Below are 144,179 nucleotides of genomic sequence, written 5' to 3'. Positions count from 1 at the left end.
AGACAGCCAGGCTGCCAGCTAAAATCACCCAGCATCCCCCAGTCTCTCTCTTAAACCACTGCTGAGCACAGGCCACTTTCATGGGAGATCAGCTGTGTGTTCACTGGTGCCTCAGACTTTATCTCTTGGTTCAACATTCATCACAAAGGATAATGACTTTAAAGGGGGGCCAGTACTGCAGAGGAGTTCTCTCTTCCAGGGAATATCAGTTAGTTCTGTGAGAAGAGGCTTTATTGTAGTGGTTGTTTGAGCTCCTGAGGTTCCTACAGTGCCAAGCTTGTAGAGGGGGGGTTGTTTTCTGCAGGGGACTTTAGTTTAGACTCCAACCAACATATTTTTCTGCTTATCAAGCTTCAAATCAGATGTGTTGTGCCATTCTATGTTAATGCTACACTGGAGGTGTGTAACCTTCTCTCAATGTTACTGTTACTGCTAGTTTGTGATTACTTGACTTCATGTTTGTGCTTGACAGATCATAGTAAGCAATTGAGCTAGTATTAAAGCTTGATTACTCTTGTTCTCAGTTGCTGGTCAAAGATCATGTGAGATGTCTGTTTTTCCCACTTAAGTTTTGTCAAAAGTCCTGAATGTCTCTGGTGGCAGGAAGTTTTTCCACCAACCTGTATTTTTCAGTTAAATCTGAGTTTTTGCACAGCCTACATTGCCTCACTATTATATAATAGATTTTTCCATCAAATTTCCACCCTAAGAAAGTTGAAATCCATTGTATCTATGCAATAATTTCCTCTAAGGAGAGAATGAAACACTGCGAGCCAACTGGGGTTTTGTTATGAGGTGCATAATGGAGATGTGTTTAATGCATACATTTACGCAAATCACAATGACATCAATACATGATTTATGTGAAAATCTGAGATGCAGTGAGTGTGTAAATCTCAGGAATCGGGCCTTTTGCGATCCTATTGGTCATGTAGTGTGGACACCTCGTAAAAATCTTCCAAAATCATGGGCAAAGGTGTTCAATAGGGTTGAGGTCAGGGCTCTGTGCAGGCCAGTCAAGTTTTTCCACACCAAGCTAAACAAACCATTTCTGCATGGAACTCGCTTTGTAGGGCGGCAGGTAGCCTAGTGGTTAGAGCGTTGGACTAGTAACTGAAAGGGTTCAAGATCAAATCCCTGAGCTGAGAAGGTAAAAATATGTCGTTCTGCCCCTGAACAAGGGACTTAACCCACTGTTCCTAGGCTGTCATTGAACATAATAATTTGTTCTTAACTGACTTGCCTAGTTAAATAAAGGTAAAAGAAAACAAAATAGTGCATGGGGGCATTGTCATGCTGAAACAGGAAAGGACTTCCCCAAACTGTTACCACAATGTTGGAAACACAGAATCGTCCAGAATGTCATTACATAGTGTCGCCGCCGTTGCTCCTAGATGTTTCCGCTTCACAATAACAGCACTTACAGTTGACCAGGACAGCTCTTGCAGGGTAGAAATTTGACGATCTGACTTGTTGGAAAGGTGGCACCCTATGAAGGTGCCACATTGGAAGTCACTGAGCTCTTCAGTATGGCCATTCTAATTCCAATATTTGTCCATGGAGATTACATGGCTGTGTGCTCAATTTTATACACCTGTCAGCAAAGGGTATGACTGAAATAGCCTAATCCGCTAATTTGAATGGGTGTACGCATACACTATATACACAAAAGTATGTATTTTCTAGTTAGAGGGTTCTGAAAGGCCAAATATGTTTGGTGCTGGCTGCTTTTATCAACAACTCCTGTTCTTATGAAGAAAGGCTGGTGAGTGTATATATACAGTAGCACCTAGACATGTGCTAGGCAATCATTGTACAAAAACTATTTAGTCAATGTTGAAATTGTGCAAAGCTTGAGTATCCATCCACAGGCGCTGCCTTCACCTGCTTTTAAAACGTAATTTAAACCTTAATGGACTGCTACTCCTATTTAACCTCTCCTAATTAAAGTTAATACTGAACCATGTCTCATTTCCTCTTTCACACCTTTCTAATCTTATGTTTAAATCCTTCAAACACAAATGAAGCTACATATTCATATATACGACTGGCCCATGATGCTTTGAAAGTTATTCTTCCTCAGGGATTCCTCAGGGATCTTTGGTAAAACTGCACCACACACACAGCCTTGGATTAAGATATTTAGCTACATTTTCGTAACACTTAAGTTTCTCAGGTTTATCTTTTGATGTACTTTGTAGGCCCTATTTGTTGCGGGAAAAGAAGATGGCGATGGCTGGGACATGTGTAGACTTAGATTACCACCAGACCTGCACCCTGCGATTGCACTACGCTGAAGAGAGACATGGAGAAGAACAATAGAAAAGAAAATGGAGTGTGGCCTGACCTGGGAAACCCCCCACCAAGAAGGCTGCAGACTAGAGCAGTGCACTCTCTTGTGTGCCTCAATATTTAAGTAAGTAGGTGTATTTTTAGCATTTTAATTGGAACACTAAATGATTGGAATTGGATACTGATAAATATATAGTACACTAAAAGCAGAGACTGGAATGTAATATATTGTTATAGAACCTAGTAGGCATTTTGATGTTATCATTAAAGGCATGGCTTTTGACATACACAAAGTCTGTAAAGCTTGTATACCAGGGTTTGTTGTGTCTGATAGTTAACACTGGCTTGCAGAAAATAATGCCTCATATGACTACCCAAACATTCATTGGATTCCAGAAGGATGATTTTTTTTTTTATGTTTGTGTGGTATTTCCCCCAAGTTAAATCATCTTCACAAGAATGGCTCAAAAGATTCCAGTCAGTCCTCTACATCATATGGCAGGGTTGTAGTCTTTTAGGGGGAAGGTTTTCCATATCCGTCATTGGTCAAGACACTCGGTCAAGCCTTTCCACTGACTTTCAGTCCCTTTCCTGAATTATCTATTGAACCAGTGATACAACCCTCAATTTCCTTTTAAATTGCTCTGTTATGGGTTTGGAGAGGGTGTTCTGGGCAGCCCTGCCTTAGGCCCTCCGATATGTGGGTCCCCAGTTGAGGGGTCCAGGGAACCACCACACTCTGCATGGTGACCAGCAGCCGCTCTGTCTCTACCTCTTCTGGACCCGCCAGTAGGTACTCCACACCTAGAAGATGAGGGAGAGGAGAGGGTTCAGCCTCCATCCTGTTTAGAAGAACATATATCAGAGTGAACAGAGTAGCTACCAACCTTGTGGAAAAATAAGGATGATATTTAGAACATTACTGAATATAGTCGCACAATATTCTGTTCAGTGATGTATAAATTGGGCTACCTGGATTAAGGATGGGGCAGGTGCATCCCCGGCTAGTCCAGGAGAGGGGGTATATACTGTGGGTGCCCTGGGAGAGAGGCACCTGTCCTGAACGCAGGACCTTGCAAACTTTGACCTGTACCTCTGCGTGGCTCCCCTTGTCATGAGCTGACAACACACTGGCTTTGATCACTGCCACAGACACACATGGAGACATACATCACTGAAAGGGTGAAGGGTACATTTAAAAGAATGTAGGATGTGTACAGTATGTGAGAACCTTGGGAAATATTTTACCATAGGCATATTTGGTCTTGCAGAGATCTGAGACACTCCTCAACTTTCTCTCCTTACAACTGCATTTCCCTGGAAGGAGCCATAGACAGTGTCAGCAGCACAATATGTTTACTCAAACCCATGAAGGCAAGCAATAAGTAGTGGGTGGTGCATGCCTCTAATGCTAGTGTGAAATATTATTCACCTGTGTAGTGCAAGGCAGAGACTGCCAGTTGCTTTGACCACACTGGCTCACCCTCAGTGGTCAAGGCATGGTCCATGGCAAGAATCTTGCCTCCCATAGGTATATTTAAAACCTGGTTATTTGCATAGCTGATGAAGTGACAATGAGAATACAGAGGTAAGATATTATTGTGGAGTGAAACTGGAAATAGGAAAGAAAGTCACATATGAAGTGTGAGATTTAGTAGTGAGAAATGGGCTTAGGGTTTACCTGTCCAGGCAGAGCCCAGTGTGGGGGTCACAGTTTTGGGGACAAGCACAGGGTTTGCACCCCTCTCCCCCAAAGCCCCAGTATCCAGGGAGGCAGTGGTTGCAGCCTGTTCCCCCCACACCAGGTCTGCAATGGCACTGTCCACTCCTGGGGTGGCACCATCGGCCCTCCTCCCCAGAGATGGCTGGTAATGAGCCCAGTGGGTCACACCAACAACCTGTTAGCGAAAGAGCGAAACAGAGACACACAGACTAAGCAAGAACACACACACCCTCTCCCTTGTTTCATCTCACTCTATCCCCACATGTTGTTACAAATACATACCTCTAGAGGGAGATAATGTTTTAATATACACATGTTTTCAGTTTCAAGTAGAGTTCTTTAACTGACTTGTCTGTAGGTTATCCTGACTTACGTGTGCAGATGTGGGGGGAGTTGAGGGGCATGGCTGGTTGGCGGTGGTAACCGTGGCGACAGCGCTGGCACCTGCGCCCAGCTGTATTGTGTTGGCAGTCGTCACAGACACCCCCACTGGTGCCCTCCAAGGACAGCCACGCCCTCTTGGAGAAATGACAGCTCTCTGCATGGCCGTGACACTCACACCCTGGAGCACAGGGAGACAACGACGGAACAGGGGAGAGGATAGAGTGGTTAGTAAGGAGGAAAAATATTATTTAATGACACCCAACGGTAGGGTTGCCAACACTCCCAGTTTAGCTTGGAGTCTTGACCTCCCTGCATGTTCTACAACTTTTCCAGGAGATTTTGTTAATGTTTGAAATAAACTAATAAACTAAACTAACTGAAATGTAAACAAGTATTTCTATAATCTCTCAACATGAGCTTGATTTGAGCTGGCAACCCAACAGGGCCTGATCCCTTTTAGTAGGGCACTCACTATGACACGGGTGTGGCTCCCCACTGCTGCCATTGGCTGGCTTCCAGGACTGGTCATTGTAGAGTGGGCCACACCTTTCACAGTGTTCTCCTGCTGTGTGGTGAGTGCACACACACCTGCCAGCCACCTGCAATAAATATCAGGTCTATTGGCCGCGTGTGACAAATACAATTTGATTTGAAACATCCACAATAAAAGGACAAGCATAGCTACTTAAGGGTTTTTAAAGCACACAGATACACACAGGCTGAGCAGACCACACTCACCATGTCCTTCAGTGTGTCCTGTCCACCTCTGTGGGGTAAGCAGTGTTCTGCATGGCCATGACAGAGACAGGTCCCCCGAGCCAGGAGAGTGTAAATGGCAAATGGGGCTGAGGCAGGGGCCTCTGAGCTGGGCTGGGGGGGGAGGGAGAAGGGGAAGATTCAGGTCCGCAGGAGGTTTGAAGAGTCTGATGGAGGAAGAAGTGGTGGAAGGTGCAACAGATAATGGGCAGGTCTGAGCCTTGAGAAGTCTGAGGCGGAGGTTGGTGAGGGTCAGCTGGGAAAGGCCCTCTGGACTGTAGGGGTCAACTAATCCACCAGGACCCAGAGTCCGAAATATCACCTGTGAGAAACATAAGGGTCTACTGTCTATATACTGTATGTCTACTGTGCTTCTAGAACTCTGCTTTTGTCTTACCTCACAAAGTGCATGAGACACTCTGTCCTCTTACCTCTCCCCTGCTGCACGGCTTGGCACTGGAGTACCGGGACGTACACCGCGAGCCATGCTGACTGGTGTCATCAGGAAGACCAAACGCCAGACTGCAGTTCTGTGCAAATAGCTTGAGTGTTTCCCACGTCTGGCCGAAGTCCTGCGAGCGCTCCATGGCCATGGCAGCAGGCCTGGGTGAGTGGAACAGCAGCACCACATGGGTCAGACAGAAATGGGTCTCCAGGTCCAGACGGACCTCCTCCTGGTCAGTGCCCACGCCCGAGCCCCACCAGGTGTCTGGATGCAGGAAGGGATCATCCACCATGTGGGCAGGAGGGTGGAGATGATCTGGACAGGTGTGGAGGGGAGTGGGGCATGGGGAGTGGTGGGACCCATTCCCACAGCAGCCTGAGAGGGTGGTGAGGGTCCTACCACTGGCCAGGTTGCCCATGGGAGGACTGCAGGCATGGTCTACACACCTGGAGGCTGAATATGGGGTGGATGAAGAGAGTTAATGCAGGAGAAATATAAAATAAGCTCTCTCATAACTGCATATTGGCTACTTTCCCATGGGAGGTTGTCAATGCACTCAGAGCGTCCGGCAGGAAGGGGAGCAATGTGCGCATGCACGTGTATCTCAGGTTGCATCTTCCAACGTAACCCAATAATATCAGAGTAAATCGGGCGATAGGCTACTGAGAGTTATCAAGAACGAGTTTCGATCTTTTCCAGTCATAACTGTGAAGATAAGGCAGATAACGGAACCGCAGCTGGTGGCACTGTGTGCCCAATTCATCCCACAATGGAATTTGTTATGATAAATTCCTATAATCCACTGCGTCGTTACAATAGCGCCAAAAAGGCGAAGCCAACAGAAGCAGTAATATTATGGCCAAAAATCTAACCTAAAACTAACCATCATATCAAATTAATTGATGGCCACTCACCTGTCCCGCTGTGCATGAACGCTACAATTAAAGCGCAGTTAATCGCCAGCATCTCAAATCGAAGGCGACCTTCAAATCGTTTCATAGGTTTTTGACAATCCAACTGGATGGATTATTAGCAATCAAATGACAAGAAAACTCTCCACGGTGAAATAGTCGTATTATTCTTGGCAGCAGTGCAGATGCGCCTTAGCATCACATGCGTTTGTTTATTCCAAAGATGACCGCATTCCAATGAGAACCGCACAATTTCGCATAGCCTACATCCCAATCTATCGCTTGAAGTCCAATAGAGCCGCAGTTTGATTCAGCTATATGCTTTGTCTGACATCTTTAGTAATAACGTCAGGGAAATTATTTTTTTCGCATTCAGAGCATCAGCATTAACAATTAAAATTAGTCAATAAAGTGTGTCCCGTACGCGGCTGGTCCATGTCTCCCAACGATAGAGTCAGACGATGCCCTGTCCCGACTACTGAGCTATTACTAAATAGCTGACGAAAATAGCCCCAGGGCACTCAATTTTTAGGGCCGGCCTTGACAGCACATTGTCACACGGTGGATACTAGCCTATAAGGTTTCCCAAACTTGCTCCTGCCCCCCTGGGTGCACGTTTTTTTTTTGCCCTAGCACTACACAGTTGATTCAAATCATCAAAGCTTGATAATGAGTTTGTTATTGGAATCAGCTCGAGCTGACTAAACTCAACTCCATGAGTTATGATGAAGTTGCTTGGAGACTAGTGAGGGCGGATTGGAGCTCCGACATCGCATTAAAATAGTTTTTATCAAAAACTACAGATTTCAACACCCAAAGAATAGCCCTCATTAATGCTGGCAACTAATAGCTGACATTTACACAGATCGATTTCATGTGTAAATGAGGGATATTCTTTTGGTGCTGAAATCCGTCGTTTTTATAAAAATATATATTTTGATGTAATGTCGGAGCTCCAGTCCATCCACAATCGTCACTGCTCAACTCCATCGTAAAACGTGGAGGTGAGTTTAGTTGGCTGGAACTTCTCTGGACTTTATGCATGGTTGAATACACAGGCTACTCAATCCACTTCACCACATGCCTGTCTGATTTTGTCGATTGGCCTCAGAATACTTTCTATAGGCCTAATACAAGATGCTCGATATTAAACACTTGGCCTCCAAAGTGTTGATATACCACAGTGCTTCTACAAAATTCCCTGTGTCAACCACATGTAGGTCTATGTCAGGAAATTAACAGTCCATGTTGAACTTGTTGATGCATTCGTAACATCTGGCAATATGGCACACAGACCCAGTAGATGGAATAAACATCATATCTCTTTAGTATTATGGCTCAGTGTAAATGTAGGGGTCTTAGAATTGTTGAATAGTCCCACAAAATTAGATTTTATTTGCATAAATTACTTTAATAAGATGCAAATTTACAGACCATACTGATGGCATTTCCAGGCAGTGAACACAAATTGGAACCAATTTTATTCATTTATTTTTTATTTAATCTTTATTTAACCAGATAGGCTAGTTGAGAACAAGTTCTCATTTACAACTGCGACCTGTCCAAAATAAAGCAAAGCAGACACAAACAACAACACAGAGTTACACATGGAATAAACAAACACACAGTCAATAATACAATAGAGAAGGTATATATACAGTGTGTGCAAATGAGGATAAGGAGGGTGAGGCAATAAGTAGGCCATAGTGGTGAAATTATTACAGTATGGCAAATTAAACACTGGTGTGATAGATGTGCAGAAGATGAGTGTGCAAGTAGCGGTACTGGGGTGCAAAGGAGCAAAATAAATAACAATATGGTGATGAGGTAGTTGGATGGGCTATGCACAGGTGCAGTGATCTGTGAGCTGCTCTGACAGCTGGTGCTTAAAGCTAGTGAGTGAGATATGAGTCTCCAGCTTCAGTGATTTTTGCAGTTCGTTCCAGTCATTGGCAGCAGAGAACTGGAAGGAAAGGCAGCCGAAGGAGGAATTGGCTTTTGGGGTGACCAGTGAAATATACCTGCTGGAGTGCATGCTACGGGTGGGTGCTGCTATGGTGACCAGTGAGCTGAGATAAGGCGGGGCTTTACCTAGCAACGACTTATAGATGACCTGGAGCCAGTGGGTTTGTTAGGGATGGAAATTTCAGGGTTTTTGGTCTTCCTAAGCCAGGATTCAGACACGGCTAGGATATCCGGGTTGGCAGGGTGTGCTTGGGCAGTGAAAAAAACAAACTTAGGGAGGAGGCTTCTAATGTTAACATGCATAAAACGAAGGCTTTTACGGTTACAGAAGTCAACCAATGAGAGCGCCTGGGAATGGGAGTGGAGCTAGGCACTGCAGGGCCTGGATTAACCTCCACATCACCAGAGGAACAGAGGAGGAGTAGGATAAGGGTACGGCTAAAGGAGGCTTCTAATGTTAACATGCATAAAACGAAGGCTTTTACGGTTACAGAAGTCAACCAATGAGAGCGCCTGGGAATGGGAGTGGAGCTAGGCACTGCAGGGCCTGGATTAACCTCCACATCACCAGAGGAACAGAGGAGGAGTAGGATAAGGGTACGGCTAAAGGCTAAAAGAACTGGTCGTCTAGTACTTTCAGAGAAGAGAGTAAAAGGAGCAGATTTCTGGGCATGGTAGAATAGATTCAAGGCATAATGTACAGACAAGGGTATGGTAGGATGTGAATACAATGGGGGTAAACCTGTGCATAGATTCACGATGAAAGAGATATTGTCTCTAGAAATATCATTTAAACCAGGTGATGTCACCGCATGTGTGGTAGGTGGAACTATAGTGTTAACTAAGGCGTATTTAGCAGGGCTAGAGGCTCTACAGTGAAATAAGGCAATAATTACTAACCAAAACAGCAATGGACAAGGCATATTGACGTTAGGGAGAGGCATGCGTAGCCGAGTGATCATAGGAGTCCGGTGAGTGGCTTCAGGCAGCTAGCAGGCCGGGGCTAGCAAGCTAGCAGGAGGGCCTTTGAGGGACGTTGCGATGGAAGAAAGTCTGCTGTGCCCCCCTCGTGCTGTTACGTCAGCAGACGGATCAGCAGAGCTCCGTGTGGTAACCAGGCCAATTGGCAAAATAGGTTTAGTGGCCAAAGAATTTGTCCGATGGGCCTCTTAAACTAACAGTCCGATGTGCTCTAGACAGCTAGCCGGCCGCGGCTAGCAGGCTAGCGGGTGGGCATTCAAGGGGACGTCGCGACAGAGGAGCCAGTTGAAAAAAAAAACCTTGGACGGAATTACGTCGGTAGTCCAGTTGTGATGGGTCGGCGGAAATCCAGGCCAATTGGCAAAATAGGTATTGTAGCCCAAGGAGTGGCTGATGGGCCTCTTCTGCTAACCGGGAGATGGGCCTTGCAGATGGGCCTAGCCATGGCTAACTGACTACTAGCTATTAGCTTTTGATGGGGGTTCTGGTTCTTAAGTATAAAAAATAGCAGCATGGCATAATGACATTTATATTAAACAGAATGACTGTACATAAAGACCTCTATGATTTTTTTTATAACATTGAGGGTAGTGGAAGTAAAGCAGTCATAATTGGAGAGAAATCAACTAATACAATGACATGCAAGCCTTTGAGGCTGTTGTGGACAAGTGTGATTCCTCACAAAAAAATACAAACATGTTGGGGATTTTCACTTTCAAGAAATATAATGTATATAAGGGTCCTTTGGAGGAAGGATTGTTGACAGAGGGCAACCATTTTTAAAATAAATGTTCACATTCACTCTGTTGGTAATGCTTACACATTGGATCATAACTCTAAAACCAGCAGAGATCCCACTCTGGAACTTTGATATGCCGTAGACTATATTATGTTCAAAAATGTGCCAAATCTAAAATGGTATGTTTAGATTTTTAAGTATTCATAAATGAATGTAAGAAAATTGTTATTAAAATCAAAATACTACTCATATTACAGAGCAAACGGTAAAGCTTCATATGACTGCTTTGTAGCCCCTACAGATGAAACAATAAAGGAGGCCTGGGTAAGGTCAAAATGTCACAAATATTTTAACTTCAATTAATTATCAATTAGGCTTTAACATATAAATGTAAAATATATGTCAACAATCCTTCCTCCAAAGGATCCTTCTCTGTATTACATTTTGTGAAAATCTATTTTCGTGAGGAGTCCTCGCAAAGTGGATGTGCAGTGCATGGGTTCGTTATGACTTTGGGTTTTCAAAGACAGCAAATTTTCCCCAAATGCTTCATTCCAAATAGGCCTATAACTTTTTTTATTTTACTTAATGTAATATATGTTGTTCATGTCTATAACAGTTCTGTAGTTTGTCATGTAGCTGCATGTTTTTTGTGGATCCCAGGAAGAGTAGTTGCTGCGTCACCTTTTCTTTATCAATCAATCACATGTATTCATAAGGCCCTCTTTACATCTGCAGATGTCACAAAGTACTATACAGACCCCCCAGCCAAAAACACCAAACAACAAGCAATGCAGTAGTAGAAGCACGCGGCTGGGAAAAACTCCCTAGAAAGGCAGGAATCTAGGATGAAACATAGAGAGGAACCAGGCTCTGAGGGCTGGCCAGTCCTCTTCTGGTTGAGCTGGGTGGAGATTATACGAGTACATGGCCATTAAAGGCCTGATTGTTCTTCAAGATGTTCAAATGTTCATAGATGACCAGCAGGGTCAAATAATCATCACAGTGGTTGTAGAGGGTGCAACAAGCCAGTACCTCAGGAGTAAATGTCAGAGGTCGAGAGACAGAGTTTCTAATCTCTCCAAAATAATGTGGTTATTGATGGTGTCAAAAGCAGGACTAAGGTCTAGGAGCACTTGGGCTGATGCCATTAAAATGTAATTTACCACCTTCACATATGCAGTCTCAGTGCTTTGACGGGGTAAATGTTTGGCTTTTTCAAGAGAGGCTTTATTACTGCCATTTCTCGTGAGTTTGGTACACATCCGGGGGACAGGGAGCCATTTATTATGTTCAACATTGGAGGACCAAGCACAGGAAGTAGCTCTTTCAGTAGTTTAGTTAGAATAGGGTCCAGTATGCAGCTCGAGGGTGTCTCCATTGGTCCTGGCAGTTCTGTGCAGACTCAGGACAACTGAGCTTTCGAGAAATACGCAGGTTCAAAGAGGAGTCTGTCATTTGTTTTCTAATGATCATATGATCTATTCATTGAAGTTCATGAATTCATCACTGCTGAAGTGAAAGCCATCCTCTCTTGTTGAATGCTGCTTTTTAGTTAGCTTTAGCTGTTCTCCATTTGTGTTCTCTTCCTCCACCCAACTCTTTCAATTTCACACTTCATCCTCATCCTCCTCTCCACTCTAACACCCACTCTAGGGTCTGGCAGACCTCCAGGCAGTAAAAAGCTGAATTCTCTCATCTTCAAACATCTCATTGTTTCTCCTTTGGTCCCTCTCCAAAGCTGCAGTATTTATCTCTTTGAGAGATTGTATTCATCCTGATTGAGGGATTAGCTGTTAACATTAGTGACATACAGATGTAGGATCTGGATGATTGTGTCATTGTTAAAGAATGATTTAGAGACTATTAGAAAGGCTTATGTTGTAAAAATAAAAAAAGATTCAGATTGTCTCACAGAGCGTGAGAAAGAGAGAGAGAGTGTGTGTGTGTACAGTGCCTTCATAAAGTACTTACACCCCTCAAATTTGTCCAGATTTTATTGTGTTAAGCCTGAATTTCAAATGGATTCAATTTAGATTGTTTTGTCACTTGCCCATACACAATACCCCATAACGTCAAAGTTTTCATTTGTATTTTTATTAGAATTTATTTTCAATTTCGTGATATCCAATTGGCCCTGTCCCATCGCTGCAACTCCTGTACAGACTCTGGAGAGGCAAAGATAGAGAGCCATGCGTACTCTGAAACACAACCCTGCCAAGACTCACTGCCTCTTGTCACACTGCTCGCTTAACCCGAAAGCCAGCCGCACCAATGTGTCGGTGGAACTAGCGACCGAGTCAGCTTGCATGCGCCCCGCCAACCACAGGAGTTGCTAGAGTGTGATGGGACAAGGATATTTCTGCTGGTCAAACTCTCCCCTAACCCGGACTATGCTGGGCCAATTGTGCGCGCCTAATTGGTCTCCTGCTCACGGCCGGCTACGACACAGCCGCAGATTGAACCCGGATCTGTAGTGACCTCCTGAGGGTCGGATCTGTAGTGACAGCTCTAGCACTGCGCTGCAGTGCCTTAGACCGCTGCGCCACTCAGGAGGCCCTTTAATGTTTTTTTAAGTCAATAAGTATTCAATCACTTTGTTATGGAAAGCCTAAATAAGCTCAGGAGTAAAAATGTGCTCACTCTATGTGCAATAAAAGTGTTTAACATGATTTGTGAATGGCTACCTCATCTCTGTACCACACACATACAATTATCTATAAGGTCCCTTAGACGAGCAATGGATTTCAAACACAGATTCAGGCAGGTTTTCCAATGCCTCGCAAAGAAGGGCATCTATTGGTAGATGGGTAAAAAAATTAAAAAGCAGACACTGAATATCCCTTGGGGCATGGTGAAGTTATTAAATACAATTTAGATGGTATATCAATACACCTAGTCACTACAAAGATACATTTGTCCTTATTAACTCAGTTGCCGGAGAGGAAGGAAACCGCTCAGGGATTTCACCATGAGGCCAATTGTGACTTTAAAACAGTTCAAGTTTAATGGAGTGATAGGAGAAAACTGAGAATGGATCAACACGATTGTAGTTACTCCACAATACTAGAGGGGGGAAAAAATATTTAAACCATTTTGAATTCAGGCTGTAACAAAACAAAATCTTGATTTTGTGTGTGTGTGTGTGTGTGTGTGTGTGTGTGTGTGTGTGTGTGTGTGTGTGTGTGTGTGTGTGTGTGTGTGTGTGTGTGTGTGTGTGTGTGTGTGTGTGTGTGTGCTATCTGTAATCAAGTTTTTGTGTGCAAAATTGGATGATATGGACAGAACTCACATTCAGATCAATAAATTGAATGAGAATGGAGAGTGGACACAATATGCAAATTATTCAGACTAGGGTGTTACTGCAATGTAAACAAACATCGATATGACACCAGACATATTTTGGGATGTGTTTTGGCAAATGTAGATGGTTTATTAATTAGTTTAGAATTCTGCTAGTTTTGTTTTAAATCTAATAATGATTTGGATCCAGATAGGTGAGAGAGCTATTAACCATGTTGAAAGCTGAACTATAAGAGCCACCTATGGAGTCTCTTACACTACATTCACAGACACAAACTTGGTCTAGGAGACATTCTTGTGTAGTGTAAAGAGACGGAGCAAGATTCAAATTTCTCTTTGAGATGTCTCCCACTCTACTTCCGGAGATTGTGTTGGAGACATCTACACCACATACCCCCTCTCTGAGTGGTACAGTGTAAAGACAAAGGCTCTCCCACAACACTTATCCCTGCAAGAATTACCTTAATTATCTTAATTCCAGTAGACATTTTTGCTCTGTTAGAATTTTTTTAATTTAAAGGCTTTTAAAATATCCACACATTTGTGAATCATTGTATTAATCAAGTACGCAACACTATGTACAATACTGTTTCGATGAGAAGCTCCTACGTAGCTTGAATTGATATCCTTATTTTGTTTGTCTATATATTATAGTATTTACAGTATGCTAAAAGCTGCACTCACACATGAAGCAGGAATATGGTTTTGGCCACACCACATTCATGGCTATTGTAAGCCGAAAGTTACAAATCGGATGTTGAAGATTGAGCTCTTACTAGACATATTTTACTAATGTAAGTCCACCTTATATTTGGCTGCTCGTTTACAGATGCAGGATCTTAATTAGAGCCAGTTTGCTACAGCAGGAAAATAATCCTGCAGCAACAGGAAATGTGGATTATAATTAAGGACATTTTTTTGTAAGGTGTTGATACATTTTTTGTACGGGAAAATCAAGTCTGAAATTTCAAAGTAGGGCCTATGGGTTGAGGGCAACCTGGGTGGGTGGTCACATAATAATGTCTCCTAGCCTAACAGAGACAGTTTAAGACCATGGTTGTTGTCGACTGTGCTTGGGTGAACACTGATGTCAGAGTTCAATCATCTTGCTGAAATGTTTTGGTTCTGTGTGGCTAAGGGTAACCAACAAAACATAGTGGATATCTGGTGCAAAGGCTCTTAGACTCATTTTCTTACATGGGAACTGCTCGAGGTGTCACCAAGAGCCAAGGTCGGTCAGAAAGGTTCATGTGCATTCATTATCATCATGCTTTGATACTTAAAACACTGTACCTTAGTGAAACCCTACTGTACACCCTAAACCCGTGGACATCAAGCCAGACAGTGAGGTAGTTCACCAAGGTGGGCTATACAGTATACCAACAACAAGAGATGGGGTTTCTCTGCATACCTGACACTAAAATAGAATCAGTCTCTTAAAGTTAGAAGTAATTTCCAAAGGTCTAGTTCCGGTACAATAAAATAAGGAATTCTCATCCTCATGTTCTGTTTTATGGTGGTCCATTATCCTTAGGATCTCCTCTTGTGAGTGTTTACTCTTGTTACTCTTTCGATGAAATGCTCTTCCATGGTGACGCTCATGACCAGACAGAGAAGAAATATCTCATCATTCCTGCTGTCCTGGCTGGGCTGCATCACATATCTGAATTCAGTGTTTGCTCAGTATCTCTAATGTGTGTATCTGTGTATTTCCACATTTATGTTGTCTCGTGTGTTTATGTGTGTATACTATGCATGTCTCTGTGTCTTTACGTATGGGTGTAATGGGTTGAAATTGAGGTTCTTTGATCTGAGAGAATGAATGACACAGATTAAGCTGTCAAGCCAGCCGGTGATAGAGGCCAGATGAGGATGGATGACAAACCAGGGCCCCTGTGGAACGCTTGGGCACATGCCAAAGTAATAATGCACTCTGTGTGTGCGTGTGTGTGTGTGCACATGCTACCAGGGAATCTATGTTCGTAAACACTTGCATGTGTCGAGACTTCAGATGCCTTTAATTTGATCCTTTATTAATTCTTAGCAAGAAAGAATGACTGGCAATTTTAAGAAGCGAGGATTTGATTGAAGAGGTTTTGGGTTTATTGGCAGTGACTTATTTTACTAATACAGCTGAAGCACTGCTGATCTTCCCACCCACGTTAACAAACATACATGCCTACGACACAGACACATTGACTCTCACACACATAACCATGCTTGCACACGCATTATATTCTGAGCATTGTTTCTTGTTTTTATTATCCTGCCCACACATGCTAACAGACACATATGCCTGCAGTGTACAAACTGACTCATGCATACATTTGTACACACATATGTGATATATTTAGATCCACTCTTTCATATCCTGCCCTCTCAGAGAAACTTATTTCCCCATGAAGAAGTCTTGGTTTACATGAGGTGTTGATCCAATAACTCTACAGGATACGCAGGATATGAATGATTGTGCACAGTATGGTCCATTAATAATTATGTCATTTAAAGGGTAGTGGACAACAGTGGATCAAGGTCTCCCAGCATCATGAGTACTGGTTTAGAGGTAAGGGAGGACTGAGAAACTGAAATGGCAATAAATATAGCAGGCCTTTCTGTAATGTCCACAGTCATGACACACACACACACACACACACACACACACACACACACACACACACACACACACACACACACACACACACACACACACACACACACACACACACACACACACACACACACACACACACACTGCGCTCAGTCACTTTGGATTAGTTAGGGCTTCCCCCTCTGCAGAATGCTTTTACGACCATTGGTTTTTTATTTTTGAGCTTTAATGTGACTTTGGTTGCTGGGGAACTGTTCCCCCCCTAAAAGTCACAGTGAGAAATGGGGCAAATGCAGATGCAGCTGTTTTGGGTCTAGGAGGTACAGGGTTTGGGAGATTCTGTCTCTCACTCTGTCTCACCACGTCCTTGCCTTAAGCCCACCACACATTAAATGTTCTCATTACGAGCATGCCAAGCGTCCACCTGTGACTTGCCCTAATCCAAAGCGGCCACTTCAATGTCCCCACAAGGCACTGAGGTCAAAGTTACCAACCCCCCTAACCAACCTGCCGGTCTTCAGTACCAACATCCCACAGGAACAGCCCCTCCACTCATAAAACCCACAGCCACAAAACACTGCAGTGTTAATGAGACACGTGCTGCCCTAACACTGTATCTATTTCATCCATTAAATAGCACATATGACATTCATGTAGTGCATTGTTGTTGTCGTTGTGAGTGCCCACCTCATAAAGAGGAGAAATACTTTGAAAATTACGTGTTGCAATCAGAGCTGGAGTCAAATTGAGGGTAGTACAATCAGGAAATGATTTTAATAAAAACATGTTAAATAAATAGCCTCTACTCTTCAGTTTATTGAGAAATCATTTAAAAAATGTTTTTTCAAACATTGAATTGTTATTTAAGTTTACTTCCTGAATTGACTGCCTTCAATTCGAATTGACCCCAGCCCTGGTTGCAATAGTTAGTTTACTAACTAGCCTGTATATAGCTTCGTTATTGTTATTGTATTGTGTTACTATTTTATTTGTATCTATTTATAAAGCTTTTAACTGCATTGTTGCGAAAGGGCTTGTAAGTAAGCATTTCACGCTAAAGTCTACACTCGTATTCGACACATGACAAATAACATTTTATTTCATTTGATTTCATTGGTCACCTAATCCCTTCCGTCCCTTCCAATCTCTCTGATTAGTAGTAAAGCACACCTCAGCTTCAGTCTGTAAGTGTGGAAGGGTTTCATGTGCAAATGATGCATAGAAACTATCCACAGTGTTCCCTTGATTGGAAATACAAACAGCATGGATTGTTTGTCTGAATTTAAAACAACATCATGTTATGTTATAAGATTACAAGAGGAACACATGCCCACTGGCGTAACACACATCCCCATAGCCCCTGCAAGGTGGGATTTGGGGCCCCCAACATGTTTTTTTTTAAGTATGGGTGGGGTCCCCAGGGGGTCTGGCCCCCCATATAGCATATGAACACGTCATAAGCCATGCTAAAAGAAATGAATTACAGGAAATTAGCTTACATTATTTTTGTTTTGAGTCTCAGCCTCATAATAATAATAATAATACAAATGTATTCAGCTTCTATAGCACTTCTCATTACAGAAAGAACCAACCCCCCCCTGAAAAATATTGAGTGATTGTGTCTGCCCCTGATGCTTTGGGCTGACCGCACCACCCTCTGGAGTGCCTTGGTGGTTGCGGACGATGCAATTGCCATACCAGGCGGTGACACAGCCCGACAGGATGCTCTCAATGGTGCATCTGTAGAAGTTTGTGAGGGTCTTAGATGTTGCGCCTTCTTCACCACACTGTCTGTGTGAAGGGACCATTTCAAGTTGTTAGTGATATGCACTGGAACTTGAAGCTTTGAACCTCTCCACTGTGGCCCGGTCGATGTTAATGCTGTCTCCTGTAGTCCACGGTCAGCTCCTTCATTTTGTTGAGATGTTATTTTCCTTGCACCACTCAACCAGGAGTCTCACCTCCACCCTGTAGGCTGTTTCATCACTGTTGGTAATCAAGCCTGCCACAGTTGTGTTGTTAGCAAACTTGATGATTGAGTTGGAGATGTGCATGGCCATGCAGTCATGGGTGAACAGGGAGTACTGGAGGGGGCTGAGTACGCACCCTGTGGGGATTGTTGCTTACCTTTACCACTTGGGGTCAGCCTGTCAGAAAGTCCTGGTCAAGTTGCACTGGGAGGAGTTCAGACACAGGGCCCCAAGCATAGTAATGAGCTTGTAGGGAACTATGGTGTTGAAGGTTGAGCTGTAGTCGATGAACAGCATTCTTACTTAAGTATTTCTCTTGTCCAGGTGGGATGGGGCAGTGTGCAGTTCAATGGCAATTGCATCGTCCGTGGATCTGCTGGGGTGATATGCTGATTGTAGTTGGTCTAGGGTGTCTGGTAAGGTGGAGGTAATATGATATAGCCTCTCAAAGCACTTCATGATGACAGACGTGATTGCTACGGGGCGATAGTCATTTAGTTCAGTTGCCTTTACTTTCTTGTGTACAGAAACAATGGTGGACATCTTGAAGCAAGTGGGGACAACAGACTGGGATATGGAGAGATTTAATATGTCCGCACATGCTCTGAAGACGCGGTTTGGGATGCCTTCTGGTCCGGCAGCCTTGCGAGAGTTAACACGCTCACTTTGGCCACGGAGATCGAGAGCACACAGTCCTCATGAGCGTCGTGGGGCCACATTGGCGACTCAATGTTGTTTTACTCTAAGTGAGAAAAGAAAGTGTTTAGCTCGTCCGGGAACGAGACGTTGGTGTCCCCAACGTGGCTGTCTTTCCCTTAATAATCTGTGAATGTCTGGAGTCCCTGCCACATACGTTGCTTGTCTGAACCATTGAGTTGCGACACCACTTTGCCTCTGTACTGTTGTTTTGCCTCTTTGATTGCCTTACAGAGGTCTAGCTGGTCTATTTATACACGTCCATGTTCCCAGTCACCTTGCCATGGTTAAATGCGGTGGTCCACACCTTCAGGTTTGTGTGAATGCTGCCATCTATCCATGGTTTTTGGTTTGGATAAGTTCTAATCTTCACAGTGGGAACAATATCAACTATGCACTTCCTGATAAACCCAGTCACCGAGTCAGTGTATACATCTATACGTTGGATCATTTTCCAGTCTGTGTGATCAAAACAATCTTGACTGATTGGTCAGACCAATGTCGAACAGTCTTTACCACAGGAGCTTCCTGTTTAAGTTCCTACTTATAGGTGGGAAGGAGCAGAAAGGAGGCTGGATCTGATTTGTCGAAGGGAGGGCGGGGGAGGGCCTTGTACTCGTCCAGGAAGGGAGAGTAGCAATGATCCAGGGTCCATTTTGCACGTGTAGCAAAGGAGATGTGTTGATAGAATTTCGTTTCGCTTTTTCCTCAGATTTCCTTTAAGTCCTCAGCTACAATAAATGCGGCCCCAGGATATGCGCTTACCAGTTTGCACATGTAGGTAATAATACAAGAAATGTTCTGAGCAACTAATGTAAGAAATTCCAACAACCAAAAATATGACAAAGTTGGCTAGGAGCTAGAAAAAGGGTGAACGTGTCTCATCTTGTTTTCTGATTCGCCATCAGATTCATGGGTAGGAAACAATCAATCAATCAATATAATGTATTTATAAAGGCCTTCTTACATCAGCTGATGTCACAAAGTGATGTAAAGAAACCCAGCCTAAAACCCCAAACAGCAAGCAATGCAGGTGTAGAAGCACGGTTGCTAGGAAAAACTCCCTAGAAAGGCCAGAACCTAGGAAGAAACCTAGAGAGGAACCAGGCTATGTGGGGTGGCCAGTCCTCTTCTGGCTGTGCCGGGTGGAGATTATAACAGAACATTGCCAAGATGTTCAAATGTTCATGGATGACCAGCAGGGTAAAATAAAAATAATCACAGTGGTTGTAGAGGGTGCAACAGGTCCGCACATCAGGAGTAAATGTCAGTTAGCTTTTCATAGGTCAGCGTTCCATAGCCGCAGGCAGAACAGTTGAAACTGAAGAAGCAGCACGGTGGACTGGGGACAGCAAGGAGACATCAGGCCAGGTAGTCCTGAAGCATGGTCCTAGGGCTCAGGTCCTCTGAGAAAGAAAGAAAGAAAGAAAGAAAGAAAGAAAGAAAGAAAGAAAGAAAAAGAGAGAGAATTAGAGAGAGCATACTTAAATTCACACAGGACACCAGATAAGACAGGAGAAATACTCCAGATATAACAGACTGAACCTAGCCCCCGACACAAACTATTGCAGCATGAATACTAGAGGCTGAGACAGGAGGAGTCGGGAGACACTGTGGCCCCATCCGACGATACCCCCGGACAGTTAGTTCCTAGTCGTGCATTTTTCAGTCATCATTTTGTCATTCCCTGTGTTTTGGGGCCGTGATTATTGTTAGCACCCTGTGGTGCGTTAGTGCAATTAAAGAGCACAGCATTGTACTCTCTGTCTCCTGCCTTTGACTCCACACCCACGACACCCGGATTGTTACAGAATCCCGCACCTAAAATTGAATGGAGTCAGCAGGAGCAGCAGCCAACCCTCTCCCATCGATGGAGGAACGGGTTCTCCACCACACCACCGTCCTCCATCGGATCGGATCCGCGATGGATCAAGTAATGGAGAGAATGGACCGATGGGAGAGGAGTGGTCTCCTCTCTCCACCTTCGGCACCCCCGGCTCCGGACTCCCCATCTCCCGACTCCAACACCCTCCGTCTGACGCTACCGAGGGCTTATGATGGAGCGGCGGCGGGTTGTCAGGGGTTTTTGCTTCAGCTGGACCTATACCTGGCCACCATCAGACCTACTCCCTCGGGAGCGGAGAGGGTGAGTGTCCTCATCTCCTGCCTCACGGGTCGTGCTCTGGAGTGGGCGAATGCAGTCTGGAATGGCCCAGACTCAGCACGGGAGCACTACCCAGAGTTTTCCCGCCGCTTCCGTGCCGTGTTTGATCACCCTCCAGACGGCCGAGCGGTGGGAGAACGACTTTTCCATCTCAGGCAGGAGAGGAGGCGCGCCCAGGATTACGCGCTGGAGTTCCGGACCTTGGCAGCAGGATCTGGGTGGATGACAGGGCCCTTATTGACCACTACAGGTGTAGTCTCCGGGAGGACGTCCGCAGGGAGTTAGCGTGTCGGGACACCGCTCTGTCACTGGATGAGCTGATTGACATGTCTATTCGACTGGACAATCTGCTGGATGCCCGCGGGCGTTCGGAGAGGGTCCTGTGCGTTCCACCACCCAGCCCCTCCGCTCCCATTCCGATGGAGTTGGGAGGGGCTGTACCGAGGGGTACCGGAGGAGGAGGCCTTCCCTGCACCAACTGTGGTCGGAGAGGACCCGCCTCAAAGCTGGTAGCACCAGTGGTATGGGAGGTGGACTCGGACATCGAGCGGGCGTTACGGGCGGAACCTGCGCCACCTCAGTGTCCGGCGGGGCGAAGGTACGTGCCGCTTGGTGTTCGGGACAAACTGATTCGGTGGGCTCACGTCCTACCCTCCTCGGGTCACCCTGGGGTGACGAGGACAGTGGGGAGCCTTCAGGGGAGGTATTGGTGGCCTACTTTGGCTAAGGACGTTAAGGGTTATGTCTCCTCCTGTTCGGTGTGCGCCCAGAGTAAGGCTCCTAGGCACCTTCCTAGAGGGAAATTGCAACCCCTCCCCGTTCCACAGCGGCCATGGTCACATCTATCCGTAGATTTCCTGACCGATCTTCCGCCGTCTCAGGGGAACACCACGGTTCTAGTGATTGTGGATCGGTTCTCTAAGTCATGGAGTGTTTGGGGGTCTCTGTCAGCCTGACCTCCGGTTATCACCCCGAGAGTAATGGGCAGGTGGAGAGACTGAACCAGGAGGTGGGTAGGTTTCTGCGGTTGTATTGCCAGGATCAGCCAGGGGAGTGGGCACAATACATTCCCTGGGCTGAAATGGCCCAGAACTCACTACGCCACTCCTCTACTAACGTGTCCCCTTTTCAGTGTGTGTTGGGGTACCAGCCGGTCCTGGCACCATGGCATCCGAGCCAGACCGAGGCTCCTGTGGTGGAGGAATGGGTACAGCGCTCCAAGGAGACCTGGAGGGCCGTCCAGGAAACTCTACTACAAGCAAGTGGACGGCAGAAGAGGAGTGCTGACCGCCACCGCAGTGAGGCCCCCGTGTTTGTACCGGGGGACAGGGTCTGGCTCTCGACCCGAAACCTACCCCTCCGCTTGCCCTGCCTAAAGCTGGGTCCGCAGTGTGTAGGGCCCTTTAAAGTCCTGAGGAGAATAAACGAGGTGTGTTATCGATTACATCTCCCTTCCTATTATCGCATTAACCCCTCGTTTCATGTGTCTCTCCTCAGGCCGGTGGTAGCTGGTCCCCTGCAGGACAGTGAGGTGCCGGAGGTCCCCCCCCCCCTGGACATCGAGGGGTCCCCGGCGTATACGATCCGGGCCATTCTGGACTCAAGACGCCGGGTGAGGGGCCTGCAGTACCCCGTGGACTGGGAGGGGTACGGTCCAGAGGAGAGGTGCTGGCTACCGGTGGGGGACATCTTGGATCCATCCATGTTGAGGGATTTCCATCGCCTCCATCCGGATCGCCCTGCACCTCGTCCCACGGGGCGACCTCGAGGCCGGTGTCGGCGCGCTGCGGGAGCCGCGCGTCGGGGGGGGGGGTACTGTCACGAGTCCGACTGAGGGTGGTTTCCCTTCCCGGTCGGGTGGCGCTCGGCGGTCGTCGTCACCGGCCTATTAGCTGCCACTGATTGTCTTTCCTCCCCCTCCTTGTATGTTTATTGGTAGCACCTGTGTGTATGATTAGTTTGTCTTTATTAGACAGCCGGCCCACCTGGTTGTTGTGCGGGATTATTCTTTGTAACCTTCGGCTCTGTATCAGAGGAACGTGTTAGTTCCTAGTCGTGCATTTTTCAGTCGTCATTTTGTCATTCCCTGTGTTTTGGGGCCGTGATTATTGTTAGCACCCTGTGGTGTTTTAGTGCAATTAAAGAGCACAGCATTGTACTCTCTGTCTCCTGCCTTTGACTCCACACCCACGACACCCGGATTGTTACAAGGCCGAGCATAGCCCACGAAGATCTCCTCCACGGCACAACCCAAGGGGGAGCGCCAACCCAAACAAATAGATGGAACCCAGACTAAATCTATGCTCACTTAGCTAAAACATTATAATAAAAATAATTATTTACGAAATGTACTGTACAGGAGTTCTCTGCCTAGGCGACCTCATGTTGCCATGGCAAAATGATAGATAGTGTAGAATGAGATTAGCAATAAAACAACACATTTTTCATTTTTGGGGAGGTGGGTCTAAATCGGACCTTGCGGGGGGGCCCGCAAGCTAAGTTATGCCTCAATTTGTTTAAATTCTGCTAACCACACATGCATGCTAGTATAATGTGCATCTATGCGCACAAGGGTGTGTCTATAGATTAGTTGGCATGTACAGTGGGGCAAAAAAGTATTTAGTCAGCCACCAATTGTGCAAGTTCTCCCACTTAAAAAGATGAGAGAGGCCTGTAATTCTTTGTCCTCCAAACACGACAAGTTGGGTTTTTACCAAAAAGTTATATTTTGGTTTAATCTGACCATATGACATTCTCCCAATCTTCTTCTGGAACATCCAAATGCTCTCCAGCAAACTTCAGACGGGCCTGGACATGTACTGGCTTAAGCAGGGAGACACGTCTGGCACTGCAGGATTTGAGTCCCTGGCGGCGTAGTGTGTTACCGATGGTAGGCTTTGTTACTTTGGTCCCAGCTCTCTGCAGGTCATTCACTAGGCCCCCCCCATGTGGTTCTGGGATTTTTGCTCACCGTTCTTGTGATCATTTTGACCCCACCGGGTGAGATCTTGCGTGGAGCCCCAGATCGAGGGAGATTATCAGTGGTCTTGTATGTCTTCCATTTCCTAATAATTGCTCCCACAGTTGATTTCTTCAAACCAAGCTGCTTACCTATTGCAGATTCAGTCTTCCCAGCCTGGTGCAGGTCTACAATTTTGTTTCTGGTGTCCTTTGACAGCTCTTTGGTCTTAGCCATAGTGGAGTTTGGAGTGTGGCTGTTTGAGGTTGTGGACAGGTGTCTTTTATACTGATAACAAGTTCAAACAGGTGCCATTAATACAGGTAACGAGTGGAGGACAGAGGAGCCTCTTAAAGAAGAAGTTACAGGTCTGTGAGAGCCAGAAAGAAATCTTGCTTGTTTGTAGGTGACCAAATACTTATTTTCCACCATAATTTGCAAATAAATTCATAAAAAATTCTACAATGTGATTTTCTGGATTTTTTTTCTAATTTTGTCTGTCATAGTTGAAGTGTACCTATGATGAAAATTACAGGCCTCTCTCATCTTTTTAATTGGGAGAACTTGCACAATTGGTGGCTGACCAAATACTTTTTTCCCCTACTGAAGGTTTTATAAGGAAATGAAGGTGTGTGTGTGACGGCGGCCACATAGTTCTTATGGTTCCCCCAACAATATGACACTGCTGAGGGGGGAGTCGGCAGTGTTTGATCATACCAGCCAACATCTGGTCATAAGGAGGAGCTAAAGTTAGCAGCAGCACATGTTGTTCTCATTACTGTAAAATGGGAGTCACATTCATGCAGGCATGACCCCCACTACAGCCCAGTGCTGTAAAAGCAGGAGAGAGGGATGAAAAGAGCGGGGGAATAAAGCAGGGTGGGTGGAAGCCAAGACGAGATCCTGGGTGAGAGGCAAGAGAAAGGGATAAGAGAAGTAGGTGGGCGTGTTGGGGCTAATGCTGTTGTTTCGTGGTTGATGGTATGCCAGCTGGTTAGTATGAGGATGGCTGCCGTGGTGCTGGACTGGAAGGAGAAAGGAGAGGGACTGGGAGAGGGGCTGCTGGGTAGATCAAAGCTATGACAAGCTTGTTTGATTTTAATCAGCTCTACACACCGAATGCTGCTAACCACACCTCTCGGCCCAACAAAGCCCAGTACAGTGGGGGATTCTAGCTGCAGCTTTGACCACAGAGCCACCCACCATCCCTGGCAGGCAGACATGTTTGAGGACCACCACCCCATCAGAGACTGCGGCTAATATGGTTTTCTTTGGATCCCTCTGGGTAATTCTTCTCACTGATCTCCTCAACATGATCAGACATCAGCTAACGATTCGGGGCGGCAGTGTAGCCTAGTGGTTAGAGCATTGGACTAGTAACTGAAAGGTTGCAAGTTCAAATCTCCGAGCTGACAAGGTACAAAATCTGTCGTTCTGCCCCTGAACAGGCAGTTAACCCACTGTTCCTAGGCCATCATTGAAAATAAGAATTTGTTCTTAACTGACTTGCCTAGTAAAATAAAGGTAAAAAAAAAAAAAAATAAGCTTCCCAGGCCAGGAAAGGTTGTCAGCATCAAACAGCTGAGGGCTCTGATAATGTCATCAGATGTATGTTATTCCCTCATTGAGATCATCAAAGGGACTGGGCTCCCCCAAAGGGTGAGGTCATCACTTGGAGATACAGATGTATGTTCCCATATGTTCCCTCCCTACACACAATTGTCTTTCTTGGGAAAAGGCTCCTAATCATCTCACTGCTCCCTGTCCTGTCCAGTTCATTAGAGGTGATGTGGATCCCCATGGTCACGGCAAGTCAGAGGCCCTCACATGGCCTCACTTTTTAAACAGAACCCCACCCCTCTACACTCCTACACCTCCTCCCTCTACCCCATCTCATCCTGACTATCCTAGTCTACAGTGTTGTTTATAAGTGACATGTGAAAGTTCAGACACATGGAACAAGTAATTTGTGCTCTTTTACACAATCCAAGGCTGCTGTGGTGGGTGCAGACCAAGGTGGGCGGTGTCTGTGATCTGCCATGAGAAACAGAGCAGGATATGGAGCGCTTGTGACGTGGTGGTGTGGGGATCGTACAGGTCAGAAGGGTTTCTCCCCCACCAGACACATTCAGGGTGGGACAGGAAGGAATTTATTTATTTATTTTTTATTTTACCTTTATTTAACTAGGCAAGTCAGTTAAGAACAAATTCTTATTTTCAATGACGGCCTAGGAACAGTCAGCTGGGGGATTTGAACTTTTTGGTTACTAGTCCAACAGTCTAACCACTAGGCTACCCTACTGCCCCAATTGCTCATTTGAGTACATGAACATGTCTATTCCAATGTTCTAGCTAATCATCATTATCATAATTTTCTTTACTATCATTATCATTACCTTCATTATCAGCATCATCGATTTGGGCTTTTAGGAGTTAACACGTTAGGAAGAGAGACCTACCTTTGAATTAAAAGTTTTAGTAGCCCAACACCCAGATTGGAATGTATTTTCTACAACTATTGCCGTTTTGGAAAAATGTATTCGATTTTGATATTGATTTGCTACAGAACAGATAGCACTGCCCACCAAATCTTATAATATAATGATAGTCGCTTTATTAGCCTATTCCACTTCATTTGCTAAACGTTATATATACATATATTTATTAACCCTAAACAGCCAATGCTAACATAGTATGGTCTGTCTAGACTCTAGAGCCCTGTAGTAGGCCTACTAATTACTTTGTTACTTTTGGATTACTTTCCCTTTAAGAGACATTAGAAGAAGTCAAACGACCGCTCTAACCCCAGCTGTTTGATAGACCTCCCTGACAACCGTTGCCGCGTCCTCAACCAGGCGCGCTTGGAAACCGAGATTTCAGCACAGAGTGAAGGAAGTTGAAGGTGAATTTGAAGTTAACAAGTGGCAAGTTTTGTCTATTAAAACTCATAGCATCTCCGAGGGCTATTTAAGGTTTAATGTTATTTAATATATACAGCCTGTTATAAAGTTTCTAACGATATTATTTACTCCATCATGTAGCCTACGTTCTGTGTTTTCTCACTAACGTTAGCTAGCTAGCCAGCCAGCCAGCAAGGTCATCAGCTAACGTCAATTTAGATGCTAGTCCATGAAATGCATTCATTTCAAGTGCTTTTGTCCTAAATTAGCATAAAGTCTAAGTTCTCTAGCTAGTTATGTAATAGCAAATTAGTCATTTGCGATTGTCCAGGTCTGTCTGTCATGATAAAAGAAAGAGTTGCGCATGGAAAATAATAAATACTGGTAGCTACAACGAAGCGCGTGCTGGAATGCTTACTAACGCTTATTTCTTCAGGCAGACATCTACAGATGTGTGTCTGAAGATGGAATCAAAGCAGGTGCCCCAAAACCACCCCCATGGGGTTGGTGTATTTGTGTCACACACCCCTAGCAAACCTGCAGAACACAAGTTACCCCCACTGCAAAGTCACAGGAGCAAACTTCCCCCTGTCAGAAAGTACCCTGTGATTGAGCAGAAAGGGTACTACTCCGAGCTCATCACTACAGCAGCAAAACCCCACCTACAGGTAATAATTAGCCTACACATTCAACTGTAGTCAGAGGGCAGCTAAAAACACTACCCTGTGATATGTTTGCTCTAAGAAATATTTTATGAAGTTATGAGCTTACACTAACTGTCTATTCATGTATCAGTCCTGTACAGATGGGCCAGAAACCCAACAGAGCTTACTGTGTCAAGCGGGCTATGAGTCCAATACTCCTAAAGGTGAAACTTTTACCCAGGGCATGTTGGATGATAAAAATCACACTAAAATACATCAGCTACTTTACATTTGTGTATGTATAAATATGTATTGGTATATTCTGTAAATAACGATTGATTTATTTGGGCCCATATGTCTTCTGTTCCTCAGTAACCACATTCCGGACTCCATCTGACCTGCACAGTCTGGTTGAGAGGGACAAGCATGGACCTACCACCCAGCACCAGCAGCACACTGACTTCTCCACTGGAGGTTACACAGCCAAAGTCCAGCTGCCCTACCACAGCCTGCCTGGACAGCACCCCCGCAAGATAGAGATAGAGAGGTGTGTGCATCTGTGAGGGTCACAGCTAAATACACACACACACACACACACACACACACACACACACACACACACACACACACACACACACACACACACACACACACACACACACACACACACACACACACACACACACACACACACAGTATGGGGAAGTGAATGCTCTGACATGTGTTGTGTCTCTTCTCAGGCGCAGACGGGAGTACCTGAAGCTGGATATTGCCCAGCTCCTGACAGAGCAAGGCATAGACTCCAACCTCCTGATGCCTCGACACCATAGCATTGAAGAACATGTGACCACACCAGAGAATCCACTCCCACCTGTCTCAAACTACCTACCTCTGGAGGTGAGCTCCTCAAACATCTTTATAGATAAAACATACATTTTTCATTAATAAAACACTATCACATTGTGGTCCTTGTTTGACTCACTCGTCTTTCTTGGTTTTCTCCCCTAGGTGTTTGACAATGAGGAGTTTGACTGTCGCACTCCTCAAGACTGGCTTGCCCTGGGCTATGAAAACGGATCAACTGATCACAAACCCATACCTGCCAAAGCTCTGCTGCCCACCACTGACAATATACCACCAGGTTGGTGCTTTGATAATAGCTCTTAATTTGAATTAGCTGTTTACATAGGGATGTCCCAAATAGAAATGATTGTAACCTACAGGTTCTGTCTGTTGTAGTGAACAGTGTACCATATCATCATTCTTCATCATGAGAACAGAAAATAGGTAGACAGTTTCCTCTCTCTTGTCTTCTATGGTTCTGTAGAGGACCCCAAAAGCCCCAACCTGGAGTACAGCTGGCAGTTTGTTGGGGTTCTTGACTACAGCCAGGAGAAAGGGCTTTATCTGGTCCAGAAGGCCGACAAGAATGGCAGAGTGAGGGATGCCAATGGAAAACCAGTCCTAAATGAAGGACAGAGAACAAGTAATAGTTTATTACCACTTCTAGTGTATCAATGCAGTATTTTCTTGACCTGTATACAGCATACACAAAGTCTCATTCTCTGTCCCATCTCCTTGACTTTAGTAGGTGTGTTTCTGCTGTCAGCCACTCAGTACTGGATTTCCAGGATCAGGCTGCTGTTCAGTGCAGAGGACCCTCGTCTGTTTTCCCAGCGGGTGCAGTTTGCCCAGCGCTGCAGAGAGAACACAGAGGCCCTGCTGCTCTACCACCTGTCTGTAGACTGTATGCCAGTGTGGAGTGGCACCTCACCTCTCAATGCACAAAGTCTTGCCCGTGTCAAAGAGCATGCCCTCTCTACACCTGGCCTTCGACTCAAACTGTGAGAGACATCCCTCATTTTCTAATCTAATACTCATATTTTACAGTTAGCTAAACAGTCTCTACCATGAATGAAAGGCTCTTTTTTCTAAAGCAGACTGACCATCAGGCTGTGTTTATTGAATAAGAGCAGGATATGAATGTCAGGAGACTGAATTGTGCATAATACCGTACAGTAAATGGAGCATTACCCTGTGTAATGTTGTGTTGTGGTGGCAGGCTGCAGGAGTGTATTGTACGTCTGGAGAAGGAGATCAATCTGGAGTATGACCGCACCATGAACCGGATCAGCTTTGACAGGGTAGTGCTCACCAACCCTGAGGATTTCTCCCACATCACCCTGCCCCAGAGAGAGCCAGAACGTGTGCCCCAGAATGGTGAGTTCACTGGAGGAAGGGCATGTTTATTCGAATATCCAAACGGAGTGGAGGTTAGCGTTCGATTACTTGTGTGAGTGTTATACTACAGAATAGTACAGTACTTACTATATAATGATGTAGTAAACTAGTATATAGTATATTCTACACACTGTTGTATCCCTCGATCGTGTAGTATTTACGATATATCGTTTTGTAATATACTTGAATACTATAGTAAATAGTACAGTATACTACAGTCCGCAAAAACACTACAGTAATTACTAAAGCATGCACTACAGTATTTAATTTGTATATACCCTGCCCATTCCCATTCTCCTCTCCCATATCCCAATTTGTGCCACCCATAAGTGAGAAACCTACATGACAAGTATAGACCATATATTGTGTTCCCTACAGGTTATAGATGCGAGCAGAAGATCTGAACTATCCATTCACACCTCAGTCCTACTTACGTATAGGTTATGGAAAATGTGCTCTTTGAGTATTTTGTCCAATATGTTTCCTCAAGGAAGCCCCCACTGCTATGTCAAAGATAATAAAACAAAACCACTATAGTAAATACTACAGTAAGGTCTGCAAAAACACTACAGTAAATACTACAGTATACTACAGTCCGCAAAAACACTACAGTAAATACTACAGTATACTACAGTCCGCAAAAACACTACAGTAAATACTACAGTATACTACAGTCCGCAAAAACACTAAAGTAATTACTATAGTATATACTACAGTTTTTTTCCCCCAGTATTTATACAATAGTAAATGGTAAATACTACAGTATACTAAAGCCATGTCTGCAATACTGCAGTGAATACCACAGTAAAGTCCAAAAACATTAGAGAATACTATGGTATTTTTTCATGTGGGATTATAACAATGAAAAAGCTTTGTCTAAATTCAATTATTTTTGTGACATTGATACATACAGGGATATACCATGACATTTGAATTTCCTTTATTTAATTAAACAACAAACTTTTGAATGTAGTTTTTATGACGGTGCCATGAGCTAGCGCATTTAGCACTCCAGTCAGCCCTGACAACGATATGCTATTTTCTTCTCTTCAAATAGCAATTACATGGGCACACAGGAGATTCCACAAGACCTGATGTACATTTAACATTTTAGTCATTTAGCAGATTTTTCACCTAGTTGGCTAATGCTCTTAACTGCTAGGCGACCTGCAGCTCTGATGTAACGGTGTTAAGAACGTTCCGTAAGCTCACAAATGTTACGGATGGAATCATCCAATCGGTACCTTTTGGGTGGCTCAACCCACTGGCTCAACCCACTGTTTCCAATAACTACCGGAGAACTGCAGGCAGGGGGGGGGATCTGAAAAGAAATCATGATATTTTTGGAATAGTGAAACATTTAAAATGACCATCCCCGGCCTCCCGAGTGGCACAGCGGTCTAAGGCACTGCATCGCACTGCTTGAGGCATCACTACAGACCCCGATTCGATCCCAGGCTGTGTCAGAACCGGCCGTGAACAGGGGTCCCATTGGGCGGCGCACAATTGGTCCAGCATCGTCATGGTTAGGGGAGGGTTTGGCCAGGGGAGGCTTTACTTGGCTCATCGCGTTCTAGCAACTACTTGTGATGGGCCGGGTGCCTGTTGACTGACCTCGGTCGTCAGTTGAACGGTGTTTCCTCCAACACATTGGTGCAGCTGGCTTCCACGTTAAGTGTTAAGAAGCGAAATTGGGGAGGAAAAGGGGTTAAAAAAAAGCCCATCCCTCTACTAGTAAGACATAAGTTTGGGTTCAGGGGGCCAGGGTCTCTTTGTGAACCCTGATAGAAATGGGTTTACGAGATGAGCAGTCGATGACACCTGTAATTACATCTCTTAAACATTGTACACCTGACATGTCCACAGGCTTTGTGTCTGTCCCTACATACCCCTTTGAGAAGAACCGTGCTGCGTTTGCCTTCAACTCCCTGCTCACCAAGCCGGAGGTGATCTCTGCCTTGTCCAATGTGCGGGGCGAGTGCAACAGGGTGGCTGCTATGAGTCTGTTCCATATCACCTTCACCAAGTCGTTGCGTCTAGAGGAGTTTGAGCTCACCCAGTCTCAGACACATGCACAGGTATTGTAACACACAGCCCTAGAAACATTATTATGCTCTGCTGGCATCAGTCCTGCTCTCTGAAGAATATCTTTGAAGAATTCTAAATGTTGTGAAATTCAAGACAGTTACTAGCAGCAAAAGCTAACCCATCCCTGGTCCCTCGTGGCCCCTTAGGTGCAGCTGTTCCTGCGGGACTCATGGGTGACCACCCTGTGCAAGGGCATCCATACCAGCCTGAGAGATGTGGGCCCTGGCTGGTTTAGTCTGACTGAGTCCCGCTGGGAGGTATACAGGATGTCCAAGCTGTGCAGCCTCATGGCCCTGGTTCGCTACAGCCTGCAGGACTCACTGCGCTTCCTGGTGCAGGACTCCCTGGTCAGCCTGGCTCAGCTGCTGCTGGATGCCTGCCACAGTGTTCTCCACTGCCCACAGGACCTGATCTGGGGCTCTAACCTCATCAACAGCCCCTACAAGTGAGATCACATCACCACTCTGTCTCTATTGCTCTCTCTTTCTAACTACTCTCTATTCTTTTTCTTTGTCTCCCTCATCGGGTTGCGAAGTGAGGGGATATTACTGGTAACTTTAGAAGTTTACAAGTAAACTACCAGATTCGGGTAACTTTCAAATTTTTTAATATACTCAGCAAAAAAAGAAACGTCCTTTCACTGTCAACTGCGTTTATTTTCAGCAAACTTAACATGTGTAAATATTTGTATGAACATAACATGATTCATCAACTGAGACATAAACTGAACAAGTTCCACAGACATGTGACTAACAGAAATGGAATAATGTGTCCCTAAACAAAGGGGGGTCAAAAGTAACAGTCAGTATCTGGTGTGGCCACCAGCTGCAAACCAGTTGCGACGAGCAAACCCATATCCAGGAGCGTAATCATAGCCTCAAACGCATTAGCATAACACAACGGACATAAATACCCCTAGAAACTTTTCCTATTCATGAAAATCGCAAATAAAATTAAATAAATATATTCAAACACAAGCTTAGCCTTTTGTTAACAACACTGTCGTCTCAGATTTTCAAAATATGCGTTACAGCCAACGCTAGACAAGCATTTGTGTAAGTTTATCATGGCATAATGCTATGCTAGGCTCTGCTGGCAGCAGGCAACATTTTCACGAAAATAAGAAAAGCAATCAAATTAAATCATTTACCTTTGAAGAACTTCGGATGCTTTCACTCAGGAGACTCCCAGTTAGATAGCAAATGTTCCTTTTTTCCAAAATATTATTTTTGTAGGCGAAAAAGCTCCCGTTTCTTCACCATGCTTGGCTGAGAAATTGACCAAAAAATGCTACAACTATAACGCCAAACTTTTTTCAAAATTAGCTACATAATATCGCCTCGAAACACTGCAAACGTTGTTTAGGATCCATCCTCAAGGTGTTTTTAACAAATATATTAAATAATATATCCGTCGAGGCAGTTGGTTTCTCATAAGAAGTGAAAAATGGCTACCTCAGTATTTTCTGCGGGAGACACCATGTGAGTTTTGTTTTTATCACATGGTATCTTGTGGCCTTTTTGGCTACTTCAGATTTAAAAATAAAGGAGAGCCACACACTCTAGGAGATCAGATGCAAAAATATTTTGTGTCCAACGTTTTCACAGACAAGCTGTCTTCATCAGGGTATAATGACAAACATTGTTGGGTGACTCGTTTATACAGTGGGGCAAAAAAGTATTTAGTCAGCCACCAATTGTGCAAGTTCTCCCACTTAAAAATATGAGAGAGGCCTGTAATTTTCATCATAGGTACAAAATGAGAAAAAAATCCAGAAAATCACATTGTAGGGATTTTTAATTAATTTATTTGCAAATTATGGTGGAAAATAAGTATTTGGTCAATAACAAAAGTTTATCTCAATACTTTGTTATATACCCTTTGTTGGCAATGACAGAGGTAAAATGTTTTCCTTAAGTCTTCACAAGGTTTTCACACACTGTTGCTGGTATTTTGACCCATTCCTCCATGCAGATCTCCTCTAGAGCAGTGATGTTTTGGGGCTGTTGCTGGACAACACGGACTTTCAACTCCCTCCAAAGATTTTCTATGGGGTTGAGATCTGGAGACTGGCTCGGCCACTCCAGGACCTTGAAATGCTTCTTACGAAGCCACTCCTTCGTTGCCCGGGCGGTGTGTTTGGGATCATTCTCATTCTGAAAGACCCAGCCACGTTTCATCTTCAATGCCCTTGCTGATGGAAGGAGGTTTTCACTCAAAATATCACGATACATGGCCCCATTCATTCTTTCCTTTACACGGATCAGTCGTCCTGGTCCCTTTGCAGAAAAACAGCCCCAAAGCATGATGTTTCCACCCCCATGCTTCACAGTAGGTATGGTGTTCTTTGGATGCAACTCAGCATTCTTTGTCCTCCAAACATGACGAGTTGAGTTTTTACCAAAAAGTTATATTTTGGTTTCATCTGACCATATGACATTCTCCCAATCTTCTGGATCATCCAAATGCTCTCTAGCAAACTTCAGACGGGCCTGGACATGTACTGGCTTAAGCAGGGGGACACGTCTGGCACTGCAGGATTTGAGTCCCTGGTGGCGTAGTGTGTTACCGATGGTAGGCTTTGTTACTTTGGTCCCAGCTCTCTGCAGGTCATTCACTAGGTCCCCCTGTGTGGTTCTGGGATTTTTGCTCACCGTTCTTGTGATCATTTTGACCCCACTGGGTGAGATCTTGCGTGGAGCCCCAGATCGAGGGAGATTATCAGTGGTCTTGTATGTCTTCCATTTCCTAATAATTGCTCCCCCAGTTGATTTCTTCAAACCAAGCTGCTTACCTATTGCAGATTCAGTCTTCCCAGCCTGGTGCAGGTCTACAATTTTGTTTCTGGTGTCCTTTGACAGCTCTTTGGTCTTGGCCATAGTGGAGTTTGGAGTGTGGCTGTTTGAGGTTGTGGACAGGTGTCTTTTATACTGATAACAAGTTCAAACAGGTGCCATTAATACAGGTAACGAGTGGAGGACAGAGGAGCCTCTTAAAGAAGAAGTTACAGGTCTGTGAGAGCCAGAAATCTTGCTTGTTTGTAGGTGACCAAATACTTATTTTCCACCATAATTTGCAAACAAATTCATTAAAAATCCTACAGTGTGATTTTCTGGATTTTTTTTTTTCATTTTGTCTGTCATAGTTGAAGTGTACCTATGATGAAAATTGCAGGCCTCTCTCATCTATTTAATTGGGAGAACTTGCACAATTGGTGACTGACTAAATACTTTTTTGCCCCACTGTATAGTGTCAAAAGACAGACACAGGTGTGTTCCACTCTGCTAGCCAGCACCTCACATAAATAGGTGTGCATTTCTTTCACCTCTGGGTACTACAGATTATCACAGGTGTCTGTAATTAACTTGGGCTTTGGTAAAATATATGAAATAAGATTATTTTAAATTGTTACCTGGGTGGTTTGAGCACTGAATGTAGATTGGCTGACAGCCGTGGTATATCATACCGTATACCACGGGTATGACAAAACATTTATTTTTACTGCTCTAATTACGTTGGTAACCAGTTTATAATAGCAATAAGGCACCTTGGGGGTTTGTGGAATATGGCCAATATACTATGGCTAAGTGCTGTGTCCAGGCACTCCACGATGCGTCGTGACTAAGAACAACTCTTAGCCGTGGTATTTTGGCCATATACCACACCCCTCGTGCCTTATTGGTAAATTTTACCATAGCATTGAATACTTGTTTCTGATTGGCTTGAAGGGCATTCTAGAGTGTGCGTTATTTGACTATAACGCACGTTATATCAGCACGGTAGAATTCAATGGCTATAGTTCATTCTTACTTGTTTTGTTTGAGCTGCTTTTGAAACTAATATTCAAATTGAAAACTTTGTCATTGTTGACTTTGATTTCCATAGTAGCAGGCTAGGACTGATGGTTTGGTTAGCTAAACTAGAAAGTCTGTTTGTTTGGTTCACATGGCAGCTATTATGGCTATGGGCATCCACAACAAACGCGCTCCAGATACGCAGGTTGAAATATCAAAACGAACTCTGATATTTATTATTATATTAATTTGGGGACAGGTTGAAAGTCTATCACAGTGCAATCCGTTTTGTCACCAAAGCCCCATATACTACCCACCATTGCGACCTGTACGCTCTCGTTGGCTGGCCCTCGCTTCATACTCGTCGCCAAACCCACTGGCTCCATGTCATCTACAAAACCCTGCTAGGTAAAATCCCCCCTTATCTCAGCTCGCTGGTCACCATAGCATCTCCCACCTGTAGCACACGCTCCAGCAGGTATATCTCTCTAGTCACCCCCAAAACCAATTCTTTCTTTGGCCGCCTCTCCTTCCAGTTCTCTGCTGCCAATGACTGGAACGAACTACAAAAATCTCTGAAACTGGAAACACTTATCTCCCTCACTAGCTTTAAGCACCAGCTGTCAGAGCAGCTCACAGATTACTGCACCTGTACATAGCCCACCTATATTTTAGCCCAAACAACTGCCTCTTTCCCTACTGTATTTAATTTATTTATTTATTTTGCTCCTTTGCACCCCATTATTTTTATTTCTACTTTGCACATTCTTCCATTGCAAATCTACCATTCCAGTGTTTTACTTGCTATATTGTATTTACTTTGCCAACATGGTCTTTTTTTGCCTTTACCTCCCTTATCTCACCTCATTTGCTCACATCGTATATAGACTTGTTTATACTGTATTATTGACTGTATGTTTGTTTTACTCCATGTGTAACTCTGTGTCGTTGTATGTGTCGAACTGCTTTGTTTTATCCTGGCCATTGTAAATGAGAACTTGTTCTCAACTTGCCTACCTGGTTAAATAAAGGTGAAATAAAAATAAAATAAAATAAAAACACATGAAACATTCATGGACATTTAGCCAAGTTCTATTTTACCGCCTGGGTACGCAGACACTCGTTGACGAGAGCAAGCAGTTTAGATTAAATGATTGAACAACATGTATGTGTACATTTATTTTGCAACGCTTGCGCACACATTGCGAGCGGTGTGATCAGCATTTTAGTTATGCACTCCTATGTATCTCCACAGGCCGAAGAAGAACCCACTGTTCTTGATAGATCTGGTTCTGGATGTGACTGGGGTCCACTACAGCACTCCTCTGGAAAATTTTGAGACTTCCATCATTACCCTGTTTGATAAGGGGATCCTTTCCACCCACAATGTGCCTCAGCTGGATAAGGCAAGACAAGACACCATGCATTCCATCATTTTGACAATTTATTTAAATTACAGTAATGAAGTAAGAATTTATTTGTTTCACACTTCTGCCGTATATGATGATGGCTTTCTGTGTCTCTCAGTTTGTGATGCAGAAGATGTTCATCAGTGGCACTCCTCTGTTGGAGTCAGTGGGTCTGTGGGAGCCTGCGGTGGCAGAGCTGAGGGAGAGGGTCCGTGCCGCCCTGCGTCAGGCTGCCATCCCACTCCGGGCCTACGCCCGCGAGTATGAGATATACCTAGAGCTGCACAACTCAGACATAGAGACCTTCCTTAAGTAAGACCTGTCTCAGTAGAACTTGTAGTTGTAGCACTTGTGTCTGTGACTATGTCTGTAACTAAGTCTTTGTGTGCATGTGTCCCAGGGCCCACAGCCAGGAGGAGCAGACTCCCCAGGAGGTGAAGAGGGAGGTGGTACAGCACCTAAAGGAGAAGGAGCGTCTAGACCACTCGTTCCCATCCTCCATCGTCATCGGCCCTTTTACCGTCAGCGTGGAGAGTGTCCGCCAGAGCCTGTCCAAGAAACGCAGAGCCCTGGCTAACGCTGTGCTCGACCGGCTTGCCCTCAAGCTCCGCAAGCAAGTGGAGGACGTAAGTCTCAAGACTTTTCAATAGATTTGTGTAGCAAAGTACAGGAATATCATACTTGAGGATGTACATGTTGTGTCAACGTTGTTTAGTAGGCATTGCATGTGACGTTAAGTGCAGATATGTTTGTTAGTGTTCATACCATTCTGTACGGTGTGTTTTGTTTGTTTCCAGGCATGTGAAGAGTGTAAGGCTGTCAGCAGGAAGCTGCATGAGAAGCCAAACAGCATTGAGGAGCTGACCGACCAACGTGAATGGATGAAGCAGATCTCAGATCAGCTCAAGGCCCATGAGGTACAGAGAATAAATGATACAGACTTGCAGAGAATAGAATACATACATTTTGGTACTGTAAAGATCATCCTGTTGATGAGAGAGTTCTCATTTTGTGTGTCACTTTCCTCAGGAGCTCCTATCCAAAGCCATGTCAGACTACGAGTTGATCGATGAGTTCTTCTACACCCTGTCAAATGAGGACTTCAATGGAAAGTAAGGCTGGCTGTTACAACACTTTGAAAGATTGACGTACTGATTTTGTATTGGAGTTTTTAAAGTTGTATTTATTTTACCTTTATTTAACTCGGCAAGTCCGTTAAGAACAAATTCTTATTTTCAATGGCCTAGGAACAGTGGGTTAACTGCCTGTTCAGGGGCAGAACGACAGATTTGTACCTTGTCAGGTCGGTGGTTTGAACTTGCAACCTTCCGGTTACTAGTCCAACGCTCTAACCACTACGCTACCCTGTCTCCCCGAGAGAACGAGAGGTCAAACTAGGAGTGTAGGAAGTAAATAATAGGTTTGCGTGAATGCTGAAAGTGAGAGTGCGAGTGTCTGTCCCTTTTGCTGTGCAGGTGGACAGCCATTGGGTGGCCACATAAGATTGTGACCCAGATGGAGATGGTATCGTCCCAGCATGTTGAGGATGAAGAACGCTTCAACAAGATCCAGCAGGCTGACCAGAACAACTTCCAGGAGCGCCTGGACTCTCTACAGGTGAGCCATGCTTTCAAATCCCCAGCCTTTGAAAAAAATTACCCTTTTCTGTTGCCTGCCTCTGCATATGTTGGTGCAGATGGTGGTGGCTGGCTTTTCTGGGTACACGGACATCAGCCGAGCCCACGAGGTGGCCAACGAGGTACGACGTGTGGGCAAGCAGCTGAAGGAGTCCCAGACCATGGCCCAGACATACAACAACCGGGACCGTCTGTTTGGCATCCCTATCACCAACGTGAGTGTGGCGTTATTGACTCGATCTGCCTCCCCAATGGCTTCTACTTGAGTTGATGTAGACTATGCTGTTGTTGAGCAATCAACCAACATGTAAAAACAAAGACTGACTTGTACTGACTGGCTGCTGTGTCTGTGTTGCAGTACGACCGTCTGCAGAAGCTGATCAGGGACTTCCAGCCGTTCAGAGACCTGTGGACCACCACGTCAGACTGGCTGCGGTGGCACGAGAGCTGGCACAATGACCCCCTTTCCATCATTGACCCCGAGCAGCTGGAGCGCAACGTCACAGACGCCTTCAAGACTATGCACAAGTGTGTCAAAATGTTCAAGGACATCCCCGGTGAGCAGTGGTAGATAAAGTACTCATTTGTCATACTTGAGTAAAAGTAAAGATACCTTAATCGTAAATGAATCAAGTGAAAGTCACCTAGTAAAATACTACTTGAGTAAAAGTCTAAAAGTATTTGGTTTGAAATATACTTAAGTATCAAAAGTATAAGTATAAATCATTTCAAGTTCCTTATAGTAAGCAAACCAGACGGCACCATTTTTTATTTTTTATTGACACACACACATTGACACACTCCAACACTCAGCAATAATTTATAAACAAAGCATTTGTGTTTAGTGAGTCTGCCAGATCAGAGGTAGTAGGGATGACCAGGGGGGATCTCTTGATAAGTGTGTGAATTGGACCATTTTCCTGTCAAAATGTAACAAGCACTTTTGGGTGTCAGGGAAAATGTATGGAGTAAAAAAAAAGTACATTACTTTCTTTAGGAATGTAGTGAAGTAAAAGAAAAAAGTTGCCATAAATAGTAAAGTAAAGTACAGATACCCCGAAAAATGACTTAAGTAGTACTTTAAAGTATTTTTACTTAAGTACTTTACACCACTGCCGGTGAGTGACGCTTTATCAAGTAATCAAATCTAATTTGTATACAAAGTGCTTAACACAACCATGGCCTAAACCTCCCAAAAGCAAGAATCAATGAGTGGCAAGGGGAAAAAGATCTGTCTCTCTACCTCTTTCCTTCTCTCTCTCCCTCCCTACTTACCTACACACACACACACACCAGCATGTCAGGAGGTGGCTGCTGACATCCGGGGGAAGATAGATGACTTCCGTCCCTACATCCCTCTGATCCAGGGCCTGAGGAATCCTGGGATGAGGGGCAGACACTGGCAGCTGCTGTCAGACCGCATCCACATGAATGTCAAGCCCAAGGCCAACCTCACTTTCTCCCGTTGCCTGGAGCTAGGCCTGCAGGACCATGTGGATGAGATAGCACGGGTGGCCGAGGTGGCAGGGAAAGAGTACGCCATCGAACAGGTATTGGATAACTGTGTGCAGTAATAAAGTGGCTAATATCTGTTACAGCCAATAGCGCTGACGGACACAGTTATCTCCCTCTCCCCATTCAGGCTCTGGATAAGATGGAGCATGAGTGGTCGACGGTGGCCTTCGAGGTGTTGCCCTACAAGGAGACGGGCACTTACATCCTGAAGAGTCCAGATGAGGCGTCACAGCTGCTGGATGACCACATCGTCATGACCCAGAGCATGTCTTTCTCCCCCTACAAGAAACCCTTTGAGGAACGCATCAGCACGTGGGAGAGCAAGCTCAGGATGACTCAGGTACAGCAGAAAGATACATAAGTCTGACTGGGTGTCATTGGAAGGAGAAGGAGGCTAAAGTAACATTGAAAGTGTCCAACTAGGTGAATGGAGAGCCTTAAAAGGCTGATTGGCCCATTCTCACCATTTTAAAATCCCTGTAGTAGATGTTGGCCATTCTTCATGAGATGTTTCAAAGCCTCATTAATGTTGTGTGACTGCCCTCTGCTGGTGCTTGCAGGATGTGCTGGAAGAGTGGCTGACCTGCCAGCGCTCTTGGCTTTACCTGGAGCCTATCTTCAGCTCTGACGACATCAACCGCCAGTTGCCTGTAGAGGGAAAGAGGTACCAGACCATGGAGCGCACCTGGAGGAAAGTGATGAAGAGCGCCTATGACAACAAACAGGTGAGATACTGTAATCACAACACAATACAACAACAACCCACATTATGCTTAGATTGACTTCAATAAGGTTTAGTGTTGATACTGAGTGTAAACTAAATGTGTATTGTGTGTGTGCATACATGCATGTGTGTGTCTAGGTGATTGACCTGTGCCCGGACCCCCGTCTGTTGGACAGTCTGAGGGATTGTAATAAACTGTTGGAGCTGGTGCAGAAGGGTCTGAGCGACTACCTAGAGACCAAGCGTGGCTCCTTCCCCAGGTATGCTGTCACTATTGACTGTGTTTCAGCTCTAACCAATGTGACTGTTTATTTAGATTCAGTATTACAGATGAATTCGATAGTTGTTGATTAATACCATTAGAAACAACTTTGAATTGATCTTTCTCAGAAATGGCAACATAGAGAACTTTTGCCTTTGCAGGTTCTATTTCCTGTCTGACGACGAGCTCCTGGAGATTCTCTCCCAGACCAAGGATCCCACAGCAGTACAGCCTCATCTACGCAAATGCTTTGAGAACATTGCACGGGTTAGTCTGTCTCTCTCTATCCCCCTGCGCCCCTTTTCATATATTCCTTTTCTCAAGTTTTAACTCTTTCTATCTCTTCTCCTTCTCTGTGTCCCACAGCTTAAGTTCCAGTCAGACCTGCAGATCACTCATATGTACTCTGGGGAGGGGGAGGAGGTCAAGCTCTGCCTGCCAGTGTGGCCCTCTGGGAATGTGGAGGACTGGCTGAGAGAGGTGGAGAAGTCTATGAAGGCCTGTCTGAGGGACAACATTGAACGCTCGCTGAAGGTCTATCCACAGGTCAGCCCCTTACCAAATCTACAGTAGTAGTGCATGGGTCAAATTTTTGGGGAAGCCAAGCCAGGGGGAAAAAAGCCATATTGCAATCTTTATGTTGTGATAATTGGGTTGTTTGCTCTATAACCTGTTAGTTCATATGCCACCGTGATATATAGGCCTAAGGCCCAGACAATAAGAAGACAACAGTCACACAGTGGCAGAATAAATTCAACCACATGGTTGTTTCATCACAAAACCGGAGAGCAACATCTGTCTGGTGAAGTCCACAAAGGATATTTGAATGTAACAGTTACATGACCTACAGCATGGGCAAGCAAGTTTTGTACATTTTCGAACTTGTAAACAACTACTGATTTAGAACCACAGAGTTACCGCAAGTCACAAAGAAAACAGGAGATGCCTCCTCTATTCAAGCACCATTTCAACTTCAACATTTCAATATCATCAAATCACCTATGCTTGTTCTAATACAGTGACAACTTAAAGATACCAAAAACAATTTAGACCAATCAATGTAAGCTAAATATGTGTGGCTGTCCATGTTACTGATTTCTGTGCGTGTGTGTGTGTGCAAGTAGAAAAACATGTAGACTCGCCGTACTTGTAGAGAAATGCCAATGCCATTCTCCTGTCTTTCATGTTGCCCAAATGGTCTATGACTGTCATACAGTAAATGCTTTAAATTTTTGTTGTCCAAGGCTACCTGGCAAAAATGCTTGCTAACCTAACTTCCTTTAATGGGCAACAATGAGCCAGCTAGTTAATATTAGTCTTCTACATCTAGCTACATATTGAACTCCCATCCTCTCAGGCCAGGGGCACAAGGTATGAATTTATAGTTGGATCAGATTCACCGTTGTAATCATTGGCCAGTATGGAGAATGAAGTAAAAGTCCAAATCCTTATCTCCATCCATGGCTAATTTAGGAAAGGGGCGATTTTAACTAGCTAGCTAGCCAGCCATCGGAAGACAACGACACAGTGAGATGCAACAATTCAAGTTTTTTTCTGTCAATTACCTTATGCTTTTGATGTGATGTGATTGGTGTGAAGATAATTCCGAACTGACTTCCCTTGACACTTTTTTTTTTGGTTCGCCAGGGCCAACCACAGTTGAGCTCACTGAGTTTAGCTCAACGCTGATTGGCTATTATTTTAGAATGTTTTTATCAAGGGAGACCAAATGATTGTTGGCTTCACTTGCTATCGAATTCAATGCTGTAGGTGGCAATGATATCATACATGTTTAGGCCAGACAGCATCAGATACTTAACCTCTTGAGAATAGTGGGCAGTATTTTGATATTTGGATGAAAAACGTGCCCAAATGAAACGGCCTATTTCTCAGGCCCAGAAGCTAGAATATGCATATAATTGGCAGATTAGGATAGAAAACACCCTAAAGTTTCTAAAACTGTCAAAATATTGTCTGTGAGTATAACAGAACTGATATTGCAGGCGGAAACCTGAGGAAAATCCAACCAGGAAGTGCTGTTATTTTGAAACCTCTCTGTTCAATTGAATGCCTACCCTCCATTTAAAGGGATATCAACCAGATTCCTTTTTCTATGGCTTCCACATAGTGTGAACAGTCTTTAGACATAGTTTCAGGCTTTATTCTGAAAAATTAGCGAGAATGATCACATCACGTCAGTGGATAGCTGTGTGTCCCCAGAGTTTTGCATGCGCGAGCAGCTGGAGCAGACCTTTTCTCTCTCTCCTATTGAAAAAGCTACCATCCGGTTGAAATATTATCGATTATTTATTGTAAAAACAACTTACGGATTGATTATAAAAAAAGTTTGACATGTTTCTACGAACTTTACGGATACTATTTGGAATTTGTGTCTGCCCGTCGTGTCCTGCACGAGCCTGTGGATTACTCAACAAAACGCACCGAAGAAATTGAGATTTTTGGATATAAAAATAATCTTTATCGAACAAAACAAACATTTATTGTGTAACTGGGAGTCTCGTGAGTGCAAACATCCGAAGGTCATCAAAGGTAAGCGATTAATTGTATTGCTTTTCTGACTTTCGTGGGGCCTACTTTGCTGCTAGCAGTTTGTAATGTTTTGTCTGCTGAGAGAGCTTTGCTCACATAAACGCTTGGTTTGCTTTCACTGTCAAGCTTTTAAAAAAAAATGTTTTATCTGACACGCCAGGTGGATTAACATCAAGCTACGCTGTGTTTTGGTATATTGCACTTGTGTTTTCATGAAAATTAAATATTTTTAGTAATTTAATTTGAATTTGGCGCTCTGCAATTCAGTGGATGTTGACAAATTATCCCACTAAAGGGATCGGTGCACCAAGAGGGGTTAAGTGATAATGGCCAAAAAGGCGATGTTTGGAGGATATATCGGCATTTGTGTTGTTAGGCTTTCTAGGGTTGCTACCCAGGCTTTCTGGTCGTTCATTGTATTAGTTCTGTTGCCTTAGACGTGACCCAGTCTTTCAGTCTTTTTGTTCTGTATCTATGGACGCGACCCAGTCATACCTTCTAAATGTTCCATTGCCATACTGGCTAGCAACGTTCTTATCCCTTGCTTGCTATCTAGCCAACTTTGGCTAACTTAAAGTGCAGACAGAATAAAAGCAAAGTATTTGCATTTGTTTAAGCTATTTTCTAGTGACATTTATTTGGATAATGTTACAGCCAGAACACTGAGCTAATGAGGCGAGATTTCGCCTGGCATAGAAAATGTGCTCACTCGTCAGGTCACTGTTGTTCAGAGAAGCTATCTAACAACACAATCACTTCAAACTAAGGCTGGAAAGACTGCAAACTAGCTGCACTTCGTTTTGTTTTACCGTTTTTCAATTGACATTTCTTTGTATATATCCATGGATATGATTGTTTTTTTTCTTGGTCCATTTTCGGGGGAAGCCTGACTTCCCTTGGCAACCATGAATACACAGCACTGCAAATATATCAACCGGTTGACAGAAAATTACACAGTTCAAACATGATTTTGTCTTACTGTATTGTCATCTGTTACACTGGGCTAAGGTTTTTGGATTTTCCAAATAGTGCCCAAGCTTTGTGAAACGCACTGACAACTGTGATGTGTGTGTGCCCTCCTGTCCCTTCCCCTTAGCAACCACGTACAGAGTGGGTGTTGTCATGGCCTGGGCAGGTGGTGATCGCTGGCTGCCAGACCTTCTGGACCACTGAGGTGTCAAATGCACTGGAGCAGGGAGACTTGACTGACCGACTCTATCCCCAGCTACAAACACAGGTGTGTATCCTAAGTTTTCCCAAAGCTTGGTTAGACCCTGGCTATAGATGGGTTAGTTGACAACGTTACGAAAACCATGTGTATTTTTGTGATTTTGGATGGCCAGATTGCTAGCAAGAATGACAAGAAACTGCCACGTGGGAATCGTAAGTGTCTTGTTTTTAAGTGTTTTGTCTGATTTCATGTCAGTACTATTGCTAAAGTGTGCTAGCTAGCTAACCAACAACTGTAACAATGTATTTGAGAGACAACAAGTGTAAATTGTGCAAATTTATTTATGTTTTCAATAAACATTGGAGAGGAAATATAGCTTACATGTTGTCAATCTAAGCTAACCTCGTCTATTTGGCCCATAGTTGCGCACAAGTCAGTTGTTGCTAAACAACCAACCTGTCTAACTTGTAGCTGAAGTTCAGATGTGCATGGAAAACATTTGACATTTTAGTAATTTAGTAGATGCTCTTATCCAGAGAGTCTTTTTTCTCTGTGGGAATCAAACTCACAACCCTGGTGTTGCAAGCGCCATGATCTACCTACTGAACCAACTGGGACCATCAGTATTGCTTCAATGGGCTATGATATCATTGTGAAGAATGTGAAAGAGAATATGTGACTGACAGTGTCCTCCCCTTTGTTATGGTGTAGCTGGGAGACCTGGTGCAGCTGGTGAGGGGCCGCCTGTCTAAGATGCAGAGAGCCGTTCTGTCTGCCCTCATCGTCATAGAGGTCCATGCAAAGGACGTGGCAGCCAAGCTGGTAGAGGAGGGCGTCTCCAGCATCAATGACTTTGAGTGGATCAGCCAGCTCAGGTTTGACCTGCCCAACAAAATATACCTGCTGCTCATATGATGTACTTCTGCCTTAGAGAGCTAACAATTTGGGTTGAACCATTGTGTGCAGATGACATGCAATATTCTGTGAACATTCCAGATTCCCCTTAATTAATATTTGTTTCTAGGTATTACTGGGCTCGAAATGACCTGTATATCCGGGCGGTGAACGCAGAGTTCCTCTATGGATATGAGTACCTGGGCAACTCAGGACGCCTGGTCATCACCCCACTCACAGACCGGTAAGCTTTGGCTGCCCTTCATTGGGTCTCAATGACTCCCGCCCTTGTTATGAAAGCATGTCTCACCTATAGAGATAGATTGAGGACTCTAGTGCCCAAAAGCCCGTTTTAGCATAGGCAGTGCCATTGAGGACTGTCCCCATTTTGAAGTAGTCAATTCCATTTAGATGACCAGGAAGGATCAGCCAATGAAGTATACTTGTGATGAAACATTCCATAACTGCAGTTGGCAGTAAATCGCCAACCTTGGCTTTAAACGTGTTCAAACAACACACACTAGGTGGCAGTGTGCACCCTTTCAGTTTGTTTGCCAACTCATAGAAGTAGTAGAGGTAGAAAATGGACTACTTCAAAATGGAGACGGCCTCAATGGCGCTGGCGATGCTCTCACAGACGCCGTAATGGGATAGATACAATGATGCAAAGTTTATCTAAAGCTGAATGTCACTCAAACCGACCACTTTGAGCACTTCAAGCACTCGATCACTCGATATGTGTGTTCACGAGACAATCGAGTCAATCTCAAACGCTAGTTGTCTAGTCATCAAGGGCTCCACGGCGCCTTTTGGAAGCCTCTTTATTTAGTGGGCATCCTATGCCGACTGCACCCTTGGTAGCAACTTCTTCCCATGAATCTTAGCATGTTACCTAGCATCAACAGTCACTACTGCGTCGCCCTCAAAAGCAGTCAGAATAAATCAAGATAAATCAAGAAATCTGTAATTAATTAATTTTCAAGTTTAATTTTGAGGATGTCTTAGTCTAGCTGTTTACACCTAGCAAAGTAGTCCAGTGTATTTCTGAAGTTTGATCATGTACATGAAAACTTGTCCATTATTTTTTTATTTTTTTATTTCACCTTTATTTAACCAGGTAGGCTAGTTGAGAACAAGTTCTCATTTGCAACTGCAACCTGGCCAAGATAAAACATAGCAGTGTGAACAGACAACACAGAGTTACACATGGAGTAAACAATTAACAATCAATAACACAGTAGAAAAAATGTCTATATACATTGTGTGCAAAAGGTATGAGGAGGTAGGCGAATAATTACAATTTTGCAGATTAACACTGGAGTGATAAATGATCAGATGGTCATGTACAGGTAGAGATATTGGTGTGCAAAAGAGCAGAAAAGTAAATAAATATAAACAGTATGGGGATGAGGTAGGTAAAATTGGGTGGGCTATTTACCGATAGACAATGTACAGCTGCAGCGATCGGTTAGCTGCTCAGATAGCAGATGTTTGAAGTTGGTGAGGGAGATAAAAGTCTCCAGCGATTTTTGCAATTCGTTCCAGTCACAGGCAGCAGAGAACTGGAACGAAAGGCGGCCAAATGAGGTGTTGGCTTTAGGGATGATCAGTAGATACACCTGCTGGAGTGCGTGCTACGGGTGGGTGTTGCCATCGTGACCAGTGAACTGAGATAAGGCGGAGCTTTACCTAGCATGGACTTGTAGATGACCTGGAGCCAGCGGGTCTGGCGACGAATATGTAGCGAGGGCCAGTCGACTAGAGCATACAGGTCGCAGTGGTGGGTGGTATAAGGTGCTTTAGTAACAAAACGGATGGCACTGTGATAAACTGCATCCAGTTTGCTTAGTAGAGTATTGGAAGCTATTTTGTAGATGACATCGCCGAAGTCGAGGATCGGTAGGATAGTCAGTTTTACTAGGGTAAGTTTGGCGGCGTGAGTGAAGGAGGCTTTGTTGAGGAATAGAAAGCAGAGTCTAGAATTGATTGTAGATTGGAGGTGTTTGATATGAGTCTGGAAGGAGAGTTTACAGTCTAGCCAGACACCTGGGCACTTACAGATGTCCACATATTCTAGGTCGGAACCATCCAGGGTGGTGATGCTAGACGGGCGCGCGGGTGCAGGCAGCGAATTGTTGAAAAGCATGCATTTGGTTTTACTAGCGTTTAAGAGCAATTGGAGGCCACGGAAGGAGTGTTGTATGGCATTGAAGCTCGTTTCGAGGTTAGATAGCACAGTGTCCAAGGACGGGCCGGAAGTATACAGAATGGTGTCGTCTGAGTAGAGGTGGATCAGAGAATTGCCCGCAGCAAGAGCAACATTGATATATACAGAGAAAAGAGTCGGGCCGAGAATTGAACCCTGTGGCACCCCCATAGAGACTGCCAGAGGACTGGACAGCATGCCCTCCGATTTGACACACTGAACTCTGTCTGCAAAGTAGTTGTGAACCAGGCAAGGCAGTCATTAGAAAAACAGAGTCTACTGAGTCTGCCGATAAGAATATGGTGATTGACAGAGTTGAAAGCCTTGGCAAGGTCGATGAAGACGGCTGCACAATACTGTCTTTTATCGATGGAGGTTATGATATCGTTTAGTACCTTGAGCGTGGCTGAGGTGCACCCGTGACCGGCTCGGAAACCAGATTGCACAGTGGAGAAGGTACGGTGGGATTCGAGATGGTCAGTGACCTGTTTGTTGACTTGGCTTTCGAAGACCTTAGATAGGCAGGGCAGGATGGATATAGGTCTGTAACAGTTTGGGTCCAGGGTGTCTCCCCCTTTGAAGAGGGGGATGACTGCGGCAGCTTTCCAATCCTTAGGGATCTCAGACGATATGGAAGAGAGGTTGAACAGGCTAGTAATAGGGGTTGCGACAATGGCGGAAGATAGTTTCAGAAATAGAGGGTCCAGATTGTCAAGCCCAGCTGATTTGTACGGGTCCAGGTTTTGCAGCTCTTTCAGAACATCTGCTATCTGGATTTGGGTAAAGGAGAACCTGGTGAGGCTTGGGCGAGTAGCTGCGGGGGGGTGGAACTGTTGGCCGAGGTTGGAGTAGCCAGGAGGAAGGCATGGCCAGCCGTTGAGAAATGCTTGTTGAAGTTTTCGATAATCATGGATTTATCGGTGGTGACCGTGTTACCTAGCCTCAGTGCAGTGGGCAGCTGGGAGGAGGTGCTCTTGTTCTCCATGAACTTTACAGTGTCCCATAACTTTTTGGAGTTAGAGCTACAGGATGCAAACTTCTGCCTGAAGAAGCTGGCCTTTGCTTTCCTGACTGACTGCGTGTATTGGTTCCTGACTTCCCTGAACAGTTGCATATCGCGGGGACTATTCGATGCTATTGCAGTCCGCCACAGGATGTTTTTGTGCTGGTCGAGGGCAGTCAGGTCTGGAGTAACCAAGGGCTATATCTGTTCTTGGTTGTGCATTTTTTGAACGGAGCATGCTTATCTAAAATGGTGAGGAAGTTACTTTTCAAGAATGACCAGGCATCCTCAACTGACGGGATGAGGTCAATATCCTTCCAGGATACCCGGGCCAGGTCGATTAGAAAGGCCTGCTCACAGAAGTGTTTTAGGGAGCGTTTGACAGTGATGAGGGGTGGTCGTTTGACTGCGGATCCGTAGCGGATACAGGCAATGAGGCAGTGATCGCTAAGATCCTGGTAGAAGACAGCGGAGGTGTATTTGGAGGGCCAGTTGGTCAGGATGACGTTTATGAGGGTGCACTTGTTTACAGATTTAGGGTTGTACCTGGTGGGATCCTTGATGATTTGTGTGAGTTTGAGGGCATCTAGCTTAGATTGTAGGACTGCCGGGGTGTTAAGCATATCCCAGTTTAAGTCACCTAACAGAACAAACTCTGAAGCTAGATGGGGGGCGATCAATTCACAGATGGTGTCCAGGGCACAGCTGGGAGCTGAGGGGGGCCGGTAGCAGGCGGCAACAGTGAGAGACTTATTTCTGGAGAGAGTAATTTTTAAAATTAGTAGTTCGAACTGTTTGGGTGTGGACCTGGAAAGTATGACATTACTTTGCAGGCTATCTCTGCAGTAGACTGCAACTCCTCCCCCTTTGGCAGTTCTATCTTGACGGAAAATGTTATAGTTGGGTATGGAAATCTCAGAATTTTTGGTGGCCTTCCTGAGCCAGGATTCAGACATGGCAAGGACATCAGGGTTAGCAGAGTGTGCTAAAGCAGTGAGTAAAACAAACTTAGGGAGGAGGCTTCTGATGTTGACATGCATGAAACCAAGGCTTTTTCGATCACAGAAGTCAACAAATGAGGGTGCCTGGGGACATACAGGGCCTGGGTTTACCTCCACATCACCCGCGGAACAGAGGAGGAGTAGTATGAGGGTACGGCTAAAGGCTATCAAAACTGGTCGCCGAGAGCGTTGGGGACAAAGAATAAAAGGAGCAGATTTCTGGGCACGGTAGAATATATTCAGGGCATAATGTGCAGACAGGGGTATGGTGGGGTGCGGGTACAGCGGAGGTAAACCCAGGCACTGGGTGATGATAAGAGAGGTTGTATCTCTGGACATGCTGGTTGTAATGGGTGAGGTCACCACGTGTGGGAGGTGGGACAAAGGAGGTATCAGGGGTATACAGTATACAAGGCATATTGACATTTGAGAGAGACATACAGCGAGGCATACAGTAATCACAGGTGTTGATTACCTTGCTAGCTGAGCCTGAGCCAGTCACTGACTTATATGAACGAAAGGGAAGCTAACCAACCAGCTAGTGCAACACTAAATGCAATTCTCCTTCTATAAGCAAGCTAGCTAGTTACTGTAAAATGCACTGATGCTTCTATACGCAAGCTAGTGTAACGGATGTGAAACGGCTAGCTAGTCAGCGGTGGTGCGAGCTAAATAGCGTTTCAATCGGTGACGTCACTTGCTCTGAGACCTTGAAGTAGTGGTTCCCCTTGCCCTGCAAGGGCCGTGGCTTTTGTGGAGCGATGGGTAGCGATGCTTCGTGGGTGACTGTTGTTGATGTGTGCAGAGGGTCCCTGGTTCTCGCCCGGGTATGGGCGAGGGGACGGTCTAAAGTTATACTGTTACGCTAGCTAGTTACCTTGCTATTTTAGTAACATTATTTTATCTCAATTAATGATTTTTAATGAAGCAGCAAGCAACGTGCTCTGCCGTGAGTCTGTACAGTATCAAGTCTGAGGCTGAGCTGTGCATTTATTTGCCCCCCCAATGTTACAACATAGCAATTGGTGCTTTGGAAACATGCTGAAATACAGACTGGCTGCTGGGAACATGTCTACAACTTATCAGCAAGCTGTTAAACTATCGTAAATAAGTGACAAGCTACACACTGTTTATAAGTGCAGTGCCCAAAATCTATAGCTAGCAGGAGATAAAATTCCATCCCAGTGTTTGTCAGTGAAGCTAGCAGCAGGCAGGCTACAATAAGCTAAAACCAGTTGATGAAAACACTGGGGACTGATATACTTGCACATGGCTGTTCGATAAAGGATTTAGGGTTTGTGAGTCTATGGTCTCACCCCTTGCTCCCTCCCCCTCTCAGGTGCTACCTGACCCTGACAGGGGCACTGCACCTGAAGTTCGGAGGGGCCCCTGCGGGTCCAGCAGGAACAGGGAAGACAGAGACCACTAAAGACTTGGGGAAAGCCCTGGCTATCCAGACTGTAGTCTTCAACTGCTCGGATCAGCTGGACTTCATCGCCATGGGCAAGTTCCTCAAGGGACTGGCCAGGTTAGTCCTTATATAAAACACCAAACTGGTATAAATATAACTTGTATGTGCTACAAAAGAACACAAGCCTTATTCTAAAATTAATTAAATTGTATTTTTTCCTCATCAATCTACACACAAGACCCCATAATGACAAAGCAATTTTTAGCACATTTATTAAAAACAAAACACTGAAATATTACATTTCCATAAATATTCAGACCCTTTACTCAGTACATTGTTGATGCATTTTTGGCAGCGATTACAGTCTTGAGTCTTCTTGGGTATAACGTCTTGGCACCTGTATTTGGGGAGTTTTTTCCCATTCTTGTCTGCAGATCCTCTCAAGCTCTGTCAGGTTGCATGGGGAGTGCAGCTTCACAGCTATTTTCACTTTTCTCCAGAGATGTTCGATTGGGTTCAAGTCTGGGCCCTGTCTGGGCCACTCAAGGACAATCATAGACTTGTCCCGAAACCACTCATGCACTGTGTGCTTAGGGTTATTGTCCTGTGGGAAGGTGAACCTTCGTGCTTCACCGTACGGATGTGGCCATGTTTCTTCCAGACGTGACGTTTGGCCTTTAGGAGTCCTCTAGGTGCCTCTTGGCAAACTGCAAGCGGACTGTCATGCCTACTACTGAGGAGTGGCATCCATCTGGCCACTCCACCATGAAGGCCTGATTGATGGAGTGCTGCAGAGATGGTTATCTTTCTGGAAGGTTATCCCATCTCCACAGAGGAACTCTGGAGCTCTGTCAGAGTGACCATCGGGTTCTTATTCACCTCTCCGACCAAGGCCCTTCCCCCCTGATTGCACAGTTTGGCTGGGCGGCCAGCACTAGGAAGAGTCTTGGTGTTTCCAAACCTCTTTCATTTAAGAATGATGGAGGCCAAGTGGCGCAGCGGTCAAAGGCACTGCATCGCAGTGCTAGAGGCATCGCTACAGATCCGTGTTCTCCCAAGTCTGTACGGGAGATGCAGCGATGGGACAAGACTTTAACTACAAATTTGGAGAAAAAGGGGTAAAATAATAATAATAAATGAAAAATAACAACAGAGAAAAAAACTACAATTTAGAAAACAAATTGAATGATGGAGGCCACTGTGTTATTGGGAACCTTCAATACTGTAGAAATGTTTTGGTACCCTTCCCCAGATCTGTGACTCGACACAATCCTGTCTCGGAGCTCTACGGACAGTTCCTTCGACCTCATGGCTTGGTTTTTGCTCTGACATGCAATGTCAACTGTGGGACCTTATATAGACAGGTGTGTGCCTTTCCAAATCATGTCTAATCAATTGAATTTACCGCAGGTGGACTGCAAACAATTTGTACAAACATCTCAAGGATGGATCAATGGAAACAGGATGCAGCTGAGCTCACTTTCGAGTCTCATAGCAAAGGGTCTGAATACTTATATAAATAAGGTTTCTGTTTTTTATTTTTAATACATTTGCAAAAATGTCTAAAAACCTGTTTATGCTTTGTCATTGTGGGTTATTGTGTGTAGAATGATGAAGAAAAAATACAATAAATACAATCCATTTTAGAATAAGACTGTAACGGAACAAAATGTGGGAAAAAGGAAGGGGTCTGAACTTTCCAAATGCATTGTATATCCTGTTGAATGTATTTAAATTGTTTTGTGGGGCTACTGTGATCTACTGTATCTCCTGTAGTTCTGGAGCCTGGGCATGTTTTGATGAGTTTAACCGCATTGATGTGGAGGTGCTGTCAGTGGTGGCCCAACAAATCGCCACCATCAATAAGGCCCAGCATCAGAGGGTGAACAAAAACATACACAAACACAGTCATAGACAACATGTATACAGTCAATAGTGCATACACACATGAAACTATTACAGATTTCAATGTCTGTGTGTGCGTGTGTTTGTTTCTGTGTGTGTTTGTGTCTCTCAGGCGGAGCGATTTGTGTTTGAGGGGCAAGAGATCCCTCTTGTTGCGTCTTGTGCTGTTTTCATCACCATGAACCCTGGTTACGCCGGCCGCACTGAACTACCAGATAACCTAAAGGTAGCTCCATAAAATTGCCCAAAAACATTTAAAAGTTCACATCCCTGGCAGGGTATTGTAAAAACAAAGCACTGAGGTGTGACTGTAACACATTATTTTTCTATCTGTTTGTCTTAAGGCTCTGTTCCGTCCTGTTGCTATGATGGTCCCTGATTATGCTATGATCGCTGAGATCTCTCTCTACTCCTTTGGCTTCAGCGATGCTAAAGTCCTCTCCAAGAAGATCACCACCACCTTCAAACTGTCCTCCGAGCAGCTCAGCTCCCAGGTGGTACCCTAGTCTACATAGAATCTTTGCCCCGGTACCCATACCCGCATCATGCCTTATTGAGGGTCAAGCTTTATATACAGTGCTGTATTTCTTTGTGAAAGTTGTCGTGGAAATTATAATCAATAATGAGTAGAGACAAGGTCAGTCATCAATCAGGGTATTACTTTATTCAAAATGTATTCATAACATCAATAAATTATTGCAATAATGAAGCTGGTCAACGACCCACCCGTAGGTGATTCGTTGACAGCCCAACGAGCGGATTTGAGCCACAGCATTTTATAGCAAAGCACATGCCCTGAATGTTCATGACAAACAACAGATGTATGGAATGGGTCACAAGGTTAGGATATGTATGAAAGATACTAATAATTTACAGCAGACTATATCTGCTGTAAAGACTTCTCATTGTGTAGAAACCAGGGTCTGACCCCCAAAACAAAGTTCCTCTCATCATTATCCATACCGGAGCCATCTCCACCCTGGTACCTCCCAGCACATAAACACCAACTCATTCTATGGAATGCGGGCTCCGAGAGAGAACAAGACCATCATAAATCAGTTGTTAAGAGTTAAATCTCAGAAGCTCCTCTCAGTTCACACAAACACAATAGAGTTCTAAGAACCCTATTTTGTTGCATAAAACAACCATTTGATGCAATAACAGTATTATTAACATAATCATGTAATTTCTCCACGATAATCCCCCATTTTGAGATTTTTCTCAACCTAATAGAAAATTACAAGGTTTAAAACATTAATTCACATGTAGAAAACAAACAAGGCCCAACCCAACCCAAACTTATAGGGTTAAAAAAACGTCCTTGCACTAGTATACTACTGTCACGACTTGCGCCAAAATTGGTCCCTCTCCTTGTTCGGGCAGCGTTCGGCGGTCGACGTCACCGGTCTTCCAGCCATCGCTGCTCCACCTTTCATTTTCCATTTGTTTTGTCTTGTTTACCTGCACACCTGGTCTCCTCATAATTACTGTGTATTTAGCCCTCTGTTCCCTCCATGTCTGTGTGGGCTATTGTTTATTGTCGAGGCACGTTTCCGGCTGGTTAGCGCCAGGTTTTATGTATAACTGTGTTTTGTGGCAGCTGGTACTTTGTACTTTGTTTGTGGTACTGTGTGCTGCCTTACTTGTTTTGGGCATTTGGTGATGGTGACGCTGTTGCGTTCTGGGCTTACTATTTGCCTCAGTAAAGTACTTCGTGTTCACTCATCTCTGCTCTCCTGCGCCTGACTTCCATACACCAGCTACACCCACCGTTGACAACTACCATTGTAAATGAACATCTGTTGGTTCATTGAGCCTTTTCACTTAACATAAAATTATCCTTCATTGGGAATGATATAAACATTAAAATATTGTTAAGAATCTAATCAGAGTACATTTTTCATCAGTATGAAACAAATCATCTTGTTGATACTGAGTATGCTCCCATTGGTCAGCATGGGGGAAATAACTATTTCCATCCCCAAAAACAAAAACTTGCATATCTTGTTGGATAAATCCAGGTAGTGACTCCTGGTTTAAGGGAAATTGATTCCATTGGTGCCTAATGAACATGATCCAGGTCAAGCATCATGATTCAACTATTTATAAGGCAACTCCTATAGTCTCTATGTGCCATTAGCACCATACCTGCTATAGTTCCAGAGTATTATCATTGTCATCAAAAATGTAATTTGATAATGGATATAAGTCAAATAGATTAGGATCAGTTTCACCCTCTCCATTCACCAATCAATCCATAATACATGAGTTGCTTCACTCAAAGTGAAAACCCTCAGTTTTAAGAACCCTATTTTGTTACATAAAACAACCATTTGATGCAATAACAGTATTATTAACATAATCTTGTAATTTCTCCACAATAAAGTTTGACTGATGTATATGTGTGCAAGGATCACTATGACTTTGGTATGAGAGCTGTGAAGACCGTGATCTCTGCTGCTGGAAACTTGAAGAGGGAGAATCAAGATATGAATGAGGTTAGAACAACACTTTATATGCCTAAATACACTGACCAGGCTATCAATAATGTAATCGGCCTGATGTAATCGGCCTGTCTCCCACCTCTAATTTCCAGGAACTGATCTGTCTACGGGCCATACGAGACGTCAACGTCCCCAAGTTCCTCCAAGATGACCTCAAGCTTTTCAACGGCATTGTGTCCGATCTCTTCCCCAAGATACGGGAGGAGCCCATCGACTACGGCACCCTGGAGAAGTCAATTCGCAATGTGTGTGCAAAGAAGAACCTCAAGGATGTGGATGGTTTGTACTCTATGGGGACACACAGCTTGTTTTTGTACTGCTTATTAGTGATACTGTGCTATTGAGATTAGAATATACAGTGCCTTGCGAAAGTATTCGGCCCCCTTGAACTTTGCGACCTTTTGCCACATTTCAGGCTTCAAACATAAAGATATAAAACTGTATTTTTTTGTGAAGAATCAACAACAAGTGGCACACAATCATGAAGTGGAACGACATTTATTGGATGTTTCAAACTCTTTTAACAAATCAAAAACTGAAAAATTGGGCGTGCAAAATTATTCAGCCCCTTTACTTTCAGTGCAGCAAACTCTCTCCAGAAGTTCAGTGAGGATCTCTGAGTGATCCAATGTTGACCTAAATGACTAATGATGATAAATACAATCCACCTGTGTGTAATCAAGTCTCCGTATAAATGCACCTGCACTGTGATAGTCTCAGAGGTCTGTTAAAAGCGCAGAGAGCATCATGAAGAACAAGGAGCACACCAGGCAGGTCCGAGATACTGTTGTGAAGAAGTTTAAAGCCGGATTTGGATACAAAAAGATTTCTCAAGCTTTAAACATCCCAAGGAGCACTGTGCAAGCGATAATATTGAAATGGAAGGAGTATCAGACCACTGCAAATCGACCAAGACCTGGCCGTCCCTCTAAACTTTCAGCTCAAACAAGGAGAAAACTGATCAGAGATGCAGCCAAGAGGCCCATGATCACTCTGGATGAACTGCAGAGATCCACAGCTGAGGTGGGAGACTCTGTCCATAGGACAACAATCAGTCGTATATTGCACAAATCTGGCCTTTATGGAAGAGTGGCAAGAAGAAAGCCATTTCTTAAAGATATCCATAAAAAGTGTTGTTTAACGTTTGCCACAAGCCACCTGGGAGACACACCAAACATGTGGAAGAAGGTGCTCTGGTCAGATGAAACCAAAATTGAACTTTTTGGCAACAATGCAAAATGTTATGTTTGGCGTAAAAGCAACACAGCTCATCACCCTGACCACACCATCCCCACTGTCAAACATGGTGGTGGCAGCATCATGGTTTGGGCCTGCTTTTCTTCAGCAGGGACAGGGAAGATGGGTAAAATTGATGGGAAGATGGATGGAGCCAAATACAGGACCATTCTGGAAGAAAACCTGATGGAGTCTGCAAAAGACCTGAGACTGGGACGGAGATTTGTCTTCCAACAAGACAATGATCCAAAACATAAAGAAAAATCTACAATGGAATGGTTCAAAAATAAACATATCCAGGTGTTAGAATGGCCAAGTCAAAGTCCAGACCTGAATCCAATCGAGAATCTGTGGAAAGAACTGAAAACTGCTGTTCACAAATGCTCTCCATCCAACCTCACTGAGCTCGAGCTGTTTTGCAAGGAGGAATGGGAAAAAATTTCAGTCTCTCGATGTGCAAAACTGATAGAGACATACCCCAAGCGACTTACAGCTGTAATCGCAGCAAAAGGTGGCGCTACAAAGTATTAACTTAAGGGGGCTGAATAATTTTGCACGCCCAATTTTTCAGTTTTTGATTTGTTAAAAAAGTTTGAAATATCCAATAAATGTCGTTCCACTTCATGATTGTGTCCCACTTGTTGTTGATTCTTCACAAAAAAATACAGTTTTACATCTTTATGTTTGAAGCCTGAAATGTGGCAAAAGGTCGCAAAGTTCAAGGGGGCCGAATACTTTCGCAAGGCACTGTAGGTATAAATTAGGAGGGAAATAATATATATTTTTTAACATGGTTTCATTTCCCATGTGTAAATGCAGGATACATCACCAAATGTATTCAGCTGTATGAGACTACTGTTGTGAGGCATGGACTGATGTTGGTGGGACCGTCCGGCTCTGGAAAAACCAAGGTCTGCATTCCCCAAAAACCTCTCTTTTACCAGCAACACATGATATGTATTTGAAGATGATTCTGGTATTACAAATGAATGTAATATAATTGCCATTGGCTTGTGGATTGTGTGTCAGTGTTATGAGATCCTAGGGAAAGCGATGACGGCTCTGCAGGGCCAGGTCTCTGTGAGTGGTGGTGTTTATGAGGCTGTACAGACCTATGTCCTCAACCCCAAGTCCATTACCATGGGGCAGCTCTACGGGGAGTTTGACCTGTTGACACATGAATGGTGAGTAATTGCTCCATGTGCACATAACAGACCATCGCATACCATATGTAGATTTGGGCACATACAGTACATAAACACTTATACACCTGGTACATTACAAACACACATCCAGTAGATAGCATATTGACTATCCTGAACACTCTCACACATCCATGCACACACACTCATGCCTCTTCTCCCTCTGTGTGTCTCCCTTCAGGTCGGATGGTATCCTGTCCTCTCTGATCCGTGGGGGGTCGTCCTCCATGGACGAGGAGAAGAAGTGGTACATGTTTGATGGGCCAGTGGACGCTGTGTGGATCGAGAACATGAACACTGTGCTGGATGACAATAAAAAACTCTGCCTGAGCTCTGGAGAGATCATCAAGCTCACAGACGTGAGAAACCTTTACATCTCTTCTGTCAGTTTTCCCTCTCTCATTTTGTTCCACACCTCATACCAGTTATGCACATTCATAATACATGTGTGTATCCTCCTCCAGGTGCAGACGATGATGTTTGAGGTGCAGGACCTAGCGGTGGCGTCCCCGGCCACAGTGTCTCGTTGTGGGATGGTGTACCTGGAGCCTAGCATCCTGGGCCTCACGCCCTTCACTGAGTGCTGGCTGAGGACGGTCCCCGAACCCCTGAGGCCCTACACAGACCAGCTCAATTCCCTCTTCATCAGGTTTCTCCAGGTAACACAGAGGGCCACTCAACAGGCATTTTATTAATGTTTATTCCACTTTACAACTGTATCATAAGTTAGTCGTTGTGAGTGTCTGGCTGTGTCAGGCCTTGTTCTGTTGGGCCTCGGGGAAAATTGAGTCTGTGTGTCTCTAGGATTCCATCACGTTTGTAAGGAAATCTGTGAAAGAGGTCATCTTGTCCATGGACAGCAACCTCACATGCAGTCTGCTCAAACTGCTGGACTGTTTCTTCCAACCCTTCATCCATCGAGAGGTCAGTGAACACCACTCCATGCCACAAACACCCACACAATCTACCCACCATCAGGAGACAAAAGGGATGAGTGATCAGCTGAGGTGATGGAGATGTTCATCTCTTGATGACTAGTCTGTCATGTACTGTGTGTTTGGCCAGGGGGAGAGGCCTCTTCTGCAGGAGAAGCTTGACCGGTTAAAGGAGCTGATTGAGCCCTGGTTCATCTTCTCTCTGGTGTGGAGTGTGGGAGCCACAGGGGACGCCCCCAGCTGCCAGCGCTTCAGTGCTTGGCTCAGGGCCAAGATGGCAGAGGAGAAGGTTGAGTTGTGTTTTCCAGAGGAAGGCCTGGTGTATGACTACCAGCTTGATGATGCAGGAATCAGCAACATGGGAGACGAAGAGGAGGAGGACAGAGGGAGGAAGGTGAGCATTTGAAAAGCAAACATTCTGGAAATACCTTTAGAAACATAAAGGGCCATACAAGTGACATACATCCTGTTGAGTAGGTGCACTGGGTCAGTTGGATGAAATCTGCCCAGAATGTGGTCATCACGCCAGAGACCAGCTACTCTGACATCATCGTACCCACCCCAGACACAGTCCGCATTTCCTTCCTGATGGATATGCTGCTGTCTAACAAGAAGCCTGTAAGTGCCGCCCAATAAGGCACTCATAAATAGTGTATTATCAGTGTATCATTCCTGGTGAAAGCTTTTGTGAGTGTAATGGAGGAGTCTTTTTGTGAGTAGAGTTGTTCTTAGTCTGAGGCCCTGTGTTGACCAGGTGCTGTGCATTGGACCGACCGGCACAGGAAAGACCCTGACCATGTCTGACAAGCTGCTGAAGAACATGCCTGCTGAGTACATTACACACTTCCTTATGTTTTCTGCTCGTACTTCAGCCAACCAGACACAGGATTATATTGATAGCAAACTGGACAAGAGGTAAGCCTTTTACCAACATCTCTCTTTGTACTGTATGATCTGTGCTGTAATGTCTAAAGGCATTCTCATTCCTTTATATACTGACCTCTCCAACCAAAGCATGTATTTGTCAGGCGTAAGGGTGTGTTTGGGCCTCCCCTGGGGAAGTATTTTATCTTCTTCATTGATGACCTGAACATGCCCATTCTGGAGACCTACGGGGCCCAGCCCCCCATTGAGCTTCTCCGCCAGTGGATGGACCATGGAGGCTGGTATGACAGGAAGCAGATAGGTGAGGACCCTTCCTCCAAAGCTGAGTCTGCACATCTAGCTCCCATGGCTCTGTGAAGGCCACCACATTGAACTCTGCTTTGTCCTGCAGGCACTTTTAAACACCTGGTAGACATCAACTTTGCGTGCGCTATGGGACCCCCAGGAGGGGGCAGGAACCCCATCACCCAGCGTTTCACACGCCACTTTAACTTCCTCTCCTTCACTGAGATGGAGGACGCCAGCAAGAAGAAGATCTTCTCTACTATCCTGGGCAACTGGATGGGTGAGAGAGCCTGACTGCCGAAAATGTATCCAACTGATGTTCATTTTGGTGAAGGGTTGAGGGTGGCTGAGGTATGGTTGAGTCACCAGTCACATTGAGGAGGTAGTTTGTTAAGTTGCTGCAATCCTTTCTAATATATTTGTTGCTTTCTTACAGATGGAAATATAAGTAAAAAGGAACCAGGGAGTAAGTCAGAGAGGGAGACAGAGAGACAGAAGAAGGAGAGAGAGAAAGAGAAGACTGACGCTCTAGAAATATGTTACCATGCATCATTATTTTAAACTCAGCAAAAAAGAAACGTCCCCTTTTCAGGACCCTGTCTTTCAAAGATAATTCGTAAAAATCCAAATAACTTCACAGATCTTCATTGTAAAGACTTTAAACACTGTTTCCCATGCTTATTCAAAGAACCATAAACAATTAATAAACATGCACCTGTGGAACGGTCGTTAAGACACTAACATCTTACAGACAGTAGGCAATTAAGGTCACAGTTATGAAAACATAGGACTCTAAAGAGGCCTTTCTACTGATTCTGGAAAAACACCAAAAGAAAGATGCCCAAGGTCCCTGCTCATCTGCGTGAACGTGTCTTAGACATGCTGCAAGGAGGCATGAGGAATGCAGATGTGGCCAGGTCAATAAATAGCAATGTCTGTGGCCAGGGCAATGTCACAATGCTTGTGAGACGCCTAAGACAGCACTACATGGAGACAGGACGGACAGCTGATCGTCCTCGCAGTGGCAGACCACGTGTAACAACACCTGCACAGGATCGGTACATCTGAACATCACACCTGCGGGACAGGTACAGGATGGCAGGTACAGGATGACAATTGCCCGAGTTACACCAGGAACGCACAATCACTGCATCAGTGCTCAGACTGTCCGCAATATTCGGTAAGGTTGTTCCTCACCAGACGGTAAGGCTGTTGTAAGGCTGTTCCTCATCAGACATCACTGGTAACAACGTCGCCTATGGGCACAAACCCACCGTCTCTGGACCAGACAGGACTGGCAAAAAGTGCTCTTCACTGACGAGTCACAGTTTTGTCTCACCAGGGGTGATGGTTGGATTCGCCTTTATCGTCGAAGGATTGAGCTTTACACCAAGGCCTGTACTCTGGAGCGGGGTCGATTTGGAGGTGGAGGGTCCGTCATGGTCTGGGGCGGTGTATCACAGCATCATCGGACTGAGCATGTTGTCATTGCAGGCAATCTCAATGTTGTGCATTACCGGAAAGACATCCTACTCCCTCATGTGGTACCCTTCCTGCAGGCTCATCCTGACATGATCCTCCAGCATGACAATGCCACCAGCCATACTGCTCGTTCTGTGCGTGATTTCCTGCAAGACAGGAATGTCAGTGTTCTGCCATGGCCAGCAAAGAGCCCGGCTCTCAATCCCATTGATCACGTCTGAGACCTGTTAGAATTGAGGGCGAGGGCTCGGGCCATTCCCTACAGAAATATCTGGGAACTTGCAGGTGCTCATGGACACATTATTCAATTTCTGTTAGTCACTAGTCTGTGAAACTGTTTCAGTTTATGTCTCAGTTGTTGAATCATGTTATGTTCATACAAATATTTACACGTTAAGTTTACTGGAAATAAACGCAGTTGACAGTGAGAGGACGTTTCTTTTTTTGCTGAGTTTAGTCATTTATGTAGATTATTAATACGTGTAGATGTTGATGAAATTCTAAACTATTAAATTGTTACTGGTCTTCTTTACTCACACAAAAAGTTCTCCATATGTCTTTGCTAATTTTATATCCAACCCGTCTCCCTTACCCCTCTTTTCCCTCAGGACCTGTTCCAGAGATCCAGCCTCTGAACGGGCCTCTGGTGGACGCCACTATCTGTGTCTACGCCACCATCACTTCCCAGCTCCTTCCCACACCAGCCAAATCCCACTACACATTCAACCTTAGGGACCTTTCCAAGGTCTTCCAGGGCATCCTGATGGCAGAGGCTACCAAGATAGAGGTAAATGACTGACGGCTCAAACATGAGATCATACAGTATAGAAACCCTGAAAGGCTCTTCAAACGGAGGATGTGCTGCTTGTTTTGATTCTCAGGACAAGATGCACTTGCTGCAGTTGTGGTACCATGAAAGCTGCCGGGTGTTCCAGGACCGGCTGGTGAGTGCTGAGGACCGGGACTGGTTTGATAAGCTCCTACAGGCCCGCATTGAGGAGTTTGGCTGCAGCTTTGAGGATGCTGTGCCCTGCCAGCCGGTCCTGTTTGGAGACTTCATGATCCCCGGAGCTGACAACAAAGCCTACCAGCTCATTGAGGACAGGGAGAAGGTGATACTTCACTGCTAAACTTAAAGGGCAACTCCACCACTTTTCAACCTTGTTTTCATTATCTTCAGAACAATACCAGTGCAAACATACAGTATGTGAAAACAGTACATTTCTACAAAAATATAACGTTACAAAGTTCTACCTGATGGCTTCATCAAAAGTTAAAGAATTTTAAAAACAGTGTTTTTCAAACACTTTGCTGTGACGTGGGGAGCAAGAAAATACCCTCCCTTGGACTAGAAACTCGTTGCACTTTTTGAAAATCACTTTTCTTTAGGACCTTTCTTATCTTTTTAACCACAGATCATAGAATCACGCTGTTTTCACATATGTAGTAGACACTGGTTTGGTATGGGAGATGATGAATATGAAGTTGAAAAGTGGCGGTATTGCCCTTTAAAAGACTTCCATAAAAACGTTTGGTTACACTACTAGGGTAGTAATGAGATTTCTGGGTGTTTTTCATCCCAATACTGTCTTGTGACTCCCACAGCTGGCCAGAGTCATGGAGGAGTACATGGATGACTATAACCAGATCAGCACCACCAAGATGAAGCTGGTGCTCTTCATGGATGCCATCCAGCATGTGTGCCGCATCAGCCGCATCCTGCGCCAGCCCCTGGGAAATGCCCTTCTCCTGGGGGTCGGGGGCAGCGGGCGCCAGTCACTCACCAAGCTGGCCACGCACATGTGAGGCTCATACCTTCTATTTTATTAAACATCTGAAAGAATGTTACTGTGATAATATGGTGTTAATATGTTGATTTACACCTCAGGTCAGACTATGAGTGTTTCCAGATTGAGCTCGCTAAGAACTACGGCCACACAGAGTGGAGGGAAGACCTCAAGAGCATCATGCTGAAGGCTGGCCTGCAGAATGTACAGATCACCTTTCTGTTTGTAGACACACAGGCAAGTACTTTTTCACAGTGTCAGCACTTACACATACCCACTTATCGACATGCCCTCTAACCCCGTGTGTTTTACCTCAGATCAAGAGCGAGTCGTTCTTGGAGGATGTGAATAACATCCTGAACTCTGGTGACGTGCCCAACCTCTATGCGGCGGACGAGCAGGAGCGCATCCTGACCGCTATGAAGCCTGTGGTGCAGGACCTAGGCCAGCAGCCCACCAAAGCCAACCTCATGACTGCCTACATAAAAAGAGTCCGCAGTAACATCCACACCGTGCTCTGCATGAGGTTAGACTCATGGCACTGTATCCATACATGTACAGTGCATTCGGAAAGTATTCAGACCCGTCGACTTTTTCCACATTTTGTTACATTATCGCCTTATTCTAAAATGAATTAGATATCATTTTTTCCTCATCAATCTACACACAATACCATGTAATGACAACCCCCCCACCCAAAAAAATTGACATTTTTCTAATTTCTTACACATAGAAAACCAAAATATCACATTTACATAAGTATTCAAACCCTTTACTCAGTACATTGTTGAAGCACCTTTGGCAGCGATTACACCCTTGAGTCTTCTTAGGAATAACGCTACAAGCTAGGCACACCTGTATTTGGGGAGTTTTTCCCCATTCTTGTCTGCAGATCCTCTCAAGCTCTGTCAGTGTGGATGGGGAGTGCTGCTGCACAGCTATTTTCACGTTTTTCCAGAGATGTTCGATTGGGTTCAAGTACGGACACTGGCTGGGCCACTCGAGGACATTCATAGACTTGTCCCGAAGCCACTCCTGCGTTGTCGTGGCTGTGTGCTTAGGGTTATTGTCCTGTGGGAAGGTGAACCTTCGCCCCAGTCTGAGGTCCTGTGCGCTCTGGAGCAGATTTCTATCGAGGATCTCTCTGTTCTTTGCTTCGTTCATCTTTCCCTTGATCCTGACCAGTCTCCCAGTCCCTGCCGCTGAAAAACATCCCCACAGCATGTTGCTGCCACCACCGTGCTTCACTGTACGGATGTGGCCAGGTTTCTTTCAGATGTGACTTTTGGCATTCAGGCCAAAGATTTCCATCTTGCTTTCATCAGATCAGAGAATCTTGTTTCTCATGGTCAGAGTCCTTTAGTTGCCTCTTGGCAAACTGCAAGCGGGCTGTCGTGCCTACTACTGAGGAGTGGCATCCATCTGGCCACTTTACCATGAGGCCTGATTGATAGAGTGCTGCAGAGATGGTTATCTTTCTGGAAGGTTATCCCATCTCCACAGAGGAACTCTGGAGCTCTGTCAGAGTGACCATCAGGTTCTTGGTCACCTCCCTGTCCAAGGCCCTTCTCCACCGATTGCTCAGTCTTGGTGGTTCCAAACTTCTTCCGTTTAAAAATGATGGAGACCACTGTGTTCTTGGGGACCATCAATGCTGCAGTAATGCTTTGGTTCCCTTCCTCATCTGTTCCTCGACACAATCCTGTCTCGGAGTTCTACTGACAATTCCTTCAACCTCATGGCTTGGTTTTTGCTCTGACATGCACTGTCAACTGTGGGACCTTTATATAGACAAGTATGTGCCTTTCCAAATCATGTCCAATCAATTGAATTTACCACAGGTGGACTCCAATTAAGTTGTAGAAACATCTCAAGGATGATTAATGGAAACAGGATGCACATGAGCTCAATTTTGAGTCTCATAGCAAAGGGTCTGAATATTTATGTAAATAAGGTATTTCCGTTTTTTATTTTTTTAAACATTTGCAAAAATGTCTAAAAACCTGTTTATGCTTTGTCATTATGGGGTATTGTGTGTAGATTGATGTGGAATTGTATTTTTTTTAAATCAATTTTAGAATAAGGCTGTAACGTAACAAAATGTGGAAAAAGTCAAAGGGTCTGAATACTTTCCAAATGCACTGTATATCTGCCTATCACGCCTACACTGTCACTGTTGCACACACACTCCGTCACACACACCACCATGCACACACCCACCCACTGCTTTTGCTGCTGCCATACTGTTTACTATTATTAATCCTTCTATCGGTCACTTTCTCCTAATCCCCGCCTTCATGCACAGTACCAGTCAAAAGTTTGGACACACCTACTCAGTCCAGGGTTTTTCTTTATTTTTAGTATTTTCTACTTTGTACAGTAATAGTGAAGACATTAAAAACTATGAAATAACACATATGGGATCATGTAGTAACCAAAAAAGTGTTAAACAAATAAAAATCTATTTTATATTTGAGATTCTTCAAAGTAGCCACCCTTTACCTTGATGAAAGCTTTGCACACTCTTGGCATTCTCTCAACCAGGTTCATGAGGTAGTCACTTGGAATGCATTTCAATTAACAAGTGTGCTTTGTTAAAAGTTAATTTGTGGAATTTCTTTATGCGTTAGAGCCAATCAGTTGTGTTGTGACAAGGTAGGGAAACGACAGTCCATTATTACTTTAAGACATGAAGGTCAGTCAATACGGAAAATTCCAAGAACTTTGAAAGTTTCTTCAAGTGCAGCCATAAAAACCATCAAGCACTAAGCTCTCATGAGGACCGGCACATGAAAGAAAGACCCAGAGTTAGTTCATTAGAGTTACCAGCCTCAGAAATTGTAGCCCAAATAAATGCTTCACAGAGTTTAAGTAACAAACACATCTCAGCATCAACTGTGTGAAACAGGCCTTCATGGTCGAATTGCTGCAAAGAAACTACTACTAAAGGACACCAATAAGAAGACAACACTTTATTGGCCAAGAAAGACAAGCAATGGACATTAGACCGCTGTCCTTTGGTCTGATGAGTCTAAATTTGAGATTTTTGGTAGGTGAACGCATAATCTCTGCATGTGTGGTTCCCGCCGTGAAGCATGGAGGAGGAGGTGTGATGGTGTGGGGGTGCTTTGCTGCTGACACTGTCTGTGATTTATTCTATTTTATTCAAGGCACACTTTTTGTGTGTGTGAATTTTTACCCCTTTTCTCCTGTCCAATTGTTGTAGTAGCTACTATCTTGTATCATCGCTACAACTCCCGTACGGGCTCGGGAGAGACGAAGGTTGAAGGTCATGCATGCGTCCTCCGATACACAACCCAATCTAGCCGCACTGCTTCTTAACACAGCGTGCATCCAACCCAGCCGCACCAATGTGTCAGAGGAAACACCTGGCAAGCGTGGTTAACGCGCACGGCCCGCCACAGGAGTCGCTGGTGCGCGATGAGACAAGGACATCCCTACCAACCAAGCCCTCCCTAACCCGGACGACGCTAGGCCAATTGTGCGTCGCCCCATGGACCTCCCGGTCGTCGGCCGGTTACGACTATCATTTGTTTTTCAACAGGACAATGCTGAGGAGAAGAGTTAGCTTTAGAAGGGATAGAGAAGAGTGAGGTGTCTGAATGACTAGTCTTGAAACCTGACTGAAGAAGGTTGATGGTTTTGGAGAGAAAAGAAAGAAGGGATACCTCCAGGCTGTGTAAGGGATATTTGACCAAGAAGAAGAGTGAGGGAGTGCTGCATCAAATGACCTGGCCTCTACAATCACCCAACATCAAACCAATTGAAATGGTTTGGGATGAGTTGGACCGCAGAGTGAAGGAAAAGCAGCCAACAAGCAGCATATGTGGGAACTCCTTCAAGACTGTTGAAAAAGCATTCCAGGTGAAGCTGGTTGAGAGACTGACAAGAGAGTGCAAAGCTGTCATCAAGGCAAAGGGTGGCTACTTTGAAGAATCTCAAATATAATATATATTTTGATTTAAGAGTTTTTTAGTTACAACATGAAATAACGTGTTTTTTCATAATTTTGATGTCTTCACTATTATTCTACAATGTAGAAAATAGTAAAAATAAAGACCTGCACATTGTATATTTTGGTACTTGCACTGACCCTGTGAATAGCTGTCACACAGCCAGGAGTGGTGGGTGCGGAGTCAAGCGCAGAGAGCAGAGTGAAGGAAAAGGGGGAAACCGAACTTTATTACGGTATCCAAAAGTAACGCCAAAAACAACAGGCGTAAACAAATATGTCCAACCCAAAACTGGGCACCAAACAGTCAGTGAACATAACACGCAACCAACCTAGACTAACAGAGAACAAGCCCGCACCAAAGCAGGCGGGCCTAACAGGCTTAAATAGTCCTGAACCAAAACTCAAACAAGAAACCGGTGCAACCAATAAGACATAACAAACAGAAAATGAAAAGGGGATCGGTGGCAGCTAGTAGACCGGCGACGACGACCGCCGAGCGCCGCCCGAACAATCAGGGGAGCCACCTTCGGTGGAAGTCGTGACAATAACTTCCTCTCTTATTTGATATTTGTCATGTTTTCTTTATTATTTATAGTTATATTTGTATTCGTTATACTACTGCACTGTTGGGAAGAGCTTGCAAGGTAAGCATTTCACTGTACTTGTGCATGTGACAATACAACTTGAATTGAACTGCTCACTCACAGCATCTGAAAAGTACAGGAAAGAGATCAGCTATTGACTTGAACCTCTACTAATTTCTCTTTACCTCTCTCCACCTTCTTTTTTTTTTTACCTCACCTCCATCTCTTCCCTCACTCTCCTGTCCTCACCTATCTTCTTTCCACCTCTCCGTTCCTCACCACGCCCCTCCTCCCTGCCTCTTTTCCTCCTCTCCCCATGTCTAGTCCTATAGGGGAGGTGTTCCGTGCGCGGCTCAGACAGTTCCCGTCTCTGGTGACCTGCTGCACTATAGACTGGTTCAGTGCCTGGCCAGAGGAGGCCCTCCAGTCTGTGGCTGCCTCCTTCCTCTACGAGCTGCCAGAGCTGGAAGCCAGCCCCACCGCAATGAAAGGCCTGGTGAGGAGAAACAGAGAGTGTTTGTTTGTGTTCTTGTCTCCTGCCAGCCTCCCCTCACCACTGTTGTGTCCCTGTCTAGATTATGATGTGTGTGGAGATCCACCAGATGGTAGCCAGGAAATGTGCGCAGTACCTGGCTGAGCTGTCCAGATATAACTATGTCACGCCCAAGAGCTATCTGGAGCTACTCGCAATCTTCTCCTCTCTCATCGGCCGCAAGAAACAGGAGCTGCACAGTGCCCGGCAGCGCATGAAGACTGGCCTGGACAAGGTGAGAGGAGGGACCCTCAATGCCACAATTTTTGTATCTAAGAGGTCATCTTCTCTTCTGTGTCTTTTGCCTCAAATGTATTTTGTATGCTTTAAATGTGTGTCTGTGTTCATATGGGTCTGCGTTTAACTGTGTGATTTTACTGTGTGCCTGTGTGTGTCTATAGCTATTGAGGACAGCAGAGGATGTGAGTAAGATGCAGGAGGAGCTGGAGATGATGAGGCCTCTGCTGGAGGAAGCTGCCAAGGACACAGTGATCACCATGGAGAAAATCAAGGTAAATTAGACCAAGAAGCCTCATCAGGCTCTTCAAATGCCTGTACATGCTGTATCCTTTATATAGCACATGTGTTATGCATGTTCGTCTTTGTGTGCGTGTGTGTGTGTTGACAGGTAGACACTGTGGTTGCAGAGGAGACCCGTACGGCGGTGCAGGCAGAGGAAGCCAAAGCCTCACAGAAAGCATGTGTGGCCGGTGCCATTGCTGAAGACGCCCAGAAAGACCTGGATGAAGCGCTGCCAGCTCTAGACGCCGCCCTCACCAGCCTCAAGTCTCTCAACAAGAACGACGTTGTTGAGGTGACATTATTTTGCCCTGTAATGGTTTATGGTTGTACTTGTACTTTTGGCTTGTTGTTTTCCTAGATTGCTCTGTACTGTATGAGGGCTTTTGTACTGTATGACTGGGACTGGGGCTGGGTCTCTCCAGGTGAGGGCCATGCAGCGCCCGCCCCATGGGGTGAAACTGGTGATAGAGGCTGTTTGCATCATGAGGTCCATCAAGCCTAAGAAGGTGGCCGGAGAGAAGCCAGGCACCAAGGTGGACGACTACTGGGAGCCTGGCAAGAGCCTTCTGCAGGACCCCGGGAAGTTCCTAGAGGGGCTCTTCAAATTTGACAAAGTATGTCAATGTCCTGAGGACACGTTATCCCAAACAAAGCTTTTTACTTTCTTTCAGTTTAAATGGAGCTTTTTGACTGAAATCATTTTGGCACCGATCTCCTCTGTAGGAAAATATCCCAGACTCCGTGATCAAATTAGTACAACCCTACATTGATAATGAAGAGTTCCAGCCAGCCAACATTGCCAAGGTGTCCAAGGCCTGCACCTCCATCTGCCAGTGGGTGCGAGCCATGCACGTGTACCACTTTGTGGCCAAGGGTGTGGAGCCTAAAAGAGTATGAATATATTTGCTTTAAATGCTGCCCTCTCTTGTACAACAAGACTATTGCATCTGCATATGCACTATTTGTGTGAGTGTTGATGTGTGTATCTTTCATTCCTGTGCGTGCGTGCTCATGCAGAAAGCTCTGCAGGAGGCCCAGGAGGACCTGGCTGTGACCCAGCTCATCCTGGACGATGCCAATGAGAAGCTGGCACAGGTGGAAGAGGGCATTGCAACGCTGCAGGCGAAGTACCATGACTGTCTGGCCAAGAGAGACGAGCTGGACAACAAGTGCCAGCTGTGTGAGAACCGCCTGGTCCGCGCAGACAAGGTTAGAGAGAGAGAGATGGGGACAAAGCTTCTGCATTGCTTGCTGTTTGCGGTTTTAGACTGGGTTTCTGTATAGCACTTTGTGACATCTGCTGATGTAAAAACGGTTTTATAAATACATTTAATTGATTGATTGATTGAAAGCTCACTGATAACAACACACATATTTGCGCTGGCTTGGCAGGTGCAGGACAAATCTGAAAGGATATAGAGGCCAGACCATACACAGGGTTGCAAAGAATTTATACAAATTACCAGATTTAAAAAAAATCTGGGTTATTAACGGGTAATTTTGGTCATCTGTGTAAGTTTGGGTAATTTAAACTTGATTAATATACAGTTGAAGTTAGAAGTTTACATACATCTTAGCCAAATACATCTAAACTCAGTTTTTCACAATTCCTGACATTTAATCAGAGTAAAAATTCCCTGTTTTAGGTCAGTTAGGATCACCACTTTATTTTAAGAATGTGAAATGTCAGAATAATAGTAGAGAGAATGATTTCTTTCAGCTTTTATTTCTTTCATCACATTCCTAGTGGGTCAGAAGTTTACATACACTCAAATAGTATTTGGTAGCATTGCCTTTAAATTGTTTAACTTGGGTCAAACATTTCAGGTAGCCTTCCACAAGTTTCCCACAATAAATTGGGTGAATTTTGGCCCATTCCTCCTGACAGAGCTGGTGTAACTGAGTCATGTTTGTAGGTCTACTTGCTCACACACGCTTTTTCAGTTCTGCCCACACATTTTCTATAGGATCGAGGTAAGGGCTTTGTGATGGCCACTCCAATACCTTGACTTTGTTGTCCTTAAGCCATTTTGCCACAACTTTGGAAGCGTGCTTGGGGTCATTGTCCATTTGGAAGACTCATTTGCAACCAAGCTTTAACTTCCTGGCTGATGTCTTGAGATGTTGCTTCAATATATTCACATAATTTTCCTACCTCATGATGCCATCTATTTTGTGAAATGCACCAGTCCCTCCTGCAGCAAAGCACTCCCACAACATGATGCTGCCACTCCCGTTCTTCACGGTTGGGATGGTGTTCTTCGACTTGCAGGCTTCCCCCTTTTTCCTCCAAACATAACGATGGTCATTATTTTTATTTATTTATTTCACTAGTTAGGCAAGTTGAGAACAAGTTCTCATTTACAATCGCGACCTGGCCAAGATAAAGCAAAGCAGTTCGACATATACAACAACACAGAGTTACACATGGAATAAAACAAACATACAGTCAATAATACAGTAGAAAAATATGTCTATATACAATGTGAGCAAGTGAGGTGAGATAAGGGAGGTAAAGGCAAAAAAGGCCATGGTATTGAAGTAAATACAATGTAGCAAGTAAAACACTAAAATGGTTGATTTGCAGTGGAAGAATGTGCAAAGTAGAGATATAAATAATGGGGTGCAAAGGAGCAAAATAAATAAATACAGTAGGGAAAGAGGTAGTTGTTTGGGCTAAATTATAGATGGGCTATGTATAGGTGCAGTAATCTGTGAGCTGCTCTGACAGCTGATGCTTAAAGTTAGTGAGGGAGATAAGTGTTTCCAGTTTCAGAGATTTTTGTAGTTCGTTCCAGTCATTGGCAGCAGAGAACTGGAAGGAGAGGCGGCCAAGGGAAGAATTGGTTTTGGGGGTGACCAGAGAGATATACCTGCTGGAGCGCGTGCTACAGGTGGGTGCTGCTATGGTGACCAGTGAGCGGAGATAAGGGGGGACTTTACCTAGCAGAGTCTTGTAGATGACCTGGAGCCAGTGGGTTTGGCGTGAAGTATGAAGCGAGGGCCAGCCAACGAGAGTGTACAGGTCGCAGTGGTGGGTAGTATATGGGGCTTTGGTGACAAAACGGATGGCACTGTAATAGACTGCATCCAATTTATTGAGTAGGGTATTGGAGGCTATTTTGTAAATAACATCGCCGAAGTCAAGGATTGGTAGGATGGTCAGTTTTACAAAGGTATGTTTGGCAGCATGAGTGAAGGATGCTTTGTTGCGAAATAGGAAGTCAATTCTAGATTTAACCTCTTGAAACTCCCCATCCCGGATCCGGGATTGTGACTAAGCCTCAGGCTCATTAGCATAACGCAACGTTAACGATTTCTGAAAATCGCAAATAAAATTAAAATAATGCGTTTGCTCTCAAGCTTAGCCTTTTCTTAACAACACTGTCATCTCAGATTTTCAAAATATGCTTTTGAACCATAGAAATTGACTAATTTGTGTAAGAGTATGCAAAGCTAGCATAGCATTTTGTGTAGCATGTAGCACGCAACATTTTCACAAAAGCCAGATAACCAAATAAATAAAATCATTTACCTTTGAAGAGCTTCTGATGTTTTCAATGAGGAGACTCCCAGCCACATACCAAATGCGCAGTGTTTCCTGAAAGCGTCTGTGTGTAGGAGAAATCGTTCCGTTTTCTACATTGCGCCTGGCTACCGAAACGAACCGAAAATGCAGTCACCTACAACGTGAAACTTTTTCCGGATTAACTACATAATATCGACCGAAACATGGCAAACGTTGTTTGGAATCAATCCTCAAGGTGTTTTTTCACATATCTCTTCATTGACATGCAGTTCATGGAAGCTTGCTTCTCTCTCTGCCCCATGGAAAAATACTGGCAGGTGACTTTTGCGCACCAATTTCGGCGCAGGACACCGGGCGGACACGTGGTAAATGTGGTCTCTTATGGTCAATCTTCCAACGATCTGCCTACAAATACGTCACAATGCTGCAGACACCTTGGGGAAACGACAGAAAGGGCAGACTCATTCCTCTTGCGTTCACAGCCATATAAGGAGATCATGAAAGACAGAGCCTCAAAAATCCTTGTCATTTCCTGGATGCCAAGTCATCTTGGTTTTGCCTGAAGCTCACGTTAAAGGGCACGCACAGAGAAGATATTTGTATTTCTGGACACGTCAGAGTGTTTTCTTTCGAACAGTAGCAATTATATGCATAGTCGAGCATCTTTTTGTGACAAAATATCTTGTTTAAAACGGGAACGTTTTTCTTCCAAAAATGAAATAGCGCCACCATAAGTGTAAGAGGTTAACTTTGGATTGGAGATGTTTGATATGAGTATGAAAGGAGAGTTTACAGTCTAACCAGACACCTAGGTATTTGTAGTTGTCCACATATTCTATGTCAGAGCCGTCCAGATTCGTGATGTTGGACAGGCAGGCAGGTGCAGGCTGCGATTGGTTGAAGAGCATGCATTTAGTTTTACTTGTATTTAAGAGCAATTGGAGGCCACAGAATGAGAGTTGTATGGCATTGAAGCTCGCCTGGAGAGTTGTTAACACAGTGTCCAAAGAAGGACCAGAAGTATACAAAATAGTGTCGTCTGCGTAGAGGTGGATCAGAGACTCACCAGCAGCAAGAACAACATCATGGATGTATACAGAGAAGAGAGTCGGTCCAAGAATTGAACCCTGTGGCACCACCATAGAGACTGCCAGTGGCCCGGACAACAGACCCTCCGATTTGACACACTGAACTCTATCAGAGAAGTAGTTAGTGAACCAGGCGAGGCAATCATTTGAGAAACCAAGGCTGTTGAGTCTGCCGATGAGGATGTGGTGATTGACAGAGTCGAAAGCCTTGGCCAGGTCAATGAATACGGCTGCACAGTATTGTTTCTTATCGATGGCAGTTAAGATATCATTTAGGACCTTGAGCGTGGCTGAGGTGCACCCATGACCAGCTCTGAAACCAGATGGTGTAGCGTAGAAGGTATGGTGGGATTCGAAATGGTCGGAAATCTGTTTGTTGACTTGGCTTTCGAAGACCGTAGAAAGGCAGGGTAGGTGCTTTCCAATCTTTGGGAATCTCAGACGACACGAAAGAGAGGTTGAACAGGCTAGTAATAGGGGTGGCAACAATTTCTGCAGATAATTTTAGAAAGAAAGGGTCCAGATTGTCTAGCCCGGCTGATTTGTAGGGGTCCAGATTTTGCAGCTCTTTCAGAACATCAGCTGACTGGATTTGGGAGAAGGAGAAATGGGAAAGGCTTGGACGAGTTGTTGTGGGGGGTGCACTGCTGTTGACCGGGGTAGGGGTAGCCAGGTGGAAAGCATGGCCAGCCGTAGAAAAATGCTTCTTGAAATTCTCAATTATAGTGGATTTATCGGTGGTGAAAGTGTTTCCTATCTCAGGGCAGTGGGCAGCTGGGAGGAGGTGTTCTTATTCTCCATGGACTTTACAGTGTCCCAGAAATTTTTTGAGTTTGTGTTGCAAGAAGCATATTTCTGCTTGAAAAAGCGAGCCTTGGCTTTTCTAACTGCCTGTGTATATTGGTTTCTTGCTTCCCTGAAAAGTTTTTTTATTTTTTATTTCATCTTTATTTAACCAGGTAGGCCAGTTGAGAACAAGTTCTCATTTGCAACTGCGACCTGGCCAAGATAAACCATAGCAGTGTGAACAGACAACACAGAGTTACACATGGAGTAAACAATTAACAAGTCAATAACACAGTAGGAAAAAAAATGTCTATATACATTGTGTGCAAAAGGCATGAGGAGGTAGGCGAATAATTACAATTTTGCAGATTAACACTGGAGTGATAAATGATCAGATGGTCATGTACAGGTAGAGATATTGGTGTGCAAAAAGAGCAGAAAAGTAAATAAATACAAACAGTATGGGGATGAGGTAGGTAAAATTGGGTTGGCTATTTACCGATAGACTATGTACAGCTGCAGCGATCGGTTAGCTGCTCAGATAGCTGATGTTTGAAATTGGTGAGGGAGATAAGTCTCCAACTTCAGCTAATTTTGCAATTCGTTCCAGTCACAGGCAGCAGAGAACTGGAACGAAAGGCGGCCAAATGAGGTGTTGGCTTTAGGGATGATCAGTAGATACACCTGCTGGAGTGCGTGCTACGGGTGGGTGTTGCCATCGTGACCATTGAACTGAGATAAGGCGGAGCTTTACCTAGCATGGACTTGTAGATGACCTGGAGCCAGTGGGTCTGGCGACGAATATGTAGCGAGGGCCAGCCGACTAGAGCATACAGGTCGCAGTGGTGGGTGGTATAAGGTGCTTTAGTAACAAAACGGATGGCATTGTGATAAACTGCATCCAGTTTGCTGAGTAGAGTGTTGTAAGCTATTTTGTAGATGACATCGCCGAAGTCGAGGATCGGTAGGATAGTCAGTTTTACTAGGGTAAATTTGGCGGCGTGAGTGAAGGAGGCTTTGTTGCGGAATAGAAAGCCGACTCTAGATTTGATTTTAGATTGGAGATGTTTGATATGAGTCTGGAAGGAGAGTTTACACCTTGGTACTTATAGATGTCCACATATTCTAGGTAGGAACCATCCAGGGTGGTGATGCTAGTCGGGCGTGCGGGTGCAGGCAGCGAAAGGTTGAAAAGCATGCATTTGGTTTTACTAGCGTTTAAGAGCAGTTGGAGGCTATGGAAGGAGTGTTGTATGGCATTGAAGCTCATTTGGAGGTTAGATAGCACAGTGTCCAAGGACGGGCCGGAAGTATACAGAATGGTGTCATCTGCGTAGAGGTGGATCAGGGAATCGCCCGCAGCAAGAGCAACATCATTGATATATACAGAGAAAAGAGTCGGCCCGAGAATTGAACCCTGTGGCACCCCCATAGACAGCCAGAGGACCGGACAGCATGCCCTCCGATTTGACACACTGCACTCTGTCTGCAGAGTAGTTGGTGAACCAAGCAAGGCAGTCATCAGAAAAACCGAGGCTACTGAGTCTGCCGATAAGAATATAGTGATTGACAGAGTCGAAAGCCTTGGCAAAGTCGATGAAGACGGCTGCACAGTACTGTCTTTTATCGATGGCGGTTATGATATCGTTTAGTACCTTGAGCGTGGCTGAGGTGCACCCGTGACCGGCTCGGAAACCAGATTGCACAGCGGAGAAGGTACGGTGGGATTCGAGATGGTCAGTGAATTTTTGTTGACTTGACTTTCGAAGACCTGAGATAGGCAGGGCAGGATGGATATAGGTCTGTAACAGTTTGGGTCCAGGGTGTCTCCCCCTTTGAAGAGGGGGATTACTGCGGCAGCTTTCCAATCCTTGGGGATCTCAGACGATATGAAAGAGAGTTTGAACAGGCTGGTAATAGGGGTTGCGACAATGGCGGCGGATAGTTTCAGAAATATCACGGGGGCTGTTCAATGCTAATGCAGAACGCCATAGGATGTTTTTGTGTTGGTTAAGGGCAGTCAGGTCTGGAGAGAACCAAGGGCTATATCTGTTCCTGGTTCTAAATTTCTTGAATGGGGCATGCTTATTTAAGATGGTGAGGAAGGCATTTTAAAATGCCTAACCAGGCATCCTCTACTGATGAGATGAGATCAATATTCTTCCAGGATACCCCGGCCAGGTCGATTAGAAAGGACTGCTCGCTGAGGTGTTTCAGGGAGCGTTTGACAGTGATGAGTGGAGGTCGTTTGACCGCTGACCCATTACGGATGCAGGCAATGAGGCAGTGATCGCTGAGATCTTGGTTGAAAACAGCAGAGGTGTATTTAGAGGGCAAGTTGGTTTGGATGATATCTATGAGGGTGCCCGTATTTATGGCTTTTGGGTGGTAACTGGTAGGTTCATTGATAATTTGTGTGAGATTGAGGGCATCAAGCTTAGATTGTAGGATGGCTGGGGTGTTAAGCATGTTCCAGTTTAGGTCGCCTAGCAGCACGAGCTCTGAAGATAGATGGGGGGCAATCAGTTCACATATGGTGTCCAGAGCACAACTGGGGCAGAGGGTGGTCTATAGCAGGCGGCAACGGTGAGAGACTTGTTTTTAGAGAGGTGGATTTTTAAAAGTAGAAGTTCAAATTGTTTGGGTACAGACCTGGATAGTAGGACAGAACTCTGCAGGCTATCTTTGCAGTAGATTGCAACACCGCCCCCTTTGGCTGTTCTATCTTGTCTGAAAATGTTGTAGTTTTGGATGAAAATTTCCGAATTTTTGGTGGTCTTCCTAAGCCAGGATCCAGACACGGCAAGAACATCCGGGTTGGCAGAGTGTGCTAAAGCAGTGAATAAAGCAAACTTAGGGAGGAGGCTTCTAATGTTAACATGCATGAAACCAAGGCTATTACGGTTACAGAAGTCATCAAAAGAGAGCGCCTGGGGAATAGGAGTGGAGCTAGGCACTGCAGGGCCTGGATTCACCTCTACATCACCAGAGGAACAGAGGAGGAGTAGGATAAGGGTACGGCTAAAAGCTATGAGAATTGGTCGTCTAGAACGTCTGGAACAGAGATTAAAAGGAGGTTTCTGGGGGCGATAAAATAGCTTCAAGGTATAATGTACAGACAAAGGTATGGTAGGATGTGAATACAGTGGAAGTAAACCTAGGTATTGAGTGATGATGGCCAAACAGTTCTACATTTGTTTCATCAGACCAGAGGACATTTCTCTAAAAAGTAGATCTTTGTCCCCATGTGCAGTTGCAAACCGTATTCTGGCTTTTTTATGGCTGTTTTTCAGCAGTGGCTTCTTCCTTGCTGAGTGGCCTTTCAGGTTATGTCGATATAGGACTCGTTTTATTGTGGATATAGATACTTTTGTACCTGTTTCCTCCAGCATCTTCACAAGGTCTTTTGCTGTTGTTCTGGGATTGATTTGAACTTTTCGTTCATCTCTAGGAGACAGAACGCGTCTCCTTCCTGAGCGGTATGACGACTGCGTGGTCCCGTGGTGTTTATACTTGCGTACCATTGTTTCTACAGATGAACATGGTACCATCAGGTGTTTGAAATTGCTCCCAAGGATGAATCAGACTTGTGGAGGTCTACAATTTCTTTCTGAGGTCTTGGTGGATTTATTTAGATTTTCCCATGATGTCAAGCTAAGAGGCACTGAGCTTGAAGGTAGGCCTTGAAATACATCCACAGGTACACCTCCAATTGACTCAAATGATGTCAATAAGCCTTTCCGAAGCTTCTAAAGTAGAGGTTGACCGATTAATCGGAATGGCCGATTAATTGGGGACGATTTCAAGTTTTCATAACAATCGGAAATCTGTATTTTTGGGCGCCGATTTGACGATTCTTTTATATATATATATATACAGTGGGGCAAAAAACTATTTAGTCAGCCACCAATTGTGCAAGTTCTCCCACTTAAAAAGATGAGAGAAGCCTGTAATTTTCATCATAGGTTAACTTCAACTATGACAGACAAAATGAGGAAAAAAATGAATACATTTATTTGCAAATTATGGTGGAAAATAAGTAATATATATATACACACATTTTTTATATACCTTTATTTAACTAGGCAAGTCAGTTAAGAATACATTCTTATTTTCAATGACGGCCTAGTGGGTTAACTGCCTCGTTCGGGGGCAGGACGACAGATTTTCACCTTGTCAGCTCGGGGGATCCAATCTTGCAACCTTACAGTTAACTAGTCCAACGCAATAATGACCTGCCTCTCTCTCGTTGCACTCCACAAGGAGACTGCCTGTTACGCGAATGCAGTAAGCCAAGGTAAGTTGCTAGCTAGCGTTAAACTTATCTGATAAAAAACAATAAATTATAATCACTAGTTAACTACACATGGTTGATGATATTACTAGCTATTATCTAGTCTGTCCTGCGTTGCATATAATCTGAGCATACAAGTATCTAAGTATCTGACTGAGCGGTGGTAGGCAGAAGCAGGCGCGCAAACATTCATTCAAACAACACTTTCGTGCTTTTTGCCAGCAGCTCTTCGTTGTGCGTCAAGCATTGCGCTGTATATGACTTCAAGTCTATCAACTCCCGAGATGAGGCTGGTGTAACCGAAGTGAAATGGCTAGCTAGTTAGCGCGCGCTAATAGCATTTCAAACGTCACTCGCTCTGAGCCTTCTAGTAGTTGTTCCCCTTGGTCTGCATGGGTAACGCTGCTTCAATGGTGGCTGTTGTCGCTGTGTTGTTGGTTCGAGCCCAGGGAGGACCGAGAAGAGGACCGAGAAGAGGGACGGAAGCTATACTGTTACACTGGCAATACTAACGTGCCTATGAGAACATCTAATAGTCAAAGGTTAATGAAATACAAATGGTATAGAGGGAAATAGTCCTATAATTCCTATAATAACTACAACCTAAAACTTACCTGGGAATATTGAAGACTCATGTTAAAAGGAACCACCAGCTTTCATATGTTCTCATGTTCTGAGCAAGGAACTGAAACGTTAGCTTTCTTACATAGCACATATTGCACTTTTACTTTCTTCTCCAACACTTTGTTTTTGCATTATTTAAACCAAATTGAAAATGTTTCATTATTTACTTAAGGCTAAATTGATTTTATTGATGTATTATATTAAGTTAAAATAAGTGTTCATTCAGTATTGTTGTAATTGTCATTATTACAAATAAATAAATAAATATCGGGCGATTAATCGGTATCATCTTTTTTGGTCCTCCAATAATTGATATCGGTATCGGCGTTGAAAAATCATAGTCGGTCGACCTCTATTCTAAAGCCATGATATCATTTTCTGGAATTTTCCAAGCTGTTAAAAGGCACATTCAACTTAGTGTATGTTAACTTCTGACCCACTGGAATTGTGATACAGTGAATTATATGTGAAATAATCTGTTTTTAAACAATTGTTGGAAAAATTACTTGTGTCATGCACAAAGTAGGTCTCCTAGCCGACTTGCCAAACTATAGTTTAACAATAAACTTGTGGAGTGGTTGAAAAACGAGTTTTAATGTCTCCAACCTAAGTGTATCTAAACTTCCGACTTCAACTGTATATATATATTTTTTTTTTCCCTTTATATCTGTGTTCATGTTGTCCATGATTTTCTGGTAGATAGAACATATGGTTCAAGAGAAAGTAGCAGTACTTAATTTGTGAATTGGGAGGTGCCGGAAACAAAAAGTTAGCACAAGAGGAGGGTGACCTGAGGAGCTCTGAGGTACCGGAACACATTAAAAGAATCGCCTTTATAATAAAACATTGCATGCATATCATCATATTTGTGTAGTGGCAAAGAGCAGTATAGTAGGTAGAGGCACTTGCAGAGGAAAAAATTGGCCTGTTATAAACACATTTCATGCAATTCTATGCCATTTTACATGGCTGCCGACTTATGCAGAATCTTTTTTTAATAGTGCAAAAATGATTGAAATGACAGATGCCTTTTACATGGACTAACTGAGAATATGAGATCAATTAAAAACAACCTTGTCTTGAATCCATGAATATCCTAGGCCTAGGTGTGTACAATATGAGGAGGAAATTATAGTCCTAAAAAAGCTTTCCACTTTCACTGACTCACCCAATGATGCACAGCTCAATCACCGGCGATGGCCGATGCGCTCGTGCCAAAAGCCTATCTCGCTCGGTTTACTTCAATAAAAAATACTGTTCATGCAATAGGCCAATTTGGAAGTTGATAAAATATGTTGGTAGCCTACCGACACATTAGAGTTTTCTCTTTTCAGCAGGAGCCATTTGCATTAAAAACCTGTGTTTTCCCGCGATTGTATTTGAAATATTGCGAAAGGCCTGTTTTGGCTGTATGCTGTTCACTGACAAATTTGCCACATTTTACCGACTGAAGGCGATGCCTTGTGATTGGGCTACACACAATCCACAGCTAGGCTATTTAAAGAAAAATAACCTATTGATCTCTAGGTTACAATGTTGCGCAAACCCATAAACCCGGGCCGGCCAAACCAGAATCAATTCTACAATATCAGGCACGGGCTAAAAAAAACATTTTCACATTTACTTTTTTTGGGGGCAGCAGAATTACAGAGGAGGCAACTCAAATGAACTCTGACCACATTTATTTGAATCTTTACATTTCAAACAGTTTTTTTTTTTCATGCCTCGAGAAGTACTGGATCCTGGCATATAGGTTACGTAACGAAACAGTCCAAAACGGAGAGTTGACTGTTCCTTTTCTGACATGATCCGGCTCAAAGCACTGCAAAATAGCCTAATTAATGAAAAAACATTAAATTACTTCTAATATAATTGCAATTAACTATTCCAACTATTGACTTATTTCACAACTGCCACCAGTTTGGCCCTGCAACATTTGCAACAAAGATATGTTGACAAACAGTACTTCATGGGCGACTCCACTTCCTGATTTGGCCTTGTTTGGTTTGTTAAGAAATGCTAGCGGCCATGACTGAATTCAAACGTGAGTTGGTTTCGAGATGACGGCCTAGGAACAGGCACTGTTCCTAGGCCGTTATTGAAAATAAGAATTTGTTCATAACTGACTTGCCTAGTTAAATAAAGGTAAAAATACAATTTGTTGATGGGTTATACTTAGTATAATGTTTCACAGCTTTGTGATTCTATTTCCCACATTAAAAATATCATATTTTATATGTTATTAAAATTACCTTAAATCCTTGGAAGTAAAAAAAAAATGATATGAGTTAACTGGTACATTTCCAAAATTACCAGTAATATTCTCCACTTTGCAACTCTACTGTTGATTGTTACACTGTCACTTTGTTCTTTTCATTTTACACAAGTTTCCCCCCCCCCTTCCAATGTAATTTCTGCAATGCCCTATTTATTTATATCAGACATAACTCAGTGTTGTCTGCTGTGTCTGTGGGTGCTGATGATATAAGTGTGTTGTGTGTGTCTCTCCAGCTGATTGGAGGGCTAGCGGATGAGAAGGTGCGTTGGAGGGAGACCGTGCAGCACCTGGAGTACATGGTTAATAACGTGTCAGGAGACGTGCTGCTAGCAGCAGGATATGTGGCCTACCTGGGACCCTTTACTGTGGGTGCTGCTCTGTTGTTGTGCTACTGTTACATGTATGTGTTATGCTGCCGTATTAGTGAGAGTTTTGTACAGTAAGTCGTGCTTTTAGGTATTTTGTGGAGAGAATGACCCATGGATGACCATTGTGTTGATTTGGTGTGCTGTCTGTATATGACCTTGCCAGGGAGAGTACCGGGCCTCCATGGCAGATGAGTGGCTGCGTGGCTTTAAAGAGCAGGGGGTGCCCCACACAGAGGAGCCCAACCTCATCAGCACTCTAGGGGACAAGGTCAAGATCCGCTCCTGGCAGGTCAGAACCCCTCACAACACTACTAGCACAGATAGAACATAATATCCTATATCAGACTGACCTGGGGTATCAAATAATATAGCAATGTAAAATAATCCCAATATCCCATTGTGTGCGTGTGTGTGTATAGATCACAGGGCTGCCTAAGGATACCCTGTCAGTGGAAAATGGTGTGATAACACAGTACTCTCAGCGCTGGGCTCTTTTCATTGACCCACAGGGACAGGCCAACAAGTGGGTCAAAAACATGGTGAGAATGTTCAGTGATTCCTGTGTGATTCCTGTGTACTGGTCTGATTCCAAACATAGTCCACAGCGAGCCATAGAGCTAATACTCTCATTATCCACAACCATTACTGCACAGCTTTAGATAGTATCTTTAGAAAATAGAGAGAACCAAAATGTCCTGCTTTACATTGTGTAAGTAAATGTTTTTTTTATTCAGCATCTGTATGTAATGAGACACCTGTATTTAAAAGGGGATATGGTCATATTTCCTACAAATCAAAAACTGAAAAATTGGGCGTGCAAAATTATTCAGCCCCCTGAAGTTAATACTTTCTAGCGCCACCTTTTGCTGCAATTACAGTTGTAAGTCGCTTGGGGTATGTCTCTTATTTGATACCCCACGCCCAATTTTTCAGTTTTTGATTTGTTAAAAAGGTTTGAAATATCCAATAAATGTCGTTCCACTTCATAATTGTGTCCCACTTGTTGTTGATTCTTCACAAAAAAATACAGTTTTATATCTTTATGTTTGAAGCCTGAAATGTGGCAAAAGGTCGCAAAGTTCAAGGGGGCCGAATACTTTCGCAAGGCACTGTCTATGCAGAAGTTGTTGGTTAGACATGATGGTTGAACCCTACTTCCTTCTTCCTCTCAGGAGCGTGACAATGGATTGGACGTGATGAAGCTGAGTGACCGGGACTTCCTGCGTAGTCTGGAAAATGCCATTCGCTTCGGGAAGCCTTGCTTACTGGAGAACATCGGAGAGGAACTAGACCCTGCTCTAGAGCCCGTCCTACTGCGACAGGTCCTTACCTAGGGCACATAGCATGTCGATACGACACTCAGTCAACACACAATAAAGTCAACTCATTGCAGTTGTTGCTTGTTGTCGCCCTCAGACGTTCAAGCAACAGGGCAGCACAGTTCTGAAGCTGGGAGACGCTGTCATTCCCTACCACGATGACTTCAAAATGTACATCACCACCAAGCTACCCAACCCACACTACTCCCCTGAGATCTCCACGAAGGTTACCCTCATCAACTTCACCCTGTCCCCCAGGTATTGTGCTCACCCACCTTCACTTAGACACTGGCCCCTACTCCCTGGCCGGTTGACCTCTGACCCTGACGTGTGTGTGTGTGTGTGTGTGTGTGTGTGTGTGTGTGTGTGTGTGTGTGTGTGTGTGTGTGTGTGTGTGTGTGTGTGTGTGTGTGTGTGTGTGTGTGTGTGTGTGTGTGTGTGTGTGTGTGTGTGTGTGTGTGTGTGTGTGTGTGTGTGTGTGTGTGTGTGTGTGTGTGTGTGTGTGTAGTGGTCTGGAGGACCAGCTGCTGGGTCGGGTGGTGGCTGAGGAGAGACCTGACCTGGAGGAGGCTAAGAACCAGCTGATAGTGAGTAACGCTCGTATGAAGCAGGAGCTGAAGGAGATAGAAGACCAGATCCTTTTCCGCCTCAGCTCCTCAGAGGGAAACCCTGTGGACGATGAGGAACTCATACGGGTGCTGGGAGCCTCCAAGATCAAGGCCGGAGAGATCCAGGTCAGGCATGGGGAGCAGTGTAACCACCACACTTCAACTTAACCCCGTTGGATTTCCCCAAATAAGGCTTTTACATGTTATTTCCAAGTGTATTTTTAACTCTGCCCCTTTGCGAAGAACATACTGTTACTGTTCAATCAAATGTTGAGTCGTTGATGTGGCACTATGACCATACAAAGGCTAATGTCATTGTCAGGCCAAAGTGATGGTGGCTGAGGAGACAGAGCGGGACATTGATGCCACTCGTCTGGAGTATGTCCCTGTGGCTGTGCGTACTCAGATCCTCTTCTTCTGCGTATCGGACCTTTCCAACGTGGACCCCATGTACCAGTACTCCCTGGAGTGGTTTTTGGGCATCTTCATGTCGGGCATTGCCAACTCCGAGAGGGCAGGTAAAGAGAACTCACACACCCACATAAATGTAGACACACATACTGTATTTGTACGCATTTTAGGACAACCCTCACAACTGAATGCTTAACTGCTATCACAGCAACGTAAAAATCGTGGCCAAACACTTTTCTGTAGCATGTATCATTAAGCAACAAAGGTAGCATGAATATATCCAACCCCCTTAACAAACTCTTTTCCCATTGTGTTGTCCCTGTGTGTCCCTCCCAGACACGGTGGAGCAGAGGATCATCAGCATCAATGAGTTCTTCACCTTCAGCCTGTACAGCAATGTGTGCCGCTCTCTGTTTGAGAAGCACAAGCTCATGTTTGCCTTCCTGCTGTGCGCTCGCATCATGATGAATGAGAACAAGATCGATATGGTAGGAGGAACTGGTGGTGTTTAGTGTTTGGTCTGTATTGTTGTTTTTTAAAGTGTATCTGTGCTCATCTCTCTGTGTTCCACCTGCCAGTCTGAGTGGCGGTACCTGCTGGCGGGGGGCATGCCCCAGCAGCAGCTGTCCAACCCTGCAGTGAGGTGGCTGTCTGAGCGTGCCTGGCAGGACATCTTGGGCCTCAGCGCTTTGCCCACCTTCAACAGCCTGGCAGACAGCTTCCCCAAACACATGAAGGCCTTCAAGAGGATATTTGACAGCAGCGAGCCAAACAGGTCTTCACACACACAAATACTTTCTTCCAGATTCACAGAGAGGTGCTGTATACACACACAAACACAGAAGATACATTTTTTATAAGCACAGCTAGGGTTGTCCTGATACCCGTATCGCAATACCACAATTCTTAATTTTCCATGTCAAAACATAAAACATCAAGCAGACTGACCTTTATGGTCCTATTGTGTACTATAGCCAAGAAATTTAGTCCGCTTCATGTTTTGTTCACTTGCCATGATACTTCTGATTATCATGCCACTGATATTGTGCCTGCCAACTCTTCACTCTTAGAAAAAGGGTTCCAAAAGGGTTCTTCGTTTGGCTGTCCCCATAGGAGAACCCTTTTTGGTTCCATGTAGAACCATCTTTTGAAAGGAGTTCTAGATTGAACCCAAAAGGGTTCTACCTGGAACCATAAAGGGTTCTTCAAAGGGTCATCCTATGGGGGCAGCTTAAGAACACTTTTAGGTTCTAGATAGCACCTTTTTTTCTAAGAGTGTAGACACAACACATGCTAGTTTGCAGTGTGTCAATAGATACTGCAAATTACGCCTACTCTAACTGCTGACTGGTGTCTGTGGATGTGTGCGTGTGTGTCTAGGGAGCCAGTCCCAGGGGAATGGAATACCCAACTGGACTCTTTCCAGAAGCTGTTGATATTGCGCTGCCTGAGAGCTGACCGCATGACTCACGGCCTGCAGGACTTTGTTGCTGCTCATCTGGGCCAGCGCTTTATAGAGCCACAGGTGCTGCACTTTTGCCTTTCTGGGTAGTGAAGACATCCTAAGTTGCATTTACCTCAGTGCCACTGTCAATGCCATCTTTGGTATATGTTGTTTTGCCTTGTATCTAACTCAGTGTAAACTCTTTAACACCAGGTTTATTCTAAAGCCATTTGGCTTAAATATTTACAATATAAACTCAGAGTTTTTCCCAATGTAGGTCACCTCATTGTTTATTTTATGTTTCTCATACCTCGTTCTGTACTGTATCTCTCTCTCCTTCCTCCCTACCTCCCCCTTCTTTCCATCCCTCCCTCCTTCCTTCCATTTCTCCCTCAGGCATCAGATCTGTCTGTTGTATTTAAGGAGTCATCCCCCTCCACGCCGCTCATCTTCGTCCTATCTCCCGGAACCGACCCTGCCGCTGACCTCTACAAGTTTGCTGATGTCATGAAGTTCTCCAAGAAGATGAGTGCCATCTCCCTGGGCCAGGGGCAGGTCAGTAGGGCCTGGGGAATGCCTGGGAAAACTCACTCCTCCCACCCACGGGACATCCCACTGGAAATTAGTCCTCCCAATGAGGTCACTCTCATTTGTCATGCTAAGAAAAGCTTAGTCTCCCCACCTCAGTGATAATTACCAGTCTATTTCTATCCAGAGGACTAGGACTCTGTGTCCTGTATGTATCCCCTTCTAAAGACGTGCTACATTCACCATCACCATGATTGCAAGCCAGTCTGAGAAATAACTGAGACAGACAGAATTAAGCCCAGGCTCAAAGTCATGATGTTTGAACCTAAGCCTTGTGATATCTACAGTATTGGTATCATCTTGAGACCTCTGTGCAACTTGTCCTGTGTGTTGTGGTTGTGTGTCAGGGTCCCTGGGCTGAGGCAATGATGCACAGTGCCATGGAGAGGGGCAAGTGGGTCTTCTTCCAGAATTGTCACCTGGCACCCAGCTGGATGCCGTCCATGGAGAGACTCATTGAGAACATTGACCCAGATAAGGTGGGCTCACCTAGAAGAATAGATATCCACACAAACACACAACTTAAGCTATACAGTAAAGCGAGATGTAGAAACCTTTGTCACTCTTAAACCTGCCAACACCCTATTCACTCCTCTTTAGGTACACCGGGATTTCCGTCTGTGGCTCACCAGCCTGCCCAGCAACAAGTTCCCCGTGTCTATTCTGCAGAATGGCTCTAAGATGACCATCGAGCCTCCCAGAGGCATCAAGGCCAACCTGTTGAAGACCTACCTAAGCCTGAATGATGACTTCATCACTACCTGCACCAGGGTCTGGCTTCTCTCACTCCCATACTATACTGTGTACTGTATTGTGTAATTCAAGTGGAAAACTACATACCCAGACCCCTCGTCTAACGTTGTCCCCTGTTCCTCCTCTCCTCCAGGCTGCAGAGCTTAAGTCCCTGCTCCTGTCTCTGTGTCTGTTCCACGGTAATGCCATTGAGCGCAGAAAGTTCGGCCCACTGGGGTTCAACATCCCATATGAGTTCACTGACGGTGACCTCCGCATCTGTATCAGCCAGCTCAAGATGTTCCTGGATGAGTACCAGGACATCCCCTACAAGGTGGGGAAGACTCTCTCTCTCTCTCTCTCCTAGCTTCCTTCTCTTCTAGCTTTTCCTTTAGTATTTCTCTTTTCATCTCCCCTCTCCTTTATCTTTTATCTCCTCTCATTTCTTACCCTTTTACCTCCTCTAATTTCCTACTCTTTTATCTCCTCTCATCTCCTACCATTTTCTCTCTGGTCCCATTCTTTTAGCTATTCTCCACTGTCCACTATTCCTATCTACAGTCCTAAAACGTATCTCTCTTCTCTCCCTGTAAAGCTTCACATGTCCTTGTCCACTGTCTGATGCACTGCAAATATTCCAAATTGATTTCTATTATCATTGAAATGTATTTCTTGTTACAGATATTTTAACTATCAGCTGAAACAAATACTTCTAGCAAGATTATGCATTTTTTATGTTTCAGTGTGTCCTTTTTTTCTGGTGCGTGTATGTGCCAGTGTTCTGTAAGTGATTGATTATGCCGTTGTTCTCTACTCGATCTGTCCAGGTTCTGAAGTACACTGCAGGGGAGATCAACTATGGTGGTCGTGTGACCGATGACTGGGACCGCCGCTGCATCCTCAACGTGTTGGAGGACTTCTACTGTCCTGCTGTGCTCGGCGCCGACTACGCCTACTCCGCCTCCGGAGTCTACAGGCAGATCGACACTGAGCTCGACATCAAGGTCAGAGAAGGAGACTGTTAGTTTGGTCTGATTAAGCATTAATAAACACTGGTTAATTCCCAACCATCAACCACTAATATCCGTTTTGCTTGTCTCTCAGGGCTACCTGGCGTACATCCGTGGCCTGCCCATCAATGACACACCTGAGATCTTTGGTCTCCATGACAATGCTAACATCAGCTTTGCCCAGAACGAGGCGTTTGCCCTGCTGGGAGCCGTGGTGCAGCTCCAGCCTAAAGCAGCAGCCAGCGGGGGCAAGGCCAGAGAAGAGGTACTGTGTGTACTGTGTGTGTCCTCTCCTGTGTCTACTCTCGCTGATACTCTAACCCAGCAAGAAACAGGTTTTGAACTTTTGTTTTGTCCTATCTGGGGTCATGTCAGCAGCTAGTCTTACTTATATTTGTTGCTTATACAACTCTTACTCTAGCCTCCTTAGCTGTTAGACTTGTTAACGAAAGCTCATAGGTAATACTCAGGGTACCATTCTGTTGACATGCTAACATACAATGCCTTCAGAAAGTATTCACACCCCTTGACTTTTCCCAAATGTTGTTGTGTTACAGCCTGAGCTTAAAATAGATTACATTTAGATGTTGTGTAACTGTTCTACACACCCATAATGTCAAGCTGGAATTATGTTTTTAGACATGTATAAAAAAAAAAATACATCTGAAATGTTCTTGAGTCAATAAGTATTCAACCCCCTTTTTATGGCAAGCCTAAATAACTTCAGGAGTAAAAATGTGCTTAAAAATGTGCTTAACAAGTCACATAATAAGTTACATGAACTCACTCTGTGTGCAATATTAGTGTTTAGCATGATGTCTGAATGATTCCCTGATCTCTGTTACCCACACATACAATTTATCTGTAAGGTCACTTAGTCGAGCAGTGAATTTAAAACACAGATTCAACCACAATGACCAGGTAGGTTTTCCAATGCCTCGCAAAGAAGGGCACCTATTGGTAGATTGGTTAAAAAAAACAACAGACATTAAATATCCCTTTGAGCATGGTGAAGTTATTAATTATACTTTGGATGGTGTATCAATACACCCAGTCACTACAAAGATGCAGGCTTCCTTCCTAACTCAGTTGTCGGAGAGGAAGGAAACCGCTCAGGGATTTCACCATAAGGCCAATGATGACGTTAAAGCAGTTACAGAGTTTAATGGTTGTGATAGGAGAAAACTGAGGAAGGACATTTGAGTTATTCCACAATACTAACCTAAATGACAGAGTGAAAAGAAGTAAGCCTGTACATAATACAAATATTCCAAAACATCATTCTGTTTGCAATAAGGCAGTAAATTAAAACTGCAAAACAAATGGCAAAGAAATTAACTTTATGTCCTGAATACAAAGTGTTTTGTATGGGGCAAATCCAACACAACACATCACAGTAACAGTTTTCATATTTTCAAGCATGGTGGTGCCTGCATCATGTTACGGGTATGCTTGTCCCATCGGCAAAGGACTAGGGATTTTTTTTTATTTTTATAAAAAGAAACTGAATAGAGCTAAGCACCGGCAAAATCCTAGAGGTAAACCTGGTCCAGTCTGCTTTCCAACGGACACAGGGAGACAAATTCACCTTTCAGCAGGACAATAATCTAAAACACAACTATACACTGAAGTTGCTTACCAAGATGACATTGAATGTTCCTGAGTGTCCTAGTTACAGTTTTGACTTAAATCGGCTTGAAAATCTATGGCAAGACTTGAAAATAGCAAGGATCAACAACCAACTTGAGAGAGCTTGAAGAATTTTTTCAATAATAATAATAATATACAAATATTGTACAATCCAGGTGTGCAAAGCCCATAGAGACTTACCCAGAAAGACTTACCCAGAGATTGCTGCCAAAGGTGATTCTAAAATGCATTGACCCAGGGTGTGAATACTGTATGTAAATGCAGATTTTCTGTATTTTATTTTCAATACATTTGCAAAAATGTATAAAAACTTGTTTTCACTTTGTCATTATGGGGTATTGTGTGTAGATGGGTGAGGAAAAACAATTTAATTTTTTTTAAATTTTACTAGGCAAGTCAGTTAAAGAACAAATTCTTATTTTCAATGACGGCCTAGGAACAGTGGGTTAACTGCCTGTTCAGGGGCAGAACGACAGATTTGTACCTTGTCAGCTCGGGGATTCGAACTTGCAACCTTTTGATTACTAGTCCAACGCTCTAACCACTAGGCTACCCTGCCAATACATTTCATCCATTTTGAATTCAGACTTTATCGCAACAAAATGTGGAATAAGTCAAGGGGTATGAACCTGTACCTTCAGAAAGTGTGGTGGGGCTGTGTTGAGTGATTGTGTTTTGTATGTTTGAAGGAATTCAGGCTGGGCTGGTAATGGATCTAGTTTTTTTCCCTGTAGATTGTAGAGGAGATAGTGGCAGGCATTGTTGAGAAGGTCCCCCAGCCTATCAGTGTTCAGGAGGTGATGACTAAGTACCCAGTCCAGTATGAGGAGTCCATGAACACAGTCCTGATCCAGGAGGTCATCAGGTAACCTAGTCCTGTCAAAAACCACTGCTGAAGTCCCTAACATTCTGTCAAGTGCCAAATCTGTTTCTCCCACCATTAACTTCAAGACAGTTCCAGTTACCATCACAATATTCCATTTCAGAGAGCTCTTCTATAGTCAACATTCTCCTGAGTATCTCTTTCTTTCTCTTATCCCTCTCCACCCACCCTTCTCTCTCAGGTATAACCGGTTGTTAGTGGTCATATCCCAGAGCCTCAGTGATATTGTGAAGGCTCTGAAGGGCTTAGTGGTGATGTCATCAGAACTGGAGCTTATGGCCAACAGCCTATTCATCAACAAAGTCCCTGACATGTGGCAGGCTAAGGTATTTACAGGAACATATACATGAACATATTTAGAGTTACATTATTGTAGTCCTCTATGCTGAGGGACCTGTGTTAATATAAGTTTGAACCTAGTATCTAGGTGTGTGGCAGCAATAAACTATGTAAGCAGGCAGCATGTGAAAATTTGTGTGTGGACTGGGTTGGGCCTAACCTAGTAGGTAATATATCCCTAAAGAATATATAGTTTACCCACTAGGAAATATAATATGCACACAGAGTATTGAAATACACAACAATTAGATATCCCTTGAACTATGCAAAATAATAATCACAAACATGTCAATTCAGTTTAAATAAACAACGCAAGTTGAAAACATGGTATACACCAACAGTTATCAACACCTTTTGAATCACTAAATCAATCACAGCTACTGTATATACACACTCATCTAATTAGCACAGACCTGGTACCAGGGTTTAGTTTAACACCTCAGAGCGCTCATAGATACTTTAAATGGGGATCCCCTTCAACACAATAAAATAAACATGAAAAAATGCAAAGTCAAAAATAGACTCACAAATCATTCTAGTCTTTACTGGCGCGTGACCGAGGCACAGCGCGCAAATGGAAACCACTAGTCAACGAACCTGTGGCTATCCCAAATAGATGCGATCAAGGAGTCAATGAAAGATTGGCGCACATTCCACAAATCTGATCTAAAAAAGTGAATAATCGTCAAATCCGTCATGATTTATGTATTGTAACAGGCCTACAATGTGCTTACTTAAGTCCGATTTGGCTGTTTTCGCTGTATGACATGTAGACGTTGTCCCATTTCAGATTTAAAAATAGTGACTGGTAAATGCTAACTCCCGTTTGTATAAGCTGGTTAGCATATCTAGCTTACAGAAATCATTGATGGTAGTCAAAGTCGTGTTTAACTGTAATGCAGTTGTTTGGTAACCATGACATGAACATGTGTTAGGGATGACATCTATACAAGCATTATACAACATATTGTGAAATACACATATAAACAATAGCCTAAATATAGACAAACTTTGCTGGGGGGCAATAGAGCCCCACAGTGCAGGTGTCATAATACCCATAAAACCTAGCAGTCAAATAAGGAAATGGTTACAATCCTTTTTCCACCATTCAGTTTTCCCATAGGGAATTTTATAAACACTTAAAATAAGGGCTGTGTTTCGTGTACACCTACCCTGGCGTGACGTTTTTTAATAACCATGTAAATCTCTCGGACAAAGTGACTTATATAAATATATTCGGCTCTATAAACTCTCAGATTCAAAAATGCTAATTAGCATCAAAGTAGACATCATGCAAGACTACAAATCCCTGCAAGCTCCTGCACATCATATCTCGCAGACACCTTTGCTAACAGTTATTGTGTCAATTTAAAACTTGCACAAAACAGTTCACAGAATTATCCATTTAAAGAAATGTAGGCAATTTATTCATTCCTAAATGTAGCTAACATTAGGTAGTTCATCCAGAGATTCTTACCTTTGCCTCGATTTGGCGGTCTTGTCCGGATCATCATTTGTAGTTCTTTGATAGCCACATTAGTAGCTAATTAGCATTTCATTTTTAAGGGGTAAATACAAGTGAATATATTGATAAAAGTCACCTTGTCCGAGAAAGACTTACACGGTTATCAAAATGTCATGCCAGGGTAAGCCTACACGAAACACAGCCCTTATTTTAAGTGTTTCTAAAAAACCATATGGGAAAAACTTATGGTGGAAAAATTATTGGAACCATTTCCTTGTTTGACCGCTAGATTTAATGGGTATTATGACTCATACTGTGGTACTCTATGAGGAGATTCAGAATCTTTCCCCCATGGCTGTTTCACCCAGCCCTTTCCATGGTAATTCCATTGTTTTGGTTAAGTTCGATTTACCGCATCTATGAAACACACTGAAATCACTCTACACTTTTCCTTTTGTGAAAACCCCCACGGGACCACTCATTAAGTATTCCCTCTGTCTCTCCCTGTCTTCCACCAGGCCTACCCCTCTTTGAAACCCCTGGCCTCCTGGGTGTCTGACCTGCTCCAGAGGATCAAGTTCTTACATGGCTGGATCTCTGACGGTGTCCCACCTGTTTTCTGGATCAGTGGCTTCTTCTTCCCCCAGGCTTTCCTCACAGGAACACTGCAGAACTTTGCCCGCCGCTCCGTGGTCTCCATAGATACCATTGGCTTTGACTTCAGGGTGAGATAGCAGCACACTCTCATTCCCTTCCTCTCTTCCCTCCTCCCCAAATGTGAATGTATTTCATATTGGAGGTTACATTTATAGTGAGCAATTAACCCTGTTGGAAAATTGATTACTTGTTTTGATTGGGTAGTACTTGGCCGATTTCTACGTTGGAAGTTTTTGATGACATCCTTGGACTTAATGACATCTGTGTCTTCTCCTTTATGTCCCATCCCAGGTGATGAGGGAGTCTGCCTCTGCACTGAAGGAGAGGCCTGAGATGGGTTGCTACATCCACGGCTTGTTCCTGGAGGGGGCGCGCTGGGACGCCAAGGTAGGCCTGCTCACTGAGTCCCGGCCCAAAGAGCTCTACACTGAGATGGCTGTCATCTGGATGGTTCCTGAGCCCAACCGCAAACCACCCACTTCAGGAGTTTACATCTGCCCCATCTACAAGACCCTCACACGTGCCGGTCAGCAATACAACAGGCCAATACTGCACCTACTATATACACTCATGTACAATGATCTGGCTCCAACAGTGTTTGTGTGTGTGCTGGTGTTTGATTGCATATCCTTATATTAGTGTGTCTGTCTGTGTAATAGTGTATTAGCCCGTGTGCTTCTTTTAGGTGGTTTATTACATGCCCAAAATAGACCCGGTGTCTAATAACGAAATGCTTCATACTATAGCTATGTATTTTCCATCGTCAGCTTCCAGGGACTATTCCAGTTTGTTGACAGATGAGATCACCATGATTTACCTTAATCAGCATAAAAGGGAGTACAGTAGTTTGAGTCTGGTCCTGACTGCAGCTCTGTGTTTTCTCTATAGGAACTCTGTCTACGACAGGTCACTCTACTAACTACGTGATCGCTGTGGAGCTGCCCACACACACCACCCAGAGATACTGGATCAAACAGGGAGTGGCCCTCATCTGTGCACTGGACTACTAAACACAATCAACACACACACACACAGTTTCCCTTTCGCTTACTACATACACAACAAAAACATCAAAATCAAACAAACTGGACTTTCCTGGCAGGATGCACAATTTTACTGAGGGGGAATGTTTGTATGTTTCTACAGTGCCTTCAGAAAGTATTCATACCCCTTGACTTATTCCACATGTTGTTGTGTTACTGCCTGAATTCAAAATGTATTAAATTGACATTTTGTCTCACCCATCTACACACAATACCCCATAACGACAAAGGGAAAACATGTTTTTAGACATTTTTGAAAATGCAATGAAAATTAAATACAGATATCTCAGTTACATAAGTATTCACACCCCTGAGTCAATACTTTGTAGAAGCATTTTTGGCAGCGATTACAGCTATGAGTCTTTCTGGGTAAGTCTCTTAAGAGCCTTTCACACTGGGATAGTGCAACATTTGCCCATTATTTTTTTCAATGTTCTTCAAGCTCTGTCAAATTGTTGTTGATCATTGCTAAAACAACCATTTTCAGGTCTTTTCATAGATTTTGAAGTAGATTTAAATCAAAACTGTAAGTCAGCCACTCAGGAACATTCACTGTCTTCTGAGTAAGCAACTCCAGTGTAGATTTGTCCTTGTGATTTAGGTTATTGATCTGCTGAATGGTGAATTCATCTCCCATTGTCTGGTGGAAAGCAGACTGAGGTTGGTTTTCCTCTAGGATTTTGCCTGTGCTTAGCCATTCCATTTCTTTTTTATCCTGTAAAACTCCCCAGTCCTTAATGATTACAAGCATACCCTTAACAAGATGCAGCTACCATTATGCTTGAAAATAAAGAGAGTGTTACTCAATAATGTGTTGTATTGGATTTGCCCCAAAGTTAATTACTTTGACACATTTTTTGCATTATTAATGCCTTGTTGCAAACCGGATGCATGTTTTGGAATATTTTTATTCTGTACAGGCTTCCTTCTTTGCACTCTTTCAATTAGGTTAGTATTGTGAAGGACCTACAATGTTGTTGATCCATCCTCAGTTTTCTCCTTTCACAGCCATTAAACCCTGTAACTGTTTTAAAGGCACCATTGGCCTCATGGTGAAATCCCTGAGCGGTTTCCTTCCTCTCTGGCAACTGAGTTAGGAAGGAAGCCTGTATCTTTGTAGTGACTGGGTGTATTGATACGCCTTCCAAAGTGTAATTCATAACTTTACTAGGCTCAAAGGGATATTCAATGCCTGCATTTTTTTACCCATCTATCAATAGGTGCCCTTCTTTGCGAGGCATTGGAAAACCTCCCTGGTCTTTGTGGTTGAATCTGTGTTTTAAATTCACTCCTCGACTTTTAAGGACCTTACAGATAATTGTATGTGTGGGGGTACAGAGATTAGGTAGTCATTCATAATTCATTTTAAACACTATTATTGCACACAGAGTGAGTCCATGAAACTTATTATGTGACTTTTTAAGCACCTTTTTATTCCTGAATTTATTTAGGCTTACCACAACAAAGTGGTTGAATATTTATTGACTCAAGACATTTAAGCTTTTCATTTTAAATTAATTAGTAAATATGTCAAAAAACATAATTACACTATGACATTATGGGGTATTGTGTGTAAGCCAATGACACACAAAAAATCTACATTGAATTACTTTTAAATTCAGGCTGTAACACAAATGTGGAAAAAGTCAGCAGGTGTGAATACTTTCTGAAGGCTTTGTACATTGCCAACCGCAGTGAAGTTTATTTTAGTTGTGCTATTTTGGAAGAGGAGAGCAATAAAGCAGTTTCCTCCACTATAATCCGATAATATTTAAACTGATGAACCAGTAAAGCACACCGTTTATTCAATGCACTTTAAGACTGTATGCAAAGTTTAGTTCAGTCTATATTTAGTCTCTGCAATAAATTATATACTCTCAAAAAGTCAGATTAAGCTATACCGTCATACTATTTATGTTGGATTATGTGTTTAAAATGACTGCCAGAATGACCGTTTAGCTAAGCAGGTGATGTGGCCTGCTTCAGTTTTCAAGGATGTCCATCCCTCTTTCTTTACCCCCACCCTTCTCTCTATATATCTGTTTCTCTCTCCATCTCTCTTGATCATCAGTTTTTTCCTTGCCACTCATTAATTGTTGCATTTGTGGAGGGTTTAAGCCTGGGTTACAATATGCAGCTTGTATTCAAGTCACTCACCTGGGATGTCCTTCAAAATGTTGACACACTTGTGCATGCTTGTAGGAGAGTTTGTTTAAAAGCAGATACATTTTAAAACACAAATTACCATCTACTCTGACAGATTGCAGTTAGTCTAGGGTATATATATATATATATATTTTATTTGTTATTTGCCGACAAAATGTACTGCTCCTTTAAGAGGAAGCCTGTTGAGAAATTACTTGAGTAGAGGGTAATGCTTACGCAAACTCCCCTCAGTCATTAGCCCATGTGACAAAAGGACGTTGGAAAGTTACGAGGCCAGTTTAACTGAAGGCATCTGACAAGAATTACAAATTTTCTACTCTAGCCTATTCAAATGGGGACATGTTTATTGTTTGTTTTTTTACCCTGCGGATATGCAGGATTATTGTATTGAACTTAAATGTAATGATTGGTTGAAGAAGATCAATAGGCTGCTGTTGTGTATATACCGTGAAGTATTTTCCATTTTATTTTAGAAAAGTTTTAGTACAAAACCTTTTTAATCGTGGGACTATTAACTCGTAGGCTATTGTCTTTTCAATGTTTTAAACATCCCGAGGCACACAGGAACTGTCCGAGAGAAAGTGAACACCGAATGCGCGCCCTTAGCGGTGTCAAGGAGTCATTTCTGCTTAGGGTAAATTACGGGGCATTTGCGTCATTTCACTTTCAAAGTCATATTAGCCTTTTGAGGTCAGTTTAAAAAAATCCTAGGTGACCACTCACAGACACATCTGTGTGACCATGCTACAAAATGGTAACGGTAAGGAGCAACCTTCTGAATCGCCGAAGGCTGAGCCAAAACTTGACACCACATCAGAACCTCAAACCGAACCAGACTCAACTGACAACGCGGCGCCGGCTGCACAGGAAGACACGAATTCCACGCAATTCCCTATGCCCGTTTACCCAAAATTGGAGATAAAGCGTAACGCGGTGACAGACGAGTATAAGATCTCCAGTCAGGTCCTTGGGTTGGGGATCAATGGGAAGGTTCTGGAATGCACCAATAAGAAGACTGGGGAGAAGTGCGCACTGAAGGTAATACCACCTACCTGTGGAAATAGCCTGTTGCTCAGAGTTTGAGTCCTGATGCCATTTGGTGATATTGGGATCTTGCATAATATATCCCTAGTCTTGATCAAATCATCTAGAAAAACTAAGAACTTTGACCTTTTGGGTATAGTTTTATCAGATTTCTCTCTGCCTCTTCAAACTAATGACATTCTACATACATCTTCTATTGAGGAAAAGCAAGGAAAGGCCATGATGGTGTAATAGCACAGCAATTAACGTGTGTTTGAGTGTGGTGTACCAGTATCCATATGTGTGTGTAATGCATCTTCTACATATCTATGTTTTTTTACGGTGTGCGTGTGCTGGCAGTGGCACATGACCCTTGCGTAGGGTATCCGTTCCGGTGCTGACTATGCACCTGGAAGATGGGCATGGGGGAAAATGCAATGTGCTGAGGCTCAGAACAAATGTGGTACTCTGGTTTTGATTTGCACATGTGTGCTTTGCATGTTGCATACACTATTCTGGTTGAGAGGCAACAAACTTGTGATCTGACCAAATAGAACCAACATCATTGGCATGATATAAGATACTGTTATCCTGCTGAGCTAAACGCCTAGGTTTTGCCCCAGAGCTGGTGGAATTAAAGTTCTCTCATCTCATACCTCAAATCAAAGTTTATTGGTCATGTACACAGTTTAGCAGATGTTATAGCGAGCGCAATGGAAAGCTTATGTTACTAGCTCCTAACAATGCAGTAAAGTACACAAATAATATAAAAAAGAAGGAAAAACTAAAAAAATATTAAACTAATTCAATTAACAAGCCAAGTAGCACTGTAACAGTAATTCAAATGCAATCTATACAGTGATGTAAAGTACTTAAGTAACAATACTTGAACAATACTTTATACTTTACTACATTCCTAAAGAAAATAATATACTTTTTCTGACACGCAAAAGTACTTGTTGCATTTTGAATGCTTAGAAGGACAGGAATGGGTCAAATTCACACACTTATCAAGAGAACATCCCTGGTCCTCCCTACTGCCTCTGATCTGGCGGACTCACTAAACACATGCTTTGTTTGTAAATCATGTGTGAGGGTTGGAGCATGCCCCTGGCTATCCATAAATAAAAATACAATGGTGCCTAGTTTTCTAAATACTTTTGCTTTTGAAACTTAAGTATATTTTAGCAATTACATTTACTTTTGATACTTAAGTATATTTAAAACCAAATACTTTTAGACTTTTACTTAATTAAGTAGGGTTTTACTGGATGACTTTCACTTTTACTTGAGTCATTTTCTATTAAGGTATCTTTACTTTTACTCACGTATGACAATTTTTCCACTACTGAATCTATACGTATATACACCACATGAATTTACAAAAGATATACTAAGAATGATATGTACAGTGGTAGATAGCGTGAGCTATTTCAAGAATATGGCATATAAATAAATATGTGGTGTTTATAAACAGTGTACTGAAACATGCAATGTAGAGTCCTAGGAATATTAGGAACACATACACACGTGACACACACAGACGTTATTCTGGTCAAGCAATGGAAAGCTGTCACCGCCAGTACAGGGCTACAGAGGGAGCGATTTACTGTCCACAGCGGTTCAGCCAGATCAGAATCCCCAAACCAGGGACACAGAGTCACACACACACAGGACAAGAGGGGGGCGGGGTCAGGACAAAATGATTGGATAGAGTACAGAATCAGAGAACAGAGAGAGGAGAACAGAAGAGAGAAAGTCATTTTACAGGGGAGCAGAGTCTTATGTGTCGGAAATAGTCCTGAATTCAAGTCAATCACATTCAGTGCCTGATCACAGCAGTGTAGTTAAGGTTAGGGTTAGGTTTAAAATCAGATTTTAAGATGATAAATTGTAGAAATAGGCAGAGTTTATGACTTTGTGGCTGTGGTAACTAGCAGGTCACAGTAACCAGGAACTACCCATGGAGTCACAGGGCAAAGCTGCCCTACTTGGGCCCTCACACTGACCTCATTTACAAGCTTGTTTAAGGCTGGAGAGCGAGAGAAATTGAAATAATTAAAATATTGATTGCAGGGACACCACCACCCACTGTATGCCAAATAAAACACAAAGTGTGACGTGGATTGGAAAATATTCTGGCAGGTGTGTGGTGGTGTTTGTGATTGTACAGAAACCAGCCTCTGTGTATACAGTAGTTATTAAACCTTCAGTTGCCTGGGTGAGCCTTGTGCATAAAGAATCACATTGACACTGCTGGTAATTTACAACTCGATTTCCCCTTTGTTTTTAATACATGACAAACAGGCATAGAGAGAACGAGGCATGGGGTTGAAGTGCTGTCAAGCTCAGTCACTTATTAATTAAGTCCACTCCTGAGTGCTAAGTGTAATGGATGGGTTTAATCCACTCTACTAGACCTTTTAATCTAATTCAATGAAAGCGATCAGGGTTCTCTCGTCTTGGACTTGCCTGGCTGCCAGCTCTAAGAATCAGTGTCTAGCATGAAAATACCCTGTGTTGTTTCATGAAGGAACTCCTGAGATTTAATTTGCTGTATGTTCCATTAGAACCTCTATTTGGCAGGTGAATGTTCCATTCTGGAACTCCCATTTCTTCCAACCAAACTTTTACTGCACTCTTCATAGCCAAGCTCTTCTTCTTTCAAATAGTTTTTAGATTAATTTCATTGTAATGCTTTGCATTTCTCTGGTTTTAGCTCACTGTTCAGTTTCTTCAGCTTTTGTTCATTTTGTGGTTGTTCTTCTTATATTATAAGCCATTGACAGGGCTTTTCCTTCCTGGCAGGGTTAGCAGGGTTGTGGTCCATCTGTGTCCCACTTAAAGTACTATGCTTTCGGTTCACATGAAAGTGATCTGAGAATCTGTAGTGTGTAGCAGAGTGAACCTACTAACCGGAACAGTGCCCCCAGCCCCAGGAGAGTCAGCCATGCCAATAAAAAGAGTTAATCAGTCAGAGAGGGATGGCGGGATGATATGTATTATAGATTAAACATACTGTTCATGTGAATGTATATTTCAGGATTATATCTGACTACATAGCTCAAAGATGTATTACTATGAAGTACTATATTAATACAATGTAACAATGTCTACCTGTGTAGCCTACAATATATGTTATTACAATATATTTGCAAAGATTTAGCTACATTTTGTTTCAAGTGGGATCTTATTTTCTCGTCAGTATCATATGTTACTAATCTAATATCAGCAGTATCTCTTCATTTTAACATTCATAAGGCCTTCAGTATACACTGAGTCTACAAAACATTAGGAACACTACTCGTTCCATGACAGATGGACCAGGTGAATCCAAGTAAAAGCTATGATCCCTTATCGTCAGTTGTTAAATCCACTTCAGTCAGTGTAGAGGAAGGTGAGGAGACAGGTTGAAGAAGGATTTGTAAGCCTTGAGACAATTGAGACAGGGATTATGTATGCGTGCCATTCAGAGGGTGAATGGGCAAGACAAAAGATTGAAGTGTCTTTGAACGGTGTATGGTAGTAGGTGCCAGGCGCACTGGTTTGAGTGTGTCAAGAACTGCAACACTGCTGGGTTTCACGCTCAACAGTGTTCTGTGTGTATCAAGAATGGTCCACCACCCAATGGACATCCAGCCAACTTGACACAACTGTGGGAACAATTGGAGTCAACATGGGCCCACATCCCTGTAGAACGCTTTCAACAAAATGTAAAGTCTGTTGAATGAATTGAGGATGTTCTGAGGGGAAAAGGGGCTGCAACGCAACAGTAGGAAGGTGTTCCTAATGTTTTGTACACTTAGTGTACGTGTTAGGTTATTCTTTTTTAAATTCCTGGAGTTAGTGGTTCTTTACACTCCCTAGTTACTTACTCGTTTACTCTATTTTCTTCACTTTATTGGTTGAATAGAGACTTAGGGCTCTCTACAAGGCTATAAGGGAACAAGACGAGACACAAATGTAGACACAGGAGGCAGATGGTAAAGCTCCGATATTTATTATAATAAAGGGAGTAGGCAAAGGCAGGTCGGGGACAGGTGAGAGTTCATAAACCAGGTCAAAGTCCAAACAGTACCAGAAGATAGGCAGTCTCAAGGTCAGGCCAGGCAGGGGTCAGAAACCAGATCCAAGTCCAAAACAGTACAAGGGGATAGGCAGGCTGGTAGTCAGAACAGGCAGAGTGGTCAGGCAGGCGGGTTCGGAGTCAGGACAGGCAAGGGTCGAAACCAGGAGGACTAGAAACAAACAGAGACTAGGAAAAATAGGAGCAAGGAAATACGCTGCTTGACTTGGCAAACAAGACGAACTCGCACAGAGAGACAGGAAACACATGGATATATACATTGGGGATAACACACGACACCTGGAGGGGGTGGAGACAATCACAAGGACAGGTGAACCAGATCAGGGTGTGACAAAGGCTATTGTTATGAACTGGCTCGTAGCCCATAACAAAGAGGAAGACAATGCGGAGATTAAACAAGCATATTAATAAAATAAACTATATCCATGTAACAATGGTGTGTGTAGTCAGTAGTGTGAGTGAGTGGATGTGTGAATAGATGTTAATAATGAGGGGTTTTGAGAGGTGCCAAATCTAATTAACAAAAAGATGCCACAACCAAAATCCAATTGTGTCTGCATGGAGAGAGTCTCCTCAATCTATGGGAGAAAGGTGTATTTATCCCCGGGACACACCCGAGCACAGGCGTGTCCAATTCTGCTGACGACGCTCCCTGCTCCGCCCACCGACATCCTATTAACCTCTCTAGGGTAAGTGGGATGCTAGCGTCCCACCTGGCCAACATCCAGTGAGATTGCAGAGCGCCAAATTCAAATACAGAAATACTAATTATAAAAATTCAGAAAACAAAACCTATTTTACATAGGTTTAAAGATTAACTTCATGTGAATCCAACCACGGTGTCAGATTTGAAAAATGCTTTAAATAATACCTTACGATTATTTGAGATCATAGCCCAACAGACAAATCATTACAAACAGTAACCAGCCGAGTAGAAGAGTTACACAAGCCAGAAATAGAAATAAAATTAATCCCTTACCTTTGATGATCTTCATATGTTTGCACTCAGAAGACATTTATTTACTCAATAAATGTTCATTTTGTTCGATAAAGTCTCTTTATATCAAAAAACCTCAGTTTTGTTTGCGTGTTTTCTTCAGTAATCCACAGGCTCAAACGCAGACAAAACAGGCAGACAAAAAAAAATCCAAATTGTGTCCGTAAAGTTCATAGAAACATGTCAAACGATGTTCATATTCAACTCTCAGGTTGTTTTTAGCCTAAATAATCGATAATATTTCAACCGGACAATAACGTCGTCAATATAAAAGGTAAACAAGAAAGGCACACTCTCGGGATTGCGCATGAAAAAGCTCTGTGACACGGCAGGGTCCACTCATTCAGACTGGTCTTACTCCCTCATTTATCAGAATACAAGCCTAAAACAATTTCTAAAGACTGTTGACATCTAGTGGAAGGCATAGGAACTGCAATTTGAGTCCTAAGTCAATGGATACTGTAATGGCATTGAATAGAAAACTACAAAACCCCCTTCAAAAATACTTCCTGAATGGATTTTTCTCAGGGTTTCGCATGCCAAATCAGTTCTGTTATACTGACAGACACTATTTTAACAGTTTTGGAAACGTTGAATGTCTTCTATCCAAATCTACCAGTTATATGCATATCATATCCTCTGGGCCCGAGTAGCAGGCAGTTTAATTTGGGCATGCTTTTCATCCAAAATTCCTACCCTATAGAAGTTAAGGAAAACAAGAGCAAAGAGAAAATATTTTGTCAGACAGGGTGGGAGGCTCGTGGGACCAAACCTGGGACCACCAAGGACCCCGGAACGCCACACCATCCAAACATAAACAAACCAAATACAGGGAACAGGGAATACAAAGTAAACAGTGGCCAGTCACGTGGAGGACACGCATATGTCACAACACGCTGTATCTCTGAAGAAACTATAGAACCACTGACGGATGGGGATCAGCATCCCCAACGTCAATATCGTGTTCTATTAAGTTTGTAAGTGTAGGTGTATTAGGAAACAAAACTAGAAAACTCAGAATCAGATCGACCAACTCGTCTCGCAAATCAGCAGGTAGATGAGCGAGAAGGCTATCCAAAATATCCAGTGACTCTGAATTGTTCATATCTACCCTGCAGTACGCAGTCATTGGGACATCCTCCTCACCATGCACAGGCCTAGCATGACAAAAACAAGAATCCGACGATGTAATGGTACCGGCCAAAATAACAGGTTACTGTCCTCTGCAGACTCCCACTGTTCGGCCCCAGAGGAACGTGCGTAATAGGGTTTTAGCAGATTTATGTGGCACAGTTGGTGCGCTTTCCTTCATTCCGGAGTGGCAACTAGATTGTTTTGCTCAGTGCACTGGTGCACAACCATATATGGACCTTGGAACTTGGCTTGAAAAGGTGAAGCAACAATTGGCAGCAGAGCAATAACCTGGTCACCTGGACTAAAGTGACACGGCTCAGCTCGCAGATCAAATATTCATTTCATCCTTACCTGTGAAGATGATAGCTTCTCTTTAGCCATCTCACCAGCGGCATACAGGCGTCACCGGTAATCACAAGATAACAGGGTCTGAGTTGGCTTAGGAGACTTCCAGTCATCCTGGAGCTAGAATCCCGCGCACATTATGTCTGAACACTAAGTAATTTGGACTGAAACCTGTGCTCTCCTGTGAAACCTCCCTGGAGTCTACCAGTAACCATGGCAACACCTCCATCTCCATACAATAAGCTCTCAGCAAAGACTTAAGTGTTTGATGGAAATGTTCCAGCGCTCCTTGACTCTGCAAGTGATAGTTGCTGGCCAAATTGTATTTAATATGGAACTGTTGGAGAACCTGACCAAACAGATGAGAGGTGAAATTAGAACCTTGGTCACTGAATAACCTTAGCGATTTCAAACAGCGAGAAACTGAGTCAAAGCTTTTAGCACAGACTTAGTTGTGATAGACCGGAGAGGATAGGCGGCAGGAAACGTAGTGGTACCGGCTTAATAGCTTGATTTGGTGAGTGCGTTTATAAAGAAGTGCATTGGAGATGTTGTACCCACTGTGACTATTAAAACCTACCCTATCCAGAAACTGTGGATGTGTGGCAGAATTCGCGCAAAACTGAAAGCGCGATCCACCGCATTTAACCATGGAAACCATATAAACAGTGTAGCTATTCCCTCTGCAAGGCAATCAAACAAGCGAAATGACAGTACAGGGACAAGGTTGAGCCGCAATTCAACGGCTCAGACACGAGACGTATGTGGCAGAGTCTACAGGAAATCACGGACTACAAAAATAAATCCAGCCACGTCACGGACACCGACGTCACGCTTCCAGACAAACTAAATACCTTCTTTGCCCGCTTCGAGGATAATACAGTGCCACCGTCTTGGCCAGATAACTAGGACTGCGCCGCCCTCCCTCTCCTTCTCCGTGGCTGACGTAAGTAAAACATTTGAACGTGTTAACCCTCGCAAGGCTACTGGCCCAGACAGCATCCCTAGCCGGGATCCTCAAAGCATGTGCAGACTAGCTGGCTAGTGTGTTTACGGACATATTCAATCTCTCCCTATCCCAGTCTGTTATTCCCACATGCTTTAAGATAGCTACCATTGTTCCTGTACCCAAGGCAAAGATGAACTAAATGACTACCACCTCGTAGCACCCACTTCTGTCATCATGAAGTGCTCTGAGAGACTAGTCAAGGATCATATCACCTCCACCTTACCGGCCAACCTAGACCCACTTGAATTTGCATACCGCCCCAGCAGGTCCACAGATGACGCAATCGCCATCACACTGCACACTGCCCTATCCCATCTGGACAAAAGGAATACCTATGTAAGAATGCTGTTCATTGACTACAGCTCAGTATTCAACACCATAGTACCCTCCAAGCTCATCATCAAGCTGGAGGCCCTGGGTCTTAACCCCTCCCTGTGCAACTGGGTCCTGGACTTTGAAGGTAGGAAACAACATCTCCATTTCGCTGACCCTCAACACTGGGGCCCCACAAGGGTGCGTGCTCAGCCCCTCCTGTACTCCCTGTTCACCCACGAATGCGTGGCCATGCACGCCTCCAACTCAATTATAAAGTTTGCAGACGACAACAGTAGTGGGCTTGATTACCAACAACGACGAGACGGCCGACAGGGAAGAGGTGAGGGTGTGTGGTGTCAGGAAAATAACCTCTCACTCAACGCCAACAAATCAAAGTAGATGATTGTGGACTTCAGGAAACAGCAGATGAAGCACCCCCTCTATCCACATCAAAGGGACAGCAGTGGAGGAGGTGTAAAGTTAAGTTCATCGGTGTACACATCACAGACAAACTGAAATGATCCACTCAACAGTGCCTCTATAACCTCAGAAGTTTGGCTTGTCACCCAAAACCCTGACAAACGTTTACAGATGCACAATCGAAAGCATCCTGTCAGGCTGTATCACTGCAACACCCTCAACCGGTCTGCACAACGCATCACTGGGGGTAAACTACCTGCCCTCCATGACACCTACAGCACCCGATGTCACAGGAAGGCCAAAAAGATCATCAAGGACAAGAACCACCCAAGCCACTGCCTGTTCAGACCGCTACCATCCAGAAGGCGAGGTCAGTACAGGTGCATCCAAGCCTGGACTGAGAGACTGAAAAACAGCTTCTATCTCAAGGCCATCAGGCTGCTAAATAGCAATCACTAACTCAGAGAGGCTGTTGCCTACATTGATATAATAAATATAAATGAGACCGAATCAATGGCCACTTTAATAAATGGATCACTTGTCACTCTAAATAATACCACTTTAATAATGTTTACATATCTTACATTACTCATATCACATGGATATACTGTATTTTATACCGACTATTGCACCTTGCCTATGCCGCTCGGCCATCGCTCATCCATATACTTACACGTACATATTCTCATTCACCCCTTTAGATTTGTGTGTATTAGGTAGTTGTTGGGGAATTTTTAGATTACATGTTAGATATTACTACACTGTCGGAACTAGAAGCACAAGCATTTCGCTACACTCGCATTGACATCTGCTAACCATCTGTATGTGACAAATAACATTTTATTTGATTTTAAATGACAGGTTTTGAGGAATGTAGAAACATCCCTCTTTAAACTAGGCCAAAATAAATGTTTCAGTATGCAATTGTAGGTTTTCCTAGAGGATCAGATGTCCAGCAACATCATCGTGGGAAGTTTTCAACATCGACTCACAAAACTTGACTGGTACAATATGACATAATGCCTCCGGAGGGGATGGCTGCCGTTTCACTGGCCCCTGACCAACTGCTATTTTATTTATTTTTTTGTAACTCATTTTGTATCTAATGTCGTTGCTACCATCTCTTATGACCGAAAAGAGCTTCTGGACATCAGAACAGCGATTAATCACCTCGAACTGGACAAAGATTATCTTTAATGAGTCTGACATGAAGGAGATACTGCTTCCCTGAGACCAGGCCCTCATCCCGTCATTCGCATGAAGAAAATACGGAAATACAGGGGGTGGAGGTCTGGGTGCCTTGCGAGAATTTGTCGGTGAGTGAGTAAACCACCACTACCCTCGGTAATTACGCATTGTATCCCGCTGCCATGGAAACCCCCCCCAGCATGCTGGCAGATTCCCCCAAGCCACGGATGTGCCCCCTGAGACAACTGCTCAATCCAATGACTCCACACAAAAATAACAAAACAAAATAACCATGCCCAACGTATTCCAAAGTGGAACATGTCGCTAACCCTAACTGGGGAAAAGAAAGGCTATATAGCTCCGGGTAGCAAATAGCACTAACCTACTAACCTACCCAAATCTCCCACTGAGGTAAACAGCAGATTGTACTCACCTCCTCGGACCGATGTCCCAACAGCAAGTAGAGCAAGAGTTTTCAGCCTGGGAAAGGGCCTGGAAAATAACTAATGTTACTCACTCCAACCTAGCACACAACCAACTATCCACCGCAGTGGCAAGTTTATCAAACCAGCAACCAAAACTAAGGACCAAACAGCACACCTCAAAAAAACAAACAAAAGATGCAAACAAATCACCTACAGAGTTTAACACTAACTCCACGTTTTCTCCCAAACTAAATACACTCACCAGTTAGCTTAATAACACTAGTTTTAGGCCTACTGGCATATTTTTTCATGCAACGCACCTGTTTGATGATGGCACTGATACGTCTGGGGTGCAATAAAGATTGTGTCATCTGTGGATCTGTTGTGACGGTTTGCAAATTGGAGTGGGTCCCGGGTGTGGGATGATGGTGTTGATGTGAGCCATGACCAGCCTTTCAAAGCATTATTATTACAGACTGGATCAAGGAGAGGTTGAAAATGTACTAAAGTTTCCAACGTTGCCAGTCTTGCCTACATTACATTTATATTTTAGTCATTTAGCAGACACTTATCCAGAGCGGCTTACATTTACTCAAATTAGGAATTAGTCACAGGGAATTTCTTCACTATACAAGAAGTTAAGGGCATGAGGACCCATAGAACACAATAAGGCGCGGTCGAAAATGTACAGGTCAGGGTAATGCAATAATTTCATGTGGCAGCATTCGAAAATAAACATTTGTCGTTAAGGGTAGACCAAGGCGCAGCATGATTTGAGTTCATCATATTTTATTAAAATGTGAACCAGCAAAATAAACAATAGAACGAACGAAAAGCTTCATTGTGCAAAAATACATGCAACCAAACAAAGACAAGATCCCACAACTGAAGGTGGGAAAACGGGGTGCCTAAGTATGGTCCCCAATCCAATCAGAGACAACGATAGACAGCTGCCTCTGATTGGGAACCATACTAGGCCAACAAAGAAAAAGAAAACTTAGATATACAAAAACTAGAGTACCCACCCTAGTCACACCCTGACCTAACCAAAATATAGAGAATAAACAGATCTCTAAGGTCAGGGCATGACACTAGTGCCATTGCTGATTTTATTCTACAGGATAGCATTAAAAACGTGACCAGAGATCGGGTAGTAGAGTGCCTGTAGATAATTTGAAAAACGTTTAAATTAAAACAATAACAGTAAAATAGTTATGCTACATGTTTGCTGAGTAGTTAGCTAAAATTCTCAACGTTTGTGTTTATTTTCCAAGTTTGATGGCAAACTTTGTGTACTGCTAACATTCACTTCCTGTAATTTTTCCTCATATTGCTAGTCCCATTGTTTAGAATTCTTCCGCATTTATGCAAAGACTTATGGGATATCAGAATCCTCTTGTCCTAACCTGTGTATTTTCGACCTAGCAATAAGGTATCCAAGATTCACTCTCACATGGTCTCCAGATACTGAACAGGAGTACGGACTACTCTTTTAGAGATACTGTGGGTTGTGAAGAATAACAGACATCAGTTAAAGAGGCCAACGGAAGTCCTTCGCTTCCACTTTCAACATACCCTGCAACAAAAAGGGAAGGACTTCCTCTTTATGGTGACTATCACTATAGGCATGGGTATAAAAATACACTTACACACTCATTAATGATAAAGAAGACACGCCTAAGCACATGTATACTCTAAACCAGCCAAACTCAACTGGCGGATTGCGGTCCGAGTCCGGACCCAGAGAATGATCAATCCAGACCGGACATCATCTCATTTTGTTATATAAAAGTCAATACATTATTTTTTAGAAAGCTTTAAAATCAACCGGGCACAGCAGCCTCTTTATCACTGTCTCTCTCAAAGCAACAGCCGCGTATACTAGTGCCCCGTCTACTCCAATCCCATGGTTATATGCAAATACAAAGGGCCACGTCTTACCCAATCACATTAATCCAAATATTCTCCACGGAACCTTGGGACAAGCAGGCAGAATGAAACAGAAAGATTTGACAGTGGTTCAACTGTAAATATCACAGCTAGAAGGAGCTTAGTCACGAGTATCTTTGCTAATATGGCTTGTAACATTTTTTTTTGCACAAAACCAATGTGCCTGATATGCAGTGAGTCCGTGGCTCTCGTGAAGTGTGCCAATGTTAAGCACTATTATGACACCAGGCGTAGTAAATTCGATCAGACGTATCCCCTAAACACAGAGATGAGAACAAACAAGATTAACTCAAATCCCAATATGAAAGGTCCACCAAAGTCCTTGTCAATTTCCTTACAGCCCAACAACAGGCAATGGAGGGTTCACTGAGGATAGCTTGGGTTTTGTGAAAACACAAAAATACTTTTTCAGACACTGAGATGATGAAAGGATGCATGTTTGAAGTGGCTGACACCTTGCTTGAAGGTAAACAAAAAGATGAGCTCAGGGAAAATCTCAAACAGATCCCACAGTCAGATTCCACAGCAATGAGGAAAACTGAAATAATAATACAACTTGATGAGGCCATTCAGAATGCAGCATGCATTTCATTATCTGTGGATGAATCAACAGATAACACTGATAATGCCTAGCTTCTGGTGTTCGGCAGATTTTATAACGAAACAAAGAAGCTGTTGGGCTGCTGCCAATGACTGGAACTAATTGCTGGAAGCTGGAGACTCATATCTCCCTCACTAACTTTAAGCATCAGCTGTCAGAGCAGCTCACAGATCACTGCATATGTACATAGCCCATGCAACTACCTCATCCCCATATTGTTATTATTTTATTTTTTTGCTCCTTTGCACCCCAGTATCTCTACTTGCACATTCATCTTCTGCACATCTTCTCCAGTGTTTAATTGCTAAATTGTAATTACTTTGCCACTACGGCCTATTTATTGCCTTACCTCTCTAATCTTACCTCATTTGCACACACTGTATATAGATTTTCTTTCCTATTGTGTTATTTTTTGGTTTATTCCATGTGTAACTCTGTGTTGTTGTTTGTGTCGCACTGCTTTGCTTTATCTTGGCCAGGTCGCAGTTGTAAATGAGAACTTGTTCTCAACTGGCCTACCTGGTTAAACAAAGGTGGGAAAAAAATATTATAATACAGAAGCACACACGGGGGGGGGGATATCCATGAGGCCATCAAAGGGATGCTGACAAAAAGGGGGATAGATCTGAAGTCAGAGGTCTCCATCAGCATAGATGGAGCTCCTGCCATGATAGGAAGAGGGAGGGGACTGGTTGCACATTTGAAAGAGGACCACTGTCACGCCCTGACCTTAGAGAGCTGTTTTATTTCTCTATTTGGTTAGTGTGATTTGGGTGGGCATTCTATGTTTTCTATTTCTTTGTTTTTGGCCGAGTGTGGTTCCCAATCAGAGGCAGCTGTCTATCGTTGTCTCTGATTGGGAATCATACTTAGGCAGCCTTTTTCCCACCTAATGTTGTGGGTAATTATGTATTTTCTGTGTGTGTTTGTGTGCGCCACGGTTGCGTCACGTTTGTTTCTGTTTACCTGTTCTTTTTGTGAAGGTTTCACTACGATTAAAAGAAATGTGGAATTACATGCACGCTGCGCCTTGGCTCATCCATGACAGGGAGTTTGAAAACAGTGAACGTGACATCATATCACTGCATCATCCATCAATCTGTCTTGTGGGCTAGTCTGGGAAAATAGTATTCTGAGGTCATGACAACATTGATGAAACTGATAAACGTTTTGAGTGCCACATCATCCCTACAACAGCATCTGCTACGGGGCATCCTGACAAAGGCCAATGCCAGTTTTGATGACTTACTACTGCAAGACAATGTCAGATGGCTCAGCAAAGGCAGGGTTTGGGAATGCTTTTGGGCCATTCAGGAGGAAATCAAAGCCTTCTTATCACAGCAAAAGAGTGACAAGACAACTCAGTTTTCTCTGTTTTTGGAAGATGAGGAGAAGATGGAAACAGTTTCATTTTTGACAGACATTACATCACACCTTAATCAACTGAATGTTAATCTGCAGGGATGGTTCAACACAGTGTGTGATATGATAACAGCAGTCCGGGCTTTCCAGAAGAATTTGGAGCTTTTCAAGAAGGATCCCCAGGGAGAACTTGCCCACTTCCCCAATCTTCTGGTGCAAACTCAGGGAGACAAAGATATTCTCAACCATGTTGATTTCATCCAGAAGCTGAGGGATAACTTCAAGGCTCACTTTGATGACTTCACTGTTGGAAAAGAACTGCTGGTGCTCATCCAGAATCCCTTCTTGGTCACATGTGTGGCAAAGTTGTCAGAAGAAGCAAAACAGATCTTCAGATGGGTACTGTACTCGATACCATCTACTGTATCTTGCCTATGCTGCTCTGCACCATCACTCATTCATATCTTTATGTACATATTCTTTATCCCCTTACACTGTGTATAAGAAATTAGTTTTGGAATTGTTAGTTAGATTACTTGTTGGTTATTACTGCATTGTCGGAACTGGAAGCACAAGCATTTCGCTACACTCGCATTAACATCTGCTAACCATGTGTATGTGACAAATAAAATTTGATTTGACTTGATTTAGATGTTGCACCACTGCAGATGGAGTTGATTGAGCTGCAAGAAAATGTGTCTTTGAAGGAGTAGGCTGGTGATTGTAACCCTGTCACTTTCTGGGGAAAGATGGTGCCTGCAGCTGATGTCCCTGTTCTCAAGAAACTGACACTGTACATCCTGACCATGTTTGGCTCCACATACAGCTGGGAATCAGCCTTCTCCACAATTAACTTTATTACAAACAAATACCGCACCAGGCTCACCAATGAACACCTGCTCCAGTGTCTCAGAGTTGCTCTCACACTTTTGTGCCAAATTTCAAAGCATTGGTAGGAGACAGAAAGTGTAATTTCTCTCATTAATGCAGGGCAAGGCCCAGAGTGACTTATACATGAACATTGCATGGCCCACAGTGACCTTCTGTGCATTCAGATGATTATTTTTGTTGAATTATCCTTTGTTCTCCAGAAAACGTGCACTTTATTTAAAATAAATACATTTGTTTTTATTCAAGGCCCAATGGTTCACAGTGCACTTTTTGCATAGACAATTATGCAACCACTTTGTTTTACAGCAATGTTGTAATTCATTCAAATTCTTAGTCTCATTTCATGTGTTTATATAACAACATGTTTCCAAAGTCGTAGACGACTATGTTTGTTACTACGTTGTACCACAGCGCCACTTTAAACAATGCTACCTAATATAATGTTTACATACCCTACATTATTCATCTCATATGTATATGTATATACTGTACTCTATCATCTACTGCATCCTTATGTAATACATGTATCACTAGCCACTTTAACTATGCCACTTTGTTTACATACTCATCTCATATGTATATACTGTACTCGATACCATCTACTGTATCTTGCCTATGCTGCTCTGCACCATCACTCATTCATATCTTTATGTACATATTCTTTATCCCCTTACACTGTGTATAAGAAATTAGTTTTGGAATTGTTAGTTAGATTACTTGTTGATTATTACTGCATTGTTGGAACTGGAAGCACAAGCATTTCGCTACACTCGCATTAACATCTGCTAACCATGTGTATGTGACAAATAAGATTTGATTTGATTTGATAAAGGACAATATCCAACCAGACCTTTGCCACCTCGGGAATGTGTGTCAACTGGACCTTTTCAAATAGTAGTTGAGTACTTCTGCTCTAAACGCACACATAAAAACACACTAATTCACAATATAAATATGCATCTACCCTAAAACAAAGAATCATTTTTATTATTTTGTGTGAAATGTATATAAACCCTAGTTCCTGCTTCCTCTAGTAACATTGTAAATCTTCAAAAAGGGTTGATGACTGTTTTGGTTGAAGTTTTAACGGTGTATTTTATGAACTGCTCTTAACAACACATGCGTAACTTGGCCACTCATAGGCCATTCAGTTTGGATGGATGATGCCATGAGGATATGATGAAATCTTGTCTCTTAGGACCAAATCCTAACTTTTGTCCACTTTACCTGTGTTAAAAAAATGCATTAGTTGTTCATTGAGGGAGACAGGTTGCCGATTATGACTTCTGTTATCGAATGAGACCTTTAAGTCCGTTTATAGCCAGTCATTCTAAAACCACAGCTTAGATGAAACTCCGTCTCCATCCGCATCTGTACAGTCGCTTCCACATTTCTCACCATCCACGTTATCATATAGTTGAATCTGTAAAAAGTGTGTTAGAGATTGTGTGAGGTTGTGGTAAAGGATGAGTGGTAGCCAGACTGGCTGTGTTGTGTTCTGTTCTCAGCTGGCTGGTCTTGTATCCAGCTGGAGCCCACTCTGTCACTGTCACCACCCAAAAATATCCTCTGATGGAAGACAAGTGCTATGTCAAGGCCTGCTGTGTGTGTGTGCATGCGTATTTGTGCGTATGTGTGTGTCTGTGCATGTGTTATGTCTATTTCAAGTCAAGGTTTGTGTTTAAGTTATTGCACACACAGGCCCCCTAACATGTACGGTAGGGAACTGAAAGAGGGAAAAAATAAAATTCCTACCCCACCTCTTCCTGTTTCTCTCTCTCAGATCCTCTATGACAGTCCCAAGGCGAGGCGGGAGGTTGAGCTACACTGGCGGGTGTCGGGGGGGCCATACATCGTTCGCATTCTCAGTCTGTACGAGAACATGCATCATGGGAAGAAGTGCCTGCTCATCATCATGGAATGGTATGATCCTGCACTGTCAGCTCTTTTACCCAGAATCCTCTGCTCTCTGTGGGAATACAAGTTATATTGCTCTGTCCTCAGCCACTAGCCATAAACTATTGACATAGTGCCAATCCCTCATAGCTTCTCTTTGACACCATTAGGCTTGATGGAAAGCTCACTCACTTGGCCTTGGTGTGTCTATGCAGGCCAAGTATGTGGCAGGCCTGGGCCATGGCTGGGGCTCCACCTGTGCCTCACAAAAAATTGACACCCGACTCTCTTGATATACTGTAGTATTCTCTCATCCTCTGGTCAATAAACCAGTCAAGTGCCAAGGAAATAAAGTACATATGGTATGTGGAAGTTTAAACATGACATAAGCAACATAAACCTCGTGTTTAAATGCTGACAATTATTTCCCTTGAGGTGCATTTTCAGAGACATGGAAGTATAGTGCATTGACCAGTCGTAGACAGGGAGCCTGACGGTTCAGAGCTGAGTTAAGGGTGTGTTCTCTGTAAAGTAATTTCTCTTTGTGGTCAGCTCTTTCCTGTCTCAGAGAGGGTCAGAGGAGAGCACCAGCTCAGCTAGCGTAATGAAGGAGAATAGTCAGTAACTGAGTTGGACATAGATGTTGGATTTGGACTTGGATCTCTCTCTTACTCACTTCCTCCATACTCACTCTTTCTATCTCTCACATACACACACACACACACACACACTCAAAAGATCATACAGTGAGTGTACAAAACATTAGGAACACCTGCTCTTCCCACGACAGACTGACCAGGTGAAACCATGTGAAAGCTATGATCCATTATTGATGTCACTTGTTAAATCCACTTCAATCAGTGTAGATAAAGGTGAGGAGACTAGTTAAATAAGGATGTTTAATCCTTGATACAATTGAGACATGGATTGTGTATGTGTGCCATTCAAAGGGTGAATGGGCAAGAAAAAAGATTTAAGTGCTTTTGGTAGTAGGTGCCAGGCGCACTGGTTTGATTGTGCCAAGAACTGCAACGCTGCTGGGCTTTTCACACTCAACAGTTTCCCGTGTGTATCAAGAATGGTCCACCACCCAAATTACATCCAGTCAACTTGGCACAACAGTGGGAAGCATTGGAGTCAACATGGGCCAGTATCCCTTTGTAACGCTTTTGACACCTTGTTGAGTCCCTGCCCCGACAAATTGAGGCTGTTCTGAGGACAAAAGGGAGTGCAACTCAATACTAGTACGGTGTTCCTAGTGTTTTGTACACTCAGTGTATAAACAATGCTTTCCACATAACAGAGAGTGATTCACCGTGTTTTTCTAAAGACAGAGATCTTGAAGGAGGGTAGAGGAGTTACAGTGTATATGGAATTTTGAATGTCAGTGTGTGTTTGTGTATAATGACAAAATGGGAAAACAGAGGGGGAGATGAAGTGCACTGCATACTGTTCTGTTCCCAGTCAAACGTTGTCCCACGAACATCGTGCTCATCAAGACTGCTTCTAAATGGTTCCCCTTTTCAATGTAATATTTTAGGGCCTTTTATTGACGAAGCAGAGATTATCTTGTAGAAACATTTATAATGTGGGAGAGTGATAAGCAGTGTTGTTTTTAGAACTCCATGACAGCATCTCAATATTATCTTAATGTGTGTGTTTCTCTGGTTCCAGTATGCAAGGTGGAGAACTGTTCAGCCGGATCCAGGCCAGAGGGGACCAGGCTTTCACTGAGAGAGGTGAGGGGGCTCAGAAGGGAGGGAGCCAGGGAAGGAGGACTGGGCTACATGTTTCTGGGAATGGATGTACTACAGTGCCTTCCAAAAGTATTCATGCCCCTTGGCGTTTTTTCCATTTTGTTGCATTACAACCTGTAATTTAAATAGATTTTTATTTGGATATCATATAATGGACATACACAAAATAGTCCAAATTGGTGAAGTGAAATTTAAAAAATAACTTGTTTCAAAACATAAAAAACAGGAAAGTGGTGCGTACATATGTATTCACCCCCTTTGCTATGAAGCCCGCAAATAAGATCTGGTGCAACCAATTACCTTCATAAGTCACATAATTAGTTAAATAAAGTCCACCTGTGTGTAATCTAAGTGTCACATGATCTGTCACATGATCTCAGTATATGTGCACCTGTTCTGAAAGGCCCCAGAGTCTGCAACACCATTAAGCCAACGGCACCATGAAGACCAAGGAACTCTCCAAACAGGTCAGGGACAAAGTTGTGGAGAAATACAGATCAGGGTTGGGTTATAAAAAATATCAGAAACTTTGAACATCCCACGGAGCACCATTAAATCCATTATTAAAAAATGGAAAGAATATGGCACCACAACAAATCTGCCAAGAGAGGGCCGCCCACCAAAACTCATGGACCAGGCAAGGAGGCCATTAATCAGAGAGGCAACAAAGAGACCAAAGATAAACCTGAAGGAGCTGCAAAGCTCCACAGTGGAGATTGGAGTATCTGTCCGTAGGACTACTTTAAGCCGTATACTCCACAGAGCTGGGATTTACAGAAGAGTGGCCAGAAAAAGCCATTGCTTAAAGACAAAAATAAGCAAACACGTTGTGGGAGACTCCCCAAACATGTGGAAGAAAGTACGCTGGTCAGATGAGAATAAAATGGAGCTTTTTGGCCATCAAGGAAATGCTATGTATGGTGCAAACCCAACACCTCTGATCACCCCGAAAACAACATCCCCACACTGAAGCATGGTGGGGTAACATCATGCTGTGGGGATGTTATTCATCGGCAGGGACTTAGAAATTGGTCAGAATGGAAGGAATGATGGATGCCGCTAAATACAGGGAAATTCTTGAGGGACACCTGTTTCAGTCTTCCAGAGATTTGAGACTGGGACGGAGGTTCACCTTCCAGCAGGACAATGACCCTAAGCATACTGCTAAAGCAACACTCAAGTGGTTTAAGGGGAACATTTAAATGTCTTGGAATAGCCTTGTCAAAGCCCAGACCTCAACCAATTGAGTATCTGTGGTATGACTTAAAGGTTGCTGTACACCAGTGGAACCCATCCAACTTAAAGGAGCTCGGGGCAGTTTTGCCTTGAAGAATGGGCAAAAATCCCTTATCTTGTTGTCTTATTTCTTGTTTCTTTCTTCAAAGTGGTAGGAATGTTGTGTAAATCAAATGATACAACCCCCCAAAAAATCTATTTTAATTCCAGCAACAAAATAGGAAAAATGCCAAGGGGATGAATACTTTTGCAAGCTACTGTATATACTGTATGTGTGACCCCTCTTTCTTCAGGCAGCTTTGCTCTGACATACACACACACACACAGTTGAAGTCAGAAGTTTACATACACCTTAGCCAAATACATTTAAATTCAGTTTTTCACAATTTTAAGGATGTGAAATGTCAGAATAATAGTAGAGAGAACGATTTATTTCAGCTTTTATTTCTTTCATCACATTCCCAGTGGGTCAGAAGTTTACATACACTCAATTAGTATTTGGTAGCATTGCCTTTAAATTGTTTAACTTGGGTCAAACGTTTCAGGTAGCCTTCCACAAGCTTCCCACAATAAGTTGGGTGAATTTTGGCCCATTCCTCCTGACAGAGCTGGTGTAACTGAGTCAGGTTTGTAGACCTCCTTGCTCGCACACGCTTTTTCAGTTCTGCCCACAAATGTTCTATAGGATTGAGGTCAGGGCTTTGTGATGGCCACTCCAATACCTTGACTTTGTTGTCCTTAAGCCATTTTGCCACAACTTTGGAAGTATGCTTGGGGTCATTGTCCATTTGGAAGACCCATTTGCGACCAAGCTTTGACTTCCTGACTGATGTCTTGAGATGTTGCTTCAATATATCCACATAATTTTCTTTCCTCATGATGCCATCTATTTTGTGAAGTGCACCAGTCCCTCCTGCAGCAAAGAACCCCCACAGCATGATGCTGCCACCCCCGTGCTTCACGGTTGGGAGGGTGTTCTTCGACTTGCAAGCTTCCCCCTTTTTCCTCCAAACATAACGATGGTCATTATGGCCAAACAGTTCTACATTTGTTTCATCAGACCAGAGGACATTTCTCCAAAAGGTACGAACTTTGTTCCCATGTGCAGTTGCAAACCGTAGTCTGGCTTTTTAATGGCTGTTTTTCAGCAGTGGCTTCTTCCTTGCTGAGTGGCCTTTCAGGTTAAGTCGATATAGGACTCGTTTTGCTGTGGATATAGATACTTTTGTAACTGTTTCCTCCATCTTAACAAGGTATTTTGCTGTTGTTCTGGGATTGATTTGCACTTCTCGCACCAAAGTATATTCATCTCTAGGAGACAGAACGCGTCTCCTTCCTGAGCGGTATGACGGCTGCGTGGTCCCACGGTGTTTATACTTGCGTACTATTGTTTGTACAGATGAACGTGGTACCTTCAGGCGTTTTGGAAATTGCTCCCAAGGATGAATCAGGCTTGTGGAGGTGTACAATTTTTTTCTGAGGTCTTGGCTGATTTATTTTGATTTTCCCATGTGGCACTGAATTTGAAGGTAGGCCTTGAAATACAAACACGGGTACACCTCCAATTGACTCAAATGATGTCAATTAGCATTCCAAAAGTTTGTAAAGCCATGACATAATTTTCTGGAATTTTCCAAGCTATTTAAAGGCACAGTCAACTTAGTGTATGTAAACTTCTGACCCACTGGATTTGTGGTACAGTGAATTATAAGTGAAATAATCTGTCTGTAAACAATTGTTGGAAAACTTTCAAAACTTTGAAATAACACATATGAATCATGTAGTAACCAAAAAGTAAATCAAAATATATTTTATATTTGAGATTCTTTAAATAGCCACCCTTTGCCTTGATGACAGCTTTACACACTCTTGGCATTCTCTCAACCAGCTTCATGAGGTAGTCACCTGGAATGCATTTCAATCAACAGGTGTGTCTTCTTAAGCAGCGTAAAAGAGGGGTGGCTGGGGTCTTTGACAATTTTTAGGGCCTTCCTCTGACACCGTCTGGTGTAGAGGTCCTGGATGGCAGGAAGCTTAGCCCCAGTGAAGTACTGGGCCGTACGCACTACCCTATATAGTGCCTTGCGGTCAGAGGCCGAGCAATTGCCGTACCAGACAGTGACGCAACCAGTCTCGCAAATGCTTGCAAATGACGCAAATGCTCTTGATGTTGCAGCTGTAGAACCTTTTGAGGATCTCAGGACCCATGCCAAATCTTTTTAGTTTCCTGAGGGGGAATAGGCTTTGTCGTGCCCTCTTCATGACTGTCTTGGTGTGTTTGAACCATTCTAGTTTGTTGTTGATGTGACACCAAGGAACTTGAAGCTCTCAACCTGCTCCACTACAGCCCCGTCAATGAGATTTGGGGCGTGCTCGGTCCTCCTTTTTCTGTAGACCACATTCATCTCCTGAGTCTTGGTTATGTTGAGGGATAGGTTGTTATTGTGGCACCACCCGGGCCAGGTCTCTGACCTCCTCCCTATAGGCTGTCTCGTCGAGTAGGTGTTCTACAACTTTTGACCGGTAGTGTATATGATACACCCACACAATGGCAACACAATGACTCTTTTCCTCCACATTAGTAGAATTGATTAAATCTAAAGATATTTGTCAAAAATGGATTAGAATGTAAAAAGGTACAAATGTGAGGACACAATGAACTACCAGATGACCACAGACTAATACTGGACCTATAAAACCCTGATACTAATTTTAAACAGGAATAATATTAAAACCTCAAAATGAGAAAAGGATTTGAATAATAAAAAAATCTACAGTATTGCAATTGTACATCCGTATATCAAATATGAATCAAACCCTGTAGACAAGTAAAGCCGGGGGAAACGTACAGTAGCTAACTACTTTCCCAACCTTGAACCCTAGAAAGCTGAAGCTAGTTTGAAACTGGTACCTGTATATATACTGTACCTAATAGCCAGCAGATAGTAAAGTTAAAACACTTGAGAACTCTAAGCTAGAGTTTTACAAACAATAAAAAGTTTGGGACTCCCCGAAAATAATATTAAAATGTTTGGTCCTTGTCCTTGGACACGGAGGCGTTAAAACACAAATGTTACCATCCCAATGACTATATATATATATGTATGAATGGACAAAGCCATCATTCACGTGACACCATTCATTCCTATGTGAAGATTCAATAGCGCATTGAAGCAAAATGAAGTCGGTTAAGATGGTATCTTATGGAGACACAACATGAACAGTTTGTGCTACTCCAGGAAGGGACATTGCAGGTCGGCTCGGTGTTGCCCCCTCTCATTGAGTAACTCAAGTTAAAGGGCGACCAGGGTTCTGAAGGCTGCCATTAGCAACTACATTTTCCTTATAACTTCTTCTGTGTGCGATTTTGAAATAATCTGTTCATCCGGTTGGCATTTCCACTCACCACCAAATAAGATGATGAGAGGAAACCCAGTGACCAGTATTGGAAGAAGTAAGATTAATTTTGGCCGACATTCTGCTAAATTTGTCATCGATTAAACACTTGATCTCAATAAAGTTTTCTGTTCCCAAAACTAGAATCTGTCACGAAAAGAGTGGACTAAGTTTTGTAGACTTTACCCTTTGCCAGGGTTTCAAAAAATTGCGGTAAGGATTGCAAAAGCAAATTGAGTTACTGCGCAAGCGCACTTCACAGAGTAGGCGTTCCCTAACGGAAATGTACAAATACATGCTAGAACGGGCCAATAGGATCTTGCTAGCTGGTGCTTGGCTCTGCCCACCTCCTTGCTTGTTTTGCCAACTATGATTTTCTCCCATTGGAAATGACAGACCACAGCCTATTTTGGGTTAGTTATAAAAATCTTTGCTGTATTGACTAGCTTGGCTATCCAACAGTTCGTTTGTCTGTCCCTCGAGCATGATGGCGAATCTGATGAACTACAAGATATTAAGAGAATAGCGAGTGAAAAGTAGCTCGGTACACTCATATTGTTCCAGACTATTAAACAAAAAGTTAATTGAACAATAAACGGTGTCTCAACACTCTTGGCGAAATCTGTCATTGTTTTCCAAGATCACCTCAGCCCAATCTGCGTGTACCCTGCCAATATATTTGGCGCCTGTGCCACACCGTACGTGGACGCAGACAGTTCTGTACGTGGGCACAGGCAGGTCCAAAGTACGGACATGAGCATGGCACACATAATAAACTGAACACAGTCTTTACAGGGGGTTACACACTGTATGTTTAATGTTACATACAGTGTTGTCCTGAGACTGTGTCTCTCTGCTCTCCTCTTCTAGAGGGCTCAGAGATCATGCGGGATATTGGCACGGCCATCGAGTTCCTCCACAACATGAACATCGCACACAGAGACATCAAGGTGAGCAATGTCACACACACAGATCAAGATAAGAGCAACAGATAGTGACAAACATAGTTGGCATGCATTTATTAATACTATGTATAAACAGTGACATGTTTAATGATGGATACATTTCACTTCCTCTCCCTTAGCCTGAGAACCTGCTGTACACCCATCAGGAGCTCAATGGTACTCTCAAACTGACAGACTTTGGCTTCGCTAAGGAGACCACGCACAACCTCCTGCAGACCCCCTGCTACACCCCTTACTACGTGGGTAAGTTACTATACTACTGTAGGAATAGGAATATGTGTGACAATCAGATTTATTACACTATATTATGCATACATTGGACTTAAGTGGTTTCCATCATGTAATTGTATTTTCTGTCTGTCTGTCTCTATTTGTGTGTGTTTCCATGTTGATAAGCCCCTGAGGTTTTGGGCCCGGAGAAATATGACAAGTCGTGTGACATGTGGTCTCTGGGTGTCATCATGTACATCCTGTGAGTACTGTGTGTGTGTGTGTGTGTGTGTGTGTGTGTGTGCGCGTGCGTGTGGTTGGTTGGTTTGTTCTTCATCCTGGTGGGGACCTAAAATCCCCACACGAATAGTAAAACAAGGAAAATTCTCCCTCGTGGGGACATTTCCCACGTCCACATGAGGACAAAGGCTATTTTAAGCTTAGGGGTTAGGGTTAGGGTTACAATTAGGGGTAAGGGGTTAGGATTTAGATTTAAGGTTAAGGTTGGGGTAAGGGTAGGGTTAGGTCCCCACGATGCTAGAAGAGCATAACTTGTGTGTGTTAGATTTCCTGTGTGTGCATATACAGTACATACAGTGGGGAGAACAAGTATTTGATACACTGCCGATTTTGCAGGTTTTCCTACTTACAAAGCATGTAGAGGTCTGTAATTTTTATCATAGGTACACTGCAATAAAATGCTAATTAATTACTTAAAAATCATACAATGTGATTTTCTGGATTTTGGTTTTAGATTCCGTCTCTCACAGTTGAAGTGTACCTATGATAAAAATGACAGACCTCTACATGCTTTGTAAGTAGGAAAACCTGCAAAATCAGCAATGCATCAAATACCTGTTCTCCCCACTGTACATAGTATATAATCAAGGGTTAGGGTTAAGTCAGTGCAACTTAATAACTATCAACCTCTACGCAATTGTCTCCTCTGCAGGCTGTGTGGGTTCCCTCCATTCTATTCTAACACAGGCCAAGCCATCTCTCCAGGGATGAAGCGGAGAATCAGGCTGGGCCAGTACGAGTTCCCAAAACCTGAGTGGGCTGAAGTGTCAGAGGAAGGTGAGACTGGGTCGGGTTACCCTGGCTTTAGTTTAGTTAGTATAGCGTTGCATTCCTCCAATGACTTCAGTCCCAGGGACCTTTTACTCTAGAAAACATAAGCAAAATAGTCAGTTTCACAGCACAACACTCATGCAAAAGCACACACAGACATACACAAGGCACAAAAACACAGAATAGCAGCTCTTAAATTCCAGGAATAATTTGACTGAATCTCAGAAGTCACACTGGTAAGGCATCCTACTCGCGTCATACCGCTCATGAAGGAGACACGTTCAGTCCCCTAGAGATGAACATACTTTGGTGCGAGAAGTGAAAATCAATCCCAGAACATCAGCAAAGGTCCTTGTGAAGATGCTAGAGGAAACAGGTACAAAAGTATCTATATCCACAGTAAAATGAGTCCTATATCGACATAACCTGAAAGGCCACTCAGCAAGGACTATGGTTTGCAACTGCACATGGGGACAAAGATCGTACTTTTTGGAGAAATGTCCTCTGGTCTGATGAAACAAAAATAGAACTGTTTGGCCATAATGACCATCGTTATGTTTGGTACCAGATCAATGTGGAGCTATATACAGGGAGTACCAGATCACTGTGGAGCTATATACAGGAGTACCAGTACCAGATCAGTGTGGAGCTATATACAGGGAGTACCAGTACCAGATCAATGTTGAGCTATATACAGGGAGTACCAGTACCAGATCAATGTGGAGGTATATACAGGGAATACCAGTACCAGATCAATGTGGAGCTATATACAGGTTGTACTAGTACCAGATCAACATGGAGCTATATACAGGGAGTACCAGTACCAGATCAATGTGGAGCTATTTTCAGGGAGTACCAGTACCAGATCAATGTGGAGCTATATACAGGGTTTACCAGTACCAGATCAATGTGGAGCTATATACAGGGAGTACCAGTACCAGATCAATGTGGAGCTATATACAGGGAGTACCAGTACCAGATCAATGTGGAGCTATATACAGGGAGTACCAGTACCAGATCAATGTGGAGCTATATACAGGGAGTACCAGTACCATATCAATGTGGAGCTATATACAGGGTTTACCAGTACCAGATCAATGTGGAGCTCTATATAGGGTTTACCAGTACCAGATCAATGTGGAGCTATATACAGGGTTTACCAGTACCAGATCAATGTGGAGCTATATACAGGGTTTACCAGTACCAGATCAATGTGGAGCTATATACAGAGAGTACCAGTACCAGATCAATGTGGAGCTATATACAGGGAGTACCAGTACCAGATCAATGTGGAGCTATATACAGGGTTTACCAGTACCATACCAATGTGGAGCTATATACAGGGAATACCAGTACCAGATCAATGTGGAGCTATATACAGGGTTTACCAGTACCAGATCAATGTGGAGCTATATACAGGGAGTACCAGTACCATATCAATGTACAGAGATACGAGGAATTTTAGGTAGATATGTACATGAAGGCAGGGTAAAGTATCTAGGCATCAGGATAGACAATAATAAGAGTAAAATAAGGAACAGAGAAGCAGCAGGAAATGATTTGTGTAAAAGTGTGTGTGTGTGTATGTGTATGGGTGTGTGCGTGCGTGCTTGCTTACGTGTGTTTTATTTTTTTTATTTCACCTTTATTTAACCAAGTAGGCTAGTTGAGAACAAGTTCTCATTTGCAACTGCGACCTGGCCAAGATAAAGCATAGCAGTGTGAACAGACAACACAGAGTTACACATGGAGTAAACAATTAACAAGTCAATAACACAGTAGAAAAAAAGGGGAGTCTATATACAATGTGTGCAAAAGGCATGAGGAGGTAGGCGAATAATTACAATATTGCAGATTAACACTGGAGTAATAAATGATCAGATGATCATGTACAGGTACAGGTAGAGATATTGGTGTGCAAAAGAGCAGAAAAGTAAATAAATAAAAACTGGGGATGAGGTAGGTGAAAATGGGTGGGCTATTTACCAATAGATTATGTACAGCTGCAGCGATCGGTTAGCTGCTCAGATAGCTGATGTTTGAAGTTGGTGAGGGAGATAAAAGTCGACAACTTCAGCGATTTTTGCAATTCGTTCCAGTCACAGGCAACAGAGTACTGGAACGAAAGGCGGCCGAATGAGGTGTTGGCTTTAGGGATGATCAGTGAGATACACCTGCTGGAGCGCGTGCTACGGATGGGTGTTGCCATCGTGACCAGTGAACTGAGATAAGGCGGAGCTTTACCTAGCATGGCCTTGTAGATGACCTGGAGCCAGTGGGTCTTGCGGCGAATATGTAGCGAGGGCCAGCCGACTAGAGCATACATGTCGCAGTGGTGGGTGGTATAAGGTGCTTTAGTGACAAAACGGATGGCACTGTGATAAACTGCATCCAGTTTGCTGAGAAGAGTGTTGGAAGCAATTTTGTAGATGACAAAATTTGATCGCCGAAGTCGAGGATCGCCGGATTCGAGGATCGGTAGGATAGTCAGTTTTACGAGGGTAAGCTTGGCAGCGTGAGTGAAGGAGGCTTTGTTACGGAATAGAAAGCCGACTCTTGATTTGATTTTCGATTGGAGATGTTTGATATGGGTCTGGAAGGAGAGTTTGCAGTCTAGCCAGACACCTAGGTACTTATACTTATAATGTAATATGTAATGTATGTGAATGTGTGTGGGTTTTGTGTGGGAGTGTAAATGTATTGTGTAAGGGTGTATATGGTGTGTATAAATGTCATCACACTCCCTCATCTGATTGGTCAAGTAGGCGGGTCTTCTGACTTTGTGGCTGTGATAACTAGTGACGACCACTCGAGGAGGCAGACTCAATGCTACAGGACTGTTTTGAGAATACTGATACTGTATGTTCAAATATTCATCCACCCAGGACTCATCCGTCCACACTGAGGAATATACATTGTCAGTCACGGACTTCATTAGAAAATGTGTTGATGATGTTGTACCCATAATAGCAATCTGGACATACCCCAACCAAAAACCCTGGATGAACCTCAATGACTCGGTGGTGCACGACGCTTCCAAGGCAAGCAGGTACGAGCTCCGCAAATCCATTAGGGATGCAAAAGACAATATAGACTCGAACTTAAATCGATTGCAATCACGAACTACAAAGGTAAATCCAACTGTGTGGTGCCCACCCTCCCAGACGAGCTTAACACATTCTATGCTCGCTTCGAGTCAGACAATTCGGAGCTGCCCAGGAAGACTCTTACTGCTCTGGAAGACCAGATGCTTTCGCTCTACATGGCTGACATGAGAACTCTCAAAAGAGTGAATACTCACAAATCCGCCAGGCCATATGGGATCCCTGGCCTCAGAGTGTGTGCTGACCAGCTGGCAGGCATATTCTCTGACATTTTCAACCGGTCCCTGTCCCAAGCTGTAGTCCCCACCTGCTTCAAGGAGACCACCATCATCCCAGGGCCCAAGAAAAACAAGGTGACATGACCAAATGACTATCGCCCCATTGCACTCACCCCGGTCATCATGAAGGGCTTTGAGAGGCTGGTCATGGCCCACATCAAGGCCAGCATGCCAGGAACACTGGACTCAGTCCAATTTGCCTACCGCTCCAATAGATCCACAGAAGATGCCATTTCCATCGCTATTGACACATCCGTAACACATCTGGACAAGACAAACATCTATGTGAGAACGCTGTTCATTGACTACAGTTAAGCATTCAACACTATTGTTCCTTCCAAACTCAGAGCCCTGGGTCTGGACACCGCCCTCTGGAACTGGATCCTGCACTTCCTGACGAGCAGACCACAGGCTGTGAGGAATGACAACAACACCTCCTCCACACTGACTGTTAACGCAGGGCCCCCCAGGGGTGTGTCCTCAGCTCTCTGCTGGACTCCCTGTTCAGCCATGACTGCGTGGCTTTGCATGACACCAACTCCATCAACAGGTTTGCTGACAACACCACGGTTGTTTGCCTGATAACCAACAACAACTAGTCAGCCTATAGGGAGAAGGTAAATGAACTGGCATTGTAGTGCCAGGACCACAACCTCTCCCACATTGTCAGCAAAAAGGAGTTGGAGTTGATTGTTGACGCTTAGGTAAGCATGCACAAATGTGTGTCTTTCATTGAATGTTGACCCCTTTCCTCTTACTGCTTTTCCTCTTTCAGCCAAACAGTTGATCAATCAGCTGCTGAAGACAGACCCCAACGAGAGAATGACCATCACACAGTTTACGAACCACCCCTGGATCAATGTGAGTGTGTGCACGCTTGTGTGTGAAAGCGTGCATCGGTTCATGTATGTCAGTCTGTAACATCATGCCTGATGGTGTGTCTGTGTTCTGTCATTGCAGCAGTCCATGGTTGTTCCCTCCACACCGCTCCACACAACACGGGTCCTGACTGAGGACAGAGAGATGTGGGATGACGTGAAGGTCAGAATCAGACCAGCACTGACACCTTCTGGCCATCCAGGGACTTACATCTCTTCCCAGGATCAGCAGAATCAAATCAAATCCAATTGTATTTGCCGAAATAACAACAGGTGTAGGGCCTTACCGTGAAATGCTTACAAGCCGTTAACCAGCTATGCAGTTCAAGAAATAGAGTTAAGAAAATATTTACTAAACTAAAGTAAAAAATAAAATAAAATGTTAAAAATAAAATAACAATATATACAGGGCTTCCGGTACCGAGTCAATGTGTGGGGCTACAGGTTAGTCAAGGTAATTTGTACATGTAGGTAGGGGTAAAGTGACTATGCATAGATAATAAACAGCGAGTAGCAGCAGTGTAAAAACACAGGGGGGGGGGGGGTGTCAATGTAAATAGTCCTGGTGGCCTGAGTCTTATGTCTTGGGGGTAGAAGCTGTTGAGGAACCTTTTGGACCTAGACTTGGTGCTCCGGTACTGCTTGCCGTGCGTTAGCAGAGAGTTGGGTGACTGGAGTCTGTAGTGTCATGGCTGTAGTGCCACGACACTAAAGCCCTGTCAATGTGAATGGAGGCGTGTTCGGCCCTCCTTTTCTATAGTCCACAATCAGGTCCTTTGTCTTGTTCACATTGTGGTAGAGGTTGTTGCATCAACAAATTTTCTTGTTTGCTTATGGCCTTATACAGCTCATTTGAGTGCGGTCTTAGTGCCAGTATCGGTTTGTGGTGGTAAATAGACTGCTATGAAAAGTATAGATGAAAACTCTCGGTAGCTGGTGTTGTCTACAGCTTATTATGAGGTACTCTACCTCAGGCAAGCAATATCTCGAGACATCCTTAAAAACTTCTTGAGACTCTCAAACCCGGATCCGGGAGCGTAATCATCGCCTCAAACTAATTAGCATAACGCAGCGGACATAAATCTTCCTGGAAAATCTTCCTATTCATGAAAATCACAAATTAAATATATTGAGACACAGCTTAGCCTTTTGTTAATCACACTGTCATATCAGATTTTCAAAATATGCTTTACAGCCAACGCTAGACAAGCATTTGTGTAAGTTTATCATGGCATAATGCTATGCTAGGCTCTGCTAGCAGCAGGCAACATTTTCACGAAAATAAGAAAAGCAACCAAATTAAATAATTTACCTTTGAAGAACTTCGGATGTTTTCACTCAGGAGACTCCCAGTTAGATAGCAAGTGTTCCTTTTTTCCAAAAAGATTATTTTTGTAGGCGAAATAGCTCCCGTTTGTTATTCACGTTTGGCTGACAAATCGACCGGAAAATGCGGTCACTACAACGCTAAACTTTTTTCCAAATTAACTCCATAATATCGACAGAAACATGGCAAACGTTGTTTAGAATCAATCCTCAAGGTGTTTTTCACATATCTATTCGATAATATATCCGTCGGGACAATTGGTTTCTCATTAGAAGCGATTGGAATAATGGCTACCTCAGTACTTTACGCAAGATTTTTTGCGGGAGCCATCATGTGACCACTTGCTCAATGTGGTCCCTTACGGCTATTCTTCAACATAAATGCGTAAAAAGACGTCACAATGCTGTAGACACCTTGGGGAATACGTAGAAAGCATAAGCTCATTCGTAGCCCATTCACAGCCATATAAGGAGTCATTGGCATGAAGTGCTTTCAAAAAATGCGGCACTTCCTGATTGTATTTTTATCTGGGTTTCGCCTGTAACATCAGTTCTGTTGCACTCACAGACAATATTTTTCCTTTTTTTGAAAAGGTCAGAGTGTTCTCTATCCTATGCTGTCAATTATATGCATAGTCGAGCATCTTGTCGTGACAAAATATCCTGTTTAAAACGGGAACGTTTTTTATCCAAAAATGAAAATACTGCCCTCTAGTCACAAAAGGTTAATTGGTATTGACAAATAGACACACACCCCCACCCCTCACCTTACCAGACGTAGCTGTTCTGTCCCGCCGATGCACAGAAAACCCAGCCAGCTGTATATTATCTATGTCATCGTTCAGCCAAGAATCTGTGAAACATAAGATATTACAGTTTTTAATGTCCTGTTGGTACGATAGTCTCAAAACGGAGATCATCCAGTTTACTCTCCAGTGATTGCCTGTAGAACGAATGGTAGAGGCGGGTTACCCACTCGCAGACTAATTCTCCCAAGGCACCCCGATTGCCACCCCCTGTATTTCTGTCTTTTCTTTACATGAATGGCTGGGATTGGACCTAGTCTCAGAGAAGCAGTATATCCTTTGCGTCGGACTCATTAAAGAAAACAATATTAGTCCAGTTTGAGGTGAGTAATCACTGTTCTGATATCCAGAAGCTCTCTTTGGTCATACGAGACGGTAGAGGCAACATTAAGTATAAAATAAGTTACAAACAATGCGGGAAAAAAACACAAAATAGCACAGATGGTTAGGAGCCCATAAAACGGCAGCCATCCCCTCCGGCGCCATTGAGTTTACATCCAGACAACATTTGAAATACGGTTGATATTATGAACATTACACATGGTTTTCCCATGTAGATATCTCAAAATATGAGTGGAATTTCATTCCTTTTGTGGAATTCATGTGAAATGGAATTGCTCCCAAACTTTGGAGTTGACCCTGGAGTGGTTGACCTTCCACAAGTGGAGGCAGACATCACAGTCTGGTTTGAGAACATGTTTATTAACAGAGGGCTTATTCCCTCCTCTTTATTATGCTGTATATTCAGAGCAGAGCTTTATCTTCTGTCTATCTACCATCTCCTATTTATCTATCAGGAAATTCAACCTCCCTCACTCTGAATCTTGTTATTTCTCTTTCTTCTCTATTTCCCTCTCTCCTAACTCCTTACGCTCTGTGTACTATAGGATGAGATGACCAGTGCTCTGGCCACCATGCGTGTGGATTACGACCAGGTGAAGATCAAAGACCTGGACACTTCCAGCAACCCTCTGCTCAACAAGAGGCGCAAGAAGGCCGCTGCCGGGGGCAAATTGGGAGGCACCGTCTGCAACAGCCAGTGAGAGACTGACATGGGAGGGAAACCACACCCGGAACAGCAGAAAAAGTGGAAGGGAAGCCGAGAGGAAGGAGGGTAGATACAACTGGAACAGCTGATAGGAAAAAAGTTGTGGGAGGTCTGGGCAGGAATGTGTAGAAGAGACTTAGCATGCGGAGTGTGTACATACAGCAGAGGGGGAAGAGGGGGGTACTGCTAGGGAACAGCAAGGAAATGTGATTTGAAGCTTCTCAGCAATCAGTTGAACTGAAGGACACATGAAGTGATGACAAAGTCTGCATCTCTTATCAACAGGCCTTCATACTGTTGGCCTTCCATAATTTTAACTTGATTGTGTTTTTGTGTATGTGCATGTTAATTTGAAAGGTTGTTCAGGATCTGCTCTATATAAGTTCATGTATATTTTTTGTGTGTGTTGGTAAGGGAGAACGGGGTTGGTTGTCTCACGGGTTGGTTGTCACAGTGCTAATTACTCCCAATCTAAATGGCAATGTGTAATTTGTAAGGTAAAAATGTGTGAATTATTTGAAGGAATTCATCCAACTGATCAATACATGTCAGCATGACAAAACATTGAGATGACGGGAATTTATGTTTTTCATAGGTGGAAGTAAAATATATATATATTGGTATTTTCTTTGTAAATGTTTGTGGGAGTATCCATGAACAATTATGTTTGTTGAAAAGAGGAAAGGGAGAACTATATTTCAAACATATTTCTGAGTTCCAAGGTCTAGCCATGTGGTAGCCAGCATCTTCGTTAGTTTTGGGGAGCTGGTTGGGGATGGTTGTTACTTGGAATGTGGGGTTGGTTGTCACTATCAACTCCATTATAATACATCCCAAGCTCTTTTGTGCTTGTGCTATAAAGAGCTCATTTAGTTTCCTCTCCCTCACTCACATATTTTTTTCAAACACACAAATTTACTCAAAATGCCATATTTTATTCTCACGGCATAAAATGCTGAATTTTATTCAGAATATTTCTAAGACTATACTATATTGCTTAATTTCCTGTTACAAAAGCCATAATCTACCAGCAAACAGGCACTGTCCCACTGTGCACACACTGGTTGAATCAACATTGTTTCCACATCATTCAGTACAACAGGTAGCCTAGTGGTTAAGGGCCTGTAACCGAAAGGTTGCTGGATCAAATCCCTGAGCTGACAAGTTAAAAAGCTGTCGTTCTGCTCCTGAACAAGGCAGTTAACCCACTGTTCCTAGGTTGTCATTGAAAATAAGAATTTGTTCTTAACTGACTTGCCTAGTAAAATAAAGGTTAAAAAAAAATCCATTCAATGAATTGATGTCTGTGCCCAGTGGGGTGTGACATCCAATCCCACGAGTGTGTTTGATGGATGGAGAAAGACCAAGGTATTGGCTTCAAATGGAGACTGTTTTCAATCCCCATGAATTATTCCAACATGGAGTTATAACTCCATGTTGGAATAATTCATGACTATAGAAAACAGTCTCCATTTGAAGCCAATACCTTGGTCTTTCTCCTAATATTGAAAAGAGTTTATAAGATCTACTGGTGCTGAGAAATACACACAAGACCAACCCCGGTCTCCCTTAATGATGATGAGCTGTGCTGGATCGCCTATCCATTTCAGGTTCTTTCTCTTTCCAATGCACAATAGAGGAGCACATATCACAGATCATACACCTGAAAACATGGGTGCATGGTGGAAATGATGATGAGACAGTTAACGAGACAGACCAACCATTGACTGTCAGTGAAGCCATCACACTCTAGTCTAGATTATCTGTGCTGTTTTGTTACAATGTCTGTTTTTTGGTCCTTTTTTCAGCGATTAAAACAAACTTTGGAACATTTTTGTCCTGTCAATTGCTTATGGCCTAAAATAGAGTCATGTCAGTCTCACACACACAGAATTGGCTCACAGGCATCAAAGTCAACACAGGCAACTCACATCATCTGACAAGTTTCCTCAAAAGGGTCTTCTTCACAACTAACTGGATGTCATTACTTAAAAGTTAGATGCTGGCTGGTAATTATAGTCTAAAACAGGCTTAAAACAGGTACCTTTGTAGGCTTGCTTGTACACACTACAATAACAAACTGTTTTTAATAAGGTCCTTCATGCAGTCCAGGGTAGTCTCTGGGTAATATAACCCCGATTGATACTGTAGCACAGCAGTTACTGTCATGGTTGTGAGATCAGGGCAGCCCTAGAGATGGATCAAAATGTACAGTACAGAATGGGTACCTGGAGAAAATGGGGGACGGTCATGGTTTTTCAATTTCAGTCAAGGGGAGGGTTTACTATTTTTTAAATCTAGTCCAGGAGAGGGTCATATCATATGTAATTGATGAAATGTCCAAATTTCTCATTGTTATCAAACGATTTGCTCTTAAAGCTATATATCGATGTGTGCCCGATGCCACCCCTCATCTCTGATTCTCTGCTGAGCGTGCAATATCTAGTGCGCCTATAAGCTATTTAGTGTGATCTCAGTCAAATTATCCATAGCCTATAGGCTATAAAGTGCATGCTCGGAGAAGCACAGGGCAAAGTTATAATTCTAGTTAGCTGCTGGGATCAGTGGAGGATCCTCAGAGAAGGAAGGGGAGGACCATCCTCCTCAGTGAATTTCCTGAAAATAATAATAGTGACACATAAAAAAAGTGATATGAAGGTTTGGCTTGGAAAGGTTTTTTTCACCTGGTCACAGACAGCTAATGTGTTTTGCACTGAAGTCCACAAGTGAAGGCCAAAGGTGAGAAAGGGGGAGAGCACGTAGATGCGAGCAAAGTGATCATGCTGTTTGTATGTGACTGCTATGAAAGTGAACTGTGTTTGTGTGTGATTAGGGGTGTATCTATTCCACAGTTTCTGTTAAAAAAAAACGTTTCTTAAAAGGAAGCAAACGGAACGAAATGCGGATTAACATACCCGGACATTGTCCAATAGAAACTCTTGTTTGCAATGAATCAAGAGGGCTTTGTGTTGGAGCCTATTTATTCCTATTGAAGAAGAGTTTGGCCTAACTGTTTGATGGAAGAAATTAGGCTAATATATCCATAGATTTAACAGTCAATTCCTCCACCCACCATGCACTCTTTAAATAGCCAACCTCCTTGCCAGTGAAGGGCTGTTAAGTTAAAACCAAGACTGTTACACACGGAGTGGAACAGGGGAACCCAAAAGAAGACTCAGATGAGGAGACTGGGATGAAGTAACCAAGGTATTTTTTGAAACACAGGGGGAAGATGGAGTGCAGGTCAGGGGAAGCTTGGACAAGTTACTGGACACCAGATGCGAAGGCTGAGCCTGGAGTGATAAGGGTTGAGACAGGGTAAGCAGGTCCGGAGGGGAATCCAAGGGAGTAGTAGAGTGGGGAATCCAGGACAGAGTAGCAGGATGATGAGACGTGGGACTGGAGACAGTGACCAGAATCAGAGCGGAGAGAACTGTAGCAGAGAGGAAACCAGCGTCAGGCAAAGAAAACTGGCACAACAGGATCTGAATAGTAACAAACAGCTAGAGACGTTGACTGGCTGAGCAGAGATTACGATCTGGCCATGTGGAAGTGGCAGGGCTGACTATTTGTAGAGGTCTTGATTATGGAACAAGTTGCAGCTGGTGGGGATCTGCTCTGACTCCAGCACACATGTCTCCGCCCACACAATCACGCACACAGAGATAGAGTGTACTGGGGGAGTGGCGGCAGCTCAAGGAGACACAGGATGAGCAGTAGAGGGCGTTGCAGGAGCAGATGTGACAAAGGCTCGAATTGAGGGTACAGTTGAAGTCGCAAGTTTACATACACCTTAGCCAAATATATTTAAACTCAGTTTTTCACAATTCCTGACATTTAATCCGAGTAAAAATTCTCTGTCTGGGTCAGTTAGAATCACCACTTTATTTTAAGAATGTGAAATGTCAGAATAATAGTAGACAGAATTATTTATTTCAGCTTTTATTTCTTTCATCACATTCCCAGTGGGTCAGAGGTTTACATACTAATTGAGTGTATTTGGTAGCATTGCCTTTAAATTGTTTAACTTGGGTCAAACATTTTGGGTTTCCTCCCACAAGCTTTCCACAATAAGTTTCCTCCTGACAGAGCTGGTGTAACTAAGTCGGGTTTGTAGGCCTCTTTGCTCGCACACGCTTTTTCAGTTCGGCCCACACATTTTCTATAGGATTGAGGTCAGGGCTTTGTGATGGCCATTTTGCCACAACTTTGGAAGTATGCTTGGGGTCATTGTTCATTTGGAAGATCCATTTGCGACCAAGCTTTAACTTCCTGACTGTTGTCTTGAAATGTTGCTTCAATATATCCACATAATTTTCCTCCCTCATGGTGCCATCTATTTTGTGAAGTGCACCAGTCCCTCCTGCAGCAAACCCCCACAACATGATGCTGCCACCCCCGTGCTTCAGGGTTGAAATGGTGTTATTCAGCTTGCAAGACTCCCCCTTCTTCCTCCATACATAACAATGGTCATTATGGCCAAACAGTTCTATTTTTGTTTCATCAGACAAGAGGACATTTCTCCAAAAAGTACAATCTTTGTCCCCATGTGCAGATCAAACCGTAGTCCGGCTTTTTTATGGCGGTTTTGGAGCCGTGGCTTCTTCGTTGCTGAGTGGCCTTTCAGGTTATGTCGATATAGGACTTGTTTTACTCTGGATATAGATACCTTTGTACCCGTTTCCTCCAGCATCTTCACAGGGGAATTTTCTGTTGTCCCATAATGTCAAACAAAGAGGCACTGAATTTGAAGGTAGGCCTTGAAATTCTTCCACAGGTACACATCCAATTGACTCAAATGATGTCAATCAGCCTATCAGAAGCTTCTAAAGCCATGACATCATTTTCTGGAATTTTCCAAGCTGTTTAAAGGCACAGTCAACTTAGTGTTTGTAAACTTTTGACCCACTGGAATTGTGATACAGTGAATTATAAGTGAAATAATCGGTCTGTAAACAATTGTTGGAAAAATGACTTGTGTCACGCACAAAGTAGATGTCCTAACAGACTTGTCTGGTGGTTAATTTCTTTACTATTAAATGAGGAGAGACATACTTATCACACAAGTCAGAATTATACTTAAACTAAATCTTTAATCACTTATTAATAAGAGAGCAGGTCAATACATCGCACACATTTAAAGTGAATCGATTGAGTGGTCTACGATAATGATGGCTGGTCGACAATTCACGATCAAATGATTCGTTGAGAGCCCTGAGACAAAAGTACAAAGGTCTTTTACAGTCAATATACACCCTTTTCAACCTACATGATGAACAACAGATATATAGAATGGGTCACAAGACTAAGATTTGTATGAAAGATACCTATAATACATTGCAGACACTATCTGCTGTGTCAACAGTATTCATTGTATAGAGACCAGTGTCTGGCCCTCCGACTCCAAAGTGGAACCATCTCTCCCTGCTACGGTGTAGAACAGAAACATTAACTCATGCTCTGGAATGCTCTTCAGGTTTTATCACGCAAAAGACATTGTAAATCTCCTGTCAGTGTTATCTCCCAGAGGCCCATCCTCAGTGGAACACACACACAATAGTTAAGAAAGTACTCTAATCTGTTGCATAAACAACCATTTGATGCAATACAATTATTATAACATAATCTTGCAAATTTGCTCTCACACTTGCCAAAATTATAGTTTGTTAACAAGAAATTTGTGGAGTGGTTGAAAAACGAGTTTGAATGATTCCAACCTAAGTGCAAGTAAACTTCCCGACGTCAACTGTATATGAGAAGGTATGCTATCGGCCTACTTTTATGAAAGAAAATTACAAAAAGCACAGGCCTACCCCTTGTTAGGTTAAGATTTTGAAGAAAATGAAACGGATCAGATTATATAAAGTGATCATTAACAGTGCTTTGGTCCACTATGCTTTATGCTAGAAACAAGCTTTAAAATAGTCGGGAAAGACGTGACACCGATGCATATAGGGATATCATTTCGTTATCGTTTCTTTGACCTTCCGAGGCTAAGCTACAACCTTCTATAGCAGTGGCAGTGGCGATTTTAGCATGTAAATCTTGGTGGGGCAAACAAACACAAAAATGTGGGATGCCATCAAAGCCACAACACAACACAACAAACACAACACTAAACAATACAGGAATTGCACTAACAGTGACAAACGGTGCCCACCAACTGTTAGGGCCTACATAAAGCTGTCCCAACAGCAGAGTCCCAACAGCAGTCCCAACACCTTACCACTGTTACACCTGGCTCACAGCGGAGCCTTGTCTGGCAACGAAACAGTTCATTCAGCCTCATTTACTGCCTTTAAAAAAACATAGCTGATATGGTTGACTTGCTTAAACAAATGTGGATTCTACTGACATTTGAGATTTACAAACTATAGCATAAGGGGACGACAAGCTGATGAGAGGCAATCCGCAATCCGTAAGACACTGTATGTAGGTCTATAACCTCTCGTATAGCCTTAATAATAACTCTTGCAGAATTCAGCATTTCTTGCAGTAAAATGGTAGGCAACGTTTTGATTTGGGAACAGGAGTGGAGAAATATGTTTTATGTATTTCTGGATCTTGTGAGAACGTAATTAGATACCATCTGCAGAGGTGCCATCTTCTTCATAAAAGCATAATAAAAGCTGATTGAATTTCAACCACGTAAAATATGCATCAAATCCGATCTGAAATCTTATCAGAAACATGTTGGGTTGTTTTCACAGCTTTATTTTTTCCTTCCAACCGGTTAAATTGATGACATTTGGAGATTTTGCACAGAAAATCTGTGTTTCTTTTTTGCTTTATTGTCTTTTCTCCCCAGTCCCCAAATGTCTTTCCTTTGCGAAAGATGACAGAAAAAACTTTACAGATGTCAACTAGATTGAAGCATTAATTCATTCTATCTATCTATTACATTATCATGTTGAGCAAGTGTTTATTTAGTCTTCTAGGGCATCATATATTAACAGAAGAGAAGCTACATGTGTCTATAAATATAGACAAGTTAACTAACAAATAGCCTACCAAATTGTCAGAAATTATAATCAGACACATCTAAATCGGGCAACAACAAAACAAATCCTGCACCCCCTGTCAAAAAAATGGTTCTGCTGTGTTTGGACGCAGCACATTTTCTATATTTGTGGTTCAGTGTTTGGTGCGGGCCCTCAGATTTTCACCTTATCACATTTAGTCGGGCGGTTGCAGATGGGTTATTAGCATTTATGGGCGGGTGAAGGTGAACAAGCAGCTGACCCATGGGCCACTACTTTCCACCCCTACTCTTGTCCATGAATAACATCCTGTTTGGCTCTGGTTTGTTACCTATAAGAATTTATGCTGTTTTCAAGGCAAATGGTGGTCACAACAAAAATAGTTTTGATGTAGATCTTTCTTTTGTTCACACACTTTGCATTTTGTTAATTGATAAATATAATCTATTAACAAGTCTATTTTTTGAAAGCATTTTTACATTACAGCATTTTTTCACACCTGCCTAAAACTTTTGCACAGTACTGTACATTTTCTCACAGACCACAGTGTATGAGCTGCCAGGAACATAATCCCCCGCAGTAAGACTGTTGCGAGCATGTCTTTTTTCCACTGAATAATAGTGGATAAGGATCTGCTCTTGTTTGTCGTGTGAGAAGTGTTCCTGTGAATGAATATATCAATGATGGATGAACCATGAGTGTCTCTGATTCAGAGAGGTTGGGTTAAATGCGGAAGACACATTTCTGTTGAATGCTTTCAGTTGTGCAACTAATTAGGTATCCATTTTCCCCTTCCTCTTCATAGTACAGTCGTGACCAAAAGTTTTGAGAATGACACAAATAATAATTTTCTGTTTCAGTGTCTTTAGATATTGTTGTCAGATGTTACTATAGAATACTGAAGTATAATTACAAACAAAACCCCACAAATTCTGGCACATTCCAAGCTTTGATTATGCAGGAATGGGTTGCCATCAGTCAGGATGTGGCCCAGAAGATAATTGACAGCATTCCAGGGCGGATTTGGTCTTGAAAACACTGCAAATATTGCAAATATTGACTCTTTGCATCAACTTCATGTAATTGCAATAAAAGCTTTTGACCCCCCCCCCCCCCTGATCATCTGATCACACTTCCTAACATTCTGGAGTATATGCAAATTGCCATCATACAAACTGAGGCAGCAGACTTTGTGGAAATTAATATTTGTGTCATTCTAAAAACTTTTGGCCACGACTGCAGATACATTTCAATGTTGTTAACACACAGTAACCAAAAACCTGATCTAATTTGCATATTCATACTGATTTTCCCAGAATTGTCGGCTAGAAGTTCACAAGTTGCCGCAAATTTACCGCAACAGTTCGCCCAAAAACTACTTTGCATGTAAAAATGTACGAAAAATTTTGGTTGGCAGTTGCAGTAAATATAAAAATAAATATATACTACATACAGTGCCTTGCAAAAGTATTCATCCCCTTGGTGTTTTTCCTATTTTGTTGCATTACAACCTGTAATTTAAATAGATTTTATTTGGAATTCATGTAACGGATATACACAAAATAGTCCAAATTGGTGAAGTGAAATTTAAAAAAAAAACTTGTTTAAAAAAAATCTAAAAAATAAAAAACAGAACAGTGGTGCATGCATATGTATTCACCCCCTTTGCTATGAAGCCCCTAAATGAGATCTGGTGCAACCAGTTACCTTCCTAAGTTACATCATTAGTTAAGTAAAGTCCACCTGTGTGCAATCTAAGTGTTACATGATCTGGCACATGTTCTCAGTAAATAAACCTGATCTGAAAGGCTAAAGAGTCTACAACACCACTAAGCAAGGGGCACCACCAAGCAAGCGGCACCATGAAGACCAGGGAGCTCTCCAAACAGGTCAGGGACAAAGTTGTGGAGAAGTACAGATCAGGGTTGGGTTATAAAAAATATCAGAAACTTTGAACATCCCACGGAGCACCATTAAATCCATTATTAACAAATGGAAAGAATATGGCACCACAACAAACCTGCCAAGAGAGGGCCGCCCACCAAAACTCACGGACCAGGCAAGGAGGGCATTAATCAGAGAGGCAACAAAGAGACCAAAAATACCCTTGAAGGAGCTGCAAAGCTCCACAGAGGAGATTGGAGTATCTGTCCATAGCACCACTTTAAGACGTACACTCCACAGAGCTGGGCTTTACAGAAGAGTGGCCGGAAAAAAGCCATTGCTTAAAGACAAAAATAAGCAAATACATTTGGTGTTCGCCAAAAGGCATGTGGTAGACTCCCCAAACATATGGAAGAAGGTACTCTGGTCAGATGAGACTAAAATTGAGCTTTTTGGCCATCAAGGAAAATGCTACGTATGGCGCAAACCCAACACCTCTCATCACCCCGAGAACCACATCCCCACAGTGAAGCATGGTGGTGCCAGCAACATGCTGTGGGGATGATTTTCCATTGGCAGGAACTCGGAAACCGGTCAGAATTGAAAGAATGATGGATGGTGCTAAATACAGGGAAATTCTTGTGGGAAACCTGTTTCAGTCTTTCAGAGATTTGAGACTGGGACGGAGGTTCACCTACCAGCAGGACAATGGCCCTAAGCATACTGCTAAAGCAACGCTCAAGTGGTTTAAGGGGAAACATTAAAATGTCTTGGAATGGCCTAGTCAAAGCCCAGACCTCAATCCAATTGAGTATCTGTGGTATGACTTAAAGATTGCTGTACACCAGCGGAACCCATCCAACTTGAAGGAGCTGGAACAGTTTTGCCTTGAAGAATGGGCAAAAATCCCAGTGGCTAGATGTGCCAAGTTTATAGAGACATACCCCAAGACACTTGCAGCTGTAATTTTTGCAAAAGGTGGCTCTACAAAGTATTGACTTTGGGGGGTGAATAGTTATGCACACTCAAGTTTTCTGTTTTTTTGGTCTAATTTCTTGTTTGTTACACAATAATAAATATTTAGCATCTTCAAAGCATGTTGTGTAAATCAAATGATACAAACCCCCCCCAAAATCTATTTTAATTCCAGGTTGTAAGGCAACAAAATAGGACAAATGCCAAGCGGGGTGAATACTTTTGCAAGCCACTGTATATAATATATATTGCATATACAATATATACTGTATATATTTCCTTATTTATTTATTTTATTTTTATGCCTCTTGGGCCCCCCAAGTCCCTGGGCCCAGTGGCTTCAGCCCTGATAAGCCTCTACATTAATCCGGCCCTGGATGCAGGCCTATAACCATTGGAGTAGCCTACAGTTCAGTTGTACTGCATGCAACCACATGTGGGGCGTACTTGTCTTGACCCACCAGGGTATTGAGCAGGCGGATCACTAACAGTAGGGTGGTATAGTTAAGCAATAAGGCCTGGGGGGGTGTGGTATATGGCTAATATACCACGGCTAAGGGCTGTTCTTATGCGCGACGCATCGCAGAGTGCCTGGATACAGCCATCAGCCGTGGTATATTGGCCACATACCACAAACCCCTTAGGTGCCTTATTGCTATTATAAACTGGTTACTGAAGTAATTTGATCTTAGATCAGTAAAACAAATGTTTTGTCGTACCAATGGAATACGGTCTCATATAGCACGGCTGTCAGCCAATTAGCATTCTGGGCTGATAGTTTATAATGACTTGTAAGATCAATGCCTTGCAATGCAATGCAACATTCGTCCGCTCTGAGCACCGGTAGACCCAAAGTGAGTGCTTTTTTTTGTACATGCCACCTTGTGATTCACTGAATGAATTAATATCGATATAACTGTCCAACAAAGAGCTGGAAATAATAATTGAAAAGTGCATAATTGTGAGCTTCACCCACATAGCCGGCTTATTTGCAGTGGCGATTTTAGCCTGTAAATCTTGGTGGTGCAAACACCAAATTCTTTATAGATGCACACCAGCAAAACCACTGCACAACTCTAAACAATACATTAATTGCACTGGAACGGTGACAAACGGTGCCCACAAACTGATAGGGCGTACATAAATCAATCTCAACAGCAGAGCTTTCTTTTCAGCACCATGGAGTGAATCCTTACCACCTGGCTATCAGCAGAGCCTTGAATGACTGCGAAACATTTAAGTCAGCCTCATTTGCTGTCTTTTAAGAAAAAATAGCTGATGTGGCTGACTTGCTTAAACAAATATGGTTGCTACTGACAATTGAGATGTACAAACTATGGCATAAGTGAACGATGAGCAGATTAGAGGCAATCTGTAATTTTGATTAAGACATTAATGAGCAAGATTTTTAAATTTTTTACTAGGCAAGTCAGTTAAGAACAAATTCTTATTGTCAATGACGGCCTAGGAACAGTGGGTTAACTGCCTGTTCAGGGGCAGAACGACAGAATTGTACCTTGTCAGCTCAGGGATTTGAACTTACAACCTTTGGGTTACTAGTCCAATGCTCTAACCACTAGGTTACCCTGCCGGCCCAGATGTAGTCAATATAGCTATTTGTTCAGCACTTTTGAAATGTACAGCAACAGAATTCAGAACATAGGCCGTTCTTACAGTATTCTCCCTGTAGACCAAGTCAGAACAATAGGGTAAATCAAGGGGGCATATGATAAGACAATGAAAGCTCTTACAATATTTGTTGATGACATTGCTCTAAAACAGGCTATAGGCTACATGTGCACCATCAAGTTAGAACAGTAGGCTAAGTTATGAGGGAGAAAGGGACCAAATTATTAGGGTGAGGCACATGGGCTACTAACAGCTTACTACACAACATACACTTAGTATTACTTTCTTAGCTACAGTATAAATATCTCCCTGGCATATTACATAATTTATGCAGCAGCATACAAGACATTTTTGGACTCGTGGAACCGATGTTGTGCTGTGCTCACTTGAACAGGAAGGTGGCGCGGTGATTTTTCTTGTGGGCAAAGTTTGTCATGAAACTTTGTCATGAAAGTCTGGCATTCACCGGATTTATGGTGCTTTCAAGACAACTGGATACTCAGAAAAAAACAAGGTTGGATCATGATGTCAGTGACCTTCAAGTCGGAGCTCCAGAAAGAGGCCCGAGTTCCCGACTTGGAATTCCGAGTTGGGTGACCGTTCAAATCTTATTTCACCGGTCGGAGGATGTTTTTTTCAGAGTGTCCAGTCGTCTTGAACTCACTGAAGTCTGAAATTTCCCAGTTCCGAGTTTCCAGTTGTTTTCATTGACAGCATGACCAATATATTCTGGTCCATGGTGTTGCGTGGGAATGTTTATCCTTTTAAGCTTCGAAAAGAGACCCTTATGCACAGACTTGGACCACACACCCTCTCCACCGAATAGCAGGCAGGGGATGAAAAATAGTGATTACTTTGCAACTCTTGCAGGTAGCTACTGAATCCTTCCAAACCACTCATTGTTGAATTTGCAATTTCTAACTTGTTGTGTAATGTTTATGTCCAATGGCCGATGAGAACCGATACGTTTTATCTATAATTTCTCTTCATATGACAAGGATTGAAAAGGATTTGAAAAGGATTGTCGACGTGATTCATGATGATGACTGGTTGTCTAGCTTGCTAGCTAAGATTTTTAAAGTATGACGTTGACATGATCAGTCCAATCAAAGCTACTGTAGATATAACGTGATTAAACATAATTTTATCTGTGGCCAATGACCTTGAGCCTTCTTCAATAGGCATTTATAATGTAAATCTATGGCAGCACCCAAGCGGGTTTGAAATTTCTAGATCCCCCTTTAGATTTTGCGGTGACGTAGTGTCCCCAACACTGAGCCAATCACGGCGCAACTAGAGACGATTACTAACCCCTACCCTCTGTATTTTCCGCTGGCTGTCCCTCCACCACAGAAAGCACTGAGCTAGGCTGAAACACCTGCATTTTGGAGATGCCTTTAACAAGAAATCAAAAAAGAGACCAGGTTGGTATGCGAATCTATTAACTCAATAAATGTTTTATTTACATTGTTTAGGAACTGATATGTGCCACATATTAATGCCAGGATATAATGCAAAACAGGCTGAATGACGGGTCGCCACTGCTTATTTGTCTCTCTCTTTTATAAACTCTGCAGTTGCCCATGTTTCTTCAACATTCATTCAACCAATTAAAGAATAATATCACTGAAATGTATTGAAATCACCTATTAGTATCAATGGCCTTTCCAAACCAAGTTTTCATTGATTGTAACTCAATGTAATTGTATACTAATTGTTGAAGTTTAATCAGGAAAGGGTCAAATACTTGTAACAAGCATAATGTCTGCCATTCTGTATGAATAAAAGTTTCCTACCAAACCTTTTCCCTGATGTTCATGGAGAAACTCTTTCTTGGTTGGTAGTGGGACAGGAGGGATGAGAGAGTCTGTGCGGCTTGTTGGCACTGTGTGGTAAAACATAAAACAAATTGTTACTTTAAAAGTGCACGGTACAATGCAATGATATATTCCTGTATACACCCCACTGTATCCTGTGCATATGCCAAATAAACATTGATGTTGATTTGATCATATAATTTTGATGGAGTATGAGAGAATTATAGTGAGAACTTACCCATCATTTATGAATTTAACCAACACTTCACCATCAATGAATTGATGGTTGGTAACAATACTGGGCATGGTCTCACCTGAGAGAGAGGAGGTAGGTAATATACTGGCCATGGTCTCACCTGAGAGAGAGGAGGTAGGTAATATACTGGCCATGGTCTCACCTGAGAGAGAGGAGGTAGGAAATATACTGGCCATGGTCTCACCTGAGAGAGGAGGTAGGTAATATACTGTCTATGGTCTCACCTGAGAGAGAGGAGGTAGGTAATATACTGTCTATGGTCTCACCTGAGAGAGGAGGTAGGTAATATACTGGACATGGTCTCACCTGAGAGAGAGGAGGTAGGTAATATACTGTCTATGGTCTCACCTGAGAGAGGAGGTAGGTAATATACTGGCCATGGTCTCACCTGAGAGAGGAGGTAGGTAATATACTGGACATGTTCTCACCTGAGAGAGAGGAGGTAGGTAATATACTG

At 43.4% G+C, this 144,179-nt stretch overlaps 4 protein-coding genes and 1 long non-coding RNA gene across 5 annotated transcripts in view; 3 read left to right on the top strand and 2 right to left on the bottom strand.

The window, feature by feature from the left end:
* chchd4a (coiled-coil-helix-coiled-coil-helix domain containing 4a) overlaps positions 1-526 on the top strand; it is a 2,102-nt gene extending 1,576 nt beyond the window's left edge. The window contains exon 3 of the mRNA XM_064966585.1: positions 1-526. This exon is cut by the window's left edge and continues 364 nt beyond it. Coding sequence (XP_064822657.1) covers positions 1-22 — 22 coding nt within the window. The 3' untranslated portion in view covers positions 23-526.
* A 1,433-nt stretch (positions 527-1,959) lies between these two features.
* Positions 1,960-6,979, bottom strand: si:dkey-202e22.2 (netrin-4). The gene is given in 12 exon segments (XM_064966586.1): positions 1,960-3,096; positions 3,265-3,435; positions 3,541-3,609; positions 3,725-3,852; positions 3,974-4,190; positions 4,389-4,577; positions 4,872-4,998; positions 5,138-5,283; positions 5,286-5,322; positions 5,355-5,477; positions 5,587-6,053; positions 6,515-6,979. Coding segments are annotated over 12 exon segments (1,929 nt in total). The 5' UTR covers positions 6,600-6,979; the 3' UTR covers positions 1,960-2,926.
* Positions 6,980-27,260: 20,281 nt separating this feature from the next.
* On the top strand, positions 27,261-96,187 carry dnah1 (dynein, axonemal, heavy chain 1). Its single transcript, XM_064958294.1, has 77 exons — positions 27,261-27,442; positions 27,579-27,664; positions 27,813-27,987; positions 28,181-28,337; positions 28,449-28,581; positions 28,768-28,932; positions 29,032-29,284; positions 29,503-29,660; positions 31,548-31,759; positions 31,916-32,214; positions 36,819-36,969; positions 37,091-37,284; positions 37,373-37,598; positions 37,770-37,889; positions 38,002-38,084; positions 38,448-38,589; positions 38,669-38,824; positions 38,968-39,166; positions 39,906-40,159; positions 40,252-40,464; positions 40,685-40,849; positions 40,987-41,108; positions 41,272-41,377; positions 41,477-41,656; positions 44,757-44,897; positions 45,543-45,706; positions 45,856-45,969; positions 51,275-51,463; positions 53,123-53,228; positions 53,364-53,477; positions 53,596-53,745; positions 55,663-55,749; positions 55,848-56,034; positions 57,811-57,902; positions 58,021-58,175; positions 58,375-58,552; positions 58,658-58,852; positions 58,998-59,117; positions 59,259-59,522; positions 59,606-59,746; positions 59,883-60,043; positions 60,157-60,314; positions 60,405-60,578; positions 60,735-60,764; positions 62,389-62,567; positions 62,662-62,892; positions 63,386-63,582; positions 63,669-63,804; positions 63,885-64,093; positions 68,452-68,623; positions 68,703-68,894; positions 69,061-69,171; positions 69,288-69,473; positions 69,604-69,795; positions 69,905-70,072; positions 70,199-70,390; positions 82,014-82,145; positions 82,312-82,437; positions 82,568-82,687; positions 83,321-83,470; positions 83,565-83,725; positions 83,976-84,201; positions 84,398-84,593; positions 84,823-84,974; positions 85,065-85,261; positions 85,867-86,011; positions 86,327-86,485; positions 86,866-86,997; positions 87,119-87,289; positions 87,405-87,584; positions 88,078-88,254; positions 88,355-88,525; positions 90,645-90,775; positions 90,975-91,119; positions 93,116-93,322; positions 93,546-93,780; positions 94,143-96,187. Exons 1-77 carry the CDS (start codon positions 27,261-27,263, stop codon positions 94,262-94,264), a joined length of 12,651 nt encoding a protein of 4,216 aa, XP_064814366.1. The 3' UTR covers positions 94,265-96,187.
* Positions 96,188-96,683: 496 nt separating this feature from the next.
* Positions 96,684-132,010, top strand: LOC135540155 (MAP kinase-activated protein kinase 3-like). Its single transcript, XM_064966584.1, has 10 exons — positions 96,684-97,501; positions 113,994-114,133; positions 115,781-115,845; positions 121,366-121,445; positions 121,580-121,703; positions 121,857-121,932; positions 122,623-122,747; positions 126,899-126,984; positions 127,084-127,164; positions 130,021-132,010. The coding sequence occupies exons 1-10, from the start codon at positions 97,205-97,207 to the stop codon at positions 130,174-130,176; spliced, it is 1,230 nt and encodes a 409-aa protein (XP_064822656.1). The 5' UTR covers positions 96,684-97,204; the 3' UTR covers positions 130,177-132,010.
* LOC135540157 (uncharacterized) lies at positions 122,741-126,532 on the bottom strand. The gene is made up of 3 exons (XR_010455721.1): positions 126,237-126,532; positions 126,043-126,152; positions 122,741-122,835 (listed from the first exon to the last, which is right to left on the bottom strand). It is a non-coding gene; the product is annotated as an uncharacterized LOC135540157 (long non-coding RNA).
* Positions 132,011-144,179: the final 12,169 nt, after the last annotated feature.

The sequence above is a fragment of the Oncorhynchus masou genome, chromosome 5, assembly GCF_036934945.1.
Source record: "Oncorhynchus masou masou isolate Uvic2021 chromosome 5, UVic_Omas_1.1, whole genome shotgun sequence".
Classification (NCBI taxonomy): Eukaryota; Metazoa; Chordata; class Actinopteri; order Salmoniformes; family Salmonidae; genus Oncorhynchus; species Oncorhynchus masou.
This window is presented reverse-complemented; position numbering and strand designations above follow the sequence as displayed.

Coding starts and splice junctions, on each gene's coding strand:
- dnah1 (XM_064958294.1), top strand. CDS start 27,261: ATGGAATCAAAGCAGGTGCCCCAAAACCACCCCCATGGGGTTGGTGTA. Junction 39,167..39,905: donor AATGTTCAAGGACATCCCCG/GTGAGCAGTGGT, acceptor CACACACACCAG/CATGTCAGGAGGTGGCTGCT. Junction 93,323..93,545: donor CCATTGGCTTTGACTTCAGG/GTGAGATAGCAG, acceptor GTCCCATCCCAG/GTGATGAGGGAGTCTGCCTC.
- LOC135540155 (XM_064966584.1), top strand. CDS start 97,205: ATGCTACAAAATGGTAACGGTAAGGAGCAACCTTCTGAATCGCCGAAG. Junction 97,502..113,993: donor GGGAGAAGTGCGCACTGAAG/GTAATACCACCT, acceptor TCTCTCTCTCAG/ATCCTCTATGACAGTCCCAA. Junction 126,985..127,083: donor CGAACCACCCCTGGATCAAT/GTGAGTGTGTGC, acceptor CTGTCATTGCAG/CAGTCCATGGTTGTTCCCTC.